The sequence below is a fragment of the Myxocyprinus asiaticus genome, chromosome 17 (genome assembly GCF_019703515.2).
Source record: "Myxocyprinus asiaticus isolate MX2 ecotype Aquarium Trade chromosome 17, UBuf_Myxa_2, whole genome shotgun sequence".
Taxonomy (NCBI): domain Eukaryota; kingdom Metazoa; phylum Chordata; class Actinopteri; order Cypriniformes; family Catostomidae; genus Myxocyprinus; species Myxocyprinus asiaticus.
The window spans coordinates 33,785,932-33,892,319 of NC_059360.1; the positions used below are offsets into that span (position 1 = coordinate 33,785,932).

Below are 106,388 nucleotides of genomic sequence, written 5' to 3' on the forward strand. Positions count from 1 at the left end.
GGGGACAAGACTCCTCCCCCCCTCGGCCAATCTTCTGGTGGGCGGCAGGAGCAGGTAAGTGCTTTAATGTCCTTGGACTCAGCATGGCCACGGGGCTCGGATCCCCTCGACATGGCACCACGAGCTCCGCCCCGCCGCGAGGTCCCACCCGCCGGTACGTCCGACGTGACCATTCTCTTGGTCCCCCTCGCCTGGAGTTTGGGTGCATGGCTCGCGCTTTCCAACCCATCGCGATGGCTGGTCCGGACCGTCCGACTCGGCTATGCGATTCAGTTCGCCAGGCACCCGCCCAGGTTCAGCGGCTTCCGCTTCACCTCGGTGAAGGGCGAGAATGCCGCTACCTTGCTGCGGAGATCGCTACTCTTCTGCGCATGGGCACGATAGAGCCTGTCCCTCCAGCCGATATGAAGATAGGGTTCTACAGCCCTTACTTCATCGTACCAAAGAAAGGCGGTGGGTTGCGACCAATCCTGGACCTGCGAGTACTGAACTGGGCTTTGCACAGACTCCTGTTCAAGATGCTGACACAAAAGCGCATTCTAGCAAGTGTCCGGAATCAAGATTGGTTTGCGGCGGTAGACCTGAAGGATGCGTACTTCCACGTCTCGGTCTTACCTTGACACAGACCCTTCCTGCGGTTTGCCTTCGAAGGCCATGTGTACCAGTACAAGGTCCTCCCCTTCGGCCTGTCCCTGTCCCCTCACATCTTCACGAAGGTCACAGAGGCAGCCCTTGCCCCGCTAAGGAAAATGGCATCCGCATCCTCAACTATCTCGATGACTGGCTGATCCTAGCTCACTCTCGAGATTTACCGTGCGCACACAGGGACCGTGTGCTTCTGCACCTCAGCCGACTGGGGTTTTGGGTCAACTGGGAAAAGAGCAAGCTCTCCCCGGTTCAGAGCATCTCTTTTCTCGGTTTGGAGTTGGACTCAGTCTCGATGACAGCGCGCTTCACGAACGAGCATGCACAGTCAGTGCTGAACTGTCTGAAGGCGTTCAAACGGAGAACAGTGGTTCCACTGAAACACTTTCAGAGGCTCCTGGGGCATATGGCATCCTCAGCGGCGGCCACACCGCTCAGGTTGATGCATATGAGACTGCTTCAGCACTGGCTTCAGACTCGAGTCCCAAGATGGGCATGGCGCCGCAGGACACATTGCGTGACCATCACGCCGGTCTGTCGCCACCTCTTCAGCCCTAGGACCGACCTGGCATTTCTACGGGCAGGGGTTCCCCTAGAGCAGGTCTCCAGAAGATGGGCTGGGCCACCGTATGCAATGGGCACACAGCCGCCAGCTCCTGGACAGGCCCGCGGCTGTGTTGGCACATCAACTGCCTAGAGTTGTTGGCAGTACTGCTCACCCTGCGGAGGTTTCAGCCGTTGATCCAGGGCAAGCACGTGTTGGTCCGGACGGACAACACAGCGACGGTAGCATACATCAACCGCCAAGGCAGTCTACGCTCCTATTGCATGTCACAACTCGCCCACCATCTCCTCCTCTGGAGTCAGCAGCGCCTCAAGTCGCTACGAGCCACTCACATCCTGGGTGACCTCAACACCGCAGCGGATGTGCTGTCATGTCAGGTTACCCTCAGGGGAGAGTGGAGACTCCACCCTCAGGTGATCCAGCTGATTTGGACTCGATTTGGTTGAGCACAGGTAGACCTGTTTGCTTCCCGGGAATCCTCCCATTGTCCACTTTGGTACACCCTGACCGAGGCACCTCTCTGTATAGATGCGTTGGCACACAGCTGGCCCCCTGGACTATGCAAGTATGCGTTTCCCCCAGTGAGCCTGCTTGCACAGACCCTGTGCAAGGTCAGGGAGGACGGGGAGCATGTCGTCCTAGTAGCACCCTACTGGCACACCCAGACATGGTTCTCGGATCTCACGCTCCTCGTGAAAAGACCCCCCCCGGCGAATTCCCCTGAGGAAGGACCTTCTTTCTCAGGGACGGGGCACCATCTGGCGCCTGTGATCAGACCTCTGGAATCTCCACATCTGGCCCTTGGACGGGATGAGGAGGACTTAAGTGGCCTACCGCCCACAGTGGTAAACACGATCACTCAGGCTAGGGCTCCCTCTATGAGGCGCCTGTATGCCTTGAAGTGGCATCTGTTCGCTAAGTGGTGTTCTTCCCGACATGAAGACCCCCAGAGATGCGCAGTCGGATCGGTGCTTTCCTTCCTGCAGTAGAGGTTGGAGGGGCGGCTGTCCCCCTCCACCTTGAAGGTGTATGTAGCTGCTGTTTCGGCTCATCACGATGCGGTACATGGTAAGAACTTGGGGAAGCACGACTTGATCATCAGGTTCCTGAGAGGCGCTAGGAGGTTGAACCCCTCTAGACCGCACCTCGTCCCCCCGTGGGACCTCTCTGTAGTCCTTCAGGGTCTACGGGGAGTTCCCTTTGAGCCCTTGGAGTCAGCCGAACTTAAGGCACTCTCTTTGAAGACTACCCTCCTGACTGCGCTCACTTCCATCAAGAGGGTAGGGGACCTGCAAGCGTTCTCTGTCAGCGATTCATGCATGGAGTTCAGTCCGGTTTACCCTCACGTGATCCTGAGACCCCAACCGGGCTATGTGCCAAAGGTTCCCACGACCCCTTTTAGGGATCAGGTGGTGAACCTGCAAGCGCTGCCCCAGGAGGAGGCAGACCCAGCCTTGGCATTGCTGTGTCCGGTGCGAGCTTTACGCATCTATTTGGATCGCACGCAGATCTTTAGAAGCGCCAAGCAGCTCTTTGTCTGCTTTGGTGGACAGCGGAAAGGAAGCGCTGTCTCCAAACAAAGGATTGCCCACTGGGTCATTGACGCCATCACGATGGCATATCAGGCTCAGGACGTGCCACCCCCTGCGGGGTTACGAGCCCACTCTACCAGGAGTGTTGCAGCCTCCTGGGCCCTGGCCAGTGGCGCCTCTTTGGCAGACATCTGCAGAGCAGCGGGCTGGGCAGCACCCAAAACCTTTAAGGGTTCTACAATCTCCGGGTTGAGCCGGTCTCGTCCCGAGTAGTGGCAGGCACGAGCAGGTAAGTTCTGGGACAACTGGCCAGGTGTACTGCTTGCGCATAGTGCCTTTCCCCTCCCTTGAGGAGAAGAAGTGCTCTCTTGACTCCCAGTAGTGTTCATAGACTGTGATCCCTGGATGACTTTCCTCCTTAGCCCTGTGGCAGTCGAGTTTGTGGAGAATCTCGCTGCCAGCTCAGTAAGTGCGCTAATGAGGCCCTGTACTGAGATAGGTGCTCCGCATGCGCTAGTTCCCCGAAGGCAACCCCATGTGATATTTTCCACAAAATCGTTTCACTGTGGGTAAACTGCATCTTCCTTGGGCAGGGGCCCCTCTGCACCCGGTCGCCATGCTTTGTAGAAAATCCTCCCCCTTTGGGTAGGACCTACAATGGGACCTCTCCACATGACATACTTCCGACAAGGCTTGGTAAAGACCATGTGACGTATTTCCACTCAAAATACCCCCCACCCCCCACCCCCCCTTTTTTGGGTGGGGTGTGGTCTCCGTGGTGTCTTCCCCCCGACGTAGACATTTAGGTCTCCCAGTCAGTTAATAAAATTCCACTCTTTTTGGGGAGAAAAGAGAAGGAAAAGAGGCCTCGGCTGGGCTAAGCCTGTCCACCTATTCATTGGGCAGTCAACTTGTTCCTGAAGGACTGTTCGACGCTCATATAGAACATTGGGGGAGGTTACGTGACGGCCTTGTGCACTGGCTACGAGGCACACAGCAGTCTGCCCATCACACACCGCCACTTCACGTAACACAGTTCGGTTAGTTGTGGCATTTTGTATAGGGTCTCCTAGTGTCACTACATCGACACAGCGTCGAGTGAGTGACAGATAGGGAACGTCATGGTTACTTTCGTAACCTCCGTTCCCTGATGGAGGGAACGAGACACTGAGTCCCTCTTTCCACAGTGCTAAACTACCTGCTGAAATGGCCGGGATCTTATCTCGGCTCCTCAGCACAAAACCTGAATGAGTGGTTGCATACCAGCTCCTTTTATACCCATATGTCCGGGGGAGTGGCATGCAAATTCCACTCACCAATTCTCATTGGCCTTTTAAAAAAAGATAAGAGGTGTTTGGGGCTCCCAAGAGTGACCCCTAGTGTCACTACATCGACACAACATCTCATTCCCTCCATCATGGAACAGAGGTTACGAAAGTATCCATGATGTTTTACAGCTAGTACTCAGTTCCTCTTTTCATAGTGTGTGTGTGTGTGTGTGTGTGTGTCAGTAATGGAAATCATGTAGAAGGTGTTTCCTGATCTTCTCTGAGTATCTGAGGTCAAAAGTTGAACATCGCTCTTGTATTCTAGAACATTTGGTATCATTTACATAATTAATGCAGAATCTGTATGTATGTCTTTTTCAAATAAGATAATGACTGATCTCATTGGACAATATAGTTAGTGTACTGGTTTTCCTGTTCCTACAAAGGTATATAATGCTATGCTGAACAATAAAGTATGAGAGAAATCTCTGATGCATACGTAAGTGTCTGTGTCATTTCTCCCCTCATGAGGATCCGGATTGAGACAGCGACTGCAGACCTGACTTGATACTTAGGGACCAATCCTAAAAATTCCTAACATCAAGTAAAAGTACTATTATATATTTATGCTTAAAAAAGTTGAAAAATGTGAAAAATGAACTCAAGTACTGTAATGAGAGTAGTTGTAATTCGTTACTTTCCACCTCTGGACTCATTGTACTGTTGCAACCCGAGCGTTCAGTCCGATTTGTGAACTAGTTGGAGCGGTTCATTGCAAAGAAGAGTTAGCAAAAGCAGTTATCACCAGTTCTAGGATCATATTACTCCCGGTTATTTCAATTCGGAGTGTCAGGCACATCCGAGAGACAGGTTAAGATAGAGTAACTTGTGGATCAGTGTTGACTCGAGACGCAGTGGCGGATTTAGGCATGGGCGACATGGGCAGTTGCCCAGGGCAGCATCTTGCAGGGGGGTGGCATGAGGCACCAACACAGACCCCCCAACTTTGGGGGCGTGTTGAAGCGGGTTTCGCCCAGGGCGCAATACAAGCTAAAACCACTACTGTCGAGACGCAAACTGTTTCAAAAGATTCAGTCCGATTTGATGATCTGGTTCAACTCATTCACTAAAAAGAATCTGTTCAAAAGAACCATTTGTTCATGAACTGGACATCACTAGTCCTGGCTCTTTTAAGGATGTTCTTTTGGCAAGCCAGTCTTGTATAATTGATGCTGATGAGAGCAGCTCTGCAAAAGGCCCATCAATACACACTGAAAACATTCTTAAACACCACAATACTTTCACATAGAAATATCTCCTCTGCTCTGAAGGCCAACCTGGATATTCACAGTTGTATTTCTTACAAAATTGACAGGAAAAAAAGCCACAAATTATCATAAATGTAGCCAGCCAAATGCATTGGGCAGTAAAAGACAAATTCCTGTAAATCTCTATTGAGCTTAACACTACTCATTTTAATTCAATGCCACAGTCTAAATGTAATGTAATGTGTTTTATCAGTGTGATTAGACTGAAGATATAAAGCATACTTTATGGATGTTAAGGAACTGTGTGATTGTCAAAGTGTGTGTTGCCTCATGTCTCATTTTCAGTTAAATAGCTAGATCTCTTGTCAAATCACAAACCTATTCCTCCCGATCCTTGCTATCTGTGCTCTGCTGTTTGTCTCCCCAGTGTTTGATTACTGCTCACAGGTACAGTACAATTTCAGAGATTGCATGGACTCACAGGTGAAAGAATATACATTTGACCTCTGTCTCCGATGATTATAAGATTATATAACCAAGAGGCTGCCAATTATGCCCTGTGGCACTGGGGAGTGTGTGATTGTAGACCAAACCGCCTGAAGACAGGCATCACCACAAGGGCCACTGCCCGGAGGAATGCAGAATACATGTTTGGTAACGATGCTCCATCGTATATGAAAATACATTTATCTTGTTTTCTGTTGGCTGTGTATGCGAATCAACACACCATGTGTGATACCATCTTTGCTGTGTAAAATTGAGCCATATGTGGTTTAATAGATATAAGAAAGAAAGAAAGACCAATCACAAAAAGTCCTAAAGAAATTAATCTGACTCATATATGCTAATTTTACAATGACATCATTGGGAGGTTTTCTAACTTTAAGATCAAATTTCTTAAAAATTATAGTAAAAAGTAAGTAAAACAAAAATAGTTAGCACATCTGAGGCTGAAATTATCAACAAAACAAAGGTTAAATTAAGTCTATTGTCAATATAATGAGTATTTCATCAACATTTGTTAAACAAAGTTGATAGCTTCAGCTATAGTGTAGGCTATATAGGCTATACAAAGTCAGGTACCCATTTCAGGCAAAGTTTCATCAACTAAGTATATAGAGTTGACCCTTCCATTCTACATTATATATTCCTGCTGCAAATAAAAAAAGCTAAAACCAGCCTAAGCTATTTGGCTGGCCTTAACTGGTTTAAGCTGGTCTCCCAGTCTGGCCAAGGTTGTGTAAAGCTGGTTTAGCCGTGAGGCCAGCTAGTTTCCCAGCATTTTACACAGCCGAGAAGTGCCATTCACATACTTTATGCCCACAAGTTTTACCCACAAGACTTCATAAGTGTCATAACATTTTGGCACTCTTCATTTCTCGGTTGCTTCAATTAAGGGGCTTTCACACTGGGCAGGTTCTCTGCTGTCCGATTCTGAGTGCGATTGTTCCCGGTGCCCCCTGCAGTGTTGGTCTGGTTTCACACTCACTTGATTCTATCGAACCCCGGTCCATTCGCGTTTATTTAACGTCATCACAAACACGCATGGAGAACACAACGCGACTCATCATACTTTTTGTTTTTTGTTATTTTGATGCCATTATGCACAGCAGAGTGAACGACAACTGCGTATATGTGCGCTTCATGGCGTAACTCATCAGATGTCCAGGGGAAGGCGGCTTGCTGCTGCTCACAAACGTTTTTTGAGGAGACAGCTGATTGCAAGGGATTAATTTGCATCTTTGTTTACACTGCACGCTTACTCACGCTCGTGTCCAAGGTGAAGTTATCGCCACTGTCATCTCCTATTATACCCTATATTTATAACCTATAACAGTATTTATATATAGTATTTATAAGGTGTATTGGTAGATAGATAGATGTCGTCATTGGCTAATACGCATGCGCAGGTTACTTTACTTCCTGAACGAGTGCGCACCCAAGTCCGAGTTGCTTTCACATTCACACGAATCGCACTACAGTTCCATTGCAACCGAACTCTGACCACCTCCTACAGGTAGTCTCGGGTTCAGTAGCGCGGTGCGCTCCCCGGTCTGCATGACAGATTTCACATTACCAATTTTTCATGTGAACCGTTTCGAACTAAACTGCCAGTGTGAAAGCACCCTAAGACTCCTCTGCTGACTTGACCTCCAACCTTGTTTTTACTTCAGAATATGTTGTAAGAGTTAGGACCAGAACTCAAACCAAAACATAAATGGGTCTGATGGGCCATAAATTAGGCATTCTAGTACCCTGATTTGACATAAACCTGAAGCACTGTGCTGCCAAATATCGAAATGAATTTAATACAAATTTATATAATAATCTTTTTGAGTATGGTTTTTTGGTAGTACTCTGTTGGATTGTAGAGAGGAAAACAATCAAACCTTCAGGACTGGTTTGTTATTGGCCACTCGTCCCCACCCTCAACCAATCACCTCTCCTCCCTTGTGCATAATCTATCAGCATTATTCCAATCCTTCAGATAATGATTAATAAACTTCCATGCTGACAGATCCTTTCCAGAGGCTCTTTAATCTGTTTCCTGTCGCACTGATGACAGCTTGGGCTGTCACACAGGAAATTGGAAAAGCTTGTGTTTGGATGCATGCCGGAAAACAACCCAAAGATTTTAGACAGCATTTATCAGCCTGACAGCTCTGCAACCTCTCGTCCTTTCCTTTCTACTGCTCTTTCCCATCAGCTGCCTTTCTCTGAAAGCCTGCTTCACTCTGTCACTTCCACTGAAGCAACCCTTCAAGTAATGTTTCGGTTCTCTCCTCCTCTCCCTCTCGACTGTCATTCATGACTTTCCTGCCCCCTCTCCTGCTGACTTTGCTCAGTGGTTCCCCCACCATTTGCACTCCTTCTCGTCCCTCGCACTTCTGTTTCTCTTTTTCTGGCTATGTTCACACAGTAGCAGAATACTGCTGTCAGTCCTGTTTCAGGGTGATAAAAACAGTTACTTTCACACACAGTTCAGTTATAAACGAGAATGACAACCACATTCTATAACTGAATTGGCTCCCCTATATTTTCACGTTCGGGTAACCTGTGCTGTGTGAACAGAACCCTATTGAACAACTAAGGTGCATTTTAATCGACTGATAGGGTCCTGCGAAGAGGACTTCACGCGTTATTCAGCCATCTTAAGTGAAATTCCGCTTTGAAGGTGCATACATGTTCAGTTGGAAGGGCACTCTAAATGGTATAGGGAATAAGTGTACATCGATACATCACATTACAAGAAGTTGAGAGGGAATATTACCAACCAGTCATTGTGAACCATCAGAGCACTGACGTAGACTGGCTAAAATAAATGCTAAAATAAAATAAACAAAAGTGGTTTAATTTAAATATTTAACAATATATTTTTTATAAGTATTGCATGGATGTATCATATAAATGTACAGTACCTATATACAGTATATGGATGTAAGGTTTTTTATTGTAGACATAGTATTATTTATATGCATTTACATGCATTTGATGACTTTGCATGGTATTCCAAATGAACAAATTTTGACAAATGAGGTGAACTTCAAAAGGTATCCGGTGCTCAGGGAGGAGGAAGTGGTGAACAATGCATAGGGACCCTGTGAATTGGAACGCAGCTCTAGTTGAAGTAAATATCTTTGATGTGCCACTATGGTTGCAGGTGTTATTCACAGCTAGCACAAAACAGAGATGGGAATTTGAGAATCAAACCTGTTGATATTTTGGCTGTCAATCTCAAACTGACTGTGTGAACACATCCTCTCTCTATACCTGATAATGGAGCTGATTAAAGGATATGAGTCTGGGCTCTACTGAGCTCATAGGTGTCATTGCTCCAGTCTAATGCACACATACTATCACAAGCGGAGCATAGATGGGTGTATAATGTCACATAAGACTGCACAGATTTCAATCTGTGCCCTGGGGAGAGTTCCAGATCCTACATCTCAGGGCTCTTGTTATATTTTTGTCCTTATATGGGGTAATTGCACGGGCCTAATCATTCTAAAACTGCTATAAAAGTAGGTTTAAAGGTACACTTACCATCATCTTGGCAAGCATAAATCATAAATAAATACTGAGTGCACTCTTAAAGAAAATAACAACAACAACAACAACAACAACAAAAACTATGAGAGGGGCTCATTGGGCCCTGAGGAGAGGCGGAGGCCCAACTATAAAATTTTGTCATAGTTTCTGTAAATTTTAGCAGCAGTCCTGACTAGAACAATTCAGTTGACCAATCTAATTGTAATCTTTTTTTTTTTTTTTTTTTTTTTGCAAATTACTTTATTAGTCTACTTTACTACACAATACTATATTACACTACACTATACTGTGTACTATACTATACTATACTATACTATACTATACTAAACAGTATTGGTTATCCAAGTCTCTGCTATTAAATTTAAACAAAGCCACATGTGTCCCAGTAATTATAAATTCAATTTATTCACTGTGAAAATGGCTTTTGATCATTTAACATGTTCAGAAATGTTTTTTTTTTTTTTTTTTTTTTTTTTCTTTTTTTTAAACCAGCAGGGACACAGCTGAGCCTCACAACCAGAAACACTAAATTATTCAAAACTTCCCTGATAAATTTCTCATAGCTCTTGAAATGGCCTTACAAATTGTATCTGTAATTAGCAACCGTCATGCGCTATCATAAATCAAAACCATCAAAATCTTCAAGTGGAAATGCAACATTTTCTTTCTGACTTTTGAACAGGCACATGTGTGAACAGCATGCGTAATCAAAGACCCTACAGCATGGGAACAACATGTCTGTGGTCATAGTTGGCTGTGTTGTGTCCTCCAGTTATCATCTGAAGGTGAATTGTGCCCCTAAACTCTTATCTGTTTCATACTTTTCTCCTCCGTTTATAGTACTGACAGTTATTGATGCATTCGGTGAAAGCTCAGTGTAAGGAACGTGTCGGTTATTGCAGATTTGATGAACAAGCTAGTCTGAACATGCCAACTGTCCCTGTCTGACAGCTCGAGAAATGTGGTATTAAATGTTTGAACTCGAAAAATACACCACAAAATATACACTATAAACACCAACCTAGACGTCCCTGCCTTAGTCATGAGTCATGACTTCTGAAAATTGAAGGCTGTGTAGTTAAAAGTTTACTTGTTGATTTGAAATAGCTTGTATATACACTACAGTATATCTTGTCATTTTAAATAGGGGGTTTCTTTAAACTAAAACAGTTGCTTGGTATTATTCAACATCAGCGTTCCAGAAACTTGCCTGTCCTTAATCCTTATTATAAGAGAAGCCTTTACAAAAAGTTTAATCCAGCAGCATTTAGACTCAACATTTAACAAAACATTATTAAATGGTTGGGGAACAAATAAATAAATAAATAAATAATAATAAAAAAATAAAAAATAAAACATTTACCAGCTCTCTGATCACGTTAATCCTATTGTATTACATTTGGGGTGGTGTTGCATAGCAATAATGCACTATAGTGGTTAAAGCTCAGTATAGGCAACCAGAAGGATGCTGGTTTTATTCCTGCAAAGACAGTGTCATGAACTATCACCATTGTGTCTTTGAGCAAGACACTTCACCCCAGGTTACTCCAGAGGGATTGACACTGTGATAATTGTTTTGATGCTTTGGATAGAAGATTCTTTTATCAGTAAATGCTACTCACATACCACAGCTTACATTTAGAAAACCATACACCTCATGTACTAACCTACTAGCCTACATGTAGTGATTTATTGAAAAAGCTGTCCAGAAAAACAGCCAGGGATTGGTTTCACATGTTCTCACTTTTTTTTTTTTAGCCTATTTTCTCTCTTTGTAATCCCGGATCCTGATTTGGACTAAATTGTTATATCTGTGGGACTGGTTTTCTTGGGGATTTAGCATGGTGTTTTAATCTTGCTTTTAAAAATGCCCTATCTTCTGACTCCCTTGTCAACAGATGTTGGAACACTGAGAGCACTGGGGGTGCTGCTCATTTCTCCCATTTTGCCAGACGCAGTCCAACCCAATATGCCTCCGTTAGTGCAGCCCTGGAACAGACCAGACATGGAAGCTTCTACGTGTGCAGCCCGATTTTTCTAACCGCGCTTACTCTGAATGGGCAGTATGCGCATGCGCCTGGAATTATTTGCACTAATTAGTCAGTCCACAAGGTGGAAACACTCGCAATTAAGCCGTTGCTTTCTCGAAGTGCAAGAAAAAGATGTAATCACCGCTAAATTATGGGAGTCGAATGTGGAAACAATAACAGTGGCAACAACACAAAAGGTGCATGCGCCAACCACCTGTGTATGCGCACACAGTCAAATGAAGTATGCTTTAGGCTTTAGTGGTTGGAGGTCACATGACATGACAGGTAGAGTTGAGATCTCTTTTCACTATTGTGCCCTTGAACAAGGTGCTTAACCCTAGGTCGCTCCAAAGGGGACTGTCCCTGCCGTTAGTGTACAGTAAATTGCTTCTGATTTTAGTGTCTGCTGAATGACAATTGACAAGTTAGCAATCCTCATAGCACACAGCAATAAAAAATGAATGCAGCAAACTCTCTCATGGCTGTAGTTACCTTCAACTTCACCATTCTAACTTGACCTCTTGAAATTTTAAAACAGTTCTTTGATTTGGTATAGCTCAAACTACAAATAGTTTGAGGACTGTAGATATTTTAAGAAAGATGTCTAAAAAAAGTTCTGACCTTTAGTGTCACCAAGTTTATTTTGAAATGTTTATCTAATCTGATAGGTAAGGTTTCCATGGTCATGGGTAACCTGGAAATGTAAGGGAATTTTAAAATTGTTTTTGCCTGGAAAAACATGGAAATTGAAATCTAAAAGTTAGGGAAATTACTAAAGTCTTTAAATGTTTTTCTAGTCGTGCTTTGCTGTCAAACATTTTATCAGCTTGATATTGCTCATCAGCTGTGTTTTTATGTGCATTTGGAATATTGCATAAAAAACTACTTGATGGAAACACCAAGATGTGAATAAAATTTCAAAATGTGCATAAACTTATTTGCTCACTTGAGGTGAATAATTTTTTACAAGATAAGAAGAAATGTGCATAAACTATGATGGAAACACTTTTACCAAATAAACTCCTATTGAATTTATTAGGAATACAAGATGTCAAAAAAACTAAAATGTCATGTGACTTGAGTAATTCATTCATAACTGGACAATCCAGAGGATCAGTCGTCGCATCTGAAATGTTGCTTTGGTCATCCTGAAATAACAGTGTTCTGAAAATCCAAAGCCTGCAAGGAGTTTGCAGAGAATAAAGGTCAAATACAAGCTTGAACTGTGCCAAAGAGCAGGTTTATTGACACTTTTGAAAAAATATATTATAGATTCGCATGGCAAAGACATACTGTAAGGAAGGAGGAACGCACACACATAGTGCTCCCAGAACTGTGTGACATGCTGTCGCTACCCAGACAACACTAGAAACTAGTTTTTTTTTTCCGGCATGCTCTAAATCGCAATTATTTTAATAATGAAAGAGTCACAGTGGCTACAATTTCTCTGGAAGTGATGATTTTGTTCTTCTGATCACATGGGATGGCAACGCTGCTTTATTTGCACATTGTTTTTGCAATATTATGGTTTTTCGCATACATTACATTTGCAACTTGGATGGAAACATTGTGATGCAAATCATTATTTTGAGGCAGTTCTTTTCAATGAATTTTATCAACAGATTCATAAATATGTCAGAATGCTTCATGGTCATAAAAATATACTGATCAAAAAGTGTGTGAACCCTGGATAGCTTTTTTTTTATACTACAAGGTTTGGGTTGATACATGCTTAGTTTTAATGTTGGCTTTGTTAATAGGGCTGTAAATAGATTTAAAAATAAATAAATAAAAAATTAACTAATTAATTGCACAGTTTTTTTGTGATTAATTACGATTAATCATGGTACATTAGAGCAAACGTTTAAATATAAAAATCTAATTACTTTAAATTGCTTGCAAATAATTGGTTAGTCAACATTTACTTAAAGGCTACATGTACTTTTATTTGTTTAGTTAATAAGACACATTTTTACAGGTATAAATCTTTGATTCTTTGAGTATATATTTACATGCCATAAAATCAGTGGACATGCTGTAATTAAAATTTGGACAATTTTCAGCAGTTTTCCAGTCGAAAAACTTTTTTTAATAATAGGATAAAATGGGCAGATTCTGTTTATATCAAGCTTCAGTTGTAAGATAAACTTTAGTGTACATTGCCAATGCATTACAATGCATTCAGAAATTCAGACCCCTTAATTTTTCACATTTTGTTATGCATTCAGAAATTCAGACCCCTTCATTTTTCACATTTTGTTATGTTGCAGCCTTATGCTAAAATGCTTTAAATTATAATTTTTTTTTTACTCCATACTCCATAATGACTAAGCAAAAAACAGATTTTTGATAACTTTGTAAATTTATTAAAAAGAAAAACTGAAATATCACATTGAAAAGTATTCAGAACCTTAATTCAGTACTTTGTTGAAGCACCTTTGGCAGTGATTACAGCCTCAAGTCTTTTTTGGGTATGATGCGACAAGCTTTGCACACCTGGATTTGGGGATTTTCTGCCATTCTTCTCTGTAGATCCTCTCAAGCTCTGTCAGGTTGGATGGGGACTGTCGTGGACAGCCATTTTCAGGTCTCTTCAGAGATGTTCGATTGGGTTCAAGTCCGGGCTCTGGCTGGGCCACTCAAGGACATTCACAGAGTTGTCCCTAAGCCACTCTTGCGTACTATTGACTGGGTGCTTAGCGTCATTGTCTTGTTGGAAGGTGATCATTTGGCCCAGTCTGAGGTCCTGAGCACTCTGGGCCAGGTTTTCATTGTATTTTGCTGCGTTAAGCTTTCCTTCAACCCTGACAAGTACCCCAGTCCCTGCTGCTGAAAAACAACCCCACAGCATGATGCTACCACCACCATGCTTCACCGTTGGGATGGTATTGCACAGGTGATGAGTGGTGCCTGGTTTCCTCCAGACATGACGCTTAGAATTGAGGCCAAACAGTTAAGTCTTCGTTTCAACAGACCAGAGAATCTTGTGTTTTTTGTGTGTGCTTTTTGTGTGTGTCTTGCACTGAGAAGAGGCTTCCCACTGTCCCACGGTCTGGCCACTCTGCCATAAAGCCCAGATCAGTGGAGTGTTGCAGTGGTGGTTGTCCTTCTACAAGTTTTTCCCATCTCCACACATGATCTCTGGAGCTCAACCAGAGTGACCATCAGGTTCTTGGTCACCTCTCTTACCAAGGCCATTCTCCCACGATTGCTCAGTTTGGCCATGCGGCCAGCCCTTGGAAGAGTCCTGGTTGTTCCAAACTGCTTCCATTTAAGAATTATGGAGGTCACTGTGCTCTTGGGAACCTTCAATGCAGTCTAATTTTTTTTGTAGGTGAAAAACATTTAGTGAAGTTTCAGGAAGTGGAAACTGCGTTAATTGCGTTAATTTTAACAAAACAGTCAACTTTTAATCACAATTTCCCAGCCCTACTTGTTAATATAGAAAAATATTGTAGAACTGATGTATTGACAAGGTTTTGTATAGTCATCAAACATCTCTGCTTGAACATGAAATCTGCCTATAAATGACTTTGAGCGATTTAAGAAGAAGCATCTGTTTAACAGCCTTCATCTCTTAAATATGCAACCTTTGTTGTTCCTCCCCAACTTAAATTATTATTATTTTTTAATCTGCTTTCACAAGGACCTTCGGTTTATTTAATATGCAATTTATATAATAGTGCTAGCATAGAAAATTTTACAATTAAGCACTGAAAATTTGTCTGTTTTTAACATTTAAAACTTGCATAAGGATGAGCCTTCAGCATCTCTTTTGCAGATGCTGTGAGTTTATGTACAGCTTCGAGTGTGTTGAATACTTTGTTTTCGTGTGAGTCAGTGTGTATTTGGCGATGTTTGGCTGTGAAGTAGATTTTTGATATTTCTTTTACTGCTTTTGTTGGAATCAGATGCTTCATTAGGCCTGGCAGCCTCGGTCTCATCTAATTAAGTCCTAATTAAATTAGAACAACATCAAACAACTCCCAATGTCCCACATTAACCAGCCCCTTTAAACACAAACACACACACAGAATATGGATGAAAGTCCATGCTTGCATGGTAAAACAAACAGCTGAAATTAACACAGGGGCTTTGAATGTGCCAATCCTTATCTGAACACACAGGCTAACAAATTACTAAGTAGTTTATTCTTCATTTTTGAACACTGACTAATTGCCATATTTGTATGTTGATGGCTATAATTTTGGTGAAAATTTGTCTCCAAAAGTAAGCTAAATCTGACAAAACCTCCCTTTAGGAAAATTATAGAATGTCCTTAATTTGAAAATGGATTCATAAAGCAAATACTGTTTCTTAAAAACTGTAAAAATGCAAAAAGTTTTTTTTTAAATGGGTAATGTTTGGGTTAGTTTTAGTATTTAGCTAACTACGTTGTTTTTATATAAGGCAATAAATGTGTGTTTTAGTGCTAATAGACTGTGTCAGTGCTGTGATTGTAGGTGGATGTTTATTGACATCAGTTTGTTCCTGTCAGTGACAGCTGAAGAGCTTTGGCGGGGTGTCTTGGCGGAGACCGGTGCTGGTGCCAGAAAGGGCAGAGGAAAGAGAACCAAACGAAAAGTGAGGAGAGATCTTAACAGAGGCCAGAAACTTGGAGAATGTACGTCCTATAATTTTCCTCTCTCTTCCTTGTCTGCTTTTCAGAACATTGATGGAGCACACTAAAGATTAATTTTCACACTCCCACTGACCCAAAGTATTAAACTGACTGTTGCTAATCTACCTTTAAGACTGAATGTAAATTATCTCTGTTATGATTGGTTAACCTCCACGTATCAGTGTAGCTCACACATCATTCATTCACACGTGGATGAATGCTAAAAACATTTGAGTAGCTTGTGAATGGAGAGCGAGATCAGGAGATGAGAACGGTAAGGATCATCACCTGGCAATGATTGTCTCTAACAGCTCTTTGTCACTGCAGTGAGAGTTGGAGACAGATTTAAGAGTGAACCATACACCAGTGAGAGAGAGAGAGAGCTACCACACGCACCCAGAGACTGTGTTGATATGTGTGCGCTGAAAAGCTTGATTATTGAATGAAGTGCTGAAAAGGAAATTTTGTGTTATAAAATAAATACTGTTTGAGTTGAATTTGCCATCTCCCGCTTCCTTCTTGCACCCCATCACGAACTTTGTTACACTGGTGCCGAAACCCGGGAATTAAGGGAGGAAGAACGCCACCATTGTTGCCTCACCTCTGCAGGACATTTTCAAGACCCTCGCCAGCATCCACCAGACACAACATCAAGCCCTCCTCGAGCTGCGCACTGAACAGGAGCAGTGGTTTATAGCGCTCCTCCAAGCCCAAGTGGAGGAACGGCAGGTGCTCCAGAGCTTGCTGCAGCAGGAGGGTGCTGCCGCCGTGACCCCGTGATCACCCCGCCCCATGTTCCACTGGTGAAGATGGGCCCCCAAGACAATCCGGAGGCTTTGCTGGAGCTCTTTGAACGGACGGTGGGGGCCTGCGGATGGCGAGTACCCAGTGGGCAGTTGTCCGGGTTCAGATTCGGTTGGAAATTCAACCTTCCACATCCGGGAACTGCAGGAAAAGCAGAAGAGTACCGATGCATAATCTCAACCTGATACTATTCGTTCTCACCAGTAGGTGGCGCAATGCAATCGGGTGTTGACTGCTGAAGAAAAAGCTTCAGGTAGAGAGAACAGCCGTGTACGTTTTGATAAGTTTGTTTTTCAATTTGAAAAGAAATGAGCAGAAACGAGAAAATAAAATAAAATAATATATTACAATAAAAATAATAAATGAATGAATGAAAAATTAATTAGTCTAAATCAATAAACAATAGGCTTAACTTTGTGCATGAGTTGGTACAAAGTGGCTGCATGATATAGTTTTAAATTCACAAGGAATGATGTAGATGTTATACTGTATCTATGGGGAAATTGTCTATCTTGGCGCGTCTTCCCATATTCCTTCTCTTTACAAACTCTCATCTTCCTCTCTGACACCGAAGGGCGCTGTCATGTGCACATCGTTATGCATTGATGATCAGTTTGGGCACAAAGCATAATTCCATAATTCTTAACAAACATTGCACTTCCGCTTCCACTGCTGTTTCACATTCGGACTGTATGTTTTTGTGTGTTTGTTTCCATTTGTTTTTCTTTTCATTTATTAGTCTGTGCATAAAGTTAAATCCTGTTGGCTTCTGGATCTATAACACATTTGGAATTTGATTCTATGCCTTTCTTTCTGCTCACCAGAGAAAAACAGCATTTACCTGCCGTTGGAGATGGGACAGCTCACGCTCCATTTCACAGGTATGTCGCGAGCCCTCTCTTTGTCGGTCATTCACCTCTCTCGGCATGGGTATTGAGTGTGTTTCCACTCTCTTTATCACCTGTTCTTTGACCGGTTGGGTTGCCTTCCTCTCAATCAACTGTTAGGTGTAAACTAGGCAGGGCTCTGTCTAACGCGATATCATTGATTGTGGCTGCTGTAGCTGGCATCTCATGACTGTTTTTGCTCTATATCTCATATATGAACATGTCTTGGTTATCATTTATTAAAGCATTTTTTTTTTATCTTCCTCACTCTCATCCTTGGCATTCATGTCATGGAAATCCAACTACTGGCATCATGACTTAGAGTCTTAAACTGCCATCTGCGTTTAGACTCCGAGACATATGAACTCTGTCGTGAACTCGGAATCATCCGGTGGCCGCGGTATATCCATCGCTCACCATGAACTGTGGAACTCTCCACCTCAGAGCTTCCGTGACATCTCCTGTATTTCTATCTTTAAATCTCAGCTTAAAACACATCTTTTCTCAGTGCATTATCTATCTATTACTAATTGATGTTTTATTTCCCCCTTTGTAATTAAGATTGTAACTTCTGTTGAAATGTATATTAATGTCCTGTTAAATGTATATGGAGTGTAAAGTGTCCTTGAGCTTGTGGAAAGGCGCTATATAAATAAAACGTATTATTATTATTATTAAAGCACAGATCTCAGCGTAATCAGTTAATGTTTGTACGTTTACCCTATGTTAGTGCTTCCAACGCCCTATTGTGCACTTGAAATAGGCCTGCCAACACGTAAACCTCTTTATACTTTTTATATAGTCTTCACAGACCCTAGAAGATTGCACCCCAATGGTCGACCCACAGATGATAAATGAAACATGCAAACTCACATTTGATGAACAAAGCAGTGATTGTTTAAAAATAGTAGATCGTAGCCTCTAGAACAAAAATAATTACAAAACTATGTATTTAATAATGCAGTTAATTAGTTTGATTATTTAAGATAATAACTTTGAACATTTCTCAGCGAGCTAAATTACAAGTATTTATACAGTTATGCACACATCTATGAATGAGCGACACTATACAGTCAGATTTCAGCACTTCACAATGGACAGCAACTCTTAAGAAGCACTTAAAAGTGTGTTGCGCGTTCGAGTTAAATGCAGGTTTGGGAAACGCACGTGAAAAAGGAAAGATCTTTCGCAACCCATAGTTCTCAGAAAAGCACGCTGCCTTTGTTTCTCATGATCAGTGCACTTGGCTGGGAGCGCTCTCAATTTCAGTTTTAAGTGTTTAGAAGCAGTGGCAGTTTAGAAAGAAATGGCATGCAAAGAAAATAGTGCAAAACATCGTACATAAATTAAGAGAAATGTCAAGAGATATAAAGCTCTCACCCCCTCATTGCACATGCATTTTGTGCAGTGGAGGCGGTGCTCGCATCGTGGATTCAGGGTCAGTCGTTGCCATATATACAATGAACAAGAACTCCATTGTGCCAAGTCACATACACATATTTGTATTTACTAAATGTAATTAAACACAAATTTCATTATCCAAAGCCACTTTTGTGTGTTTGATGTTTGCTACTTCGATAAATACAAAACATGATCAATTATCTGCTGAGCGGAACAAACCGATTCGGTGAGAAGCGCGACACGACCCATTTCAATTCACCAAAACCATATCAATTTTCTTATTTTAAGTAAAACATTTTTATTACTACATTTTCTAACAGGAATATGATGATTATCATGTGAGCTATTTTGCGTGCGACTAAATGCAGTTTATGTTTATTTGCAAACTATTAGTATATTCTGGCAGATTTGATTGGGTGGACCAGTGCTGCTCCTCGTATTAACATTATATTTGTGCATAACTTTATAAACATTTGTAATTTACCTCTCTGGCAATGTTTAAAGATATATTCATCCTAATTAACTACATAATTATATTTTGTTTTGCAGTAGTGTATTTCTTTTACACAATCAATGCTTAGTTCAGCATGTGTGCATTTATGTGCATTTGTAATTTTTAGTTTTCACAAATTGGCATTTCCCGAAGCACTAAGTAGGACGTTATGAGCACTTTAGTACTTAATCTCTAAGGCGCGTTTCCCAAAAACATTTATATAAATAGTTCGTAAAAACGTTCGAAAATGAACGCTCTTGAACCGCTCTTAAGTCCATTAAGTGCAACTTAAACATATCTTTCTGGCATCTTTCACAGTTTATCAAAGACAATGGGACATTTAATAAATTGTATTCATATATTTTGATAATCGGAAAGCCACTGTAAACTGTAAGCAAAAGTGTTTTATTTAGTGTCAATATGCAGTCTCTGCAATCTGTACATGTAATGTGATAGGTCTAAATTTGCAAGACATGTAATACAGTATAACGTTTTATTAGCCTTCTTTGATAAGCATAATTGTAATGGCAATAGAAAGACAACATGATTAAACAGATTATTTAAGAAGACATGTGAGTAATGTGACAACACAGTTTAAAAATTAAATAAATATGCCTTTCATACAGTTGTGCTCAAAAGTTTGCATACTCTTGGAGAATTGGTAATATATGTACCATTTTTATAGAAAACATGAGTGAGCAGGCAAAACACATTTCTTTTATTTCTTATGGGATACTTATTCAACTGTAGGTTATAACAGAATGGCACAATCATAAAACAAAACGTGACAACAAAGAAAAAAATGAAATGACCCCTGTTCAAAGTCTGCATACCCTTAGTTCTTAATACTGCGTGCAGTCTTTTGAAATAGTTGTCTATGAGGCCCCAAATTCTTGCAGGTGGTATAGCTGCCCATTCGTCTTGGCAAAATGCCTCCAGGTCATGGAAAGTCTTTGGTTTTCTTGCATGAATCGCACGTTTGAGATCTCCCCAGAGTGGCTTGATGATATTAAGGTCAGGAGACTGTGATGGCCACTCCAGAACCTTCACCTTTTTCTGCTGTAACCACTGGAGGGTCAACTTGGCCTTGTGCTTAGGGTCATTGTCATGCTGGAAAATCTAAGAGCATCCCATGCGCAGCTTTCGTGCAGAAGAATGCAAATTGTCTGCCAGTATTTTCTGACAACATGCGGCATTCATCTTGCCATCAATTTTCACAAGATTCCCCGTGCCTTTAGAGCTCACCCCGCCCCCCAGACACATCAGTGAGCCACCACCATGCTTCACAGTGGGGATGGTATTCTTTTCACTATAGGCCTTGTTGACCCCTCTCCAAACATAGTGCTTATGGTTGTGACCATAAAGCTCTATTTTGGTCTCATCACTCCAAATCACAGTGTGCCAGAAGCTGTGAGGCATTTCAAGGTGTTGTCGGGCATATTGTAACTGTTTTTGTTTTTTTGTTTTTTTTGTGGCATTGGTGCAGTAAAGGCTTCTTTCTGGCAACTCGACCATGCAGCTCATTTCTGTTCAAGTATTGTCGTATTGTGCTCCTTGAAACAACCAAACTGTCTTTTTCTAGAGCAGCCTGTATTTCTCCTTGGGTTACCTGTGGGTTTTTCTTTGTATCCCGAACAATTATTCTGGCAGTTGTGGCTGAAATCTTTCTTGGTCTACCTGACCTTGGCTTGGTATCAAGAGATCCCCGAATTTTCCACTTCTTAATAAGTGATTGAACAGTACTGACTGGCATTTTCAAGGCTTTGGATATCTTTTTATATCCTTTTCCATCTTTATAAAGTTCCATTACCTTGTTACGCAGGTCTTTTGACAGTTTTTTCTGCTCCCCATGGCTCAGTATCTAGCCTGCTCAGTGCATCCACGTGAGAGCTAACAAACTCACTGACTATTTATACACAGACACTAATTGCAATTTAAAAAGCCACAGGTGTGAGAAATTAAACTTTGATTGCCATTTAAACCTGTGTGTGTCACCTTGTGTGTCTGTAACAAGGCCAAACATTCAAGGGTATGTAAACTTTTGATAAGGGTTATTTGGGTGATTTCTGTTATCATTATTAAAAGAAGAGGAGCCAAACAACTATGTGATAATAAATGGCTTCATATGATCACTATCCTTAAATAAAAGACAAAAATACATTTGTTTTGCATGATCAGTCATATTTTCAAAATCAATGTAAAAATTTCACAATTTCTGCCAGGGTATGCAAACGTTTGAGCACAATTGTAAATAATTAAAATATTGTTAACAGGAGATTAGAGCAAGAGTGTGCAATTATAGATTCCCTCTCTCTCTTCCTCCTCCTCTTTTTCCTTCCTCCAATGGCTGGTTCAGATCGGCTCACCTATAGTCTTTTTACAAGGCAGTAACAAATTGCATGATGCATAATGATGCCTAATTTCTTTAATTAAATTCTGTAATAGTTAGGTAATACATTTTGCCGCCTCGACAAGGTTACAAACAACGGCCAGGTTTGTCAGTATTTCCACCTTATTTTCATTTTGAGAAGACAAACTCCTGGACATTTTCCAGACAGCTCCCGTAACGAAGCGTTCAACTTTATATCGAGAGATATACATGCTGGTTTGGGAAACAGGCATTACTTCATCGTAAAATAACAAGCGACATTATTTAAGATGATTGTTAAAGCTTAAGTTGCAACGTTATCGGGAAACCCAGCCCTTGTCTATTAAGATCCTTTAAGCTCTGTAGGATTACTCTAGGACCTCATTTCCTAAAAGCATTGTAAACCTAAGTAGATCGTAGAATCCGTTTTACGATTCATCTTAGTTTTGTAGCCCATTTCCCAAAAGCTTCGTAATTTAAGTAGTACTTGAAAATGCTCGTAGATTAACGAGTGCTCTGGAGGACAAACGCAAAATTACACCTGATACAATTTAAAAACCTATAGCTACACTTCATGCTCATTTAATATCAGTATATATATGTTTTATTTTATTAATTTTTTAACCACAGGCCCTCAATCATTATTTTGAGTCAGTGGCTACTAAAGCCCAAAGTTTCACAGTACAACAAAGTAATGCATGTATTGTCAATACTAGTGAGACAGCGCTAGTACTAAGAACAGTAACAGAAACAGAGGATGCAAAAGTAATTGTATCTCTCACGTCTTCAAGTGCCAAGGATATCTATGGCATGGACACATTCATGCTGAAATAGATCAACTCCTCAATAATTAATTAATAACTGCACATTATTAATATCTAATTGGGTCAAAGGAGATTCCCTAATTCCTGGAAGCCTGCGGTTGTGGCTCCTATATTTAAAGGTGGCGACCCACTTCTTACCTCCAATTACAGGCCCATTAGTATCTTGTCCATAGTATCAAAGGTATTTGAAAAACTGATTGTCAAACAAATCACTGATCATCTTAACAATAGCTCCTTTCCATTTCATCCAATGCAATTTGGAATTAGGGCAAATCACTTGACAGAAACTGCTATATGCTACTTTATAGAAAATATTAGGGCATCAATGGACAAAGGCGAGGTTGTGGGGGATGTATTCCTTGATTTAAAGAAAGCATTCGACACTGTTAATCATAACATACTTTTGTAAACTACTCAATTTTAATTTATCTACAGAGTTTGTAAACCTTATCAAATCATATCTCTCCTCCCGCTCCCAATTTGTCAGAATTGATCATTATAAATCTAACCCACTATGTTTGTCAACTGGTGTCCCGCAGGGTTCCATACTGGGCCCAATCCTGTACAGCATGTACATTAATGACTTGCCTTCTGTGTGCGAACAATGTAACATCTTAATGTATGCTGATGATACAGTTATTTTTACTTACATTAAAACTGCAGGAGAGGTTGCAAACAAGTTAACAGATGTTATTGTAAAGGTTACATCCTGGCTTAACCAATGTTGTCTGCAATTGAATGTGTCAAAAACAGTTTGTATGTTCTTCTCCAAAGGATACAGCACTGATGTAGAGCAAGATATTCTCATCACAAGAGAGAGACTACAAGTTGTTTTAGAATACAAATATGTAGGAGTACCTTTAGATTCCAACCTTGGCTTCAAAACCCGCATAAAAAGGGTCAGCATTAAGGTAAAATTCAGTTTGTCAAATTTCAGGTATATTAGAAACTCTTTATCAAGTGAGGCAGCAAAGATATACTTTCTCTCGATGATTCTTTCCCACATCACCTATTGTCTGATAAGCTGGTCTAATGCACATTCTATAGTCATAAAACCACTGGAATCATTATACAAACAAACACTTAAAATTCTAGATAAGAAACCAATTCGTTTTCATCACTGTCACATTTTAAATAAGTACAATCTTCTTAGCTGGGAAAATCTCAACAAGTACAAAAAAAAAAATTGTTTAGTTTATAAGATTATGCATGGTATATCTCCTCCTCCTTTGGCTGGCTTTATCAATTTTAAATCTACAGTAAACAGAGCAACTAGAGGTGCTATTAGGGGGGACTGCATAATCTTACTAGGAAAACTTCATTTAGTCAGGATGCTTTTTCCTTCAGAGCATCACATCAGTGGAATTCAATACCATAATCAATTAGAGAATCCCCATCTTATTATTCATTCAAGTACAATTTCAAGAAATGGCTTCTTGATGATCAACAATGTCAACACTGATTTTGTCTCCTTTCATCTATAACGAGCCTGTATTTTTTTTATCATTTAAGTATATTATGTATGTGGTATTTAACTGTATTTAACAGCTGTATGTAAGTTGTATAGGCTTTTTATCTGTTTTGTATTTGTTTTTTTTTTTTTGTTTTTTTTTTTTAGGCCTAATAAAATCAGGCAAAGGGACTGACAATGAAAATTAGCCTTTTGGCTAACTCGGATACATTTACATTTATTTGAATGTTGATTAATGTACGTTGTCCTTTTTTAAAATAATAAATACATTTAAAAAACTACCTAAAAGGATAATAATAATAGTAGTAGTAATAATAATAATAATAATGAATGGATAAAATGGTTAGTCAATATTGGATGAACAGATAAATTAATAAGTAAACAAATAAAAGTTATTTGTGGACTAGTTGGTAACAACAAAGTGGTGAGATGATTGTTGCAGAGAAATGTAAAAATTTCAATCAGAGAAGGAAAAAAGTCAGTAACTTGTTGCCGTGCATGAAAATCATCTGAACAGTATATTGGCTCCTCATCCTTGTCTCCTCTTCCTCTCTGACACCTAAGGCCGCTCTCACCTGCACCACGTGTTGTGTAGTTCTGTCCGAACATGTTGTGTAGCATTGCTGATACTGTTATCACTTTTGGGAGTAAAGAGCAATCCTCCTTTTGATTGGTGAATGTCCCTAACACACAGCTTCCAGGCATCTCCTTATTTTGTACTTGGCAATAGCACGGTGAACTTACATTCAGTTAATGCTTGTCATTAGCAGGACCATACACAGGGTCTCAGCTGCCTTCACTGATCCTGGAAGCTTTAATCTCGACCCACAGAGCAAATTTTGAAAACGAAATATTAAAATGCACTAATGCACTGATGAACAAAGCAGTGACTGTGTAAAATAAATATATCGTTCTGCACAAAACGATTGCAAAACAAAATGCAATTATGTGGTGAATTAAGTTGTACATTTAAGAAAATATTTATAAATATTTCCAGCGAGCTAAATTACAAACATTTTTAAAGTTACGCACAAATATAATGAAGTTGCAGTGACAAGCAGCACTACGGTCACATTTCAGCACTTCATGTTTATGGACAGCGTCTCTCTTAAGTAGCACAACTGCGTCCTCGCACATTCATGTTAAGTGCAGTTTTGGGAAATGCACATAAAAAATAATGAACGTTCGTAAAATTGCTCGTAGAAAACGCTCTTAACTGCAAAGATCAATCGTTATCGGGAAACACAGCCCAGAACACTCGTAAATCTACAAGCATTTGAAAGTACTAAAGTTGTGATGGCTTTAGGAAACAGGAGGCAAAACTAAGATGAATCGTAAGATGTATTCTACGATCTAGGCTTACGATGCTTTTGGGAAACGAGGCCCAGAGCTGTGCAGTGTGCTCACATCTGCAGTTAAAAACTAGCGATTAGAAATTTGAACCCATTCACATGTGAGCGATAATTTTTGTTTCTATCTTGGAAAATCCATAAATGTACCATATTGACAGCATTGCATCCCCCCCATCCAAAGTGTTTTTATCTAGATGTTTGACTTGAAGAGAACAAGCTTAAAGATGTTGAACTTTGACACATTAACACTGAATTCAACATGTTTCTTGTAGAAACACCATGCCATGTGTTCCTTTAATAGATTATTCATATTAGTAGTTGACAGATAATGTATGTAACAAGGTTAAGGTTGGGAAAGGAGGAGGCGGGAACCGGCTGAACCATCAAAATAATGTTTAATTTAAACAAAAAGACACAACACCAACACACACATGGCAGCTGCATGTGGCTCTCTTTCTCCTGAACTGCTGCGTTCCGCTGCACTTATCCCTCTCCTCGGCTGATTAGCCCAATTGGGGGCTGGGCGTGCATAGTCATGGTCCGGCCCCGCCCTCCTCCTCGTTACAATTTATAATTAATATAATAACATTATAATGAATATAATGTATAATGAATGTTAATAAAAATATTTATTAAAATGGTTGTATTTATTCTTGTTGTCATGAACTCAAGGACTCCTCCTTGAGTGCACCTCGAACTACACTTCCCAGCATGCCTACCTGGACTGATTACACTTACACCTGTTCTCTATTTCATAGACTATTTAAGCGCTGTTCTAACAATAGTCATTGCAAAGTCTTGTTTTGCTCCTGCTAACATTTCTGAGTGTTTACCTCTGTTTATACTGCCTGCCTGTGTTTGACTACTGCCTGTTACCCACCGTTTGATACTCTGCTGCCTGCCTTGTTTACCCTTTGTTTACCTGGACTCTTACTGTGATTGTTTGCTGCCTGCCCTGGCAATTGCCTTTTTATTACTATGTCTCTCATCTGCCTACACTGTTCCATTATTGGTGATTTACCCTGCCTGTCTGTTTATGAGTTGCACATTTACTATTAAACCACATATGGATCTTAACCTCTGTTCTCCAGAGACTGCGTTACAGAAGACTTCGCCAACTACAGATCCAGCGGCACTCCAGCAATTGTCTACTGAAGTTTTTGCTCAAGCTAGAACATAATCACCACCCAAGCCATGATCGATTCTGGTGCCGCAGGCAATTTTATTGATGAGGGCTTAGCCAAGAGGTTCGAGATACCACTGTGAATCTCCTTTGGTAGTGGCAGCGTTAAATGGATGCCCCCTGGGAACTGGCCATGTTCACTTCACCACTACGGAAATCACCCTCCAAGTTGGCATTATTTACACTGAAAGAACACGCCTTTATATCTTTCATTCTCCTCACAACCATGTGATACTTGGATTACCATGGCTTCAACAACACAATCCTCAAATCTCAGCGTGAAGGACAGATTTCCCGGTGGGACTCTACTTGCTTCTCCAGCTGCCTAAAGCCCATTTCACCTGTTTCCATCGGTTCCACTACTGTCACGGTGGTTCCCTCTTCAGTGCTCAAACTACCCTCTGAGTATGATGACCTCGATGAAGCCTTTAGTTAGGCCAAAGCCTCTCAATTTCCTCCTCACCGTTCCAGTGATTGTGCTATTGAACTGTTGCCCAGCACTACATTACCACGAGGTAGGAATTTCCTTTGTCTGAACCCAAGTCTGAAGCTATGAAAAACTACATTGAGGAAGAACTGGCAAAGGGCTTCATCCGACCATCCACCTCGCCCGCGGCAGCCGGGTTCTTCTTCATTGGCAAGAAGGATGGTGGCTCCATCCTTGCATTGATTACTGTGCTCTCAACAACATTACGGTAAAGTTACATTACCTTTTACCCCTGGTCCCAGCAGCACTTGAACAGTTACGCACCACAAGATACTTCACCAAGCTCGACCTTCACAGTGCATACAACCTCATACGCAGTCATTCATTAATGATGTCTTCAGAGACATGCTTATCCGGGGGGCTATTGTCTACATCGACGATATCCTCATTTATTCAAACTCTCTGGAAGAACACATCATCCATGTTAGAGCAGTCCTTCAGTGTCTGATCTAACACCAACTCTACGCCAAAGCCAAGAAGTGTGAGTTCCATCAGACCTCTGTGTCTTTCCTTGGCTATGTCATCAGCCCAGAGGGGGTCGCCATGGACGACAGTAAGTTACGTGCGGTACTAAACTGGCCTCAACCTACTTCCGTGATGGAGTTGCAATGCTTCCTGTGGTTCACCAATTTCTACAGGTGATTTATCCGAAATTTCAGTTCAGTCGCTGCCCCGTGACTGTGTCCATGTTAAGGGGAGGGGTCTCCAAACTGTGTTGGTCTGCAACCACCCTCCAAGCCTTCAAGAACCTTAAGTCTCGCTTCACCTCTGCTCCCATCCTGCACCATCCTGACCCCAACACTCCTTTCACGGTTTAAGTGGACACCTCTAACACGGGAATCTGAGCCATTCTCTCACAACGTTACGAAACGCCCCTGAAACTCTACCCTTGCACATACTTTTCCCGTAAGCTATCTCCTGCTAAGCAAAACTACGATGTGGGCAACCGAGAATTGCTGGCTATGAAAGTGGCTCTGGAGGAATGGCGACATTGGCTGGAGGGGGCGAGACATCCTTTTCTTGTGTTGAAACCTCGAATATCTACGCTCAGCTAAAAGACTGAAGCCAAGGCAGGCTAGGTGGATGTTGTTCTTTACTCGATTCAGTTTCACCATTACCTATCATCCAGGTTCCAAAAATTCCAAAGCCAATGCTCTCTCTCATCTGTTTGAGTCTGACACTCAGAACCAGACATCTGAACCCATCATCTCCACATCACTAACCTTGGCTCCGGTTCAGTGGGATATTATGACCGAGATCGCCTAAGTTCAGATTCAGGACCCGACTCCTCCTGACTGCCCTCCTGAGAAAACCTACGTTCCATGACTCCTTCGGGAAAAGACCTTACAATGGGTCCATACTACCACCAGTTCCGGACACCCAGGTATAGCAGCCACACTACAACTGCTTCAGAACCATTTCTGGTGGAACACCATGCAGGCAGAAACCATTGCCAATGTCAACAACTGTCCCACCTGTGCAACAAACAAATCCTCCAGGCAAATTCCTGCAGGACTCCTCCAACCTTTGCCTATTCCCTATCGTCCTTGGTCTCGCATCGCCATCGACTTCATCACTGATCTCCCTGTCTCTCAAGGTAACATCATCATTCTTTGTGTCATTGATCGATTCTCTAAGTCATGTCAATTAATCCCTCTGCCCATGCTCCCCACAGCCTTCGAGACTGCAGAACATCTTATTCATCAGGTGTTTCACTTCTACGGACAACCTGAAGACATCATCTCCGACAGGGGTCCTCAGTTTACATCCCGGGTCTGGAAGGCGTTCTTTCAACAACTTAACATCAGTCTCACTTCAGGTTACCACCCTCAATCAAACGGCCAGACAGAGCGTGTAAACCAGGAGATCACATGCTTTCTCAGAATGTCTTGTCACCAGAACCAGGCTGACTAGAGCCGTTATCTGCTTTGGGCCGAGTACGCCCAGAACTCCCTTCAAAGCCAGCCACGGGCATGACCCCCTTTCAATGTGTGCTGGGATTTCAACCCCCTCTGATCCCCTGGTCTGGAGAACCCACAGAGCTACCGGCCATCAATGACTGGCTTCGGCCGAGTAAAGAGGTGTGGGACCATGCTCATTTCCACCTCCAAAGAGCTGTTAGAAAGCAGAAGGAACAGGCCGATCATCATCGACGCCCCAAACCCATCTACACTCCTGGCCACTGGGTTTGGCTGTCCACACGTGACCTTCGTCTCCGTCTGCCTTGCAAGAAACTCAGTCCCAGGTATCTGGGTCCTTTCAAAGTTATTAGACAAATTACTCTGGTGTCTTATTGTCTTCAACTGCCCTCTAACTACCGCATTTCTCCAACCTTCCATGTTTCCCTGCTTAAACCAGCTGGTGGCCCAAGAGTTCGAGAGCTCCTGGACTCCAGACTTCGGGGTCGCTTTCTTCTGTACTTGATTGACTGGGAGGGATATGGCCAAGAGGAGCAGTCCTGGGTCAGAACTGACGATATCTTTTTTTTTCTCCCAATTTGGAATGCCCAATGTGCTGTTAATAAAAATATTTATTACAATGTTTGTATTTATTCTTGTTGTCACGAACTCAAGGACTCCTCCTGCTCACCACCAGAGGTCCCCCTCGCCCGAGTTCTGAGGGCACCTCGAACTACACTTCCCAGCATGCCTACCTGGACTGATTACACTTACACTTGTTCTCTAATTCATAGACTATTTTAGCGCTGTTCTAACAATAGTCATTGAAGTCTTGTTTTGCTCCTGCTAACATTAAGCACCTCTTAATAATAAATAATAATAAATAATAATAAAAAAACATTCAATGTGCCTCCAAAAGAAATTGCCTAGGGCCTCTCAATGTCTAGAACCAGCCTTGAATCACTGATTGCTGTGTAGGTTGACATAGGTATAATGTAGTAGGGTGACCACAGTTTATTAAATTAATATGTAAGATGTAATTATTCCAAAAATATGGTTTGCTGGAATATATAATTTTTTTTATTTAACATTGTACCATGGCGAAACCTGAGCCTTGTTTATTTGCGTTTCCTGAACTACGCCAATATCTGCATATTAATGTCTGGTGCTGAAGTAAATAATTCCAAAAAACAAGGACTTCTACACAGATGAGGATTTTTTAAATCAGAAATGTAATTGACAGACATAAATTTTTTTAATAAACATTCAAATAATCTTATCTAGGCTAACAGTATATTAATTTCTAGTAGAGACAAATCTGCCTACATTTGTAAAAGTCAAAGCTCAAGCTTTTCTAATGTTAGATAAAAAATAAAATAAAAAATACATGTTCCTGGGATAGGCTCCAGTACCACCACGACCTTACATAGGATAAGTGGGAATAAATTAATGTGTTTTTTTTACAACAACAACAAATAACTATATATATATATATATATATATATATAATGTATGTGCTCAAAAGTTTGCATACCCTGGCAGAAATTGTGAAATTTTGGCATTGATTTTGAAAATATGACAGATCATGGAAAAAAACTGTCTTTTATTTAAGGGTAGTGATCATATGAAGCCATTTATTATCACATAGTTTTTTGGCTCCTTTTTAAATCTTAATGATAACAGAAATCACCCAAATGGCCCTGATCAAAAGTTACATACCCTTGAATGTTTGGCCTTGTTACAGACACACAAGGTGACACACACAGGTTTAAATGGCAATTAAAGGTTAATTTCTCACACCTGTGGCTTTTTAAATTGCAATTAGTGTCTGTGTATAAATAGTCAGTGAGTTTGTTAGCTCTCACGTGGATGCACTGAGCAGGCTAGACACTGAGCCATGGAGAGCAGAAAATAACTGTCAAAAGACCTGCGTAACAAAGTAATGGAACTTTATAAAGATGGAAAAGGATATAAAAAGATATCCAAAGCCTTGAAAATGCCAGTCAGTACTGTTCAATCACTTAAGAAGTGGAAAATTTGGGGATCTCTTGATACCAAGCCAAGGTCAGGTAGACCAAGAAAGATTTCAACCACAACTGCCAGAAGAATTGTGGAAAGGCACGGGGAATCTTGTGAAACTTGTTGGCAAGATGAATGCAGCATGTTATCAGAAAATACTGGCAGACAATTTGCATTCTTCTACACGAAAGCTGCGCATGGGATGCTCCTGGACTTTCCAACACTACTATACTACTAGTGGTTACAGCAGAAAAAGGTGAAGGTTCTGGAGTGGCCATCACAGTCTCCTGACCTTAACATCATCGAGTCACTCTGGGGAGATCTCAAACGTGTGGACGACCAAAGACTTTGCATGACCTGGAGGCATTTTGCCAAGACGAGTGGGCAGCTATACCACCTACAAGAATTTGGGGCCTCATAGACAACTATTACAAAAGAATGCATGCTGTCACTGATGCTAAAGGGGGCAATACACAGTATTAAGAACTAAGGGTATGCAGACTTTTGAACAGGGGTCATTTCCTTTTTTTTCTTTGTTGCCATGTTTTGTTTTATGATTGTGCCATTCTGTTATAACCTACAGTTGAATATGAATCCCATAAGAAATAAAAGAAATGTGTTTTGCCTGCTCACTCATGTTTTCTTTAAAAATAGTACATATATTACCAATTCTCCAAGGGTGTGCAAACTTTTGAGCACAACTGTGTGTGTATATATATATAGGCTGCAACTTAAACTTTTATGATCATCTTAATTAACGCCGCTCATTATTTTACATAGAGTAATGCCTGATTCTCAAAACAGCACTCGTTATAAAGCAGAACTTAAATACTTTGTTACGGGAGCTGTCCTGTCCAACGCTGAAACCTTGGCCAATATGTCCAGGAGTTTGTCTTCTCAACATGACAATAATGCAGAAATACCGACAAGCATGGAAATGACATGTAACCTTGTCGAGATGCTGAAAGTTAATGATGATCACAGCATTTAATTAAATAAATAATGATGACTTAGTTAAGATGGGGTTTCAGGCTGATGCTCAGCTTTATAGAGATTAACTATAGAAATGCATGTATGTGAATTTTTTTCTTTTGCTGGAAACTTAATGCACACGGTATTGTCATTTTTCTATTTCATAAAATGCATCAAACATTTATTTATTTTCCTAAATGAAGTTTTTGAATCAGTGAATGTAAAACCTGGTGTAGTACTTTTTGTCAGTTAGTGCAAATTGTCCCTTCATTTACCTGTGCATTTGTCTTCTGGATTTTGGAAAATAATTATGTAGCATTCTAAAATAATTTAATAACATTTTATGACTAAATATTAAGCCTAATATTTGGATATATTAACAAGTCTACCAACTCCATTGATAAGTGTAATAAAGTAATTATATTGTAACGCCGGAGAAATGTAGCACTAAAAAATGGTTACATTTGTGAATGGCAATTGTTGTTAAAAGTTACAAAAAATGTCACTTTTTTGTGGTTCAGTTCTTGAACACAGTTTTCAATTGGCACAACTAAAGCCTTGGCTTTCCAATGATCCAAATACATCAATATAAGTTATTTTTATTCTCTGATAAACTGTGAAAATGCGAGAACGTTTTTACTTTACTACTTTGATGCTTTTTGGGAAAGGCGCCGAAGAGTTTAAGTACTACTTTAGTGATGCTAACATTCTATTTAGTGCCTCAGGAAACCCAGCCATGGACAAATAAGTGAAATGAGACAAAAAAGTTTCCAATTCGGAACTGGTCACCCTACTACATAATACGTAATGCCTACCTACACAGCAATCAGCTCTTCAAACATATGAGTTATGTAATAACCTGGACAATGTATCGGCAATCTTTTTACAAACATTTTTAAAAGCCAGTGCATTCCACATACTGGTCTAATGGATCGCGCTGTGCACAGCTTTGCCACACCTTTTGATAGACATTTTGATAGCTGACAGCTAATTAAAACAGGCTGTGTGTCTAAGGCGTAGGCTAAGACATTTTGCGTGCAGATGCAAGGGACATCAATAGGCTATTTCTAAAACAGACAACTAATATTTCTCTGGCACACGTAGAACCCATGCCTACGCAGAAGAATGCTGGCAGGAAGCCCTGTCTATAGACCCTTCCCTGACTAGTACGGTTTGTGTTACAGGCATTCCTTAGTCCGGTTGCTTAATGAGAGAGAGATAATATGTAGTTGCAATAAAAGTTGAGCAGCGGTGGATAATTATTCTGTTGCACGGCATTGAGGAACTGATGATGACCCGGGTTGACCAATCAGTGGAAAAGTGCATTTCATGCCCACCCACATGTGCAAATCAAATATTTATCTATTTTCTACCCATGAACAGTTTTTAAAAACAAACTATCAAAACGTACACAGCTGTTCTCTCTACCTGTAGCTTTGGTCTTAAGCAGTCAACACCCGATCGCACCACTTACTGGTGAGAACGAATAGCACCAGTTTGAGATTGTGCATCGGTACTCTGCTGCTTTTCCTGCAGTTCCTGGATGTGGAAGGTTGAATTTCCAACCGAATTTGAACCACTGAATTTGAGGAAGCAAATTTTGTTAAGTGAAATAGAATGGGCTGAATTATACCTGTCAAAAAATCTAGACAGTATTTTCAAATGAACTGAATATTTTGGAAATGAACTTTGGAAGGTGAATATTTATTGTTTAATTTTTAATAATGAAATTAGTTGTGAAATGTTTCCAAAATGAAATATTCAATACTTAAAAATACAACCATGTTATTCCCAACAAATTTGTCTGATTTAGCTAGAGTTAATTTTGACCCTTTAATAAAAAGGATTTTGAGCGATGTAGACAGGTGGGCTTCATTACATTTATCGATGATTGGGAAGGTTAATGTTATTAAAATGAACTGTATTCCAAAATTTAACTACCTGCTACAGTCTCTCCCGGTAGATGTCCCCCTCTTTTATTTCAAGCAATTTGAGAGCATAGTGAAGTCTTTTATTTGAGTGGTAAACGCCCCAGATTACATTTGAGTAAGCTGCATAGGCCGATTGACAAAGGTGGGCTAAGCCTACCCAAGATTTTGTTTCATTATTATGTGTTCGGTCTCAGACATTTGGCTCATTGTTCGCTTCCACCTGAAAGAGCACCTCCTTGGTTCTGCATTGAACAAGAAGTTCTTGCCCCTATTTTGCCATTGCAAAGCCTTTCTGTCAATCTAACCAGAGAAGTTAAATCACACCCTGTTATTTCAAATTTGCACTCAGTATGGACAAAAGTGTCCAGAGTGTTTAATTCAGATATTTATCTAAATGTTGCCTCGAGCCTATGGCTAAACCCCAAACTATGCATTAATAAGTCCCCTTTTTGTTGGTCAGAGTGGATTGCGAGGGGGGTTAATACACTCGGTGATCTTTATGAGAGTGGTGTGATGAGATCCTTTGAAAATTTGGTTCAATATTTCAGTTTTTTTAGGTATCTTCAGCTACGCCACTTGCTCTGTACTATTTTTTGGAATAGCATACACCCCCCTAAAGCAGCAGATACTCTAGGAGAGGTGATTTCTGCTTTTGGAAAAGGTCATGAGGCATCAGTGTATTACTCCCTGCTAATTCAGAGTCTGGGGACGGAGTCTCAAACACTCTCAAGAGATTATGGGAGAAAGATTTAAACTTGAAATTGGAGGAGGGAGAATGGGCTAGGATTTTAAAACATCTAGAGATGCAAGGGTGCGCCTTATACAATTCAAGATTTTACATCGGTTCTATTGGACCCCCTCTAAATTGTATAGGCTTGGTCTTAAAGACACACCCACCTGCTGGCGATGCCAATCAGAGGACGGAGATATAACCCATGTCTTTTGGGGGGTGTTGAAATACAAAGGTTTTGGTTAAAGATGCAGAGTCTGGTGTGCGATGTGTGCGATGTGTGCGATGTGTGCTCCTTGAAACAATCACACCGTCTTTTTCCAGAGCAGCCTGTATTTCTCCTGAGGCTACCTGTAGGTTTTTTTTTGTATCCCGAACAATTCTTCTGGCAGTTGTGGCTGAAATCTTTCTTGGTCTACCTGACCTTGGCTTGGTATCAAGAGATCCCCGAATTTTCCACTTCTTAATAAGTGATTGAACAGAACTGACTGGCATTTTCAAGGCTTTGGATATCTTTTTATATCCTTTTCCATCTTTATAAAGTTCCATTACCTTGTTACACAGGTCTTTTGACAGTTCTTTTCTGCTCCCATGGCTCAGTATCTAGCCTGCTCAGTGCATCAAATCAAAATCAAATCAAATCACTTTATTGTCACACAGCCATATACACAAGTGCAATGGTGTGTGAAATTCTTGGGTGCAGTTCCGATCAACATAGCAGTCGTGACAGTGATGAGACATATACCAATTTACAATAACATCAAATTAACACAACACAATTTAAACATCTGTTATACATAATTACACTCAACATAAAACATCACATTAACACAACACAATTTAAGCATCTGTTATACACATAATTACACAACTTAAAACATCAAATTAACACAACACAATTTAAACATCTGTTATACATAATTACACAACTTAAAACATCACATTAACACAACACAATTTAAACATCTGTTATACACATAATTACACTCAACAATATACAAATAATAACATACACTGTACAGTATACAATATGCTGTTTTTGTTTTTTTTTTGTTTTTTACTATATAGATACTATATAGATACACATTATTCAATAAAAATTAAAAAATAAAAATATATAAAAAAAGTGTGTATATATATATATATATATATATATATATATATATATATATATATATATATATATATAGAATGTACAGTATTGTACTGTATTGACATTCAGGCTGTCGGTTGATAGTCAGTTGTTAAGAGAGACATAATATAATAACAGTAATATAATTTATGACAGTCCGGTGTGAGATAAAAGAGGAATAAAGTGCAGGGCTGATGTATTTTGATCGTGGGAGATCAAGAGTTCAGAAGTCTGATTGCTTGGGGGAAGAAGCTGTCATGGAGTCGGCTGGTGCAGGTCCTGATGCTGCGATACCGCCTACCTGATGGTAGCAATGAGAACAGCCCATGGCTCGGGTGGCTGGAGTCTCTGATGATCCTCCGAGCTTTTTTCACACACCGCCTTGTATATATTTCCTGGAGGGAGGGAAGCTCACCTCCGATGATGTGTTTGGCAGTTCGCACCACCCTTTGCAGTGCTTTGCGGTTGTGGGCGGTGCTATTGCCATACCAGGCGGAGATACAGCCAGTCAGGATGCTCTCCACAGTGCAGGTGTAGAACCATGTGAGGATGTGGTGGTTCATTCCAAACTTCCTCAGCCGTCTCAGGAAGAAGAGGCGCTGATGAGCCTTCTTCACAACGACTTCAGTGTGGACGGACCATGTGAGTTCCTCAGTGATGTGGACACCCAGGAACTTGAAGCTGCTGACTCTCTCCACTGGTGCTCCATTGATGGTGATGGGACTGTGTTCTCTGTCTTTTCTTCTGAAGTCCACCACAAGCTCCTTTGTCTTACTGACGTTGAGGGAGAGGTTGTGCTCCTGACACCAGTGTGTCAGAGTGTGCACCTCCTCTCTGTAGGCTGTTTCATCATTGTCAGTGATCAGACCTACCACCGTCGTGTCATCAGCAAACTTAATGATGGCATTGGACAATGTGAGAGCTAACAAACTCATTGACTATTTATACACAGACACTAATTGCAATTTAAAAAGCCACAGGTGTGGGAAATTAACCTTTAATTGCCATTTAAACCTGTGTGTGTCACCTTGTGTGTCTGTAACAAGGCCAAACATTCAAGGGTATGTAAACTTTTGATCAGAGCTATTTGGGTGATTTCTGTTACCATTATGATTTAAAAAGGAGCCAAACAACTATGTGATAATAAATGGCTTCATATGATCACTCTCCTTAAATAAAAGGCAGTTTTTTTGCATGATCAGTCATATTTTCAAAATCAGTGCCAAAATTTAACAATTTCTGCCAGGGTATGCAAACTTTTGAGCACAACTGTATATATATATATGTTTTGTCTTATGAGTTACATATATGTGAATCAATAAAAATTGTTAATTGAAAAAAAATAGAACCATGTTCAATTTCATCCTTCCAAAATGCAAGCACTGTAAATGCAACGCATTTAAATCATGCACTGATAATACAATGCATTTATTTTTAGAACAATTGATCATGCTTTTATGCTTCAAAGACTTTAGTCATGAATTTACCTCCATAGAAAAGACACTGAACCATCTAATGGCCCATTTCTATTGGCTGGGCATTCGCGAGGATGTTCGCAGTTGGTGTGCGGCATGCCACGAATGTCAGCTTTTGAATCTGCCGGCCACCCCAAGAGTGCCTTTGCGCCGGCTTCCTTTGATCGAGGTCCCCTTCGAAAGAATTGGTATGGACCTCCTCAGGCCATTAGAGCAGACGGCACACGGGCATTTCTTTGTGTTGGTTCTGATGGACTATGCAATGCGATATCTGGAAGCAGTGCCTCTACGCAACATTTCAGCACATAGTGTTGCGGAAGAACTCTTCAGAATTATCTCTCGAGTGGGGATTCCAAAATAAATCCTCACTGATCAAGGCACTACTTTCATGTCACATACACTACGCGAGCTGTATGAATTATTGGGTATTAAATCAATTCGGACAAGCGTGTACCACCCCAAAAAGGACGGGTTGGTCAAACGGTTTAATAGAACCCTGAAAAACATGATACATAAATTCATGCACGAAGATGCTCGGAATTGGGATAAGTGACTTGAACCCCTGTTATTCACAGTTCGAAAGGTCCCTCAAGCCTCCACGGGGTTATCCCCATTTTAATTATTGTATGGGCATAAGCCTTGCAGTGTCTTAGACGTCGTGAGGGAAAATTGTGAGGAGGGACTTTCAAACAGCAAAAACAAAATTAAAAATTTCTTGATCTGAGAGCAAATCATTGGGGCAACTATCACAGGAGAATTTGCTACAGGCTTATGAACGTCAGTCCCGGCTGTATAACGGGGAGCGCTGCTACAGGAATTTACACAGAGAGATAAAGTCTTTGTATTACTACCCACATCAAGCTCTAAATTACTCGCAAAGTGCCAAGGGCCCTTTAAGGTTACACTGTGAGTTGGGGAAGTCGGCGGAGCATGGCAAATTTACCACTTTAACCTCTTAAAACCTTGGAGGGAGGTGGTCCCTGTGGCTTTGGCAACGGTGGTACTGGAGAAGGAGGAGCTCGGGCCGGAGGTGAACTGAAAAGCCAATTGCAGCACCCCGGTCACTTGCGGAAACCATCTCTCACCGTCACAAATCATGGTAGTGGCCCGGTTCCAAAGAGAATTTTCGGATGTGTTCTCGCCCCTTCCCGGTCGTACAAACCTCATAAAACACCATATCGAAACAACCCCAGGGGTAGTGTTACGTAGTCATCCCTACCGATTACCCAAGCACAAAAAAAGTGGTTTGGGAAGAATTAAAGGCCATGCTAGATATGGGGATAATAGAAGAATCCCACAGTGACTGGGCCAGCCTGGTGGTGCTGGTTCCGAAAAGTGACGGCTTGGTCCGGTTCTGTGTGAAATATAGAAAGGTCAATGCGGTGTCTAAATTTGACGTGTATCCAATGCCTCCTATTGACGAACTTCTCAATTGGTTGGGCATGGCTCGCTTTTATTCCACACTGGATTTAACGAAGGTTTATTGGCAGATCCCCTTAACACCAATGTCCTGTGAGAAAACTGCCTTTTCCACACTGTTTGGCTTACGCCAATTCATGACCCTTCTGTTCGGTTTGTTTGGGGCCATGGCTACGTTTCAGCGCCTTATGGACTGAGTCCTTAGTCCGCACTCTGTGTATGCCGCTGCCTATCTGGATGACATCATTACATACAGTATTGATTGGCAGCGGCATATGCAGCATCTGGGGGTGGTTCTGAGGTCGCTGCGACAGGCAGGACTCACGGCAAACCCCAAGAAGTGTGCAAGTGGATGGGTGGAGGTACAGTATCTGGGGTTCCATTTGGGTCACGGGCAGTCCCCAAATTGATAAGACCGCAGCGGTTGCGGCCTGCCTGAGACCCAAGACCAAAAAGGAGGTGAGACAGTTCCTGGGGCTGGCTGGCTATTATAGAAGGTTTGTGCCTAATTATTCGGACGTCACCAGCCCGCTGATCGATATCACTAAAAAGGGAGCCCCAGACCTGGTCCAGAGGTTGGAGCCGTGCCAACAGGCTTTTATGCAGGTGAAAGCTGCGCTTTGTGGCAAGAGCTTTGTTACATGCTCCTGATTTTTCTCTCCCTTTTGTTGTACAGACCGATGCATCAGACAGGGGGTTGGGAGCCGTGTTGTCCCAGGTGGTCGAGGGGGAGGAGTGCCCGGTGCTCTTCATCAGCTGGAAGCTTTTGAGAGAGTGTCTAGTCAACAAGTGTGCGGTCCTCACCATTCGGTTCTACCTCCTGGGACGGGCTTTCACCCTCTGTTCGGACCACGCCACGCTCCAGTGGCTCCATCACATGAAGGATACCAACGCATGGATCACCCTTTGGTATCTGGCTCTTCAGCCTTCTATGTTCGAGGTGGTCCACAGGCCGGGAGCGTTTCTCCATTTCTGGAGAGGAACTGGGCAGGCCTGATAGCTCCCTGGCCTGAGTCGGGCAGTGAGGGTGTGTGGTGGTGGGGGCGTGGTTGAGCGCCGGCTTGTGAATGGAGAGCTAGATAAGGAGATGAGAGCGGTAAGGATCATCACCTGACAGCTGTTTGTCATTGCAGTGAGAGTTGGAGACAAATTTAAGAGCGAGCCAGACACCAGTGAAAGAGAGAGAGCTACTACACAGAGACTGTGTTGAGCTGTGTGCGCTGAAAAGCGTGATGTGATGAAAAGCAAATTTTGTGTTATAAAATAAATACAGTTTGTATGGTCCTAATAGCTTGGAGGAGGGAGTTTTGCAGAGATAATTTTAAGAGTAGGGATGTCCCAATACCATTTTTTGGAGAACGAGTACAAGTGCCGATACTTACCAATACCTGTTTTTTTTTTTTTTTTCTGAATTCCATATCAACAGTTAATTAAAATGTTTTCATTAAAATTGTGTCTAAATAACTGAATTCATTAAAACTTTAATCAAATGTAAATAGGCCTGGGTAGCTCAGCAAGCAAACACGCTGACTACCACCCATGGAATAGCGAGTTCGAATCCAGGGAGTGCTGAGTGACTCCAGCTAGGCTTCCAAAGCTAACAATTGGCCCGGTTGCTAGGGTGGGTAGAGTCTCATGGGTGGCCTTCCTCGTGGTCGCTATAAGGTGGTTCTCACTCTCGGTGGGGCACGTGTTAAGTTGTGCGTGGATGTCGCGGTGAATAGCGTGAGCCTCCACACACGCTAGGTCTCCGCGGTGACACAATCAGCAAGCCACGTGACGAGATGTGCGGGCTGACTGTCTCAGAAGTGGAGGCAACTGAGGTTTGTCCTCCACCACCCTGATCGAGGCGAGTCAATGTACAACCATGAGGAATTGGGAATTGGGCATGTGAAATTGGGGAGAAAAGGGGATAAAAAAATCTAATGAAAACAGAACAATTAATTTTCAATATAACATTGTATTATTTTAATCAAATGAAGTGCTTTTATACAGAATTATATTTAATACACATATATTTGTCATAAAAAGTGCTGCTAGCAGAGCATCACAGATGTGTGATATTGCTTAAATATAGTACAATTACTATTGATTTTTTATTGTTATTTGTAAGTTGAAATCTATTTGGTTCGTTAAATGAAGCTTAACATTGTCTTTGTGTTTGTTTTTGAGTTGCCACAGTATGCAATAGACTGACATGTCTTGAGGTCAATATTAGGTCAAAAATGGCAAAAAAAGAAAGGGCTTTCCCTAGAAACTCATCAGTCAATCATTGTTTTGAAACTTCCAAAAAACTGAATATTTCATACAAAGGTTTACACAGTCTTAAAAGACAAAGGACAACTGGCAAAGGACAGAAAGAGATGCGGAAGGCCAGATGTACAATTAAACAAGAGGATAAAGTACATCAGAGTCTCTAGTTTGAGAAATAGATGCCTCACATGTCCTCAGCTGACAGCTTCATTGAATTCTACCAACTCAACACCAGTTTTAGTACATTTAGTAGTAATTTTTCACATTATTAATGTCCTGACTATACTTGTGAGCAGCTGAATGCCACTTTGGTGAATAAAAGTACCAATTTCTTTCCATAAGAGCAAAATCTGTACATTATTCCAAACTTTTGGCCGCCAGTGTATTTATTTCGTTTAATCACAGCCTTTGCGGTTTAATAGCCACAGTAGGATATAACTTGATTTTAACCTGTATGCTGAATGTTTACGGAATGACATTCAAACTTTAGATGGAATCAGTTTTTGGTATTGGAGCATTTTTACGAGTGTGAGTAAAAGTACATGAGCACAATACCGGACCCAATTCTGATACCAGTATCAGTATCGGGATATCCCTAGTTAAGAGTATGTCTTTTATTTCATAAGAGAACATTTTATGACCCATTTTTAAAAAGAACTACATTTATTACCCACCAGAACTGTATTAACTGTTTTTCAATGGACCGATTTAAGCCCAGCACTAGATTGAAAAGTCTATAAATAGCAATAACCATTAGCTGTCTATTTAGTCAGTAGCACTTGGTGTTTGCCCCTGATAAACCAGTTAATGAATTTCAATCACGCCTCAGCTTTTGAGTTTAGTGGTTTATATCTGCGATTGGAATCTAACCTTCTTCTAAGCTGACATAAATCACAGAGGGCCACAATTATCGAGTAGCATTATTTACTTTCACTTAAAAAGACCTCAGGGGAATCTATCGATTTTGCTCTCTCGCTCTCTCGTGGTGACTTTTCTGAAAACAGGGTTTCCACTAGGAGCCAACAAGAGTGTGCGTGAGTGCTCTTTTGATTTCTCGTGTCCTCCTCAGGCCATGCTGGGTACCTGTGGCCCAGTCTGAACTCTGCGGTGTATAAGGATGGTTCTGTCCAAAGGCCCTCACAATGGGTGGAGATGGAGCAAAAGGAGGTGACTGCAGCCCTGGAATGCCAGAGAGATGAATGGGACAAATGCAGGAAAACCAAGATAAAGAGGGAGAGACGGTGGACCGGCCACTCCTGGGGTGGGATCAGTCTAAGCCCATCAGATCCAGGGAGGTGTGTGTTGCTGATCACAAACACTCACTGAGCACTTAATTAGGAGCACCTGTACACCTACTTATTCATGCGATTATCTAATTAGCCAATCATGTGGCAGCAGTGCAATGCATAAAATCAGGTAGATATGGATCAGGAGCTTCAGTTAATGTTCACATCAACCATCAGAATGGGGAAAAAATGTGATCTCAGTGATTTTGACCATGGCATGATTGTTGGTGCCAGACGGGCTGGCTTGAGTATTTTTGTAACTGCTGATCTCCTGGGATTTTCATGCAAAACAGTCTCTAGAGTTTACTCCGAATGGTGCCAAAAACAAAAAACATCCAGTGAGCAGCAGTTCTGCGGATGGAAACGCCTTGTTGATGAGAGAGGTCAACGGAGAATGGCCAGACTGGTTCAAGCTGACAGAAAGACTATGGTAACTTTGAAAACCACTCAGTACCATTGTAGTGAGCAGAATAGCATCTCAGAATGCACAACATGTTGAACCTTGAGGCAGGTGGGCTACAACAGCAGAAGACCACATCGGGGACTTTCTTAGGACCATAATAAAGTGCTCAGAGAGTGTATATTACATACTGTATATTGTGGGGTTTAAAAGTCTGAGTCCGATTGTGAAAATGCTTCTGTGTTACATTTTTTTCAATTACAAATTATATTATCAGAATAAAAATTTGAGATTAAAATTAACATAAACATGATTTGAGTGTTCCAAAGACCATCTTGTTTGCTTCAGTGGAAGCAAGGAAATCAACAAAGGAGTTAACATGGTCAATGTCACAAATTTGTTTGCATTTGATTAGTGACTTAGTGTAGTGTGTAGATATAAAGTATAGAATCTTAAATATCTTCTACATTTTACATCATAATGTTTTTTTTTTTTTTTTTTTCAAAATCCTAAAATTGTTTATTTTCAGGTTTAAATTAGATTTTGAATTCCATATTTTCAATGTGGAATCACTGCACATTCACACTACTGCACACTGCACTCATGCTACAAACTAACATATGATGCAACACCTGCATCTGCAAGCTTGGGTTGCTTTGACACACACTCAAACACTCTTCTCTCCCGAAATGAGATGCAGAAAGGGCAATCTCATTGTAATTTACACTGCTGTTCAGGGCTGTTCTGCCACTCACTGTCTTGCCGTGCAAATGGATTTCCTGAGGTCTGATTGGCCGACCGGAGGTAGGTGCAATCTCTGGTAGTTGTGGTGATGGATTGCCCAGCGACTGTGATGCCTGGAGTCTAAATCATGTCTAGATCTCCTCCAACACCTTCTCGCCTCCCGTGTCACCACAGCAACACGCCCACCCCATCTAGGGGATATGCCTGTCTCTCAGGCAAAATGAAACACCTGGAATGAGTTAATGCAGCAAGCACAGAGCCCTTGGAGCAGAGATCACAACAGATTGCTCACCGCATCTCATTTAACACATTTGCTGTCCCTGATCAAAAACAAGTCGGCTTTGTGAGCCCTGTTCTGCAATCTGTATATAGCTCAATCTGTGCTGCTAAGTTTTTGTAATTTGTGACTTCTCTTTATCCTTTTTTATTTCGGAAACCTATGAAGATTTTGACTCGCGAATCATAGAGGTGATTACACACATGAACATGCACCTCCTAATGACAACATGAAATGACATTTGCATTTAGTCAACATGAAATCAAAATGGACCCTATTTACATTCTTTATACACATTCCTGGTCTCACTGAGCACGATTTAACTGCACATTTTTCATGGAAATATTTTTTTTTTTTTTCTCATAATCTTTTATCCAAATGTAATAACTTGTTCCACCTCTGTAACAACTTTGCTTTTCAGCTGACTGTGTGGGCTATTGTTTAATGTCAACCAACTGCCAAAAAGCTACTTAGGCGTTGTTTTAGACTAGTGTTGTAGGAAATGCCAACTTTCTAAAATCTTGCAAGTAGTTCATGCCAGGGTCTAAATATCTTAAGTCTTAATTATCATTTGTCTTAAATTTGGTGGCAGGAAGACAGGAATCCTGATATAACCTAATGTGATAATCAAACTTCAAAAGAATATGATTTAATTAAATAAATGCATGTACTGCTTCCTTCAAAGTGAAAACATGACTGTTGTATTTTCTCCAAGCACGCAGGGACTTGTGATTGTTTTCAGCTGTTGTGGAGCAGTTCGCAATTATTAGGACATATTGGAAATGTATGACAAGCGATCACTAATGATCATCTGTTAATGATGATGGTATAGTGTTAATGAAATATGGCAATGTTTACTTTTAATTGTTTATATTGTAATATGTTGTAGATTATTGTAGTATACATTTTATTTCCCTTATCTGTTTGAATGAGCAGCTAGAAGCAGTGAAGCACATACATTTCAAAATAAGAGTCCCCGGTGTATTTCAGCCTTTAAAGTTAAAAGTACCGTACTATGAATAAAATCTTTTTTATTTTATTATTATTTTTCTTAGTTATTGGTATATTGGTTCCACCATAAAGTGCATCTGGAATTTAATTCAATTTGGACTCTTGTAGCCTCTGTCTGCCCCTCCACGTCACAGGAAGGAAAGACAAATAACATTTAATATAGGTTACCAATTTTAAAATCTATTGACAGATTAATTGCCTTTCTTTCAACACATTATCATACCAGCAAAATCCAATATTGGCCGACCTCTGATTTGTATTAATTTATATAATTGTACATAAACCAATTTTAATGTGATATATCTGTGGAAAACATGTCTTGAGTATTTTAAACTTATATATAGCCTAACCTGTTTTACTGCAATGTTAAGGCCATGTTGAATGTGTGCCCCAGCCTGTTTAAGTAAGAGTCTTTGATACATAATTTGAGATTGAGAGGGCTTGTTTTTGTTTGGGGATACGGTATTAATTTTATTTGTTTAGGTCTTAAAATAGGTCTTAAAAAGTCTTAAATGTGATTTTAGAAAGTCTGCAGCAACCCTGCATGCAGTAATTGAATGACAGTTAAAGTTAATCTAATAACTGCGGTGGAGTATGGGAGTAGTCCTCCAAAATCGACTGGAAAAATTACTTTCAGGTCTTGTTCCATTCTGATATGGAACACACATATTTTTCTCAATCCAGTCCCATTGTATAAAGTCCTGATCAAAATTTGGGTGGTTTAGAGGACATTTTTTTAGGTTACAAACTGGTAATTACAAGGGTATTATGCTATAAATGTGGTTTATGAGGACATTTCTAGTGTCCCCATAATTCAAATCGCTTAAAAAACATACTAAACAATGTTTTTTTGAAAATGTAAAAATGCAGAAAGTTTTTTGTGAGGGTTGGGGTTAGGGTTAGGGGGTAGAATCTATAGTTTGTACAGTATAAAAAATCATTATGTCTATGGAGAGTCCTCATAAGGATAGTCGCACCAACGTGTGTGTGTGTGTGTGTGTGTTGGTGTGTGTGTGTGTGTGCACACGCGTCTCTCTCATATGTGGTTGAATGCATCTCTGATTTACTTTCTTCAAAGTTGCTGAACCACTCTTAAACAGGAGGCAGTCGAAGCACCAAATATGCACAGCGCAAAAATTACGATGTAGTGTGGAGCGTCTGGAGAATTATCTAATTATACACAACAATGAGCGTTTGATAAACAAATCTCTGCATAGAACCCCAGGCTGGCACCAGCAGACGTCATTTGGCAGAATTGTTGCTGAGTTTAGTATGGAAATCAGTACAGCAATTCACCTCAGGCCCTCTTCTTTCTCTTTCACTCTACTGTGTTTTGCCTGTTGTCTTTGTGTTGTCCTCTGATCCTTTCATTTCCAAAAAGCTTTATTGGCAGAGAAGTGGGTAGGTTTACAGTGGCAGCTTTCCCCTAAATGAATACTGCAAAGAATCAAATGGAACAAAGGTGGATAATTCAGATGATTTAGGCTAAGTGATCTCTCCTTGCTCTCTCATTCTGTCTTTTTCTCATCATCTCACTCTTTGCTGTCGTTTTAAGGCTCTTGGCAAGAGTGACTAGAATGAACCATCACAGACTGTGAGTCAGACCCCTACAGTCTTTTTCAGTCTCCTGCAAATTAACTTGAATGGAGGACAATGTATTGTATGTGACTGGACACATTGTGGTGATACTGTTGTGTCCTTACATTACCCCAAGAGATTTGTGATATAACCAGAGATATTATACTAGTTTTAATAGATGCAAACAGCTGAGATTAGCTGTGTAAATCGCAAGTTTCATCGTGAAACGATGTTATATAGATTCTCTTAGCCAGCGATACGATGTTTGCCAATAACTCAAAGTCTGCCGCGATGTGATTTTCTATTCGATACGATTCAGGGACTGCAATCGATATTACAATATTATTTGCTATATTTTACACAATCAATTACATTATCTCACAAATGAAACCAAAACATAATTTGATTTTTTTATCTAGCTCTCTGAAAAGTGCAGATCCAGTATCCAGAAAAGTCACATACATATGATCATAAATCGTTTGATGACAGCTCATTGCCTTGTGAAATGAGGTTAACACTACAGGGACAATTTGTCATCTCTACAAGAATCAAGCAAGACTTTTAATCCAAAATACATACTTAGTCACAACAGGAGAGTATGTGCTATCTGTGTTTTGTTTTTTTTTTGTTTTTCTTGGCTATAACTTTTACAGTTGTATTGAAAAATTCTGTTACAGTTTACTGTGATATATGTTAGTAAGTTTGTTTATGTGTAGATGTGAAAAGTCTTTTAATTAACGTTGGGGCAGGGCAGGTGTTTTCTCTTTCCCTTGTCAGCGCTGTTCAGAATTGTGGCTGTTTAGCCATTTGAATTGGTTGAATTGCTCCATAGTGCTTTAAAATAGAAAATTCTCATATAGAATTCAATTGTGTTGAATGTGCCACGATATCGAGGGAAGCACGATTTAATTGCGCATGTTAGCCGCTCTGCACTATCCTGCAGTTGGAGCTCGCAGCCCTGTTGATGGGCAAGAACGGATAGAGCATAGCACAACTTCAGGCTTCAATCTCTCCGCAAACATCTCTGTAGCCACATGAGAAGCATATTTAGTGCTTATAAAACAAGATGAATATCATAAGGTTGATGCATCACCTGACGGAAATGTGTACGGACGTGGCTGGCAAGAGAATTTCAAAATAAAGGTGCATCTTAAAATACACATCGATGTTTACGCGTTGAATCGATGTCATCAAATCTTTTGTGATTTGATCGATGAATCGATCCAGATCTGTGTATCATTACACCCCTGGTCTTCATATTAGAAAGCTGGCACAGAAATGAAGAACTTTTTCTGTTCATCAGATCCTTGGACCTATAATCATTTGAAGTTGTTCTGAAAAGCTTGATGAAATGGTGATCAGGCATGCTTTTGAAATGCCACACTTTACTCTCTCTATCTCACTCTCCCCCTCCCTCTCTCTCAGTCTCCTGAGTGTCCTAGAGCAGAAACAAGTAAAGACTATAAGAGCCCAAGTACTTATAAAGGCACATTAATTAAGCCAAATATTTCCTGTAAACCCAAGGACAAAAAACGTCTGCCAAGACAGAGGAAAGAGAGCCATAGTGCTTTAGAGCAAATGATATATGAGAGTGAGAGACAGACAGAGGAGGAGAAAAGATATAGCTGATAGTTAGATTAGAGTAATAAAAATATATAATGGTTATGAAGATAGATTAAAACAAGAGGAAGACTTTTACAGTTTTAGGTTCCCATCTGACAGATTTTTACAGCCATTTATCGTGTCTTGTAAAGATTAGATGATCTCATTCCTTCTTTCTGTCTCTTTTACACAATTTTCACTATAGAAAATCATGACATTTTAGGCAGTTTTTATGCAGTGGTCAGGGCCGTAGCTAATGGGGTGAAAGGTGGTAATGATTCTAGGGGCCCACAGGTCCAGGGGGGCCCACAACAAATTTTAGACTGTATTTTTTAATATGAAAGGGGCCCAGAACAATATAGAGTCAGGGGGCCCAGAATTCCATGCTACAGCCCTGGCTGTAGTCACACTTTACACTAGTCAAGCTGACATTGTAGACACATTCTATGTTGTAGCAAAGTTTACATTATAGACACTACATTGTAGTCAAGTTTACACTGCAGTCCAGATGACACTGTAGCAGACACTTTACATTGCTGTCAAGTTTATGCTATTGCCATGCTTTGCAGTCAAGTTGAAACTGTAGTCAAATTTACATTGTAGTCAAGTTTACATTGTTGGCAATCTTTATTGTAGTCAATTTTATGCTGTATTCATGCTTTACATTGTAGTCAAGTTGACATTGTAGACACTTTATGTTGTAGTAAAGTTGTAAGGGACTCGACCTGGAGGCGAAGGTAGAATCCATATGCAAAAGGTTTATTTCAATCAGCAAACAAATCCAAGACACAATGCAGAGACGTAATCGTTGAAGCAGGCAAAGTAGTCGTTACACAGGTATTCAGTCCAACCAGGCAAACAGAGAAAAACAGTAAAGAAAGACACAATGGTCATAACAAGCAGGCAATAAACAGGCAATGAGAATAACACTTGGTAAGGCTGTGAAACTGGCAATACTTCACAAAGTCACAATGGAGAATCATGGCTATTTAAATAGTACAAACAGGAAGTCACCATAGAAGAAACGATATAGTGTCAGTATTCGGGAGAGGGCTTCCTCTGGTGGTCGGCTGAAGGGATACCAGCCTCATTCGTTACAAATGTTTACATTGTAGGCAATCTTTATGTTGTCAAGTTTATGCTGTAGTCATGCTTTACACTGTAGTCAAGTTGACATTGTAGGCAATCTTTATGTTGTAGTGAAGTTTATGCTGTAGTCACGCTTAACACTGTAGTCAAGGTGACACTGTAGACACTACGTAGGGCTGGGCGAAATGTAAAAAATATTTTTGCAATAATTGCCTTAAAAAATATCGCGATATCTGATTACATCATCAGTCCCCCTGCCGAGGGTTGTGTATTTTTTTGCTTTATTGATTTTGCTTTAAAAATGTCATTCATTTATTGAAACATGAAAAACATAAACAAAAGACATTTCTAAATTCAAATTGGACTTTAAACTAAACGAAAAAAGCAATAAAATTACAAAGTGATCAAAAAATCTTATTTAACCACTTCCCCAAATCCAAACATTTACCGTCTCCAACGGCTCCATTTCCATCACAGAATCCGCAATGCATGCCAACCACGAGGAAATAATGCGAATTAAACTCGCAGCACCTCCCAAGATGATTGGAGATAATTTTCAGCATTCTCATTGATTACATTATTCTTGCAAACAGTTTTAAGACGAATGAAACAGAGAAAAAAGAGTGAAAACTATTTACATGCACTTGTTCCACGTGACAGGCTTGCGCTGCACACCAACATGCGCTTGTTCCATGAGACAGGCTCGTGCTGCACGCCTCTGAACAAACAGCGAATCAGACATAAGCATTGACGGCTTTACTTTTGTCTGTTCTTAAAAATATAATAAAGTGTGTTTCTTCAAAAAGCATTTCTTTGTGACTAACAGCATTTCTTGTCATGTGTCACCCTGAAACAGGTCATCCTCCTATTGCGGGTAGAATACATTTGGCGGGTAACGGGTGCTAGTTTCACACCCTGGCCACTGCTTAATATATTTGGCGACTTCCCAGATCCATGGTTTTGCCATTTCTGCAGTTTATGCTGTAGTCACACTTTACACTGTAGTCAAGCTGACATTGTAGGCAATCTCAATGTTGTAGTGAAGTTTATGCTGTAGTCATGCATTACACTGTAGTCAAGTTGACATTGTAGACACTATGTATTAGTAAAGTTTACACTGAAGGCAATCTTTATGTTGTAGTGAAGTTGATGCTGTGGTCTCGCTTTTCACTGTAGTCAAGCTGACACTGTAGACATGCTTTCTAATGTGAACCTGACTACAACTTAAACTTGACTACATCATAAAGCATGTCTACAGTGTCAGCTTGACTACAGTGAAAGTGAGACTACAGCATCAACTTCACTACAACATAAGGATTGCCTACAATGTAAACTTCACTACAACATAAAGTGTCTACAATGTCAAAGTTTACACTGTAGACATGCTTTACATTGTAGTCACGTTCACATTATAGACACACTTTACATACATTATATTCAAGTTTACAATCTATGTTCTAGTCAAGCAATCTATGTTATTTTATGTGGTATTAAATCACGTTTCAGTTGTTCCTGGTCAAAAGTGACTGGAAACAAAAAAGAAATGTAATTCTTTTAATTGTTATGAAAGAATGTTTCTGCATTGTGGCTGTTTTTAGATTTTATATAATAAATAATGAAAAATAACCTGTGATTTTAGTGTTTCCCATTAATTTCCTATGGCGGTCACATTTGACCAGGAACAGTACAATTGTAACTTATTTTTCTACCACTTAGACTGATTGAATCAACTCTTCTTTGTGTGTGTTCAGATATCAAATGGACAAAAAGTCACCAAGTCTCGAACCTGTCAGATAAAGGATACCAGTTTTATTGTAGAAACAAAATTGATTTAGCTAGTTGCGCTTTACATTGTATTCAAGTTGACGTAGACACATTTTACATTGTGGTCAAGTTTACATTGTAGGCAATCTTTATTTTGCAGTCAAGTTTATGCAGTAGTTTCGCTTTAAATTGTAGTCAAGTTGACATTGTAGACACACTTTATGTTGTAGTGAAGTTTACACTTTTCCATGTTGTCAAGTTTACAGTGTAGTTAAGCATGCTATACTCAGACCCCTGCACGCATCACTAACATGCTTTTTGTTTCTGAAATCAGATTTTTTCCATTCCGGATTATTAGTTTTGATTTATAGTAATTTGTGAGTCTCTCTGGATAAAAGCATCTGCTATATTAAGAAATGTAATATATTTGTTTTGAGATTGCGGAACATTTAATTTATAATGGCTCATCAGCAAAAAATATATATATTTTTTTTTTTTTTTTCTTGAGCAGTGTAGAGACGTGGAGTTTGTCTATAACATTTAAATGATAATTACAGGTTAAGAAAACAGTTTTTGCATAATGACATGACCTAGTCCAAGTACAGCTAATGAGCAAGTCTCTGTAAGTACAAACCTCTGTCATTGTTTGTAGTTGTTTGTTTGTTCTTTTTTTTTTTTTTTATGCAGAAGATTGAAGGGCATTAGTCAAGAATTAGTGTAGCTTTTATTGATGTGTGTGTGTGTGTGTGTGTGTGTGTGTGTGTGTGTGTGTGTGTGTGTGTGTGCATGCACACACTCTGAAGAGATGGCATGTGTTTCAGCATCACACTGACATAATGCAGTTGGGATCATGCATCACATTTTACTACTCACTGCTTTTGGCATTCTATGTAATGGGAAGTAGTCATATTCGGACAGTCGGTTGTTTGGAAAGTGTGTGAAATTGAATGATAGTGATGGTTAAGGGCATAATCAGCTATGTATCTCTTGTGCTGAATTGCTTATTGGCAGATTTCCGACTGATTAAAGAACTTGTGTATCAAAAAACTCATGTAATTTCCTCTGAATTCTTTCCAGTGGGTGGGCTTCTTCTTTTAGCACAATATCCCTGTAATATCAATGATACTCCTAAATTCTTTATACTATACAATTACACTCATATCTGCAGCCTACAGAGAGAGAGAAAGCTTGCGTGTATGACTGCAGTATTTAAGCTTTTGTCAATGTGGTTAGACTGCATCCTGTTGGTCACATGGCAGAAGTACACATGCAGAAACAGGTCCCTTGCAGATATTGACTCAAATATAATTTGTAACGTTTGTTATTTGATTGACAGGTCAAGAGTGTGTTTAACATCACGGCCAAGGAGGGCAGGAAAAGATCTATCAGCGCTCTGGTAGCTGTGGGCAATGGAAAAAGCGCCGCAGGTGAATCAGAACACACACACGCGTAATGATGATTCTCTGAAGGCTTGTTAATGGTAACAGATGGCAGTGTGACATTATGAGAAGAGACAGATCTGATAATCTCACACATCCTGAGAGTCTAGCTTTCAGGCCACTGTCTTTAATAGTCATGATGTGCCTGGCGTATATGGAAAAAGCTGGTGGTAATTTGGAAAGGATTGCCATGCAGCATCAGCAGTCTTTGCTGTCTCTGACAAGTAAAGCACTGCTTTGACAGATTGTGTGAGTTAAGAGAATGTCCACACAATTGATGATTTATGTGAGAAATTAAAGTGCAGATATCTCCATTGACAGATTCGTGCTGCTTATGTCCAACTCACAGCCAATCAGAAGACTTTGATGTGCTTTCTGCCTGTCAATCATTTCGCATGTTCTCAAAGTGCAGTGGTTGAAGCAGAACATTCAGATTTATTGTCATATTCAGATTCATAACAGTTGTCAAATGAGGGCACTATTTTGCTACTGTTGTGTTTGATAGCCGTAGGACGCACTGTTGCTCTACTGTTCGGTGACGGCCTCAAGGCTATCTTTGGAGGGCGGTGTTTTTTGTAAAGAGGGGGTGCGTCTTCTTTAACGGCTCTGAAGTTCCAGAATGACTAAATTGCTTAAAGCACCTTTAGTGTTGTGAGACTTCAATCGGACAGTATAGTTACTGTTTGGTTATTCGTATGACAATGTGTTGTTGAAGATACACATGAGTTTTGTTCTAATCTAACCCTTTTTTTGTCTGTTTAGACTTTTTATTTAATGTGTAGTTTGGATCAATTCATGGATTGCATTTATGCCTATAAAGCAGTGGTTCCCAAACTAAATGCTGCCACGACTGCCTAGGGGTGTTGCAGAATCTCTGCTCCGTTCAACATTTTAATACTCGCCAATGTAATAAATACCGGTGTCTTGAAAATATATGCTACCTATCAGGATGTGCTACCAACGCTATACTCACATAGTTTTCGGGTTGGGGTTAGGGGTTTGGGGTAGGGTTAGGACTTAGTACAGCCTCACATCATATCACACTATCTGATACTTAAGCTGGTAGCACATTCTGATAGGTAAGATGTGCTACCTAGGTTTTTAAAACATTTCATGCTGTTGTAGTACATACCAACAGGTCCTCCTGTGCCTCCCAACATGTGCTACCCATGTTTTAACTTTACATATCACTGTTTTTACTGCTGGTAGCACAGATTGTCAGAACACCGGCAGAACTAAGTGCTGACTCAATTCGGTATCCGCGCACGTATGTCTGCGCGTGCTATATAGAGCACTCGTTTCTCGCTGTGAATGCAGCTGCGCATGCCGCATGTGAACAGTCAAATGCGCTTCTTGTCAAAATGCGCCTCTATACGTGATATTAATGTCAACGCTGCAGTTAATGTATTGCGAGAGTGTAAGCAGACAGGACAAAAATCTTATATCTCAAAATGTCTGGTCTGTCTGATGTGTAAATGCAGCCTAATAAACCTGATTATTAATCAAACAACAATATTGACAAGAAAAAAGAGAAAAGCACTCACTGTCCTTGGCTGAATATTAGTTCGCTAACGTTAGTGTAAGCAATAAAAACAAGTATTAAAGTATATCTAATAATCACACAGTAGCCACATTTGTATTATGCATTATTATTATTTTTTTATTATTTATTTATTTTGTAATGTTTTTATATTTTTATTTTTTTGTTTAATTGTTGCTGTTACTGAAAAACCTAAAGCACTATTAACTCTAAATTTTATTACTGGCTCTTTAATATCTTTAAAAGCTTGAAGCAATGTTTACTTAAACACTTGAAGGCTACATTGTTTTTATTTCATTTGTTAATATTAATATTAAACTGTGTTAATATTTTGAATGTTACATATGTTTATTAATTTAGTGGCTGGGATGCGGTGGGGGACACTATAAAGGGGTGCCACAGTTTAAAAAAGTTTGGGAACCACTGCTCTAAAGTCTGTGTAAACACGCCTTTTACACTGCATTTCTTATTTCCAAATACTTCTTCTCATAAAGTACTAAAATAATTATTAATGGAACCGTATACAATCTGAATATAAGGAAACACACTTGGAATCATTACATTTCTTAAATTTCCCATCCCTAACTCCTATTTAGTAAATACAATTATTCAGTTATGTTACCATGTTTAGAACAGGCGTAATTGCAGTCATGTGATCCACGACTATTTGACACAGACCCAGTGTATTGACTAATAACAGAACTAGTCGGTGCAACCCCTAATAGTAATGCAGTTTAACCCTTTAAGCTCTGATTGTGTTTTTAAAGATTTCCTGTTTCAGTGGCATACCAAAAATTAAAGGCTTATAACTGAAAAAAAAGAAAGAAAAAGAAAAGAAAAGAAAAGAAAAAGAAACAAGGAGGGTTAACTGTTTTTTTTTTTTTTTTTTTTTTTTTTAAGATATAGATTATACATTCTGAGACTCTCAGCCTAAGAATCTGCTGAACAATCATAAAAAAATTGAGGCACAATTTTTATTTTCTCTTTATTTGACATTATCTCTGGGTGTAAATAAGGTGACTCAGAAAAACTTTTTATTTTTATTTTTATTTTTTATTTTTTATAATCGTGTCAATTGTATCTGAGAAAAATGTTGTGTTCATACGACAAAGCAATCAAAAGTTATAGCATTACAATTATAATTTATCAGAGTGTCCAAAAACGTCTCCATGTGTCCAAATGCCTTTCCAAACAAATAAAATATAATAATTGTACATAAGAACTAATTACACATGCAAACACAACAACTAAAGGTTTGCATAGCATGGAGACATTATTTTAGTAATGATATTTCACAGAATAAATGCCTTTTGGCTCAATGAGTCTGCATCACTGAGTCTGTCATTTACATGGCGCCATCTCCTGGTGGCTATATGTAACATTGTGTTTTGTGTTTATCTATTATCTAATATTTTATGTTCTGTTTGTTTTTCATGAAGTTATAAGCGAAAAAGCTGCATATAAGCAACACCAACATTATTGTCAAAGAAATACTTAGATATTACTCGCTATATGTTTATCTGTGAGTAAAACAAATAGGCTGGTTGTATTCTGCTCTTTAAGAGCTTTCCAACAACATATGACACATGACTATTCGACCAGTTTGATGTTTTACTGATAGCAATAATATGTACAGTGCAATTTTATTTTTCTAAATTAGGAAAACGGAACACTTCTGATTTGTCTGCAAATTTAAAAGCACTTGTTTAGTTTTGTTTAGTCATAATCCTGCATGCATTGGAAAGTAGAACTTCTAAGCTTTCAAACGATACCTATTTTGTGTTGGTCAAGACTGTAGTTGCTAATATTTTGATGATTTTGTTTTCCTTACAGGCCCATCTGAGCTTAAAGGGTTAATATGTGGGTGGAAAAATAGAATTCCGGTAATCCAAGTTAATGAGCTGTTTTGTTCACTTCACTGCAGGTTTTGCACTGGGTAAAGCAGCAGACAGAAACACTGAATTAAGCAAAGTAAGCCACCGGTCACACTCACTCAAAGTAACACACAGCACACTAATTGCAGGGATGGTCCCCCATGAGGTTAACCTGAAGTTAAATGATTCACTCAAGGGTCAAATAATGATAGAATATGACTATGGTCTCAGTAACTCTCCAGATCCCTTGACACACTTGCAGGATTTGAACCTTTTGCTAAAGCTAGCAAGATCAGGTTATAATTAAATCATTTTTGTTTTTCAGGCCAAAACTGAGCTGTGCATTATCTCTGCTACATTGAGAGATACAAAAACCATACTAGTGAGTTATACACTGCCGTGTGTGGGTCATACACACACACAAACACACACACACACACGTGCCTCATTGGGGGAGTTCCAGCAAGATGGCGGACTGAGCAGAGCCCTTCTTGTTTGCTCTTCACGTGATTCCCCAATAGATAAGTTTATATAGGCTGTAATATATTAACTTGTATGTAGTTAGTATACGGATAATTTAATTGAAAATGTTCTACCTTTTGGAGGTGAAAATGCCAAATTCATCGAAAGATAGAAGCGCTGATAAGCTATTACTGGCATCACCGGATGTGCCTGACAAAAGTAGCTCTTCCAAAAAGTTGAGAGTTTATAACCTTGGTGAAGAAGTCTCCAACGCTACATTACTGCAGGCAATTCAGGCTCCTACGAGAAGATTTGACAGTCAAGACCAGAAACTAGAAGACTTGGTTTCCCAGATGAAACAGAATGCTGCCATAATATCATCGATCTTAAAAGTGGTAGAGTTTAACGCCATGGAGGTAAAGGAGTGCAAAGAAAGGGTTTCGGTGCTGGAGAAACTAATCTTGCTGGCCACTAAGGAAAACAATGACCTGAAAGATTCCATCCAAGATCTAGCCAGATACAAAAAAATGATGGAATCTTTGCATCATTGGTCTAAAAGAAAAGGAAAACAAAGATACCAGGCAAGATGTCATAAATCTTCTGGGAAGGATTGCTCCCGAGATGGCATCTAAGCTAGAGGGCGCGGTGGATTCTGTGCATCATTTGCCGAGAAGAGGTGGAAGGAAATTATGACAGGTTATTCTGCAGTTTAACATGTGCCTTCACAGCGATTTCATTTGGAAAGCTATGAAAACTCACAGATCTGGCAAGAACTTGGCGTCCGGTTTAAAGAAGATCTAACGAAGGAAGACAAGGCAGCTCGGGATGCTCTTTGGCCTCAAATCGAAAAGGCAAGGAAGGCTGGGCAAAAGGCATATTTCTGATATGGGTACATCAATGGTCAGCGTATATCAACAATTTAAAAGGTAGACAATTTTGAAGATGAAAGACAATCTTAAGTTAGTGTCTATGAGGAAAGACATAAGAGTTTAAATGGGGATGTCTTCCGGTAACTAGTTTCTCAAAAGAGATTGTGATTAAGAAATTTTAAGTTCATGTTCTCTTTAAATGATAAGTTATGTTTTATTTTGTTAAATGCAAGAGGGTTAGAAGATAAGGTCAAGCGCAAGGCAACCTTTTTGTTTTGTTAGGGTCAGAAAACAAATGTCAGTTTTTCTGCAGGAAACGTATTCCTCTGAGTCTGATGTTCAATTTTGGTGGACTCAGTGGGGTGATAAAATAATTTTTAGTCATGATACCTCACGATCAGCAGGGGTTGTGGTTTTGTTAAATAATGCTTCGGGGAAAGTAATATTTTTAAAAACTGATGACTTTGGACATTGGTTGATTTGTGTAATGAATCTGGAGGGAAATATAATTATTCTTCTAAATGTATATGTTATAACAATATAAATCAGAACAAAGAATTACTCTCTAAATTGACATATCTGATCAATGATACAAAAAGATTGTACTCAACGGATAATATTGTAGTGGGGGGAGACTTTAATATGGTTTTTGATGACTGGCTGGACCATTTCCCTACAAAGTTTACAAACTACCATTATAATTCTGTCTTGACTGAGTTTTGTGATACTGTAGGCCTAGAAGATATTTGGAGAAGAAATAATCCAGAAAAGCTACAATATTCATGGTTTAAACTGGATGATACCTCTAAATCTAGAATAGACTTCTGGTTGACCTCTTATGTTTCAATGATTGTCGATAATCAGTCCATTAATGCAGCTCCTTTAATGGATCATTCTGTTATTTCTTTCACTCTTATGCCTCATGAAAAATTAAGGTTTACAAAAAATTGAATTCTTCATTGCTTAACAATGGAATTGTTTGTGATAATGTTAGACTAATTATTACAGATGTTCTGTTAGACAGTTCTATACATTCATATATTTATAAATGGGAATTTATTAAATATAAAGTCCACAGCTATTCAATATCCTTTAGCAAAAACATCACAAGAGCTCAGAAACAATTAGAAAGGAATTTGGTACAACTGCTAAAATTAATATTGTAATATGAATGATCCGTCGGAAGACGATAGACCAAAAAAGGTTGAATTACAGTCGAAATTGGATGATTTGTTTCTTTAGAAAGTTAAAGGAGATTTTATTTGATCATGTGCTAGATGGATAGAAGGCGGCGAACAAAATACAGCTTACTTTTGTCAATTTGAAATGAAACGACAAGTCCGAAATGCAATTAAATCTTGATTATTAATGGGAAAGAGTGTACGGACCCATATGCTATTTCAAAGGAGATTTACTCATTTTTTAAGAATATATACTTTTAATGTTATTTACTGACAGATTGTCTTTACTTTTTTGAGTCTGTTAAGAAACACATACCCAAAATAGAGGACAGTTTCAAATTGATGTGTGATGCAGACTTAAGTATAAATGAGCTTGATTATGCCATAGATAAATTAACATTAGATAAAGCCCCAGGCCCGGACGGTCTCACAGCTAACTTTTACAATCATTTCTGGGGAGATATACGACAGGTATTATATAATGTTTTTGAAGAAGCCTTAGGTAATTATAAACTCCTGGAAAGTATGAAGCAAAGTGTTATTGTCCTAATTCCTAAATCTGGTGAAGATTCCAAATTAATTGATAATCTTAGGCCTGTTACATAATTAAACAGTGATTATAAACTAAATGCGCATGTCTTTGCGAAACGTTTGAAAAAAGGATTAACCCTAATCAACTGTGAAACACAATCAGGATTTATGAAGGGAAGTGTTGTTCATAATAACATTAGATTAGTATTGGATATTTTGGATTATTTTAGTTTTGGATTTCAAGAAAGCATCTGATACACTCGAACACCCTTTTATTTTTGATACTTTGAGAAACTTTGGATTTGGAGAAAACTTCAGGAATGTGGTAAAGATGATATATGATGGTATCAATAGTTTAGTTTCATTATCTTTTGGCACATCAAGTAGATTTGACATGAAAAGAGGAATAAGACATGGCTGTCCTTTCAGCCCGTCGCTTTTTATAATGGCGGCAGAGATGTTAGCCATTTTGATTAAGAATTGTGACAATTGGGGCCTGGGTAGCTCAGCGAGTATTGACGCTGACTACCTCCCCTGGAGTCACGAGTTTGAATCCAGGGTGTGCTGAGTGACTCCAGCCAGGTCTCCTAAGCAACCAAATTGGCCCAGTTGCTAGGGAGAGTAGAATCACATGGGGTAACCTCCTTGTGGTTGCGATAAATGGTTCTCACTCTCAATGGGGCACGTGGTAAGTTTTGTGAGGATCACAGAGAGTAGCATGAGCCTCCACATGTGGAGTCTCCGCGGTGTCATGCACAATGAGCCACATGATAAGATGCACGGATTGATGGTCTCAGAAGCGGAGGCAACTGAGACTTGTCCTCTGCCACCCGGATTGAGGTGAGTAACCGCGCCACCACGAGGACCTACTAAGTAGTGGGAATTGGGCATTCCAAATTGGGAGAAAAGATAAATAAAAAAACAATAAAAAAAAAAAATATTTGTGACAATTTGGGTGGATTGGATATAATAGAAGAGCAGATCATCATTAGCCAGTTTGCTGATGATACAACACACTTTTTAAGCAATGAAGAACAAATTCCAAAAGCTATCAATACCATCAAAGTCTTTTTAAAAGCTTCAGGGTTGCATCTTAATTTAAATAAGTGTGAACCTTTACCAATTCATTATTCACAGCTACAGAGTATTTGTGTCATCCCAGTTAAGACTACCGTCAAATATCTTGGTCTACATATTACAAAAGATTGAAAGGAAGAGGAATTTTGAACTTTTCAAATACCGTAGGAGTTTGCAGAATAAAATTGTATATGTGGTTACAAAGAGATCTAATATTGTCTAAATATTTTAACTCAAATTGAAAAACAATGTATATATCCTGCGTATTCCATTCCAGTTTCTCCCCATAATATAAAAAAAAAAAAAATCAAATACATTTTAATTTCATTTGGAAAAATAAAACACACTACATTGCAAGAGAAAGTACTGTTAAGGATTATGTTGAAGGTGGATTTAAAACAATAGACTTTGATTGCATGAATGGGACTCTTAAACTAAAATGGTTAAAATCCTTTATTCTAAATAAAAACACAGTTTGGTTTATAGTCCCCTGCTTAATATTCAGTAAAATTGGTGGCATTGAATTTGTCTTAAAATGTGATTACAATATAAATAAACTGCCTATTAAGCTTTCAAATGTTCACAAACAGGTACTTCTCTATTGGAAATTGATTTACAAACATAATTTCACTCCCCACAACTCCCTTCTATGGAATAACAGACATATATTGCACAGTAGCAGAATTTTGTTTCCACAAGGAGTGGTTTGATAAAGACTTGTGGTCTGTTTTTGATCTTATGGATGCCAATGGCAATATTGTTTTTGATTATTTTTGTGCAAAATTGTATCTTCATTATATAGAAGGGAATACAGTTCTCTAGTTAAAGCCATTCCGGTTCAGTTTCTTCAACTAACAAAAACTATGGTTATGTATTCACCAGAAAACCCGTATGTCCCCTTGTTAATTGTGAATGAGAAAAATTTTCTAGAAAAAATTGTAACAATCAATTTATAAGAAACAACTTAACTTTAGAACTTTATCCCATTAATATCCAATTACACCAAATGCAAAGGAAATTCATTTTAAGATTATGAATGACATTTACCCGTCTTCTGATTTCCTACGGTTACGTTTTAATTTTGAACAAAACAATTGTTCTTTCTGTACTAATGACATTAAAACAATAGAACATAGCTTTTTTTCATGTCCAAATGTTCAGGCTTTTATGAAGAATGTTTTGGAGTGGATCAAGACTTATATGGAGATGCCTGTACTAGAATATAAACATATACAGTACTATTATCATAGATAACAAAAATAAAGAGTATATTATAAATTGTATAATTATACTAGCTACATTTTTTTATACACAAAGCTAAATTTATGAAGACCCAACCAGTTTTCAATGGTTTTTTGAATGAAGTACAATTGTTTTTCAGTTCACTGAGATGTATAAAAAAAAAAAAAAAAAGAAGAATGCCATTAAATTATTTCATTTATTTAATTTTGGAATGACTTAATTTGGGTTTACAAAAAGTATGTGTTTTATTTAAGTGTTTTACATTTGTTTTTATTTTTATTTCATAAAACTTTTTCCCTACTATTATGCTAATGTCTGCTCATCTTAGTTTAGATGTATGTCATGATGTTTTGGTGCCTTGTTTGTTGTATTATTTGAAGTTTTGCAATAAAAAATATAAATAAAATAAAAATCATATTACTTCACACACAAAACATGTGAGTAAATCTCATGTGTATCTGTGTTTGATGGAATGATTCCACTCTGTAATTGTATAAATAACAAAGATAATATATTTTTCATGTCTTGACATTTTTATTTTTAAGATCCTCCGTGTGTGATTTAGTGAAACTTAAAATGCAATGATGTTTTATATTACTTTTATGTGAATATTTATAACTGTTTGCCTTCCAAAAAAAGACAACTTAAGAGTGAGAGAGTTTGTCCTCTTTTCTCTCTCTCTCTCTCTCTCTCTCTCTCTCTCTCTCTCTCTCTCTCTCTCTCTCTCTCTCTCTCTCTCTCTCTCTTTTTAATGGCTGCTTGTTCATCTTCCTGTAAAGTATATCATGACATCGAGTCCACCTTTAAAAGGACCATACTGAGAATGAAGAAACAGAATAAAGGTAACTGGACTGACCACACACACATGCATGCAAAAATGTGTACAAGTGCACACACAAGCTGTGAGCATGGGCACAACCACTGCACCACAGCTCTGGAGTTTTTCAAAATGTCTGGCCAACATACGTCTTCCTACCATCCAGTGCCAGTGCTCGCCAAGCAAATTCTCCTCCACACCTGGTCTGAGCCCTACTGGGCCTAATCCAGATATCACATCACAAATTATGTTTGGATTTGAGATCAAGATGGTGGCAACAGGCTGGCTTCTGAGTCCATCTCTGCTTCACACAGTCTGTGACTCTGAGTCTTGCTTGTTTTCATGGCAGCCAGCCACGTCACACTGCAGTCCCAAAGGATGCATGTCCAAACAATTCTCTCACATCTCGAGCGTGAGCTGCCCGTGCCCACATCTCACCTCTGACACCTGAGTAATGAAACCTGGCAAGAGTTGCTATGACTGGATCTGGAACCCTGGGAACATAAAGTACCAGAGCCTGTTTATCTCTTTACACAGAGATCTGCCATCAACCCTATCTGTAGTCTTATGCTGTCATGTACATTTACATTTTTACATTTTACATTTATGCATTTGGCAGACGCTTTTATCCAAAGGGAATTACAGTGCACTTATTACAGGGACAATCCCCCTGGAGCAACCTGGAGTTAAGTGCCTTGCTCAAGGACACAATGGTGGTGGTTGTGGGGACTGAACCAACAGCCACTTCTGTAATGTGTGTTTAATGCTGTTCTTTATCACATCATGGGATCACACTTACAATGTATATTTTATCTTTCTATCCATAATAGAAGATATGTATGCGAAAGTGGAGGGTTTGGTCAACCTGCTCAACATCACCAGGGCACTCTTTCACTGCCTGGCCAGTCAGGTAAGAGATTAAATGGGTATCTTAGCCAATCCGGCCAATCATCTTCTCCACATCTATATATATGACTGGCCTATCTGATGTGTTGACAATGCAAAGAGGATGTGTTCCTGAATCAACTTCTTTTGTTGGTCCTGGAAAAACATTCCTCTCGAACAAACAGTCCTAATCCTATGCCAAACACTAACCACAAGTGCTTGCCAAGCCAACCCATAAAATCAGAATGAAATAATAGGTTGATAAGATAACCTAAAGCCTAATGTACACTATAAGACTGAATGTTGTGAAGTTCAAGACCATTCCTCCTTATCAGAGGGTATGATGCTGAAATTCATTCTCACACAAACTCACGCACAGGCAGCGCTAGAGTTTATTCCAGGGTTCATACGGTCATGGAAAACATGGGAAAATCCAGGCTTGGAAAATTCATGGAAATTAAAGGAATAGTTTACCCAATTTACTTTTTTTTGCATAATTTGCTCACCCTCATACCATCCCAGATGTTTATGACTTTCTTCTGCAGAACACAAACAAAGATTTTTAGAATAATATCTCAGCTCTATAGGTCCATACAATGCAAGTGAATGTGTTTAAAACTTTGAAGCTCCGAAAAACACAAAGGCAGAATAAAAGTAATTAAAAAGACTCCTTAATCCATGTCTTCTGAAGCAATCCAATCGATTCTAGGTGATAATAGACCAAAATAAAAAAAAAAAATGTTTCACTGTACATCTTGCCATTGCAGTCTCTAGGCACAATCATGGTTTCAAGCTCAGTTACACTTCCTAGTGCTTGATGCATGCGCAGAGCGCTAGATAGAGCTAGAAAGTGTAATCGAGCTTGAAATCGTGATCGCCAAAGAGACTGGTGATGTCAAGATTTATAGTGAAAATGTAGTTACATTTTGGTTTGTTCTCACAACCAGTTGGACTACTTCAGAAGACATTTATTAAACCACTGCAGTCTTATGGATTATTTTTATGCTGCCTTCATTTGTTAGAAGCCAAGCACCGAAGATGCTGTAGCCCCTATTGTATCTGTTAGTATTATTATTATTAGGGGCCAAGCACCGAAGGTGCTGTGGCACTGCCACCTATTGCTTTCATTATTATTATTATTATTATTATTATTATTATTCCTCCCCAATGGGAGTCTATGGCAGCCCATTGAACCGTACATAGGAAAATTATGAAATTTGGCACACTGATAGGGTTGGTCATGAATAGCCTCCATACCAAATTTGGGGTCTCTAGGACATACTTTATAGCACCACCACCATGTCAAAAATTCACTTAAATGACTTCTTCATTTAGGTTTTTGCTATTGCTGAAAAGTAATGGCATCATGAAGTTAACGAGGTCGATGCAAAATAGGATATACGGCTAAATCTCGGCAGCACTTTGTCCTATCGAAACGAAACTTGATATGCTTCATCAGGACCATGATTTGAGGATACATGCACAGTTTTGAGACAGCGCCACCTATGAGTCAAGAAATGTAAAACATTTATTTTTTTGCCCATAACTTTGGACTGTATGTCCTAAAATCATGAGGCTGGTGTCTATGAATTCTATGGGTCATGAGGATTTCAACAACACCAATTTTCCCCATATCAACCATACTGTCCCTCCACCATATTGAAATTTATTAAAAAATTATATATCTTTTAATTGCATTGTCGAAGAAAATTGGTATGCATCATAGACATCATGTCCTGATGAAATGAGACTTAGGAAGTCTCTTTGCTAATCAATAGGCATGTTAATTAAATGGCTCATTGTGTAAAGCATTGGTGTATAGTTTTAAGGGTTTTGGGTTCAATTCCACTGTGGACCAGTGGTAGAGTTGATGTTATATTGTACTGGAGGTCTTTGTATTGTGTTTACTGAATAGTTGCAGGGCTTATCACAGATCATTTTGATTTGCAGGTATACTTCTTGTTCTTCTTTGTCTTAGTGTTGTTGTTCTGATATAAATGGGAGTGATTTATTTTAAAAGGATTGAGAAGTTTGAAGACAGCATCACCTGTAGATAAAAAAAACATGGGCTGTTTAGCATGGTTATCATGTTACATGCTATGATAGCTTAGCATGCTAATCAGTTAGCATGCTAACTGTTGGGTTTTCTTTCTTACAAGGCTATTTGATCACAATGCTATCTGTAGGGCAACATTAGTTTTGCATGCTAATCAATTAGCATGCTAACCAACTCATTTGTAAGGCTATTTGATCATAATGCTATCCGTAGGCAACATTAGCTTAGCATGTTAATCAGCGCTAACCAATGCATTTGTGTGTTCGCTTTAAACTTGTCAAGTCTCTTTGGCATTGTTTAAGTATCTCAACTGAGTGGCCAATTGTATAAAGCATTGGACTATTGCTCAAAAGTGTGTACGTTTGAGTCTGCTTAAGAACGTTTTTAAAAATTTTACTTCTGTTGACCTTTGAGTCTTCACGTTTTGTTTACTCTAACACAAGGTTGCCAAATTCCTGCTTCAGTTCAAACTACTTTGATGTATCAAAAACATTATCTCAGCAACAGTTTTGTGCTCTTAACTTTGAATGGAAATAAAAAAAACTGACTCTGGCAAATGTGGTTGTGCTAATTCTCAGTCTATGATGTCCCACTGGTGACTGTCACTGTTGTGCCTCTGTGATACAGTGGACAGTCAATTGCATTGTTGAACAAAAAGTTGCAGGTTCAAACCCATCCTTGGGTGACTTGAAATATTGTTTTTTTCTTTGTCATTTGATCTCTATATGTTCTTTGGGTTGTACTTAGTGTTGTGCAGTAGTTGCCATGCTAGTGCTTGGCCATGTAATTGCTGCTTACAGCTATATTTTTATTTGGTTTTTTTATGGACCTACAGAGCTGAGATATTCTTCTAAAAATATTTGTTTATGTTCTGCAGAAGAAAGAAAGTCATACATATCTGGGATGGCATGTGGGTAAGTAATGATGAGATAATTTTTATTATGGGGTGAATTATCCCTTTAACAAAATCTTGAAAGTCATGGAAAAGTATTTTTCTTGTTATGCTCTGCTTTAAAATATTTAATCACCTTAACATTGCTCTTGGTAGGAGGTTGTGTAGAGTAGAACATGCTTGCAAGCTAAAGTGATGTCCAATTTGTGAGTGAAATCAGGAATCACAAACGACTGAAAAATTATTTGGTCAAAAAGGGTGGGAACCCTGTTATTCATGATAACATGTCCACAAACAACATGAAGGAATAGTTTTGGTGATTATTTCTGGCACTTATTTACACAGAAGGAAGTAAAAAGTGCCAAACATATTGGCAACAGTGGGTAGCGCGGCTTGGGCAGCAGTTTCTAATTATTTTTTGGCTCCAGCTTTCCAATGCATTGCTTGCCTCTGGCGAGCTCTCACTATTTTATTGACTGTTGCTCATTTCTCGCTCGTCATGACAGTGCGACCACCTGATAACTCGTCGGCCTGATTTCAAACAAGATTGAAATCTGTCGTAGCGTCCGACCAGTCGGAGCGAGTCTTAGGTGTGTGCACACTACAAGACCATCTGTGATGGGCATGTGCTGCGAGTGTTTCAGACAAGGACCAGTTGCTGACTTTTCAGTCATGTAGTATGTGCTTGACTTAAGCCTGACTCTACACTTAACCCTCTACAGGAGACTCATCAGACTCTAGCTGATAAAAAGTAGCTTAATGTGGTGGCGTTTCAGGCCGAGCAGGGGCCTCTGCCAATCGTGGTGGCACGACCACAGCTGTGTGCCCGTAAGGAGCCTGAGGTTGAAGATGAGGTGCCCAATACACGTCTACACTGGGCTGAAGTGAGGGCTGCCCAGGGCGTTAAGAGATCAGTGTGGGCAGGAGTTAAACGGACCATCTGGTGATCTCCTTAGAACAGATCTGACCACCGTTTGCTGGGAAAAGGGTTTAGAGTTGGGGGGAAGGTGATTCTTACCAATTAAAGGTACAGAAGTGCTACATAATGCCATAAATGAGTGTTTATATGTTGCTATCCCTTTGGCAGAAGTAACATTGAAGTGAATGTGTGAAGATATGATTTACAGTTCTTCAGTTCATCAGACTTTCATCGCACTTACCTGTACATGACATATTACTGTAGAGCACCAATAAATCTATAATAAATCCAAAAATGTTTGAATAAATAGCTGTTTGAGTACTATCAGCTCATTTAACCTGGCCAATGTTTTGTTTTAACGGTGTTGAGGAGGAGCTGACAAAAGTAGCAATGCATTTAACTTATTTTCAGTAACATAATGAAATCCAGTAGCTCAGCTGTTTTCAAAAATGTATAGCTTTTCCAGTAACCGGCTTTTTGTTTGTTCCAATCAAGCAGCTGACAATATGGTACATCACTGTCTTGGGAAGTAACGGAATATATGTAACAGGATTACGTATTTAAAATACAAAATATAAGTAACTGTATTCCACTACAGTTACAATTTAAATTATTGGTAATTAGAATACATTTACATTCAAAAAGCATTTTGATTACTGAAGAGATTACTTTGCATTTTATTGTCATTTGTTTCATTTAATATTTAGTCCTTTCAGATGGAAAACATTTATCCATATAATTGATGCGATCCAAAGTGCATTTGAACAGCAGTGAAACACTTTCTTATGATGTGTTTCATTCATACGAGCAGACAGAGAAGTTTGAAGTTTGGAGCAGAAGAAATAGAAATAAACCTTGTGTAAATTGTCAGCTTTACGCTAAGCTAAAATGCAATTTCTAGCCATTTTACATGCACGTTACAAGGCACGATCATATTTTTTTATCAAGAAAATTCACGATGGATCATAATTTCTTTTTTTTAGTAAGAAATATTAGGGCAAAAATCATATTCTTGATAATTTTAGAATTGTTTTCCTGTAAAAATATCTAAAAATCCATAAAATAAGATCAATTTGATTTATCTTGTTTTAGAAACAACACTGCATAATATTTTTAGAGAATGTATTTTTAACATGTGTATTTTGTCTTACTGTACTGGCAGAGTTTTTAGAGTCAAAACAAGTGAAAAAATCTACCAGTGCTAAAGAAGTAATCCAAATTATTTAGAATACGTTACTGACCTTGAGTAATCTAATGGAATACGTTACAAATTACATTTTACTGCATGTATTCTGTAATCTGTAGTGGAATACATTTAAAAGTAACCCTCCCAACCCTGATTATGTAACATTGTTTTGCACAAACCACTTTATAATTGAGTTAGATGAGGCAATAATCAAATGGACTCTCTCCAGTAGTGATGGGAAGTCTGATGTATTTTAATAAATATCATTCAGATGGTCACTTTCAGTCAACATCAATCGATTTAAAACACAATTACATATTAATTTGAAGCATCACTGAGTTGGGTTCCCAGAAGTTTCTGCACATAATTTTACGTCATCTTTTTAGTAGTGAAATAAATATCTGAAAAAATACTTATGTTTATCGAAATGGGAACTAGTTTACTTTTATTTAGTATAAATTTATTAGTTTAAGTTTAATGCTATTGCCCTAATCAAGATTGCTTTTGTACTCATTACTACACAGATTTTGTAATTCTAAAAGCTTATAGTTATGTAATTAAATAGGTTCAAACTACTCGACAAGCTAGTTTAAAGTAGTTAAACTAGAGTCAGTTAACCTTTTGAGAAGCTGTTATAGCTTACAAAACATTATTTTAAAAAAAAAGTAGCCGACTACATTGAAGCTATTTAATGATCCAACTATAAACTTTATTTGAAGATACGTGGGCGTTATTTTATCGTTATTTTGTTTACGTGTGAACAAACACACGTAAACAAAACGTCCATGTATAGTCAAGAAATGTTTACCACAGACCTTATTTTACTCATAAATCCAAAACTGCCAATATGGCTCGAAAATGTTAATTATTTTTCGGTTTATTGTACTGCAAGCTGAACAGCTCCGTTACTGGGGCTTGAACTGCATTATTTGTTTGTGTGGATAAGAGTAAGGGCCATGCACTTTGTTCTCAGACACGAGTTGGATGAGGGATTTTCCCTACATTAGAAGAACTTCCAGATGTGTTCATACAGTCACAAGCTCATCTATCACACATAAACATTTATAAAGGCCAGAATACTATGATTTACACATTATAAACATTTTCAACATCTGTGAATTCTGTAATTGCTATTCTCATTTTCCTGTATGAAAAAAAATGAAGCATATTTACAACTATGACCAAAATGATATGGGCACCCAAACACCACACCCATTTGTTGAACATTTAATCTCAAAACCATGAGCATTACAAAGGAATTGTGTTCGCTCTAGTGCTATAACAGCTTTTACTCGTACAGGAAGGCTTTCCACTAGATGTTGGAACATTGCTGTGGGGATTTACTCTTATTTAGAAACAAGTATCAGTGAGGTCAGGCACTGAATTTTTGGAGATGTGCTCGACCTTCCAATTCATGCTAAAACTGTTCAGGTCTGGGCTTTGTGCAGGCCAGTCAAGTGCTTACACACCAGACTTCAACTATTTCTTTATGGACCTAGCTTTGTGCAAAGGGGCATTGTCATGCTGGAACAGAAAATGTATGCCACATTCTATTAATATGTTTGTCTAAGGCGATTGCATGGCTGTATTTTTGATATTATTCTCCTGTTATGGGTGTAACTGAAACAGCAAAAGACACTCATGCATTAACTACGCAGGACATTGTCCAGTTCCTACTCTTTTTATTACAATATTATGTTGTTAGTGTGTAGTACCTAAATATACAAATATTTATTGATCTGTTACAAAGTTGCAATTGAGTATACAAAACCCGCATTCTGTTTCCTAATCAACACCTACACTCTGGGCCAACTTAATATAACCAATACAGTTATAAAATATTTCCCTTCCCTCCCAAATGTTCAAAGCTTCAAGAAAATGAAAAAGGGTTGAAATCTAATCTAGTTTGAATTCCATCATGTTTAGAGTTAATTAAGGGTGTTTCAGTCACATCTGTGGCTGGTGTTTTTGAGTCGAGTGCTTCCAATAATGACTAACCACTGAAGTTTGTCTTTCTCAGCCTCAGTGCTTTTCCAGTGTTTTCCCCCGTTAGTGGCTGTTAATTTGTTTTTTCTTTCCTCCAATTCTTTGTTTTGTTTCATCAGAAGGATTTCCACCGAACAGCAGAAAGAATGCAATGGATGAAGTAGAGCAATGTGGCAATATAGGAGAACACCTGAGGGGAGAGTGTGTTAAAAGTTCAGTCAAACATTAGTGGAACTTCAAACAGCTGTGCAGTCAAATGTGAAAGTCTATAGTAGGTCAGGAGCAGTCTCCATGTCTGGACAAATTTAAAAAGCTGGGATTTACTGCATTCAAGCTTTTGTTGGAAGTTACAAGTTTAACCGGTTTACTTTCAATGAGTAAGTTATTAAAAAGTAATCCACTACAAATTACTTTTCTAAAATTATAATCAAATTACTTAAGTAATCACATCACTAATTACTTAAGTTAATTTCTTAAGCACTTGTTGCTTTTTCTCTGTTGTTCAAAATAATGTCTATAGTTCCTCCTCATCCATTGTCACATGCCCTTCAGCTGTCACAGAAACGCAAACAGACATACATAATTCATATTTTAAATGTATTATACATAATCTTGTTTTAGAATTTGTTTGTTTTAATTAGAGGTTGACCGATAGTGGATTTTGCTGATATGATAACTAAGGTGGTAGAAAAGGCAGATAACAGATTAATCAGCCAGTAGTTTTTAAAATTGATTCATAGAATGTTACAGCATTTTCTTAGTCAGCACAGACACAGAGGCCAGAGTATGAATTATCTAAAATCCCAGATGTAGTTTATTTTTCAACCAAAATAATAATAATAAAGATTGGGTGCATAACTTGGGACTTTTAACACTAAACAAGCCTGAAACACACCAGAGACTCTTATTTTGAAATGACAGAGACTTGGTTACAATGCTCTATTTTTAATATTTACCAAATTAAGCTTTTTATAGCCTATATACAGGGTTGGAGTAATGAAATACATGTAACAGGATTACGCATTTAAAATACAAAATATTAGTAACTGTATTCCACTACAGTTAGAATTTAAATAGTTGGTAATCAGAATACAGTTACATTCAAAAAGTATTTTGATGATTGAAGAGGTTACTTTGCATTCTAGTGTCGTTTGCAACACTACATAAGATGTTTAGGTTTTTTTTTTTTTTTCAGAGAATGTATTTTTAATATGTGTTTTTACTGTACTTGCTGTATTGCTTTTAATTTTTACTGTACAGATTTTTTTTTTCACATAACTTTTTTTAAAGTCAAAACAATTGGAACAAATCTGCCAGTGCTGAAGAAGTAATCCAAAGTATTTAGATTACATTTCTGACCTTGAGTAATCTAATGGAATACGTTATAAATTACATTTTACAGCATGTATTCTGTAGTGGAATAAAATGTAAAATTAGCACTCCCAACCCTGCATATATATTATTATTAATAATATATGAAGTTGGAGACACGATGTATTAGCTGACAAGGGATGTTTCCACATAGTTGCATTTTACTTTACATGCCCTCGCTTCAATTTAAAAAAACCTAATTATCAGAGGAACACAGAATAATAAAAAATAAAAAAAATAGCCAACTATCGGCATAGATTTTTGCAGATCACTGATAGTCCTAAAAAGCAATTATTGGCACTGATTAATCTGTAAAATGTATATATCGTCTACCTCTAATCTAAATAAAGAATACAAAATGTAATGTATTGCACTACCTTTCGACTTAGAAGTTATCACAGCAACTTATTACTTTGTAATCAGATTACACTCTACACTGTTTATGTTAAGAACTGTTGATGTCATATTTTTATGTTCGAGTTTAAAATGTTTATATGGCACCACAAAAATCACAAAACAGTAACACACCAAGTTTCATTTACGTTTATTCAATTGGTAAATGCTTGTATCCAAAGTAACTTTTACAGCACATTCAAGGTATACATGTTATCATTTTATGTGTTCCTTGGGTCTCGAACCCATGACTTTGGGGTTGCTAGTTGAAGTTGAGATATTGTGTATAGTGTAATTTACAGAATGTTACCTATGCATAGGCATGTTACAATTCATATTTATAATCTGTGTGTGTGTATGCGTTTTGTTCTTACCACTGATGCAATGTCGATTTGGTAGTACTTAAAGGGATATATGGACTGTGCAGTGTCATTTTTCATGTTGATAGTTACAGAGGCCAGGGGTACTGAGGCACTCAGGTAGAACATGGCAGCAATTAGGTGATAAATAAAGTCCTGCACACAGAAGACATTATCAAAACCAGCTCATTGACTATGCACACTCACACACTGTATTTCATTATTTCAGCTCACCGCTGTAGCCCAAGAGCTGCGGTTCTTGTGTCCTCCACAGGCAAAGATAATGAGCCAGAGGAGGGTCATCACAAAGCAAAAGACGGACACAAACATGACCCATCCCTGAGGGTTCTCGGGTTTCACAAGTGTGGAAGCCACTAGGATCCATACTAACCCTCCGAACACCTGTAGGATATATGCAAACACACATAATTTTAGCAATTGTAATGTGCAGGTGCATACCCACAGTGCAACCAAGCAAATAACTAGACTTTGAATTTAGCCAATTGGTAGGTTAACACTCATTCCTATAAGCATACAATGTTAATGATAAACTCTCTTAAACTAAATTATGCCATTTACATGTCTGTATGTACACAAATCATCCAGCCTCAAGAGCTTCTGTGACTAATGCATATATGCATTTGCTGTGATGTGACTTACAGCTCACCAGACTTGCACATAAGTAAACACACTTGAAATATACAAACACAATAGTCACATACTGAATACAGCCTATAAAGAACTTGTGAAATCACCCTTCTCTTACGATAACTCATTATTCATGCTCTCCCCTCTCTAACACAAACACAAGCATAGCTATGGATTAATTTACTCTCGCAACAAGCAACAAAAAAAAAAAAAAAAAAAAAAAAAAACATAGACCGTTCACACAAACTGGCACTACTGTATGTCACCTTGAGAATGTTTCATGAAACATTTTTAGTAAAATGTACATCCCTGTTTACATTTGTCTTTCACAATCAAACTTCACTTATACTTCAGTGCCAAATTGAAAGGGCTAGTTCACCCAAAATTTTTCTCAGGTCTTTCCAAACCCGTATAACTTTTTTTTTTTTCTTTTTTTTTTTTCTGTGGAACATGAGAAAAGTAGAAGAATGTTGACGCTGAATGACATGAGGGTAAGTAAATAATGACAGAATTTTCATTTTAGATTAACTATCCCTATATCCAGTAAATATGACTGTGTAAAGAAATATTTCAGATACCTGTTGATCACATCTTTGAAACTAAATTACCAACATGAACAGAAAAAATGAGGAGATAAGTGAAAGCTTCTTACACTGTTTTAGGAGATATCATCTCACTGTATTATGATTTTACAATAACTGTATAAGTATGGTATTTCGGCAAAAATAATAATAATAATAAAAAAAAAAAAAAAAAAAAAAAAAGGTTTCCATGGTACATTTCTGAGCTGTAAATGTTCCGTTCACGCACCAGTTCGGGCAGGTAGAGGATATCCGGTGCAGTTGTACAGATCTGGATTCCGCTGGGCAAACTCCCCATCGACTGTGTGGCCGCTGCCATCGTCCCGCTGCCGCTATTCGCTAAAGGAATAAAAAAGGAACGGAGCCACATGTGCATCTTTTTAATGTCCACTGTAGACCTGAAAAACCTGCTCTGCCAATACTAAAGCTTACTTGCGTTTGGACACACCCTCCTTGAGGAGAGCAGCGGTGCGCTCCACTCTCACTCAGCGGCTTATGCGGATGCTCTGTGTCTCTGTGTGTGTGTGTGTGTGTGTGTGTGTGTGTGTGTGTGTGTGTGTGTGTGTGTGTGTGTGTGTGTGTGTGTGTGTATATATATATATATCAATAGGTTGAGTAATATTGAACTGGTCAATCAGCTCAAATGTTCACACGCACGCGCGTTTGTTTTTCTGTTGTGGCGTGGACTTTCTATTGACTTGTACTTTTTATTCCATTGTATGCAGAGAGCTAATGACATTTTCTACCCCATCCCTTCACACACTTTTTGCATTTTTACATTTAAGACATTATTTAGTTTGTTTAAAGCAGTTTTCCTCGCGTGATCAATTGTTTTCTGTTCCCCAAAATGTAGGTGGTTTCAAGTTTGCTATACTTGTGGGGGCATTTGGTCCCTACAGTGCAGGCAATACCTGACTCAACTAAATGGACACATGCCATGGATTTTATTGCTTCTCTATAGCCTTAAGCAAATTATAATTACAATACACTGAACAACAACAAAAGACTAGTAAGAATTACTTTTATCGCAAGTAAATTTTAATGGTATAAAATTAAGTAAACTGTACTTAACTGCATGACAATATTGATTAGAGTAAATTTTACTTAATTTCAATTGATACAATATAGCTTTTACTTAATCTGATGTACATGCAACTTAAACATTTCACTTTTTGAACTTTCCTTGTAAAAACATCATAAATGTTTAATCATGTACCACATGACAAGCGGAAGCCTTCCACGGGGAAGCTTATTGCATGCCATGTAGTCTTAGACAACATCACCTTACATTACTAGCAACAAGATACAGAATTGCGCATGCAAACCTCACTGTGTGCGCGAAGTGATTACTGTAACAATTGTTTTGATCATGACCAAACACAACAAAAATCACAATACAAACAGTGTAAATAAACTTGCAAACAGTGAAATCTCACAAGCTCATTGATTAGTCAAACCCAGGGCATGCTGGGAACACCAGCTTCGAAGAGTTAAGTACAATTTTATTTACAAGTGAAATTTACTAAAGTGAGCAAAAAAAAAAAAAAAAAAAAAAAAAAAAAAAAAAAAAATTCCGTTTTAGGATTTGATAAAATCATTGTAAAACAAATCATAAATATAAGCTAGAGAATTCATTTTTACATGCTCAAACGGAGTACAAATGTAGAATTTGCTTAATATTTTCAATTTCACGATTTAACTTATGCAGTGTAGAAAGTACTTAATCCTTTTTGCTATATTTACCTCACCAGAACATAATTTTTTTTTCCCCAGTGTAGGCGAACCAATTTCTAACCCTAGCTCTAAAAAACTAAATGTTTGCATTTTTAGAAACACACATGCAAAAGTTTTAGGCACCTGTGAAACATTGCATAGTGAGGATTTAAAAAAAAAAAAAAAAAAAAAAAAAAAAAAAGCCATAAATATAGTTTCAATTGTCATACAAAGTCCAGTAAACAAAAAAGCTAAAATTAATATCGGGACCACATTTGCCTTAAAAACGGCACCAATTATCCTAGGTACACCTGGACAGTTTTTCATGGTTGTTGGCAGACAGGATGTTCAAAGCTTCTTGGAGAATTCACCACAGTCCTTCCATCTATTCTGATAGATAGCACAAGGAGCACAATACAACGATACTTGAACAAAAATGAGCTGCATGGTCAAGTTGCCAGAAAGAAGCCAATGCCACAAAAAGGCCGGTTACATTATACCCGACAACACCTTGACACGCCTCACAGCTTCTGGCACACTGTAATTTGGAGTGATGAGACCAAAATAGAGCTTTATGGTCACAAACATAAGCGCCATGTTTGGAGAGGGGTCAACAAGCATTGTGCTCCTTGAAACAACCACACCGTCTTTTTCCAGAGCAGTCTGCATTTCTCCTGACGTTACCTGTGGGTTTTTCCTTTGTATTCCGAACAATTCTTCTGGCAGTTGTGACTGAAATCTTTCTTGGTCTACCTGACCTTGGCTTGGTATCAAGAGATCCCCGAATTTTCCACTTCTTAATAAGTGATTAAACAGTACTGACTGGCATTTTCAAGGCTTTGGATATCTTTTTATATTCTTTTCCATCTTTATAAAGTTCCATTACCTTGTTACACAGGTCTTTTGACAGTTTTTTTTTTTTTTCCGGCTCCCCATGGCTCAGTATCTAGCCTGCTCAGGGCATCCATGTGAGAGCTAATAAACTCATTGACTATTTATACACAGACACTAATTGCAATTTAACAATCCACAGGTGTGGGAAATGAACCTTTAATTGCCATTTAAACCTGTGTGTGTCTCCTTGTGTGTCTGTAACAAGGCCAAACATTCAAGGGTATGTAAACTTTTGATCAGGGCCATTTGGGTCATTTCTGTTACCATTATAATTTAAAAAGGAGCCAAACAACTATGTGATAATAAATGGCTTCATATGATCACTATCCTTAAATAAAAGACAATTTTTTTGCATGTTCAGTCATATTTTCAAAATCAATGCCAAAATTTCACAATTTCTGCCAGGGTATGCAAACTTTTGAGCACAACTGTATATAAACATGTACACTTCCCAGGACATCTCCAAAGGAAGGTTTTGTCAAATTTAGCTTACGTTTGGGCACAATTTTCTCCCTAAAGCTAAGTAAACCCTTCCTGATCCCCACATCTATCTCTTAGGGGTGTTGTTTTGAACAATGCTGTGAGAATATATCTTAACTTCTATTAAATATGTAGCCTTTCAAAATATGAGTGGTGTCCATTTAATAGTAAAGTAACATCATCCTCGTGACCCTTATGAAATGTACGCTTATGGACTCACTATTATTGTGCCCTCTCCTCATTTCTGCAAATTATCCACAATCAAATAATGTCAAAGATTTCTCAGAAATATATATCAAATAGATTTATTTCTAAAATTCTCCAGTTTTAAAAAAAAAAAAAGAAAAACCTAGATGATTTCAATACAATACAATTTCATTGATTTGACAGCTCAAACACACCTAAAAAGCATTTAAAGACTTCAGATGAGATAGAACCACTATGTTAGAGGTGTTGACACAATACTGATATCCTCTTGACTGTTTTGTTGGTTTGTTAGGTGGTTGGTTTGTTGTTTGGCTTATTTGGGGCTTGGCAGTGATGTTCTGTTAAATGAGTGTTTCTCTTCTGTGACTGATTTTCAAGAGGACTGCCATCGTAGAGAAGAGAGGATTGCATGAATGAAGTACAGCAATGTGGTAATGAAAGCCATCACCTGCAAATACAAATTAGAAATGTAATGCTAAGCTTGATGCCACTCTCCAGTTTAATCACATTTAAAGTTTGAAAAGACTGGAACCTATTTAATTGTATTTGACCCAAACAAATTCTTAATATAGAAGATTTGATTCTGTTTATGAGGTACACAGCAAAATCACCAGTGTTAAATTAACACTCCTTTGTGTCTCCACGAGTCCACTCTACAGGAGTTAAAAACTAACACTGAACAGTGTTGAATCTACTCTGTGTTGTGAATTGGCCAAACAGTTAATGCGATCAAGTAGGCACACTCTCTGAATGAAGATTGATCATTAGTGATGACACCTGCTGTTAACAAGCAGAATCTACTGAAGGAAGGAGGAACAAGAACAGAGAAACAAGAGAACAAACCAGCAGATACCACAAAAATTTTATCTGTCTAACTGAGATAATCAACTGCAAATAAAATAGATTATTTGATAACAATCTCTTAATGTGCCATGAGAGGATGCTTAAAAATGTGGGTTATTTTGTTTTTCATATGTGTTCGAAGGTTCTTTATTGAGAGTTAATAGAGGGTCATTTGAAGTCACCATTAGGGTGATTAGTGTTCACTTTGGTTAGACACTTGAACTTTGATTAACAGTACAATATTTTTCTAGCCAGAGCAGTATTGTTTGAGAGAACAGTAGTAATGCACTATGGAAAGAATACTTTTTCATGAGGTGAAGTATCTTATTGAGATATCATTCACAGTGCAAAGAATAAAAGTCATAGTTTAATTTGAAGTTTGCATATACCACGTAAATATAATTTGTAAATAACAGAGATGGGTATATACAATTAGGTTTAAACAAACTGAGCACATACTTTCTTTGAGGGATATAATTCTTTCATCCTCAATGATACTCACATACATCAAGACTCAGCATACAAAACACAACAATGGTGACAATCAACAAACTCATTTTCAGATTCATGCCGCAATGCACTGTGGGTGTAGTACAGAACTCAACATTGGCACCCAGCATGCATTGCGGCATGAGCCTGCAAATGATTTTGTTGATTATCACGGTTGCTGCGTTTTGTATGTGAAATGTTGATGTCTGTGTGTCTTATTGTCAGCTCAAATGATTATATACTCTAAAGACAATAACTGCTCAACTTGTCACAACAGTATCGCATTGACCCATCTTTATTACCATATGTAGTCTGAATTACAAAATTATTTTCTTCAAATCATATTAGAATGCCAAATTATATTGTGTTTTAAGTCTTAGTAAGAGGTACTTGAACTAAACCAAATATTTTTCTCTCCATCACAGTGCATTATTGTTGTTCTCTTAAACACTATTGAACAGGCTGGAAAGAATTTGTTGTACGATAAAACAAAGTTCAAGTGCCTAATCGCCGTAATGGTGACTTGAAATGAAACCAAATGTCATCAAAACTAAATAGAGACAAACCTCTCTTAAAAATATATTTTCTACACATTTGAAAAACAAAATAACCTGCATTTCTTAAACATCCTCACACAACAAGATTGTTGTCCAATAATCTATTTTATTTGCAGTTGATGTACATCTCAGTTAGAAAGATTCAATTGTTGTGGTATCTGCTGGTTTGTTCTCTTGTTTTCCTGTTCTTGTTGTTCGTCTTTCCTTCAGTAGACTCTGCTTGTTAACAGCAGGTGTTATCACTAATGATCGGTCATCATTCAGAGAGTGTACCTACTTGATCTGTTTGACCAATTCAACATTAACACAGCAGTTTCAACTCTGTTCAGTGTTAGTTTTTAACACTTTTGTAGACTGGACTCATGGAGACACCAAGGAGTGTTAATTTAACACCGGGGAATTTGCTGTGTATGTAGTTTTTATAAGCAGACTTTCATGAAAGCCGTTCAATCAATGATTCACTTTATTCAATCTTAAAGGATGGGGTGTATTCACATTTGATGAAACTGACAATTATAGACTGACTGACCCCACAACATCACATACAGTATCTATTTACATTTACACACATCTTTATTACACAATTTGTGTAAAATAAGTACACATACTCTTATTATCTGTGATTTCTGGTGCTGCCATTATACTGTAACCTGATTTATCGAAGTGAAGTAGAATGAGTCTTACCACAGCAGCAATGTCCAGCTGGTATGTCTTGAGGTCCAAAACGTAATAAATATAAATTGTTTCCTTTGAAATGATGGTGAAATAAGCCAGAAGCACGGAAGCACTCAAATAAAGGAATGCAGCAAAGGCATGATATCCAACATCCTGAAGTAAGCAGGAGACAGAGTGAGATGATTAATCATATTCTGAGTCACATCTAAGATCATACCCCCAAAAACTGTGATAAAATTAGGATGTTTTATTGATATTACATTTCTATAAATTAAAAGGACACATGCTTCCTGGTAAATTGCATTAAAATCGCTGGATTGCCTTCACTGGAAAATGTACTACATCTGCAATTCACACATGCAATGGTTTCTGTCTTTTATTCCATTTTGCGACCATTCACACATCAACACCAAAATGCAGTTAAACCTTGATATGTAGTTAGTAATTTTATCAGTCGACAAATTTCTTTGCGCTTTAAAGCTGGATTACACTACATCACTTCTAAAACTGTACAGACAAAAATTGGGTATCACACACTAAGCGACTGTGGATCACTCCTGCTGTCAAATCGATCCGATCACAAATACATGTCCCTGTTCTAGGAGATGCATGACAGATGTAAACAAACATGGATATACGGGAGCGTTGTTGTTTATGTAGCTGGTACTTTTTTTCCGAGTCTCAAAAGAAACGGGCTGAGCTCATTTGGGTGCGGTCTTGGGAGTAGAGCAGAGACTGCGATGTGAGTTTAAAGTGAGTGCCGTTAAATGTTTTCTCCACTTGGAGTACTTGTTTGCCATCTCCATTTCTTCATGTTTCAGGGATGTGGCTGCATGCAGTCGATTTCCATTACCTACCTTCATTTTTGAGTTGTGGAGCATCATACACTATGAGATTTCCTCTACAGTCTTCTCTAAAATATCAAATATTTTTAGGCTATATCATCTGAATAAATAGGATAATTTCACTATCTGCCCAATTTGCCGAAATGTTTTGATTCAAGAGTAACTTATTCCTCTCCATCTTATGTCAGCGTGTCCAGACCTCGTACATGCTCATTAATCTTATGACTCACACACAGCATCACAACTGGACTTTTTAGGTAATGTTACAACTTCTCATTCAGGAAAATAGCCATTGCAAAATTTACCAGTAATTTCAAATGGGGCATGTTCACACAACCTTTATACTGAAAATTGCAGACAGTTTTCTAAAAAAGGCTGTATGTGTGAAAGCAACTACTGTCTTTCAGAGGAGCTCTAGTTCTGCATGCTATCACTTTTTTAAATTATTAAATGCCTTGGAAAAAAACAATGAAGTAATGTTCCAGGTTCAATACAAGTTGAGCTCAATCGACAGCATTTGTGGCATAATGCTGTTTACCACAAAAACATTTTATTTAAAAATAGTACTAATAATGGAACAATGGCACTTACAATGGAAGTGAATAAGGCCACTCAATAAACATAAAAATACACATGGTTTCAAAAGAATAGCCACATGACGTAACATTATACTTGACATGATTTTCGTATGATTAGCATTGACCAGATAACAAGGTTTATCAGCGTTACATCATCATCAGTGGCATCTTTACCTTAGGGGCAAGTGGGCCACTGGATGTGGCTCAGTTATGCAAAATGCATGGCATAATCATACATTTATTTCAGACATAATATAATTTCTGCATCTTAGACTTGTTTCGTATACATAATATCAGACAACAGTAGATATTATTTTGAGAAATTCTATAATTATTAAGGTCTGATGCATTAAAGCATTTATTCATTCTCATTTTCTAAGCATGGGCTAGCCCATAGTCCTTCATGTTAATCATGTCAGCGTCTGGAGAATGTAATGCGCATGTGCAAGAAGCATTCATAGCAGCCTGATGGGCATGTTTGCCTTTGCCCCTTAGCCAATCAAAAGCTTTGATCAAATGTATGTCAAGCTGACAGGTCCTCAGAAATGACCACTCTTCAGTGCATAGTGAATTTCACTGGTAAGTGTTAAAAGCTAACTTTATTCTAATGTGTTGTTGGTTGACTTATTTAAAGTGCACCATTCATCATTTCAGTGAAGTGTATGCCATTGCTTCGAAGTTTTGTTGTGTTGATTATGCACTGGTTTGTATTAGATTCCAATAACTGCAAAATATTAAGTCTTTCGTTTTGATTCGTTTTGTTATGCAAGTTAGTGAGATAATATTCTTGCACAGCCTTTGACAATTTGCTTATATCTGATTTGTTTTCATGGTCACTTGAGTTTTTGATGTGGATGTGTATGTTTTGTGAGTGGCATCATGTTCAGAAGTTGCACTAGAAAAAAATCTTTATCCAACACTCTGACATACTGAGTTGTAAAATTTCTGTCATGATCTATTTTTACCCGTCATACTTGTTTTAATTTTATAAGTACTGGAGTGACATTCAGGGGCGTAGCATCCATTATAATGGCCAAAAGAAAAAAAAGAAGAAAAAAAAAGTCACTGTTTGGATTTAAAGAAGCAGATACTTAAGAGCCTATGATTGGATCATTATTGCAGTGATTAATATGTTTCAGATGGCAACAATACTTTTAACCCTAACTGATGCAGTGTGTAGCTTCTCATTTCTTAAACAACCATGTTGGAAGTCGTATCTCGTGGTCGTAGAATAGATGTTACTGTGTTTCAGAAGGGGCAAATTATTGGACTGCATCAAGCAAAGAAAACAACTAAAGTATTGTGTAACAGGGTTCAGGAATGGAGGAGGTGGGAACCGGATCAACATTCAACAAGACTTTAATTACAACACAACGTCAAACTGAACTGGAACATATTAACACATGTCGACAACACACACAGCTCCATGTGTGTCTCCCTCACTGGTATCCCCGACTCCTCCTCTTATCTCCCTCCCTCTGATTGAACCACTCAGCGCCAGGCGTGTACCTTCACATCCCGGCCACACCCTCCTCCTCGTCACACAGTTGTTCCCAACCCTGTTCCTGGAGGCCCTCCAACACTACAAATTTTGTATATCTCACTTTTCTGACACACCCAATTCAGGTCTTTGAGTCTCCACTAACAAGCTGATGAGTTGATTCAGGAGTGTTTGATTAGGGAGATATCCAAAATGTGTAGTGTTATGGGGCCTCGAGGAACAGGGTTGGGAACCACTGAACTAAAGAGATTGCTGAAAACACTGGAATTGGGTTAAGAACTGTCCAATGCATTATTAAAACCTGGAAGGAAAGTGGTGAATTGTCAGCTTCGTGGAAGAAATGTGGTAGGAAAAAATCTTGAATGATTGTGATTGGAGATCACTAAAATTCTTCGTGAAGTCACATCGTAAAAAGTCGACAGTAGAACTCACGGCTATGTTTAATAGTGAAAGTAAGAGCATTTCCATATGCACAATGTGACGAGAACGTACAGGACTGGGACTAAACAGCTGTGTGGCCACAAGAAAGCCACTTGTTAGTGAGACTAATTGGAAAAAACAACTTCAATTTGATAGGGAGCATAAAGATTGGACTGTGGAGTAATGGAAAAAGTAATGTGGTCTGATGAGTCCAGATTTACCCTATTCCAAAGCGATGGGCTCGTCAGGGTAAGAAGGGAAGTGCATGAAGCAATGCACCCGTCATGCATAGTGCCCACTGTACAAGCCTCTGGAGGCAGTGTTATGATCAGGTCTAGGCTCAGCAACGTTATGTGGCAATGAAATGAAGTCAGCTGACTACCTGAATGTACTGAATGACCAGGTTTTCTCATCAATGGATTTTTTCTTCCCTGACAGCACGGCATATTCCAGGATGAAATTGTGAAAGAGTGGTTCAAGGAGCATGAGGAATCATTTTTACACATGAACTGGCCACCACAGAGTCCTGACGTTATCCCCATTGAAAGTCTTTCGGATGTGCTGGTGAAGGCTTTACGGAGTGGTTCGACTCTTCAGTCATCAATACAAGATCTCAGCCAAATATTTATGTAACTCTGGATGGAAATAAATGTTGTGACGTTGCATAAGGTTGCTGAAACAATGCCACGACGAATGTGTACCGTAATCAAAGCTAAAGGCGGTCCAACTAAACATTAGAGTATGCGGCGCTTTTTTAAATGTTTTTTTTTTGGGCCAGGCAGGGTACATTAGAGTAGGCTTATATGTTTCATTATTGACTCCTCATGCTTGAGTGTGGGGAAACCAGTGAGTTCTATGGTGAAAGTTTAACCTATAAACCGCTGTGATAAAACATTTTTAAACTTTGCCTAATACTTGCTTGTACAAGTTCACTGAACTTATTCAGTGTGCCTGATACTTTTTTTGCACTATATTATCATGCAGAAACACACTGATGTTTTCAAATCCAAACACAATTTGTCAAAAGAGATGCTGATGCACTAGGTTAAAATTATTTTCTTGTTTCATTTTTATCTGTCAAAATGACAGAGAGCATTTGGAATTGTCCATCAAATAAATTAATCGGTAAATGAGGAGAATTATCAGTTAACTCAACCCCTGAATTCATGTCGGGTTAAGTGATTGTTTGTGCCCAACCAGAAATAATGAGCCTGAGACACCACTTGTCATCATGACAACAAAGTTGTAATATTGAATATAACTTTATACAGTTATGGTTAGTAAGCGATTTTATCACACTTAATTCATGTAAACATGTACATTTCTGCTAGCACATGATTACATATAGTGGCTATACTTTTGAAACAGTGGGTTTTAATGTTTATGGACTGGCCCTGTTCACTTCCTTTATGTGTCATACTGTAACCATGATTTTTGCTTTATTTTAAAATAAACAAGGGACGTATAAAAATTTTTTTTGGGGGTTATCAACATTATGCCATAAATGCTGCTGATTGAGCTTAACTTGTATTGAACCCAGAACATTCCTTTAACATGGAATTTATTAACCAAAAATGAAAATTATTCAGTCACCCTAACATTATTCCAAATCTGTATAACTTTCTTCTGTGTAGTGTAGTGGTAGTTTCCATAGACCATGGTAATACTATAAACTGATGTTTCTTACCAGGCCAGGCCAGATGCTGCTCTGGTTTTTACCAGTAATGAAAATGAAGAACCAGACAGTGGTGATAAGGAAGCAGAAAATGGACACAAACATGACCCAGCCCAGAGGATTTGCTGGGATCACACGGGTGGAGGCCACCAGGGTCCACACCAATCCACCAAAAACCTAGAACAAACAAACACACACATCAAGATGCTTCAAACGCTCCTTGAAAATACATGAATACATAATTTTTGCAACATTGTTTGTTGAGCATCCTGAAACCACTGGCTGAACCAATGGCGTGAGTTTAGAGTGGGGCTATCTGTTTGGCCAACCAGTGGAAGATGAGAAGTGTTCTGGAAACCTGTTTACTGACAGTAGTGGGGCAAAGATTACATAAGCTTTAAATTGGCACGGAAGACACTGTACCTTTAAAAGCAATTGTATTGTTAAAAATGCTGATGTTTGCTCAGTAAAGCCAGCGTCACACTAGACACTCCAAACAACTCATTTTGGCAGAGGGTGTCACACTTGTCAACTGTTTTGCTGAAATCTCGCTCTCTTCAGTAGGAGGTAGGTCACACTTGCAGATACAAAATGGTGGAGGAGTGAAAGACTTAACGACTCTTTCGGAATCTCCCTGTCACACGGAGCTCGCCAAAATAAAAACAGGAGAACCTCCAGAGACTATTTAGCAGAGACTATTATCAAAATGAACAGGAGAGAATGGAATGCACAACTGTCAACGGATGTAGAAAAGAAGTCCTGCCTTACAGGTAAAAGAGCCAATCATGTTTTAGATACAGACATCTACTGACAGTTAACTTGAGAAAGGTGCATTAGCTATATAAGCCTGGAAAATGTAATTATTTTGTGGAATCTGTGGTAAAAAAGCACAATTTATGATACCAGTGTTGTCAGATTTTTACTGCTGATTGGAAATATGTTCTTTGATTGTAATTTTAACTAACTGTTTTGGAGATTTCGGTCTCTCTCCATAAAAACAGACACTAGTGCCTCCGCTTTCTGATTTCACTGGCCGTTTTAGTGTAGCAGAACCCCAGGAAAAATGCTTGGTGGCAGAATCACTATGGATTAAAATCTGCATTTGTGATGATATGCAGCTGAGTGCGATCGCTGATGAAATTCTTCAGATCAGCATGATGTTTTGTCAGTTCTTCAGTTAAAGAAAAAGCTCATTGGTCACTTGATGAACACAAGAGCCCTCCCCAGTGACAGAACGATTTTTTCTAACAATTTTGATGTGCTTTTCCAGGTGCTGGAACCATTAACTGAGCAGGGAGTCCCGATGGTCAAGAGATTAATGACCTCCAGATGGCAGAAGCTAATGCTAAATAAATAAAGCTTACACTTTAAAAATCGCTGGAAAAATTGGCTAGTGTGACACCGGCTTAAAGCAAAGTGTACACTACATGACTCCAGCTCATCTCCTTTGATGTTCTGAGTCAGCAACTAGTCCGCAACGAGACGCCTCAGATCTTACGACAAATGGTCATGTATTGTGCGCACTCCTGTGACATGCCAATACTAGTCACAGACAGTACGATGGATTTCAAACCTGCTTGATACCTAGATATTTTGTCGTCAGGTGTCCACAACCAGGAATAACACACAATCGGAAAGGCATCTTTAAAAAGACACGTCTTTAAAAACACATTCCGTGTGTGCCGCACTTTTAGAGAAATATACTCTTTCAAAGAAATATACTCTTATTTCTGCCGAAGCGCCCAGGGGCATTCTCTGCAGTGCACCAGTGCAGAGGAGGGAGAAGCCGCTGAAATGCGCCGTCAGATCCAGCAGAGGTGAATGAACAGTCGTGGGAATTCAGCTCAGTGAGCATGACCGTTTGGCTCCGAAGAGAAAATCTGAATGAGTGGTTGCATACCAGCCATCATATACCCGTATGTCCGGGTGAGTGGCATGCAAATACCACTCGCTAATTTTCATTGGCCTTTTATCAAAGACCAGAGGTGTCTCGGGCTCCCAAGAGTGACCCCTAGTGTCACTACATCGACACAAGGTTGAGTGAGTGACAGATAGGGAACTGTGTGCCAGTTTTTAGCGCTTTCTCTTCTTTTTCGTTTTTGCACTTTATTATCATGCAGTAATACACAGACTGATACACAGACACAGACTCCTTGAAATCCAAATACAAGTGGTCAAAAGATATGACCAGGTGTAATGGTGATGTGTCTCGCTTGCACATGTGATCAGATCACCCAAAAATGCATCTTAAAGGAATAGTTCACCCAAAAATGAAAAACTGCTGATAATTTACTCACCCTCAGGCCATCCAAGATGTATCTGAGTTTCTTTCTTCATCAAAACAGAATTTAAGATTTTCAGGATTTCATTTCATGCCTCCTTTAAACAATGCAAGTGAATGTACTCCATTTTTGACAGTCCAAAATTTTGACATGCTTCCAGACTCCTCCTCCACATGACGCGTGACCTTACCAACGAGCTAACGTCATCCCTCTCATGAGTGCGTCACAGAGATGTACGGAAGCAAACATTTGTAGTTAAAAAGTATATAAGTATTGTTTTGTTTCTAAAAATAATCAGTTGTTTGGGTTCAGAAGAACTTTATTTGTCGACTGGAGTCGTGTGGATTATTTTGCACCCTAAATATGCATTTTGGACCATCAAAAAATGGAGTACATTCACTTGCATTGTTTAAAGGAGGAGGCCTGAAATGAAATCCTGAAAATCTTAAATTCTGTTTTGATGAAGAAAGAAACTCAGATATATCTTGGATGGCCTGAGGTGAGTAAATTATCAGCAAATTTTCATTTTTTGGTGAACCATTCCTTTACTACAGTCATGGTTACTACAGTATTACCAGTACTGCCACTCCCTAAACTCATATTACGCATTCTGCATAGGGCACCAACTACCTAGGGGGCACCAGAAACTCCACCCGCTGCCAGAAAAAAAGCCCAAAACTAAAATATCCAAATCAAAAATAAAACACTAAGGAATTTGAAAAGGAACTGAGAGGAAGAATCTATTATAAAAAAAAAAAGAGAGACACAAGGGTAATGTAAAGAGGGAAAAATCAGGTACACATTCCTTCAGTTGGGGATGAATGGTCATGCAGTTGATACACCCAGTCTGCAATCAGTCCTGCAGTGTGCACACCAGCATGACGGAAAACAAGACTGTGAGTCTCAGGGCGCCAACTGCAAATCGTTTAGTGTACACTAGGTTTAAGTGGTTAAATAGAAATGTCAGTGTCTATACCCTCATCATCCGTCTCGGAAAGATTACTCTTGTCAGTTGAGTTGCTATTGAACAGATTTAATGGGTGTAGCAGGAATTAGTTATGAAATGATGTCACCTGACAGCTTTTCACTGAATAATTGTGTAAGGAAATAATCTGCCCTTCCATGTATACCAATATTCATTCTGACATTCAGGTCCTGTATAAATGAATCTGCACGGGGTTCATTGGAGTATAACTGATTATGGCACAGTTTGTACCCTCATTCCCTACAGAAAATGTTTCTCTTACAAGTTCCTCACAACACTTGTTCAATGGTAGATCTGTCTAAATTCATTTCGGACCATCTCTGTTTTTACATATTTATTTATTCATTTATTCTTGTTGGGCTTAATCATGTTTATCCTCTTTGCAAGTGAACCCATATTAAGTGTAGTCTGGGTCATATTGTCTTTTACCTTGTGTTGTTTTGTTCAATGTTCTTGAGGAGGAGGGCATGTCAAGCAATCCTTCCACTGGCATCTACCTAATTTGGCCCGCTTCCACCAAGTGGCAGATGAATATGCACCAAAATACCAATTCACATATACAATATAGTTTGATGCATGGTCTCTGATGTCATCAACAAAAGATATGGGAAGCCTTTTCTCCTCTATAAGCCTATATATATATTGCTATCCTAACTATGCATTATATACTATGCATTAACTAACTATGCATTATAAAGTTAGTTGCATTGTACTTTTTACATTTAATATTGTTTTTCCCTGACGTCCGCTACCCTTTCAGAACAGACCCCTTTTCGGTTTGTGACCCACCAATTAAAAACCATTGAGATAAAGCACAATGAGCTGAGTTGTCATATATTGAAATAGTTTCAGTCCTAACCTGTCTAGACAGTCCCTCTATTTTAACATTATTTGCTAGGGCCACATATCCAACACACCCTTTTAAAACACTTAACAGCTTACACAAACCAGAACTCCAGAGGTACAGTTATTTTACAATGAGCCCAGCCCCACAGTATACATTATTACATAATTCAGGCTTTTGTAAACCACATTTAACTTACCTCTGTAAGTGGTTGTAAAGTGTTTCAACATTAATTCATTTCATTATAGTGAAATAAATTTAGTAAATATAGTATTTGCTCAACTTTTGTATGTTGCAACTGCATGGATCCAGAGGTTTAGTCCAAGATGTGTTAAGAGGAATAATGACATGAATCCTTAGCTATCCACTAAAACAGTTGTCATGATACACAATACAGTTTCTCTTTGGTGAGAATGTTGCCAAAAACGTAATACATATGGAATACACGAACAAAATACATTTAAAATGTGTCACACTATAAAATCTGATTAGCCAAGTTAATTCGAAATGTTTATGGGAAACAATTGCTTTGACTTACCCAGGTTGTCTTACACATTACACAGTTTAAGACACACATGTAATTAACCGGGACCTCACAAAAGCCGAGGCTTCCCATAAAACATTTGGTCTGGTTGTACATAGTTTATCCCTGTCATCTCTAGCAATGTTCCAGAATCCTTTTACAATTCTCCCTTAACAATGAACTCCATTCTGTCTCACTTCCAAACTTTGAAACCACCAGGACTAAATTAATTAGGTGGTAGATAATTTAGATGGTTGAGGTTTATAGTCCCAACTACTGATCTGATCTAAGGATGACCTCACTTGTTGCATACTTACAAATTCTGGAATGAAGAGAATATCAGGCATGGTGGTAAAAATCTGTTTGCCACTGGGCAGCACGCCACTAGTCACTGAAGAAGCCATTGTGTCTGGTACTGAAGGGCGAACAGGTTTCCAAAAACCGTTTGAAGCAGGACTTTTTAAACACTTCCCTCATTCATAACGCCCCTCCCTATATCCTGTTTTCTGGATTATTTGCACTTGTCATTATTCAAATCTCTGGAGTTTCAGGGACCTCTTTGTGTGTTGTGTAGAACTGGTCTAATTAGATCTCAATTAATGAAATGTTTCCTGAACAAATTCCTGTAGTGCAATCTCCAAATATTTCCTCAACACATTACAAAGGTAAAATCTCTGTAAATTAAAAGATTAATTTAAGGTTTCCTCAACACATTGCAAAAATAAAATCTCTATAAATTAAACATTTTCTTAACACATTATATAAACTCTCTGTAAATGTTTTCTCAACATATTATAAAAGTAATATCTCCATAAATTAAAAGATTCCTCAAAAAATACAAATATAAAATATCTAAAAATGAAATGTTTCTTCAACACATTTCAGAAGCATGGCGAAAAGCATTAATCTTTCCATTTGCTAATATAACAACTTCCACTCTTCGGGAAAGGCTTTCTACTAGATGTTGGAACATGGCTGTGGGGATTTGCTCCCATTCAGACATAAGAGTATCAGTGAGGACAGGCAATGACATTGGGCAATGGGACCTGGCTCAAAGTCTGCGTTCCAATTAATTCCAAAGGTGTTCAATGGGGTTCAGGTCTGGACGTGCGTGCAGGCCAGTCAAGTTCTTCCACACTGGACTCAATAAACCATTTTTATATGGACTTTGCTTTGTGCACAGGGGCATTGTCATGCTGGAATAGAAAAGCATTGCAACAAAGCTCAAAGCACACAATTGTAGGGCATTGTATAAAGATTTGTCCTCACAGAAATTACTGTAATGTGTACTGGCATCTATACAGTTATTGTTGTTGGTGTGAGTGGTTTTGCATAAAATGTTTGTGTAATTTTTTTCAGAATTTATTCAGGAAACTTACACCTATAACAGAGATGGTCCCAGTGGAGCAGCTTTGGGTTAAGTGCCTTGCTCATGGGCACAAAGTGAAGGCTCAAACAGATGGTTTTGAACATATAATATTTTGGTTATCAGCCCAGTTCTTCTACCGCTAGGCTACACCTCCTTGATATTATTTCACTACAAATGCTAATCAGGCGATGTTTTTCCAATCGTCTACTGTCCAGTTTTGGTGAGCCTATGCACACTACAGCCTCAAGTTTCCTGTTCTAAGCTGACAGTAGTTGTACCCGGAGGGGTCTTCTGCTGCTGTAACCCAGCCGCCTTAACGTTCGATGTGTTGTATGTTCAGAAATGCTTTTCTGCATAGCACTGTAGTAACACATGTTTATTTGGGTTACTGTCACCTTCCTGTCAGCTTGGTCCAGTCTGGCAATTCTCATCTGAAATCTGTCATTAACAAGCTGTTTTCACCCACAGAACTGCCGCTTGCTGGATGTTTTTTCCACCATTCTTTTTACACTCTAGAGACTGTTGCACGTGAAACTCCCAGGAGATCAGCAGTTACAGAAATACTTAAGCCATCCCGTCTGGCACCAACAATCATACCATGGTCTAAATAGCTGAGATCACATTTTATCCCCATTCTGATGGTTGATGTGAACATTAACTGAAGCTCCTGACCCATATCTGAATGATTTTATACATTACACTGTTGCCACATGATTGGCTGATTAATATTTGCTGATAATCGCATGAATAAGTAGATGTACAGGTGTACCTAATAAAGTGGCCAGTGAGTTTATATGATAATGATGATGTATGAATGATTTTAATAGGAATGCACAGTGTGCATGTTTGTGTGATGTTTAGAGTGAGAGTAAATTGAAACCTCCCTTCTATGTACTTCTGCTTCACATAGAAACATTTTACATAGAAACATATTTACTATGTGGAAACAATCCAGGTGAACGTTTAACCATGAGATACAGTGATCTTGGTTAACACCGTAGCCTGTGTTAAAGATGAAATGTGAACATTTTTTATGTTAAAATACATTTTCTTAGTCCAGTTTAATATCCAAAGAAAACTAAAACAGTGTTGGGGAGTAGAGTTGCTAGTAGAGATTGTAACTTATTAACTTACATTTTTCTGTAGCTTGACAGTAGCTCGGCTATTTTCACAGTAGTGCATCATTTCTAGTTACAAGCTACATTTTCCAAAGAGTAGTGCTGTAGCATCACAAAAATGCTACATTTGTCGGTATTGGGAACGCAACAATGGAGCCAAGAGAGTAATCAAAACATGCTCACCTACCATTCCCTCTCACTCATACGTAGTGCTGTGAAAACCAGTTGGGGTAAATTCCTGTCTAAACTGATCATCTCTATGCCCTGCACACTTTGAAGGGCAGAACCCTTAAAGTGGGTACTCTGAAGGGAACATGGCAACACTGTATGAATGTACCATTCACTTACAGTCTTCTGCAAGGGTCCTTTGTGAAAAGATTACTTTTCTTACTTTTGTTTGGTACAGCCTAGTCAGGTACCCGACACTTGTCAAGTTTTTATTTAGTGTCGGGATCCTGTCAACTGTGCTCTAGTTTTTGTCTTGTGTGTTGTTCTCTTCCATGTGCTCTGTCTTCACCCCGCCCCCTCATTTGCCTAGTTATTTGTCCATTTGCTCCACCTGCCCTCCTCGTTTGCCCTCCTGATTTTTCCCTCTTTACATTATCCTTGTGTCTCTTTTTTATGATAGATTCTTCCTCTCAGTTCCTTTTCCAGGTCCTTAGTGTTTTATTTTTGATTTGGATATTTTAGTTTTGGGCTTTTTTCTGGCAGCGGGTGGAGTTTCTGGTGCCCCCTATGGAGCTGGTGCCCTACGCAGACTGCGTAATATGCGTATAGGGATTGGCGGTACTGGTAATACTGTAGTAACCATGACTGTAGTAACTATGCCTAATTTTGTGGTTAATGTGGTTTTAATACAAATATCATGGTTAAACTATGATTGCTGTAAAACCATGGTTAAACTCTGTAAGGGAATGTCACTCTAATTAAATCTATAACTATTAAGAGATATTGGTGAATTCTGTGAATTCAACTTTTTCATCCAATTGTTATATATCTAAAAATATTTGTCTAACTGTTCTTTAACTGCTTTAAATTATGATTAGCTTGTAGTTTAGGAAACTACAGTTTCAAAGTAGCTTCCTCGACACTGAGCAATTCATACACTGATTCCCTTTGAAAATGTAAACTGTGTCCTATGTGTTGCTATCAGAACATTGCTCTGTTTGTTTGAGCATCCTGACAAGTACAACATTGGCTCAACCAATGGCGTGAGTTTGGAGCAAGTCTAACTGTTTGACCATGATTGTTTGGGAAACCTGTATGAAAATAGTCTTAATTTTTGCAATTCCATTTGTAGTGTCACAGAAATTACACACTACACCTTTTAAGACCCAGCAGCAGGCTTTGTGTGTATGTTGTCTGTGTAAAGGCAGCAGTGTCGTTTCAAATTGCACTCTCAATAGTGATATCGGTGTGTCGGACAGACCGGCTCTTTACAGAAACTAACCTTTGTCTGACAAGCTTTCGGATCTTATATCTGAAGAAGACACACACCTTATTGCTCATGGGAAAACTCTTAATGTTACACAGCTCCAAACAATGCCTGTTTGTTGCTGTTCTGGTCTGGTTACCAAGGGTAACAATGACATGAAATGTTTATGAGCGATATGTTTCTATCTCTAATGCTTCTATGGATAGCCTCTGTTCACCATCACTTTTGTGTAAACAGAAGAGGGGAAAAAACAACCCATATCTCTCAGTTATGCCAGTTAGATGGTAGCCTAGTAGTTATGTAACTAGGCTGATAACACCAAGGTTAAAGATTTTATCTAAGGTAGGGGTGACCTATTAACTCAATGGTAACTGGTTGTAGATGGTGTAACTTAATTATTATTAATGTACTTTAAGTAACTTTGCTAAATAGCCAGGAACAAAGTTCAGCATGTGTGGCTTATACAGACCTTTTGTACAGGAATATTCCAATATTAACAGTCCAAATGGAGTAATTCAAATGAAATCTTTCAACAGGTCTGGGTAATATTCTGCTTTTTCAAAGTATATTAAAGCAGTATCACAAAAGCAAGAGTACTGCTTTATTGAATTTTCAACACAACAGCATGACTGCAAGTGTTATATTGCTTTATCAACAGTTTTATAAACAATAAGTTATATTAAGTAACTTACATTTTAGACACAATATGGTCAGATGTCTATTGTCTATTTTTGAGACAAATGAAAATAGCTCTGCTACCGCAAATTAAAATATTTCAAACCCAAAGCCAGGCAACCAATACCAATACCATTATTGAATTAAATTTCTTTGCAATTCTGAGAATAAAATGGGTAATAGAAAAAATAAAAATAAACAAATTTATCAGCCATTCTTTACAAATAAATAAAATAAAAACACTTTTATAGGCCTAAACATAAAATTATTTGACTTAACAACAATTACAGAACAGTATCAATGTTTTAACATCTTTATTTAATTTAAACTTATAACAAACATCACATATTTATCATTATTTAATGTGAATTAACTACATTTGCTGTTTCTTTGTTTTCTGCCATTGCCTCAGCCAAGCACAAATTAGCACTGTCTGTGACAGCTTGTGCCTTTTAGCATTTCAGTGCGTTAACATGAGCGGAAGGAGAACTAGTTCCTATCCAATGCAACTATTTGCTAATATAATTTTGTTTCACCTCAAAGCTTATGATAAGCATTTATTTATTTATTTATTTTTATTGTAAACAAATAATAAAATCACTAGTTTAAAAAACTTTAAAATCTATATATTTTTATTATCCTATTATCAGTTTTGGAAGTATCAATACTTTAGGATCAATCTGCCAACCCTTGAAGCGACCCAGAACTGTTATAGTAAATATCACCACCCTTGGAATGCTATTTGTCCAATCAGATTAGAGGACTGGAACTAACTATTGTATTAAGGATTTTATAGGATAGTAACTATAAACACACCACCACAAAGACAGAAACAGACGCTATTATACTTGAGGTTCAAGTTTACACAGTGTCTCTTTAAATTTAGCTGACATTTTATGAAAATGTTTACTCAAAATGGTATCTATCCAAGCAGTGCATGTATGTGTGTGTGTACAAGATTATACTACATTGTGGGGACCAAATGCCCCACAAGGATAGTAAAACCTGAGATCACCTACCTTGTGGGGCCCAGCCAGTGGTCCCCATGAGGGAAATGGCTTATTAAACATACTAAACTATGTTTTATTTTTTTTTATTTTTTTACATGTAAAAATGTAAAAAGGTTACTGTGAGGGTTAGGTTTAGGGGTGGGGTTAGGGGATAGAAATTATTGTTAGATCTGTATAAAATCCATAAAATGCATGGAAGTTGATGTTGAGTCCCCACAATAATATAAAAACAAGTTTGTGAGTATGTGTGTGTGTGTGTGTGTGTGTGTGTGTGTATTGACATTGGGCTCCAAATTGTTTTCTGTCACCACAGCAGCATGTCGCCCGGGCATGTCATCTTACTAACTTGGGTTTCCTGTGCAGTTCTGAAATATGAACTCCCTGGAATCCCTCCCTTTCAAACTGGCCCTAAACACACGTGCACACACACTAAAATACTATTATCTTCTCTAAATGATGGACTGGTGAAGTTTACTCATTACTGCCATATGATGACTCATTCTGTTAATGTTCTGTTACAGATTGAGGATAGAAAAATAAATTACAACGGGGGGGTGGTTCTTGCATGTGCACAGTATGGGGGGTGGGGGCAGAGCAAGAGGGAAATTCATTAGAAGATCGACATCAAATCTGGCTGATGTAAGCTTTCAAAACTCAAAGGAGGACAAATGGCTGAGAAACAGACCAAGAGAAAAAGGTCAGACGAATATAAACTAAAAAAAGAAGGATTATGAGAAGTCGAGGGCGGAGCTTCCAAAGGAGCACTGAAAGGAGGGGTGTGTTTGATTTGGCAGTTGAGTTAGAATATCAACAGTGTTTCTCAGGAATTTCTGAGTGCACCTTAAAGTCATGCATATTGTTCCAGGTACCTGCCAATCACAACTGGTTGAGCAGTGCGGTCTCAGGGAAGGAACTCTATGGTAACGGATAGGGTGGAATTTTACCAGGTTAATTTTAAAAGATGGAATGTTGTCTGACCTGTTCTCTATTATTTCTCTATAAACACTGTGTGTGGAGACAGAAACTCGCCTTGTTGGGGGTAATACTTTCCTGGTCATTACCTACTGCATTAACAGTCCTGTCAAATCTCAACACACTCAAGAAGCCTATTTCAGCATAATTAGTTATTATATAATTGAATGTCTATTTCACTACAGAACTTCATGATGTAAGAGTGTATATGGCATATGTTGATATAACAGGTATCAGTTTATATTGTTCTGGTAAGGTGGTAGATCAGAAAACACACACACACATATCTTTAAGGTGATGAAGCTTAACTTTGTAAGCACATTAAAACATTGACCAAATAGACTGGTACCAGGTAAACGCAATTATTACAGAATCAATACACAGCATGCTCTCTCTTTCTCCATCAGTGCCCCTTTTGTTCCTCCTTTGATTCTTTTACTTCAAGGTGTGTCAAAACCTGAAAGAGACTAAGGGAATAAGTTCCTACGTGTACAAGATGTTTTATAGGAGTGGAGTATGTTTAAATGAGAGGTGTGTTAAAGACGGAGGGGTGTGTACTTAAATCATTTATGCATATGTGTGAGAAAGAACGCTAGCTAGAATGAGGGAGGGCGTTCTTTGAGGAGGAGTGGTTCTTAAAAATAGAGCATTATTTAAGGTGCGGGCAGCCATGTGGGATGGTTCAAAAGCCCAGAAACACACAGCCAACGTATGACCAATCAAAACTAATCCAAACTAGCCCAATACCAACACTAAGCAAATATATAAATTATACTACTGTATACTGTACATTTTTAGATTTACTTTCAATTATAGTCCTACTGTATATAATGTAGACAGCAGCATTACATTTTTCTAAACATTATACAGTGTCATCAATGCCAAATCCATTGTAATATTTACAAAGTAACTAAATGCAATGCTTAAATGCAATGCATTTCAACTGAGGTTGGACAGTCGGGTTGCTTAAACAATATACAATAATATATTATGTAATATACAAGCAAAGCTTCTTCATATGTATTGCCTGTAGTTACCTTATTTCTGCTGACACTCTATTTCACCTGTAAATTCCCTGTATAAATGCAGTAGTGATGTTTGTTAGGATAGATATGGATTAATACTAGTTTTATTTTATTTATTTTTTTTTTTCATTTAAATGTAAATTAAAATTTACGTATGTGTATATTAGTATTATATAAATGAAATAATAAATACAAAATTATCTAATTTGTGTGCTTTGTCAAACCTTTAAACAGCGTAAATAAAAATCAACCCACACACTTGGCAACTCTGGTATGGTGTGATCCATCTTGCTGGGCAGGGTGTAGGGTGTTACATAGTAACAGTAAAACTATGTATTTGTGTTTTTAATATCTAAATACAAATGATAAAAAAATGAAATTAAACATTTTACAAAGATATATTTTATAGATTTTAGAACAGATATGATTAATTAGACTGTAGAACAGTTTGTTTCTCTGATCTGGCATTTCTGGTATTTATATTTTGATTCATGCTGACAGGACACTTTGCTTCAGAAAGAACCAGGGTGGCACGTGATAGGCCAGTCTTTATTGCTGGGCACTGCTGATGAGGTCATAGGTGACCTGTGTGATGTCAAAGGCTTGATGCGTGTATTGGGATGACAGCATAATTTCTACTGAGACATTTTGGGAAGGGCTATAGATGAGATGAGCACGTTGAGACTCCACCTCTTCGTCAGCCCAGCAGGGAGCGGGCATCTCCGCAGAGTACAACAATGGAAACACACTGTCCATGTATACGCTCAAAAACATCTGCTTTAACACATTAATGTCCCTCTGCAATACACACAGACACATGCATTGTAAGTCAAAAGCATGCAAAAAATATTAAGACTTACAAAAACACACATACTGTATGTGAACAGCATAAATAAACACTTAAAAATCCTAGTAGTATAAATATCTTCTAAAAAAGATCTTATCAGATCTTCTCAGGTTCCCCTCTGACTCTTTCCATGACTTCTGTAAAATCCGGTTTGAGGTTTAGCACTTACTTTAACTCTTGTGTGTGTGTGTCTCACCCTAAATGCCTCCATCAGGTCCGGCTGATCTAGAACATCAGGAAAGGAAGCTAGAACTGAACTGCAGATCAGATCTAGGATGAAGAACAAAACACCACTATAATGGCAATACCATGAAATAATTGGAAGTACATGAAGTACCATGTAACTAGTGTTGGGTAGCGTTACTTTTAAAAGTAACTCATTAGAATATTGCGTTACTCCTTAAAAAAGTTAATTAATTAATTAAAAGTAATTTTTCATGGAAAGTAAAGCATTACTTCACTTTTGCGATACTTTTTTCTCACAGCCAATTTCTCTTCTGCTATGCTATGCATTCCATACAAATACGCCATGCATTGCATACAAGATAGAGACATTACAGGTCATGCTAGCTCCTGTACAACACTCATGTCAAAACTACATAGTAAACAAACAGATATTTAGAAAGTAGGTCTTCGCATCATATTTATAACAAAGAATCAATAACATGAATATGCATGATTTGTTTTTCCATCAACATGGCAGCCAGTATGAATAATGAAGAATAACCACTGTCTTACCTAAAGCAGCAAAGTCCACCACTTTGAACTTGCATCATATACACTACCGTACAAAAGTTCACTTACTCATTCTTTCTTTCTTTCTTTTTTTTTTCACATTTTAGAATAGTAAAGTCATCACAACTAAGGAATAATAGAAATGGAAATTTGGGAATTATGTTGTGACAAAAAAAAAATCCAATATAAATCAAAACTATGTTATATTTTGGCATCTTCAAAGTGGCCACACTTTGCCTAGATTTTGCAGAAATGTACTCTTGGCATTTTCTCAACCAACTTCTTGAGGTATCACCCTGGGATGCTTTTTAAACAGTTTTGAAGGAGTTCCCATCTATATGTTGGGCACTTAGTGGCTGCTTTTCTTAATTATTCAGTCCAAGTCATCCATTTCAAAAACTTTTTTTTTTTTTTTTTAAATAAAATTTTCGTTTTGTAATTAAATAAATTAGTATGTTGACACAATTATATTTTTGTCTACAAAACTAATTTCAAACTTTTAAGCATATGTCTTCAGATCAGAAGGTTTTTAAGATCATGAGAAACATTTCAGGCAAGTGACCCCAAACTTTTGAACGGTAGTGTATGTCATCATGTGCTGTGCCCATCGACAATGCCAGATTCAACTTAAGATGTTTTTCAAAAGTCAGGATACAATTCAGTGGGGAATGCCAGCCTAACATGTTCAAGGAATAAGTCTGATGAATAAATGAATATTTTCTAAGTCATCTCAGTGCACGCTTGTTTTGAATTGTTCCACGGTGCATACAGACCCCACAACTTCAAAGGCAACACTGCATGTAACTACCATGGTTATGAAAATGGTACTCGTGCAGCACTGTAGAATGGCGTATACCCGATACATTATGATACCATGATACAAACACAGTACTTTTTTATAAGAGAAAGCTAAAAAATATTTACATTCAGATATTTAAATTCTAATTTATGTTTTACATTTACATTCATTTTCTGGCCTTGCCCTTTCTTAACATAGTTTACAGAAGGTACATATAGAGTTTTGATGTGACAATAACCTCAACTGGTAGCATATTTTACAAATCAAGTAAAAATTAGGAAGATAATACAACAATAACAATGAAAAACCAGATCCTTTCATAGAATCCCTATAAAAAACTCTACAGAGAGATAACTGAAAGTGGAATGTCAGATCCTGTATTAACTTTGACTTTTAGGCTCATCCATTTGCACTGATTACCTCTACAGAATCCAAAAAATGTGGGTGTCAGATAGTGTGTTACCTGCACTCTGCATGGTTAAAGAGCAGTTTAGGCTGCTTCCTGGACAGCAACATCTACTGAAGCACACCAGTGGGATTCCCTGAGGAGAGAGCAGAAGAGATCAGTTTGTGTGTCTGAGAGTGAGTTTGTGTTTTGAGAGATGTTACCTCTCTTAGTGGATGTAGCATCCATATCAGTGTCTCTCTCAAATGGTGTGCCGCCATGAATAGTGAGCTCTTGTGTCCTGCACAGAAGCACACACATCTCTGGGTAAGATGTACAATGTTTAATGTGTATCCATCATCATGTTCTGTACTGATATTAGTAAATGAGCGTGTTTGTGTACCATAGAGAAATGGGGGCTCCACATTCATCAAACAGTTTAAGGAAAGCCCAGTCACAGCTGAGATCACAAGCACTTTAAAACTCCTGGAAAACTGCTGACCCACAGAATCGTATTACTCTCGCAGAAGATATTGTGGTAACACTTTACAATAAGGTTCCATTCGTTATCATTAGTTAATGCATTAGGTATCATGAACTAACAATGAACAATATATTTTTACAGCATTTATTAATCTTTGCTAATGCTAGTTAATAAAAATACAATTGTTCATTGTTAGTTTATGTTAGTTCATAGTGCAATAACTAATGTTAACATATACAACTTTTGATTTTAAAAACATGTTCCTATCTGTTGAAATTAACATATTAACATACCAATAATAAATGCTGTAAAAGTATTGTTCATTGTTAGTTCATGTTAACTTATGTTGGTAACTAATGTTAAAGGAATATTCTGAGTTCAGTTAATCTCAATTGACAGCAAAAAATTATTTTGACTCACCCCTTCTTTTCTTAAAAAAAAAAAAAAAGAAAAAATAAGCAAAAATCAAAGTTACAGTAAGGCACTTATGAAAGTGAATAAGGCCAAGTTTTGGAGGGTTTAGAGATAAAAAAAAATAAAAAAAAATGAAGCTCATAATTTTATAAAATCACTTACATTAATTCTTCTGTTAAAACTAATGTATTATTTGAGCTGTAACATTTTTTAAATTGTAATTTTTACAGTCATTTTAGGGTTTGTTGACATTACATCATCATGGCAATGAAGTTGTAAAATTGGATGTAACATTACACAGAACTGGTTAGTAAGCAATTATATCATACTAAAATCATGTTAACATGCATATTTTGTGTATCTCTTGTGGCTATATTTTTGAAACAGAGAGTATTGTAATGTTTACAGATTGGCCCCATTCACTTCAGTTGTATGTGCCTCACTGTAATCCAGATTTTTGCTTTTTTTAAAGAAAAGGAGGAGCAAGTCAAAATACCTTTTTGTGGTAATCAATATTATGCCACACATGCTGTCGATTCAGCTTAACTTGTATTGAATCTGGAATATTCCCTTAACAAATGGAACCTTATTGTAAACTGTTACTGATTTTGTTTGCCATTAATATTTCTACATTTAAAATGATAAAAATGTTAATAAATATTATATTATAAATAAAAGGCCAATTTGATCAACTGGGTTGAGACTACTGGAATGTGTTTGTGAAAATATGAGAGGGTAATGGACAAATACTCTTTTGTCTTTCTGGGTTTAGATAGAAGGCCATATCAACTGGCTGGTATTGACATGTGGTGGTTTAAACTATAAAAATTATTCTTGCGAAGATTTTACGAAATTTAAGAAATTATTGCTTACATTTCTTATTTAGGTTACACCCAACTCAAACAAAATCACAAGATCAGGGGATTCAGAGTCACATCACAGGAAACAGTCTCAATCGAGTAGACAGTGCAGAATCCCAGTCATCTAAAAAAAAAAAAATAAACACACATTTAAGGTGAAATGAGGTATACATGAACAGAAATATATTTTATGTGAAGAAACATGTATATATCAATGTAAGTGTATATACACTCACTGAGCACTTTATTAGGAACACCTGTGCACCTACTTATTCATGTTATCTAATCAGCCAATCATGTGGCAGCAGTGCAATGCTTAAAATATTGCAGATATGGGTCAGAAGCTTCAGTTAATGTTTACATCAACCATCAGGTGCCAAAACCAAAAAACATCCAGTGAGCGGCAGTTCTGCAGACGGAAACACCTTGTTGATCAGAGAGGTCAACGGAGAATGGCCAGACTGGTTCGAGCTGACAGAAAGGCTACGGTAACTCAGATAAACACTCAATTGTAGTGTGCATAATAGCATCTAAGAATGCACAATACGTTGAACCATGAGGCGGATGGGCTACAACAGCAGAAGACCACGTCAGGAACTTTATTAGGACCATGGTGCTCATTGAGTGTATGCGTGTGTCACACATGTACAGTATACTGCATGTATTTGTTTGCACAGGGCTGTGTATGCATGTGTTTTAGTGTAGTTTAGTCTTACTCTTAGGGAAAAGCTACAGGCCTTTGGGCTCTTCAAGCTGAAAGTGGCTCTGACTGTGTGAATGTTACTCAACCTGACAAGGGAAAAATTTACATCAAACTTCAGGAGAGAGAGAGAGAGAGAGAGAGAGAGAGAGAGAGAGAGAGAGAGAGAGAGAGAGAGAGAGAAAATGGCATTATGTACACAACTGCATATCTGTGTATGTGTCATAAACACCAGTATGCAATTAAGGCTCATTGTGAAGACAAATGGGTTTTGAATGTGCTTTAGAATTGTTCCATAGTTTACAATGACTCATTCTGAACTGTCAAAAGAAAGATGGGCTGTATACAAATTAATGTTATTCTATGATACTATGTGTATAAAACATACTAAAACACTTCCTTGTCCTCCCTTTCAGACTTCAAATCCACAGTGTACAGAAAGAATTCCATTTTACAGATACTGAAGGTTAAATTATATATTTGAGATTAGTTTGTTAACCAGACTCAAGACTCAAATATTCTAGTATATTACACGTATGTTTTGGATGTAAAAAAAAAAAAAAAATTGCTGTTTGTACATTTAAAACTTCTTAACATATTCTTTAAAAAAAAATTCTGTTCAGCCACAGGGACATCAGGCACCTATTTTTTGAGGAGGCATTAGTGGCAGTTCTGGCTCACTTGGTTCCCAGGGCGAGATAAGACATGACCTAAGTGGAAAAAAAAAAACACACTTGTTAATGACTTTGTAGTTCCTTATATAAGTATAATAAACGATAGTCTTATGGTACAACTTTATTTCATATGAAAAGGAGACCTGGGTTCAAATCCAGACTTGGCAACATTGCAACTGAACTTGATCACCGTCAATTTTCGATTCATGGAAATTAACAGCTTTTGTTCAACAGCAAGAAAAAATTAGTGTGTTGTAACATGAGTTGGGTAGATGATAACAGAATTTTTTAATTAAAGCAAACAATCTTCTGAACAAAATAATGCATGATTTCTGCAAAGATACAAATCATTTTTTAAATCCACTTGACTCATCAGTTTGAATGGGCAGGACACCTCTGTCCAGGCCTCCATGTTATTAATCCCGAGTCTGATTTATTTTTGTTTTTAAATGGTTCCACTCTGATTACTGCACCACATGATCAACACATGATGTCAGAATCTAGTCAGAACCCAAACGAATCATTACTCAAGATTTTCCACAAAACATCTGTATGTAAATGTCTCTATGCTAAAACCATTCAGATGACAGAGGAGGAAATAATAGTGGTGTAGGTGTGCAAAGATGTGTGTGTGTGTGTTACCTTGGTTCCATTAAATGCACAGAGACGAACGTGCCTGCTGAGCACCAGTAACCCAACCCACAGGGATCATTATACACCTCCAGAAAGTCAGGGTTAAACTCACTCGAGATGGGTGCCCATGAACCTGGACAAATACTCACAATCCTCATAAATGCTCTACATGTTTACAGAGGCAGCCAATACATTTGTTATACATAATATATTAGCAAATTATATTAGTGTATGTGTATTGCAGTTGGACACCTTGCCATTGTCTGGGTCCAGATGGAGGACTTTAAAGGAGAGTTGTGATTGGTTAAGCTTGGGCTGAATGAAGTGACACGCCCTGTAAGAAGTCCCTTCTTACACAGCACAGCAAAGCACAACACAGACACAGATGAGTTTGTATGATATCATGTATAATGAATCTGAATTCTTACCATAGATCTGAATTTTTTCTATAATATATTTAAAGTATAAATCAGACAAAACATCCAAAATGCATGTCCTTTCAGCTACTAAGGTTATGGTGGTGTGTCTACTGTATATTTGTATGTGTTTGTGTCAGTGTCAGAAACTAACTTTCAGAGGCAACATTTCGCCCCAATATTTGATCTTTACTAGAGCACGTGTTCTAATCATATAAAAATGTCAAATACTTAAATTTCATCCGTTTTATTAACGTAAATTCTCTATCTGGGTAATTATACATTCTTTTCATGCAATAAAATGGATGCCTTGGCCTACAAATATATCAGGTGTTAAAAATAAAACACAGAAGAACTCGTTATAGGGGCATAGTGAAGTCCGGGGGCATTTTTGCCCAAAAACCCTGTTCATTTCTGACTGTGGTGTGTGTGTACCAGCCAAGGCAAAATACTGAGGCTCTTTGGAATAAAAAAAATCCCAGACTGGCTCAGTAAAGATAACTAATGATCCTCCATGCTTAACCTAAATTACACAAACTCGAAGCAGTACTGATCTAGAATCAGGTAAAGACCATCCTCCAGAAGCCTGGAGGAATGGCGGCCATCGCTGCCAACATATCTGTGGCATCTATCTGCACATCAAGCACACTTCAGTACGTGTACATGCCAGTCTGTTGAACACAAAAAACTACTTTGAAAAGCAATGATTCAGAGAATGTGAAAACTATGGTGCCATCTAGAGGAGAAAGAGGGGTATCACATGGACTTTTCTTCCTCACTCTCCCCCTCATCCTCATCATCATCATTCTCTCTCACACTTTCCTGCTGAGAAGCCATCTGGGAACACACAGTTAAAGTACATTAAAAGACTGTGATTCAGCTGTGTCAATTTTCTAACATCAAAAATCTGATTTCCTACAGTACCTGATATGAGTCTTTCTTGAGATTAAATACAGTTTATTCATTCAAAAGTTTCATTCATATTTATAAACGTGTACAACCTCGAACAGTCCCAGACAGCTGTGGAATATGCTCCAGACTTAGCATAAAAATACAACAATGTACTTGTAATAAACAAACACAATGAAAGTTATAAGATCCATCTGAATCACATCCAATCTGCTGAAAAAGCTGCCCCTTTCTAGTGCTGACTTCACACTGAGTACCTGGGATATTAGGCACACCTTCAAGAAGGTTTTGGGCACCAGACCCTTCTGTCCTTTTGAGTTCTGAGTCAGCCACCATACATCCTTACTTTTTGAGACAACTTTCAAAACCTCTCCTCTCTGGAACACCATTAAAACACAACAAATCACTCAGTCCATGAAAATAACTACTGTTCAATGTGAAAAAGTATTTTTTCATTAAGAATAACTACCTGGATACTGAGGTCCCCCTCCTCCTCTCTAGTGAATGCACTGAGAGCAACATAGCAGACAGAACCCTGTCCTGTTGCAGATGAACCAATATCTGTACCCTCATCAACACTGTCTGCATCATCATCATCATCATGGACTTCTTCTTCAGCATCTTCATCCTCTAAACTCTCAATTTCTTTATCACTGTCTTCCTCCTCTCTCTGCATGGATGAACTAAGTCCAGCCACTCTACATACAAGGAAATACAGACTCTGTAATATATCTGACCACTGTCTGATGAAAAACTACTTAGACATAAACATGTTCCTAAACATAAAAGCATAGCAGACACAGTGCCTTCAAATTTAGGCAAAATTGTTAGTAAAAGGAGACATCTGTGATCTGGCTACATGCCATATTGATGTATCTTCTGTTCAAATTTCTTTGTAAAGTTTTTCCAACAGGATCTGAGATTAGTTTTCAATGAATCTAGTATTTATTAAATGGGTATGATACCTGGAAAAAAATCAGGTGTTCAAGTTTTCAGCTTTTCTAAGAATAAGCCTTCCCTGGGCAGATTTTAAAACTTTACAGATTGTTGGATGGACAGAGAGATAACTGATCTGGGATCTGAACTGGTCAGGTCTATTACTTTATATCTAATTACTTTTTTGTCAAAAAAAGTTGTGTAATATATTACATATTAAATTATTGTAATCAGAGTACAGGTACTGACTTGCAATTAATTTAATTACTTTTAAGTACATTAGAGGGTTATGCTGATTTCTAATATATTATTTATGTAGTTTTAGAAAGTTTTAGAAGGTAACTTAAAAGTACTTTTTCCAGTTAAAGCTACACTATGTAACTTTTTTTTGTTAAAAAAACAAAACAAAATGTTATGAGAGAGTGCAACAAAAATCCATCTTCCAAACCATGTATTTACTTTACCTGAATACACTTTGATAAACTTAATTATATTACATTATAAATATATTAGAGCTGTCGGGACGGATTTCGTGGGAAATTGCATACAAACGTCATTTGCCCGTGCGTGTTGATGTCATATCCATACACAGAGAAAATAAGATCCGGCTACTGTAGCTCGTGTATGTTGTGGGAGTAGCATGAAGCTGAAAGTTTTTTGTCACAACGAATGAGAAAAATTGACCATGGATCATTCAAAATGGCAAACCTCCAGGGAATCACCGGTTGTAAAAACAAAGAAACCCCGAACAGAGCAGAGTCTACAAGCAAAAAGGGAAAGCGACAGTCTATAATAAAACACGAGTTCTTTATTTATTTGTCCATTTGCTCTCATAAGATGTTCTGTATCCATGTGTACACCGGTGCCTCCAACCACATTCATAAGCACAGAGAAGCAGAGCCGAACCACAACCAAAATAATGTCATTCTGCAAGATACATGCAGTTTTATTTTTTAACCGCTAGTGGGCCAAAAGTTACATAGTGTAGCTTTAAGTAATTAGTAAAGTAATCTGATTACAATTTTAGAGAAATTATTAGTCATTTGTAGTGAATTACTATTTTTAAAGGGGACAGGAAGTGCTATTTTTTATAATTTTATTATCTTCCCTGAGGTCCAATGATAAAATTATAAATGGTTTATTTTTGCACCAAAACAGTCACAATTTAGTAATATACAGTACTGTGCAAAAGTCTTAGGCACATAAGATGTTGTCTTAACAGTTGTCTTAAGGTGGTTATTTATATCTGCTACTTTAGTGCGTCAATAGGAAATATACATGTTATACTCCCAAACATTCCTTTTGCAAATAGAATAGAATAGAATAGAATAGAATAGAATAGAA

The 106,388-nt window shown here is 38.3% G+C and overlaps 2 protein-coding genes and 1 pseudogene across 2 annotated transcripts; 1 reads left to right on the plus strand and 2 right to left on the minus strand.

Moving 5' to 3' along the window:
- Positions 1-15,718: 15,718 nt before the first annotated feature.
- Positions 15,719-66,641, plus strand: LOC127454967 (28S ribosomal protein S5, mitochondrial-like; annotated as a pseudogene).
- Positions 66,642-68,040: 1,399 nt separating this feature from the next.
- LOC127455587 (myelin and lymphocyte protein-like) lies at positions 68,041-73,592 on the minus strand. The gene is made up of 4 exons (XM_051723609.1): positions 73,367-73,592; positions 72,143-72,310; positions 71,924-72,064; positions 68,041-69,975 (listed from the first exon to the last, which is right to left on the minus strand). Exons 1-4 carry the CDS (start codon positions 73,511-73,513, stop codon positions 69,901-69,903), a joined length of 531 nt encoding a protein of 176 aa, XP_051579569.1. The 5' UTR covers positions 73,514-73,592; the 3' UTR covers positions 68,041-69,900.
- A 2,921-nt stretch (positions 73,593-76,513) lies between these two features.
- LOC127455589 (myelin and lymphocyte protein-like) lies at positions 76,514-89,082 on the minus strand. The gene is made up of 4 exons (XM_051723610.1): positions 88,966-89,082; positions 84,027-84,191; positions 79,005-79,148; positions 76,514-76,879 (listed from the first exon to the last, which is right to left on the minus strand). Exons 1-4 carry the CDS (start codon positions 89,050-89,052, stop codon positions 76,805-76,807), a joined length of 471 nt encoding a protein of 156 aa, XP_051579570.1. The 5' UTR covers positions 89,053-89,082; the 3' UTR covers positions 76,514-76,804.
- Positions 89,083-106,388: the final 17,306 nt, after the last annotated feature.

Bases quoted from the DNA above. Each gene is read 5' to 3' on its own strand.
- LOC127455587 (XM_051723609.1), bottom strand. From the start codon at position 73,513: ATGCACATGTGGCTCCGTTCCTTTTTTATTCCTTTAGCGAATAGCGGC. The intron at 72,311-73,366 runs GTGCGTGAACGG...TATATCCTACAG, and splicing joins TCCTCTACCTGCCCGAACTG to GTGTTCGGAGGGTTAGTATG. The intron at 69,976-71,923 runs GTAAGAACAAAA...CTCTCCCCTCAG, and splicing joins AAATCGACATTGCATCAGTG to GTGTTCTCCTATATTGCCAC.
- LOC127455589 (XM_051723610.1), bottom strand. From the start codon at position 89,052: ATGGCTTCTTCAGTGACTAGTGGCGTGCTGCCCAGTGGCAAACAGATT. The intron at 79,149-84,026 runs GTAAGAAACATC...TGCTTACTTCAG, and splicing joins GCAGCATCTGGCCTGGCCTG to GATGTTGGATATCATGCCTT. The intron at 76,880-79,004 runs GTAAGACTCATT...TTGTATTTGCAG, and splicing joins AGCTGGACATTGCTGCTGTG to GTGATGGCTTTCATTACCAC.